Raw genomic sequence first — 144,179 nt, 5'->3', positions numbered from 1 at the left:
AGCTAATAGCCCCTGGCTGGATAGCGAGTGAGAACACCACACTGTAAGAGGAAGCCCAAAGTTTGGGTGGACAGCTAGCCTTTTCTGCCATAACCAGGAAGGGGCAAAGCACTCAAGTATTCTTTTTAAAAATGATCCCGGCCTGATCCTTAGTCATCCCTATTCAAATAAGATGTTTTCTGGGTCATTATTTGCTCTCAATGTGAATAGTTTATTCTCACCTTTTAAAAATATTACCTATGTCGCTAGTATTTATTGAGCCCTTACCATGCACCAGCCAGTGCTATAAATGCCCTATACATATTAAATTATTTAACCAGAATAAAACCTTTATGAGGTAGATACTCTTGTTATCCTTATTTTATTTTTTTAAGGTTTTATTTATTTATTTGACAGAGAGACAGCGAGAGAGGGAATGCAAGCAGGGGGAGAAGGAGAAACAGGCTTCCCACTGAGCAGGGAGCCCGATGCGGGGCTCGATCCCAGAAGCCTGGGATCATGACCTAAGCTCAAGGCAGACGCTTAACTACTGAGCCACCCAGGCGCCCCTATCCTTATTTTAAAATACAGGACCTGAGGGGCGCCTGGGCGGCTTAGTCCATTAAGCATTCAGCTCTTGATTTCGGCTCAGGTAATGATCTCAGGGTTGTGAGATCGAGCCCCACTTCGGTCTCCACACTCGGCACAGAGTCTGCTGGAGATTCTCTCTCTCCTTCTCCCTCTGCTCCTCCCCTCATTTATGCTCTAAATAAATAAAGAAATAAAATCTTCAAAAAATAAAATAAAATACAGGACCTGAGGCACAGAGAGATTATGTAAGTAAGCCAGGACACACAGCTACTGAATAGCATAGACAGGACTGGACCCACGGTCCCATAGAACCTGTATTCCTGACCACTACAGTGTACTACCTTCTGGGAAGCTGTGCTGTATTGACTAATCTGTGCTATATATGGTGAAGACAGTAGTTCAGCTGCTCCTAGTACTGGCTTAAACAATAGAGAAGGTTTAATTTCTCTTATTTTAAAAGTCTGAGCTGTTGGATGATCCAGGAGAAGCAGCCAGCTCTGCTCTACAATATTGTTTAGGGACCCGGACTCTTCCTTTTGCTCCACCTTCCCTGAAGGTGTATCCCTTGTGATCCAGCACATCCTGGTTCAAGACCAAAGGAAGTGGGAAAGAGGAAGAGAAAGGAAAGCAGCTTCCTTCTAAGGATATGATACACATAACACTTCCGTTCCTATAGTTCAGCCATAACTTATCATATTGTCACACATAGTTATAAGGGGAGCTGAGAATTTAGTGTCCAGCTAGGCAGTCATGAACACATTTGAAACTCAGGGGAGATTTGATTATTAGCAATCTCTGCCATGCATGGTCATCACGTAAAAATCCTATGCTTAATCATCAGACCATATGTAGTAACCAGGTACCAGAGATGGAGAGTTACTAAGAAGAATTTGTATTGAAAGTGACTTGGAGAAATTCTAGGTCATAGAGAATAAGGTGAAAAATAGTCTGTGGAAGTAGGTAGCACAGATTGGTGGTGGGATGAACCCTGATTTTGGATTCCAAAAGACTCAGGCTCTAATCTGCCTCTGCCATTTACTAGTCATTTTCCATCTTCACATCTAAACCATCAGCAAATCCTGTCCACTCTTCACTCAAACCACATCTGTAATTCAACCCCTCCTCACCACGTGTCCTCTGCTGCCACCCTGGTCCAAGTCATTGTCTTGCTCTGCCCAGATTATTGCAACAGCCTCCTAAGTGTTCTCCCGGCTTCTTCCTGGGCCTCCTTCAGTATTCCCCAGTAGCCAAAGTCATTCAAGCGTCAGCCCAAATGTCATATCCTCAGGGTGTCCTTTCATGACCACCCCATCTACATCAACCTCTTCATCCTGCCAGTATTCACTCTATCATATTTCTTTCCTAGCACCTCCTACTATCTGACACCTGTTTACTATTTATTTGCTTACTCATTTAATGGTTGTCTCCCTTCCGTGAGAATGTAAGCTCCGAGAGAGCAAGCACCTTACCAGTCTTATTTACTACTGTATCTCAGTGACTTGATACAGTGGCTGCTTTTTATTAGGTGTTAAATATTTCTTTTTTTTTTAAGATTTTATTTATTTATTCATTTATTTATTTATTTATTTATTTGACAGAGAGAGACACAGTGAGCGAGGAAGCACAAGCAGGGGGAGTGGGAGAGGGAGAAGCAGGCTTCCTGAGGGGCAGGGAGCCCGATGCGGGGCTGGATCCCAGGACCCTGGGATCATGACCTGAGCCGAAGGCAGACACTTAACTGAGCCACCCAGGTGCCCCAGGTGTTAAATATTTCTTAAATAAATGAATGTGCAAGGGGTGTCTGGCTGGCTTGGTCAGTGGAGCTTGTGACTCTTGATCTTGATCAAATCCCACATTGGGTGTAAATATTACTTAAAATAAATAAATAAGCTTGAAAAAAAATAAAATAAATGAAGGGGCAAGATAGTTTCATGAAGAAGTGTATCCATTAACGTAACAGTAACCACTGTAACAGATAAATCCCCAAATCCCAGTGGCTTGTAGAATAGAATTTTATTTATTATTTAAATGAAGTCCATTCAGGAGACCAAGCTATTTTTTTTTGTGGTTCTTTTCTCCTAGTGGGCTTTCATGTCCTCTGCATTCAGTCAGCAGAGGGAATAAAAGGATGGTGAATCACCAGTGAAAGTTTTTGTAGACTAGAAGTGACATATATTACCTCCTCTTGATTTATTTTGGCTGGCACTCATTCACATGGCTACTTCGTTCAAAATCTGTAAGTTTGAAGTCTGTTCCAAAATTTCTGATTTGAGGGGCAACTGGCTGGCTCAGTCAGTGAGCATGTAACTCTTGCTCTCTAGGTCATGAGTTCAAGTTCCATGTTGGGCATAAAGCTTACTTTAAAAAAATTTTTTTTAAATGTGAAGCTGTCATTGATTAAGGAATGAATCAAGTCGGTCACAGAAGCACTAAAATGTCTCCTCTTGTCCCGATGTTCCCGAAGATAGTAAAAAGGTCAAACGTGAAAACCTAAAGAAAAATTGTTTGTGTAAAATGCATTCATTTGTAACAGAATATCATAAATTTAAAGGAAAATAAAATTATAAAGTTAACTTTTGGTAAATACAGCAATTATAAGTGAAAACATTATATTTTTTTCCAATAAGCTATGGTCAGGATATTTTTCTTGGGTGTCCCTAGTGATGTCATATTGTCTTCCTCTTCTCTGTGACCTTCTATAGAACAATCTCTATAAAATCAGTTTCTCCATTTATAACACATGTCTTCCTCCTCGGGCAAACAGTATTATAATTTAAACTTAAATACTGCATCTACAAGATGATTTTTTGGGAAGAAACCAAATAATTAATCCCAGAAAACTAAGAACACCAGAAGAAGAGGGAAATGAAGCTCATGGGAGGGAAGGCAAGAGAACACAACTTTGATCTAATGAGTAGCACGGGAAATGGGACGGGAGGTAGGTGTGTGTGTAGCTTTGCATATCTGAGTTGGAGATGTGGTAGTGTTTAATCACTTCTAGACAAAGTCACGTATACCGTGTCAGGGCTCTTAGAGCAATCTGCACTGCCTTCTCATAACCTCTCTACACTGGATTACATCTGTCTGTTGCTCTCTGGCTTCTCCACTGGATCAAGCTCCTTGAGTGTAGGAACCTTGTCCTTCCTTCTTCAGATTCCCAGCTCTTCTGTGGTGCCTCTGCACAGTAAGGCCTCAATTAATGTTTGGATGAAATTCTATGATAAGACTGTTGAAACAATGTTGAGAGAGGAATGCTTCCCACATCCTCCTCCAGAATGCCAGTAGACAGATTTATATCCCCCAGGCAAGAGATTGGCGGCTATGTCTTTAAGAAACTGAATCACACAAGAGGGAAGGTCTATAGATTCTGACACTGGGGGTCCAAAATGGAAACATCGAATGGTCCTCCGAAAAAAACTACAGTGAACCAGCCCATGTCTCCAGAATTTGTTTGATTTTTTAGAACTGGAAACCCAGTATTGCCAGGTATTTGAAAAAATATGCCTCCTACATAGCAGATAAAGATCATAAACAATTTTTTAAAGACTAAGAATAAACAATAAAGAGAGGAAAATAAAAACTTAAACTTTAATTGATATCGTCAGAGAGATATGAAAAGATATTGCATACAAGAAACAAAGAGGATATTATTAAAAGGAAACGAGACAACAAAATAGAGTTCTTGACAATTGCAGATTAGATAGCAGACATAAAAAAATTCTGTGAAAACTTTGGCAGGTGAAATTGAGGAAATATCTAGAAAGAGGAACAAAAAAGAGGGAAAAAATGGAAAATAAGGGGAAGGGTTTTTTTTTTTTTTAGTCTATCCAGCATGCCCAATATCTGTCTAATCGGAAGGCCAGAAAAATAAAGATATAATTAAAAATAAGAAAGGGAGGAAATTTCAATAAAACCAAAGAAGAAAGGTAACTAGAATTGATGGAAATAATTGTCTAAATTGAAAGGGCAACTTATATGTGAGTGTCCAGATTGAAAGATTGCTACTAACAGTGAATAAGAAAATATTTACACCAAAGTGCATGATCATGAAATTGCAAACCACTAAGGACAGAGCTGATCCTGAACACTCATGGAGAGAAAAAAAACTTCACATTGAAAAGTTTGAGGAGAGGGCGCTTGGGTGGCTCAGATGGTTAAGCGTCTGCCTTCGGCTCAGGTCATGATCCCAGGGTCCTGGGATCGAGTCCCGCATCGGGCTCCCTGCTCAGCGGGGAGCCTGCTTCTCCCTCTGCTTCTCTCTCTCTCTGTCTCTCATGAATAAGTAAAATCTTGAAAAAAAAAAAAGTCAGAAAAGTTTGAGGAGATGGGGCGCCCAGGTGGCTCAATTGGTTAAGCATCCAACTCTTGGTTTTGGTTCAAGTCATGATCTCAGGGTCATGGGATTGAGCCGCACATTGGGCTCCGTGCTCAGTGCAGAGTCTGCTTGTCCCTCTCTCTCTGCTCCTCCTCATGCTCTCTCTCTCTCAAAAATAAATAAATAAATAAATAAATAAATAAATAAATAAATAAATCCTTTAAAAAAAGTTTGAGGAGATAATGGTATCACACTTCTCAACAGTAACATTAGGGAGCTAAAAGCCTAGGGAGTGAAGCCTACAAAATTCTGAGGAGATATAACTTTAAAACTTTAAAATTTTAAAGAGTTCTATAAGAAAATTATCAAGAAAATATAGGGTAGAGGGAGACATTCTCAGAGATGCAAGTTTGAAAATGTAAATGCAAGAATTGAAAGCTTGTCAACCTGCTATATGGCCTTTCTCAGGCAGTGACCAGAAGATATGCTTCATCAAAATGGCCAGATAGGGCGCCTGGGTGGCTCAGTTGGTTAAGCGACTGCCTTCGGCTCAGGTCATGATCCTGGAGTCCCGGGATCGAGTCCCACATCAGGCTCCCTGCTCGGCAGGGAGTCTGCTTCTCCCTCTGACCCTCCCCCCTCTCATGCTCTCTCTCTCATTCTCTCTCTCTCAAATAAATAAATAAAATCTTTAAAAAATAAAAAAAAATAAAAAAATAAAAAAATGACCAGATAAACTAAGATAATACCTATTGCAAGAATTAGAAGAAAACCAGGGAAATACAAGAGAGCTGAAGTTACAGCAAGCCTCCCGAATGACAAGTCCAGATCGGAGCAGGAGGCAGAGGATTTCCAGGAAGGCTACCTCCGTAATGTGCTGGAGCCAACTTGTATAGGCTCACAGGAATACACTGTGTGCTTCTCTTTGCAACCCTGCATTCAGTGACATCACGACTGGCAGCTTGAAATGGGTCATGTGTAAATCTGTATTTACACAATGGAAGGGGAAAAGCTAAACTTCAGAGTTCAGGTGCCCCAACCCCCCAAGGATAGCTAGTTGTTAATCATTTACCAGCCCACTCCTGAACTTAGTAGATTCGCTGTTAAGTTTGACTATGTGGAAATTTATAGTAAGAGGTATTTTACAAAGCTATTGGGAATGTGGGAAACTTTAGCCATAATTTCAAAACTAAACAAGTGGGGAAAAAATGAGGTAGTTTCTATCTCTAGGAAAAACAAAAGTACACAGTAAAAATACTATAATTATAACACATTATCTGGCTCAGCTATGAGCAAATTTTACATAATCATAGTAATGAAAACCCTGAATATGGATGTAATCAAAATTGGAGTATCATTATATTGGAGAGAAGAAAAGAGGGGAAAAGGTCTGTGAAAGGGAGCAAAAATCTTCACCTGTCATACTGGAACTGGAGGCAGGCATGAGAATGTCCCTTCTCAGATTTCTAACTGCAGGGAACAAACATATCAGTCCAATGGGCCCAGTTGCTGCACTTTGAAATCCATCACTACATTTATGTGGAATCCATACTTCTCATGGGCTGCTCCCAGTAGGGACTGAGAGAGAAAGGGATATTAAGGTAAACTGGTTTCTGGGAGATAGGGGATTTCTCCAAGGGGTGACTATGATTCGAGGAGTCCCCAAGGGCCTTGCTGACCTTCCTTTGAATTGCTCTGCGCTATAAAGTGATTATACCCAGACTTACTCCTTTCCCTCTCTCTGACTTAGTAAGACCCACAGAGCAGTCTGATAGCACTTCAGTTTTCCCTTGGTTCTCTCTCCATTTTTCCTTAGAGGCATTTCCCTAATAAATCCCCATTTTTGTGTCTGCCTCTTGGAGGGTCTGGACTAACACAGAAGTCAGTTAATAGTACCTAAATTAATCAAAATACGGCTGTATATACATTATTTTCCTAGAATATGCATATATATACACATATATTAAAAAAATCGAGTAGTGCTAAAGAGTTCTAAAAATATATGCCCCTTTATCATTTCTTTTAGCTATTTTTTTTTACATTTACATGCATATTTTTAAGTAAATTGTTTTTAAAATGACAGACCACTGCTGGAGACATTGCTTCCTTTAGATTATTGAGGGAAACCAAGATTTTATCTTGATTTTATAAGCTGTACTTCTAGGAGATGATCAGTCTATACAATGACTCCTTGCACTTTCGTTTGGGCATCAGTGGTTTCTGGCTGATTCATTAAACTCCTTGCAGACAGCTCCACCAAGAGGGAGCAAAATAATCAGCCATCGAAGGGCCTATGCTGAAATGAAAGCACTGTTTGCAATGTCCTTGGGTTGTTGTTTCTATGTTTAATATATGTGGAAGAATAATTTTTAGAGATGTCATTTTTTCCCTTCTATCCTCCCCAATTTGGGTAGGACACGTGCTTTGTATTACTTTGCCTTAGAATTTTTGCAAAGGCCATCAAAAGTGGTATAAATCCTCAAAAAGTTCACTAGAACTTTCAAATAAAATCCAGGAGAATAACTTTTCACACTTACAAAAAATGTCTTATATGCCACGACCGTTTATTAAAACATTATATTTTATTATCTAAAAACAATAATAGGAGCACCTGGGTAGCTCAGTCATTAAGCGTCTGCCTTCGGCTCAGGTCATGATCCCAGGGTCCTGGGATCGAGCCCCGCATCGGGCTCCCTGCTTCTCCCTCTCCCACTCCCCCTGCTTGTGTTCCCACTCTCGCTGTCTCTCTCTCTGTCAAATAAATAAATAAATAATCTTTAAAAAAAAAAAAGTAAAACCAATAATAACCCATTCACCATCTTCATGATCAAGATTATTTTCCCATGCTGTGCTCAAGTCTTTATAAAAAAAGTTACCTAACCCTAATCCTTTAAGGTTTTCACTGAAAATGTAGTGGGAAATTCTAGTTAAATTGATAGATTGAGATCTAAACTTATCGCATTCCTTTTCATAATTTCTCTAAAATAGCAATTAAGGAATCTTTAGAAAGTATAGAAGGACAGAATGTAAAAAAAAAAAAAAAAAGACTACAACAGGGGCACCTGGGTGGCTCAGTCATTAAGCGCCTGCCTTGGGCTCAGGTCACGATCCCAGTATCCTGGGATCCAGCCCTGCATCGGGCTCCCTCCTCCGCGGGAAGCCTGCTTCTCCCTCTCCCACTCCCCCTGCCTGTGTTCCCTCTCTTGCTGTCTCTCTCTGTCAAATAAATAAATAAAATCTTTAAAAAAAAAAAGACTACAACACAGAAGAGAATGTAGAAAGCAGATGGATGTGTGCTAAGTAATTTAGCAGAACAGAAAAAAGCTGAACCTAAACCCCAGAAACCAAAAAGAAACAAACTAATCTTTGCACATAACTTTTGAGTAAATTAAAGTAAAACAAGCAAAGAAGTGTGATATCCTCAAGTTTTAAGGTACTGTATAGGACATACGATATTCTTAGAACAAGAAAAATGCGCTATTTTATAAAAGGAACATTTTGAGGGGCGCCTGGGTGGCTCAGTAGGTTAAGCATCTGACTTCAGCTCAGGTTGTGATCTTGAGGTCCTAGGATCTAGCCCCAAGTCAGCTTTGGCGCTCAGCGGGGAGTCTACTTGTCCTTCCCCCTCTTCCTCTGCCCCTCCCCCGCTTGTGCTCTCTCTCTCTCTCTCTCTCTCTCTCTCTTTTTTCCTCTCTCTCAAATAAATGAATAAAATCTTTTTTTTTTAATTTATTTACGAGAGAGAGAGAGAAAGAGAGAGAGAGCATTCATGAGCAGAGGGGGAGGGAGAAACAGACTCCTCATGAAGTGTGAAGCCCCATGTGGGGCTCTATCCCAGGACCCCGAGATCATGACCGCAATAGAAGGCAGAGGCCCAACCAACTGAGTCACCCAGGCGCCCCTGAATAAAATCTTAAAAAAAAAAAAAAGGAACATTTTGAAAACAAAAGGGAAAATCTTGGAGTTTAAATATATTATGGACATTAGAAAGGCAAAAAAAGAAGGGGGGGCGCCTGGGTGACTCCTCCCTGCTCAGCGAGGAGCCTACTTCTCCCTCTCCTCCTACCACTCCCCCTGCTTCTGCTCTTGCTCACTCGCTTGCTCTCTATCTCAAATAAATAAATAAAATCTTAAAACACACACACACGCACACACAAGTTTTAGAAGGTAAAGCCAAGGAAATTTCACAGAAATTAAAACAAAGAGATTTAAAATAAAAAGAAAGATAAAAAAACAAGAGAACCAGAAGAGTTCTAGATAATAAAAGAAAGAGAGGGAGGAAATTAACAAAAAATTATTACCAAAAAATTCCCCTATTCATTTAGTCATGAATTTATTCGTTTCCTTTAATGAGTACCTACTATATTCCAGACCCTGTGCTAGATGATGAGAACTCAGCAGTCAACAGTAAAGCAGTAAAATTCCTGATCTCATGGAGCTCACTCAGAAATGAAAGTTACAACTCTTCAGATAGAGCCCACTGAATATCATAGGCAATAAATTAAAAAATATTGGCAGTAAAGCACATCAACATGAATTTTCAGAACACCAGGATGATGAAAATCTCCTAAAATCTTCCACAAAGACAAAAAAGTTTATATACAAAATCTTGTGAATAAAAAAATAGGCTTCTCAACATACACACAGGAACTAGGAGACAATGGAACAATGTCTTCATAATCCCAGAAGAAATTATTTTCTACTCAAAATTAAATTCCCAGCCAAATCAACATGAGGGTAGAATATAGTCATCTTCAAATGTTCCAAGTTTTCAAACTTTTATTTATCATGTAGCTTTTAGCTACTTAGAAGAGGTTCTCCACACAATGGAAAGTTAACTAAAAAAGATGTAGGATCTAGGGAATAGGGAATCCAACACAAGAAAGGCAAAGGAAGTTCCAGGATGATAGTTGTGCATCAGACCTAGAGAGCAACCAATCTCAACTGGCACAGAAGGCCACAGAGCTCCAGGGAGTAGCTGTTTGCAGGAGTGAGAGCAAGAGAATGGGGTTTCAGGGAGTAGATTACCTGATACATATGTATAACTTAAGAGGATATTTATCCTGCCATCAAGCATTATGAATGAATGAATAAAGGATGGGTGAATAAGAATACGCTAAAAACAAAAAAGGCAATTTTTTGGAGGTGTAAGATAACTAATTTGTTGAAAGTAATTAAGAATATGTAAAATAGGGGTGCCTGAGTTGCTTAGTTGGTTGTGTGTCTGACTCTTGATTTCATTTTTTTTTTTTTAAAGATTTTATTTATTTATTTGAGAGAGAGAGAATGAGAGAGAGCACATGAGAGGGGGGAGGGTCAGAGGGAGAAGCAGACTCCCTGCCGAGCAGGGAGCCCGATGCGGGACTCGATCCAGGGACTCCAGGATCATGACCTGAGCTGAAGGCAGTTGCTTAACCAACTGAGCCACCCAGGCACCCTGACTCTTGATTTCAGCTCAGGGTCATGAGATGGAGCCCCATGTTGGGCTCCGTTCTGAGCATGGAACCTGCTTGAGATTCTCTCTCTCTCTCTCTGTCTCTCTCTCTCTCCCACAGCCCCTCCCCTCCTTCATACACATGCTCTCACTCTCTCTCTCTCTAAAAAAATAAAAAAAGAATATGTAAAATTGGAGAAAAATAGTAGAGTGAACATGTTATTTATCAGGAAATAAACAACTGTCAGCCAGTTGAAATTAAGCAGACTGGTTTTTTTGCCCTTGTTTCCCTTGCCTCAGGGGACATGCCTAGAAAAATTTTGCTATGGCCAATGTCAGAGACATTACTGCCTGTGCTCTCTTCTAGGATTTTTATGGTTTCAGGTCTCACATTTAGGTCCTTAATCCATTTTGAGGTTTTTTTAAAGATTTTATTTATTTATTTATCAGAGACTGAGAGATAGAGAGAGAGAGCACAAGCAGGGAGGGCTGGAGAGGGAAAAGCTGGCTCCCCGCTGAGCAGGGAGCCCAACGCGGGTCTCGATCCCAGGACCCTGGGATCATGACCTGAGCCGAAGGCAGACGCTTAACCAACTGAGCCACCCAGGCGTCCCCATTTTGAGTTTATTTTTGTGTGTGGTGTAAGAAAGTGACCCAGTTTCATTCTTTTACCTGTAGCTGTCCAGTTTCCCAACACCATTTGTTGAAGGGACTGTCTTTTTTCCATTGCATATTCTTGCCTCTTCTGTACTGGGATGACATCAAAATGCACAGCATTTGCACAGCAAAGGAAATAATCAACAAAACTAAAAGACAACCTACTGAATGGAAGAAGATATTTGCAAATGACGTATCCAATGAAGGGTTAATATCCAATATAGAGGATGTTGGATATTAATATAGAGAACCTGTACAACTTGACACCAAAAAACCTAGATAATCCAATTAAAAATGGGCAGAAGACATGAACAGACATTTCTCCAAAGACATACGGATGGCCAACAGACACATGAAAAACTACTCAACATGGCTCATTATCAGGGAAATGTAAATCAACAATGAGATGTCACCTCATAGCTCTCAGAATGGCTAAAATAAAAAACACAAAAAACAACAAGTATTGGTGAGGATGTAAAGAAAAAGGACCCCTCATGCACTGTTGGTGGGAATGCAAACTGGTACAGCCACGTGGGAAACAGTATGGAGATTCCTCAAAAAATTAAAAATAGAGCTATCCTAAGATTCAGTAATCACTCTACTGGGAATTTACTCAAAAAATACAAAAACACTAATTCGAAAGGATCCATGCACCCCTATGTTTATTGTAGCCTTATTTACAATAGCCAAATTATGGAAGCAGCCCACGTGTCCCTCAATAGATGAATGGATAAAGAAGATGTGGTATATGTATACAATGGAATATTATTCAGCCAGAAAAAAAAGAATGAAATGTTGCCATTTGCAACGACGTGGGTGAAGCTAGAGAGTATAATGCTAAGTAAAATAAGTCAGTCAGAGAAAAACAACTATCATATGATCTCACTCATTTGTGGAATTTAAGAAACAACAAATGAACAAAGTGGGTGGGGGGAGAGACAAACCAAAAACAGACTCTTAACATAGAGAATAGTTACCTGAGGGGAGGTGGCGGGGATATGGGAGAAATAGATGAAAGGGATTAAGAGTACACTTATTAGGATGAGCACTGAGTAATGTGTAGAATTGTTGAATCACTATATTGCACACCTGAAACTAATATAACACTGTATGTTAACCATGCTGGAATTAAAAAACAAACAAAAGAAACAAAAAACAAAACCAAAAAATCCTCATAGATACACACAGACTAGTGGGGATGATTATGGTAGTGAGGGCAGGAGAGGAGGAGGACTTGGACTTTTTTTTTTTTTAGTTTTTATGCTAATTCCAACAGTTTACACATCTTGAGGTCAGTTTCTATTAATTCCTGTTTTTCTTGATTTTGTGTTCACTCTTTCCTGCTTCTTGGTATGCCTAGAAAAGTTTTAGTTTTGTGCAGAACATTGTGAATAATACATTGTTTAAAATTGTTTAAAAATAAGTAAATGTTTCTTCTGGTGAGAAGGATGATGGTGGGGATGAGTGTGGCAGAGGATACTGCTTTTCATTACAAGTCTTGTTAAAATCTGAATACATGTATTTCTCCAATAAAAATTTAAATTATAAAAATATAGTTAAAATTGATGCTACTTGAAGCAGTTGTCAAACAATGTATAATAAAATAGAAAAATGATTACTTGATAAATCTATTTTATTTCACAAATTTTTAAAAAGTGCTCTTTTTCTGGCTAGTTCAGGTACTCACTGAATTTGAAGAAAGAGCAAAGGAATAAGTCATCCGTGAAAATAAGTCCTGGTCCATTACCCTAGAACAAAGAGAAATCAGGTAACTACACCTATTGTGTGAGCATTTCATAATGTGCAAAATTGTTGAATCACTATATTGTGCTCCTGAACCTAATATAGCATTGTCTGTCAACTATAATTCAATAGTAAAAAAAATTTTATTGATTTTCACTTATTTATTTTTAAGTAGGCTCCATGTCCAACATGGAGCCCAATACAAGGCTTGAACTCACAACCCTATTATCAAGACCTGAGCTGAGATCAAGAACTGGACGCTTAATTCACTGAGCCACCCAGGTGCCCCAGTAGTAAAAAAAAAAAAAAAAAGAAAAAAAAATTTAAATCAGGAAAGGCCTAAAGCAATTTAGGCAGTGGGTCAACAATGGATCATTGAATAGGCAGAAGGTTCTGATCTGCCTTCTGCTCACCATCTCTCATTTTTCATGGAAGTCATGTTCGTAAGGGAACTCTGAGTCATTTTGCAGCAAGATTAGACTCATATTCTCCTTCCTTCCTAAAAGGGAAGTGGTAATAAATTCTCAGTGTCAGAAGATGTAAGAGGAAAAAATGTTAAATATTTGTAAAGTATTAAACACAGGGAATAAAACTGGAAAAGAGAGAGCACAAGTGCGCTAAAGAAAATTTTATAACTTGCAATTTTTGTTATTATATAAACCTTGGGCAAATGACTCTGAAGTCTCATCTGAGATGGATTTAATACTGATCTAGGAAAATAACTCTGTAAATTCCCCACACATTTAAAATAAAAGAAGTATTCTTTAAATTCTTTCATGTAAAGTTTAGCTAAATAAGTAAAACACAGAGGTTCTCCAAGAAAGAGAAATAATGGAATAAATAAAAGGACAAAAACTCCTATCTGCCCCTTGATGATTAATGATACAATAAAGATAAAAAAAATGCATTTCCCTATAATCCATTCTTGGTAATGTCCCATTAATAGTTTGTCCTCCCCTTCACCTACTAATATCATGCTTAATAATGTCTATCAAATGGACTGCAGACTGTCTTTACAGTACATAAGGGAAAACAGCAACGGTGATTAAAGTAGCCCTTCTCCTCCCTCCTTCCTTTTGTTCTTCCTCTTACTCTTCCTCCTTTTTTTCAAACAATCTGTTTAAATAAGGACAAATGGTGAGGGACAAGGGCATGGAGTATCTCAGCTTTGCTTTTCACAGCAATAAAGAGAAATTCGTTAATTACACTAGCAGAGGTTCTGCATCAAATTAGAGTCTTAAGGAAAGGACATGCAAACAGAAAGAATTACCAAATCAACAATATTTGGGTCAAAGGTGAAGTATTTCTCTGTCTATGGAGTCCGTAACAATTACTCCAGCTAGGGCTATTTGAAGCTATTTGGCAAAACCAACTAAAAAAAAATAGACTACAAAAGTAAAGATGAAATATTACTTCCTCCCAAAATATGGCACTAAGTAGTTCTGGCCTTAGCATGACCTTTCCAAATCTGTTTTTCTAGTGTACTGAAGCGGAAAAATCGAATTTACCAGAATTCCCTTCAGGGAGAGGGCAAGCCTTGTCGAAACTGTGTATGTTGGAAGACAAGCCTTGTCGAATCTGTGTATGTTGGAAGCTCAGAAATGGAGAGCGTCTGAATGTGGGTAAAATGTCCTATGTAGGACAAGGGGATGGATTGTGTGGTAGTTTCAGAAAAGGAAGAGCGAGAGACGGGGTAGACGGAGGATAACGAAAGCCCACGATGTGACATCTCTTGAAGACAACCACCACCATTCTTCATGCAGATCTACTGGAAAAAATCATGAAAGGCTTGAGGTGAGTGAGTAGAAAGTGGTGAAGGTACAGATTTCATCTCCAGGATCTCGTGGGGGCTGATTGGAGATACATCTGAAGGGAAGAGGAATGGTGAAAGCAGAGGAAAACATGAGGCATCAAGAGGACATCAGACCCTCACAGACCATGATATTAGGGTTTTGAACCAAGCTTAGCCAACTCTTTGAGAGGCCAGGTGCCCAAATGACATAGAGGTAACACGTTATTTGTCGACTGAGAAAAGAGGCAGAGCAGAAATAAAACAAAAGCATTTATTTGAGGGTCTCAGAGTTGCAATTCAGGGAGCACAGACATGGGTAGCAATCCAAATTGTGTGCCCCTAGAGAACAAAAAGCAGGGGTTTTAGGGGTGCCTGGGTGGCTCAGTTGTTAAGTGTCTGCCTTCGGCTCAGGTCATGCTCCCAGGGTCCTGGGATTGAGCCCTACGTCGGGCTCCCTGCTCCTCAGGAAGCCTGCTTCTCCCTCACCCACTCCCCCTGCTTGTGTTCACTCTCTGGCTGTGTCTCTCTGTCAAATAAATAAATAAAATCTTTAAAAAAAAAAAAAAGGCAAGGGTTTTAAAAGACAAAAGAGAATGCTTGTATGGGTTGTTTACAAGTAATTTTGATTGGTGTTGGCTGCAGAAAATGAACCTTGGCTGAATATAATTGGTTGCTAAGCTATCACTAAGCAAAGCAGCAAATCACAGGTGTTTGTGCAGAGTCTTTGAAATATTTGTAGCTTGGACCAGCTCAGAAGTTGATGGTTCCATCTGCTGAGGACATGCATAAGACCCACTTCTTTAATGGTCTCCTGGCTGCATGTTAAAACTCCTTGACATAAGTGACTCCATTTCATTTCACCTTTCACAGTTTTATTTTGTGCTTTTGCTTTTCAGCTTATCCAGGCTGCTTTGAACAAAGGTGAAAAACCCAGTTGGATCTCAGTTGGAATCATCATTTTAGAACCAGGTATGCCCCTCATAGTTAACTGCCAAACTGTGAGACTCCTGTTGCAGGAAGGGGGCATGACCTGTAAGAGGTTTTGGAATTCAACCTGTGTTGCAGGGAAATTAAGGAGACTGCTGAGGTAATGATTACAGACTGGGATAGGGGAGTGAGAGTTAAGGGAGGTACAGTTTAAGTGAGAATATTTCAGACAGAGGCCCAGCCATACCCAGTGCCATAATGAGCTTCCTGGAATGCAAAAGTCCAAGAAACTCTTGATGATCTAGGAGGTTGGGTTTGATATGCACCCCCCCCCCAAGCCCTTATCCTACTTTACCTACCTAAAAAGGATTTTCAAAAGACTGAATGGCTTCTATGGAGCTGGTGATCAGGCACATTTGGGGAACCCTGGTCTAGGCTCCAGTTACTGGAGACAATTTGGAAGAAAACGAGGATAGGACAGGAGGATTTGGAGTTCTAAGCAGAACATGCCTATTAATATAAAATGTGCAGGGTCCAGCACTGGGAATTGGCAGGGACTCAAAGGCATCAGCGCATTTATATTGGTGACAAAATGCTTGCCAGAGTTCAAGAGAAAATTGCTACAACTCGTATACCAATTTGGGGGCTATGCACAAATGGGAATTTGGAAAGGTCTCTACATATGTGTCCATATTCAAAGGACTTTTGCTGTGAGAGATGGCAGGGAACATAATTTGGAAAACAGGGCCAGTTGGAAGGCATTGCTCTAATAGCGATTTAAGCAAAAAATTATTGTAAAAAGTCAAGTTCCAAGGATCTCCTTCCCTACCCCACCCAGGGTGAATTAGTATACGACTTCAGATTTGGAAGCGATATAGAGGTGACTCAATCCCCCTTGTTCACCCTGATGCCTGATAGCTAATTACACATCCATGCATTATATCCTCTCTAACCAATAAACGGTGTTCGTATATACAAGTCATTCACCTACGAAACCCCACATCTTCCCAGATTTGATTCTTGGCTATCTCTACATATTCAGCAAACAGAATATGTCCTTACTTCCAGTCTCTCCTCTGGCACTCTGTCCTAGCACCAGGATATTGCTTCCTTTGTACAGCTCTCTGGCAGGAGCACAATTATTATCTTAGGTAAGGATTCCATACCCTTGTTCCTGGACCCAAGATATAAGGAGAGGGCATCCAGACGAAAATCAATCTTTATGGCCTTAGAGGCCGAAATAGCAACATTAAATAAACATAAGCAATATGCAAGTTTAACGTGTCTTTCTCCAAGGTTCCAACACCTGAAAAAAATAAAAATCCAAGGAATACACCTAAAACAAAAACGCAGGATACAAAATATTCTAGAATAGTCCCAACTTGTGCCTGGCAAGTGTATTACTTGAATCCCAGCCTCCCTAATTTTTTTCTGTCCTTGAAATAGTCTCAGGATCATTTCCAAAAAGTCCATGCTATGGCAGGCCAGATGGAAAAAAAAAAAGAAGAAGGAAGCTGCCTTCATAATGTAGATTACAAAATTGAATCAGCTGAAGAGCAGTGATCTGAAAATGTCCTAACTTGCCTGACAGTTTTATCATGTAAAGGAAGTGACTAGGGGAATTGCTACTCTGTGGCAAACAATGATCAACAGGGAGGAATTTGTTGTTGAAGTGGAAATGACAAGAATTTCTGGAGAAAGTTATATGTCACTCAGGATTGGAAATATAGAGCATGAAGAAGCAGGGACTCATGAAGTGCACAATTGCTATCTTCAAGTATTTGAAAAGCATCCATGTGGAAGAGAGACTCAGATTATTTTATTTATCCCTAAGAAGTAAAACTATGTCTGGGGCACCTGGGTGGCTCTGTCGGCTGAGTGCCCGACTCTTGGTTTCAGTTCAGGTCACGATCTCATGGGTCATGGGATCAAGCTCCAGGTCGGGCTCTGAGCTCAGGGGAAGTCCGCTTGAAGATTCTCTCCCTCTGCCCTCCCCTTGCACTCTCTCTCTCTCAAATAAATAAATAAATCTTAAAAAAAAAAAAAAAGAAGAAGAAGAAGTGGAACTAGGTCCAGTGAATAGAAACTACAGGGTAATAGATTTCAGTTATTACAAAGAAATAACTTTCAAATATACTCAGTGCTACTTAAAGATTTGATAACAATAACTACCAGAGCCACCTTTTTGGGGTTTTGTTTTGTTTTTAATCTCATATTACAGAAAAGTAGAGAAGACTATTATTAAAGGTGGGGAGTTCTCTGTTGCTAGGGGTGTCTCAGCCATGGCTGGAAAGCCCCTTGGTCAGAATTGGTCCTATAAGCACTGGGAAGAGTATCAGTTAGATATTGCTACAAAACAAACCACTCCAAAGTGTAATGGCTTAAAACAAAACTATTTAAATCTGGGGGTCAGCACTTTGAGGTAAGTTAGCTGGACAATTCTCCTGATCTTGGCTAAGTTCAGTCATATGTCTGCAGTCAACTGCTGGGTCAACTGGGAACTGGGACATTGTCTCCTGCGACATTGATCCTGAAGCTGGCTAGCTTCCCACGGCAGAAAGGAAGGTCCCAACAGAGTAAGAGGAAGTGTGCTAAGCCCTAGCATACCATCACTGCATCCTATTGGCCAAAGCAAGTCACAAGGTCAACCAAGATTCAAGAAGTGGGGAAAGAGACTTCACCTCTTCACAGGAGGAGATAAAAAGTCATATTGAAAATGGTTGAGGCACAGAGAGCAGTGAAGGATTGTAGTCATTTTCACTATCTTGTATAGAAAGTCACTCAAGGATGTTTAGCAGAGGAATAATGTAATCGAATAAGCATTCTAGAATGATCACCCTAACAGTATGTTGAGAGCCATTGCTTTAGCTTCCCTCAAATTATACTACAGAAAACACATGAGTTATATACAGTCCTCACTTTCCATGGTTCTGATATGCACAAAATTCAGTTACCATGGGTTTAAGTTAAATAGCATCATTCGCCAGCAACACGGTTCCAACCTCTGGTAGCAGGGTATAGTTACTGCATGATTATATAAGGTATCAACTCACTGCTTGTTCTTTAGTCACAAATCACTATGTCAATAACAGATGCCCGTCATGATCAGTGACCCATCACATCACAGAATTCAAAGACTATCAGTGATCGGTCACTGCACATCTGTAATTCAGTTCGCACTCAGCCAGGAAAGCATGTAGCTGTGGAGACTTCTTGTCTCCCGGTGATAAACCCATGTGACATTTTACAAAAACAGATCATTGAAAGAGGGAATTGGCCAAGAAAGATGAAAGTACAACCAAGGAACAAAAAGTGGTAACATTAGATGTCAAACTCAAATTGAGCATAAGTAGAGCCATAAAGACATAGCTGATCGCGGGACTGGCGACATTACATACGCAGCCAGAGGAACCGAGCGACAGCAGACCTGCGGCCGTAAGCGAAGAAAGCAGTTTTGACAAAAAGGATAAAGATGTCCCAGGGGAAATGACAACAGCAAAAAAAGTTTACATTAAGGCAGTTCTCAGAACTATTTTACAACACTGAAAGCACTAAGGATAAAATGTTGATCCAAACTTAGAAAGGAGTGTGAGATTAGCCACCGTAGAGAACAGATGCTCGTTCCACATCATAAATTATACGACGAGAAGGCAAGTGCTAGTCAAACTCCTTGTGATAAGTTTTTTACAAACATTTTAATTCTCAATCTAAGGTTTTAAATTACAGTGGACCAAATAGATATTAGTTTTACTATTTTTCTTCATTTCCTTATATATTTATGACCAACAGTAAAAAGTTCTTAATGTTTTGACAAAAGGTTACAGAACAATTGTAATTCTTCCCGTTGATTATTAAGATTGCTTGGCACAGTTTCGGTTTGCATAGTCATTTTTATGGTCCCACAGTAGTGTGCAAAGACAGGACTGCCTGTACAAGAAAGTTCCTTATAAGTCAATGAGATTGTTATTTATAGTTACCAAGTTTGGAATTGTTTTGGGTGTAGTAACTCTGTAATTAGTAAACAAAGAAAAAATTAGATGTTAGGAAAACAAATTGAGTTTTAGTAGTAAAAATATTTTTAATTAGAAGTAATGCCATGGGGGCACCTGGGTGGCTCGGTCCGTGAAGCATCCGACTCAGGTCATGATCTCGGGGTCATGAGATGGAGCCCTATAGCAGCCTCCATGCTCAGTGGGGCGTCTGCTTGAAGATTAGCTCCCTCTGCCCCTCCCCCTACTCGCACTCTCTCTCTCTAAAAATAAAATAAATATTAAAAAAAAAAAAACTAATCCTATGCCTTTAAAAAAAGATTAAAGTGCTTTAAGATCTAGTAAACTACTCCCAGAAGGAAAACTGAGGATATGCTTTTCCCTAAACATTACTTCAGAGACAGTGATAATGATGCATAATGAGCAACATGTAGATCTTTATCAAGGATAAAAGCTTTCTGCTTCAAAATAAAAATCTGTTACAGCCTCATCAAAATGATAGCTTCCAATTCTTTGGAAGCTGCCAGCGCTTTGGGGAATGGGGGCTCACTCCCAACCTTGGAACCAGCATACTCTCTTTGTATTGGTCCCTCTGATCATCTGAACTAGAGGAATAAATAAAAACACCTCCAAACCAACTCTCCCATTACTCTCCTATGCCCTTCTGGTCTGGTCCAGAAATGCCAGTTGTGAAAGCATGAAGGGTGAACAGCAAACTGTGTGCCCAACAAACCGAGCTCATGCACCCAAAAAAAGTTTTAAAAGTTAAATGGTTAAATCGTGGCTTTCCTCCCTCCACAATTAAATGGATAAAAATAAATATCCCTTTTGAGAAAAAGAAGAGGAAAAGAGGAGACAGCGAAAGGACAAACATGGGCCTTGTGTGTGTTACAGGTATTTCTTCTGAGAGTCTCTTCATACTAAATTACCCTAGCCAACTAAATATGGACTTGTTTCAAAGTAATAAGAAAACAGCCATATTTGTTTGTTAAACAAACAGCTACACAGTGCCAGACACTGTCCTGAGCCCTTTGTGAAAATTCACTCAGGGAATCATATCAACAACTCTTTCAGCTATTCTTATTTATCCCACTTAATAGATGTAGAAAGTGAGGACCAGCGAGGTTAAGTAACTTGCCTGATAGCACATACCGAGTAAGTAGCAAAGCTGGGCTTTGAACCTAGGCAGACTGGCCACAGCGTCTTGCTGGTTTTCACTGGACTATGACATGTCCACGCTTCCCACCCAGAAGTTTAGTTTGCTGTGTTTTTATTGTACCTTTCAGAGCCCTCCCACTGACTTCTGTTTGTTCTGCTGAAACTGGGAAAACATGATCCTCTTTGCCCATGTATAAGAACTTGTGTCTGATGCCTAATCTATGATTTTCATTCAGTTTAATGGCCCATGAACTTTCAGTGAGATCCCATTCTACATAGGGCAGATATGTGCCTTTGTTTCTTGAAGAAAAAGAGGCTTATTTTTATAAACTGACAGTCTTAGAAGAAATAGTTATCATTGGGGTGCCTGGGTGGTAGAGTCGTTGAACCCTGGACTCTTGGTTTCAGCTCAGGTCTGATGTCAGGGTCTTGGGGTTGACCCCCCCCATTGGACTCCATGTGGAGTCTGCTTGAGACTCTTTCTCCCTCTCGCTCTGCCCCTCCCTTCTGCTCTAAAATAAATAAAGAAAAGATTTTCTTTAGAGAGAGAGAGAAAGCACAAGTGGTGGTGGGGAGGAACAGAGGGAAAGGGACAAGCAGATTCCGTGCTGAGCACAGACCCTGACTCCGGCTAGATCCCACAACCCTGAGATCATGACCTGAGCTGAAACCAAGAGTCAGAGGATCAACCAACTGAGCCACCCAGGCACCCAATAAAGAAAATCTTAAAAAAAAAAAAAAAAGTTATATTCACTCGGCTCTGGTGTTAATATGTACCAGGCAATGTGCTAATAAGCACATTTATGTGCAGTTTCTCCTGAGCACCACACAACTCTAGGAGGTAAGTACCATTATAATGTCCATTTTATAGATTAGAAAACTAAGGTTAAAGAGGTTAAGTAAGGCTCTAGGGCAGCGGTGCTGGCTTGGTGGGGATGCCTGAGAGTCCCTGATTCCATCTCCCAGGAACTTGGGGAGCTGCGGCAGCGCTGCGCTGGGTAGTGAGAGGCAGGTCACGGGGCCCCCTGCCTCTCCCTGCGGTTCAGGCATGAGAAAGAACCTGGAGGGAGTTCAGGGACCTGGGTTCAAGTCCTGACTCTGCTTTGCTGTCGCTCGGCCTCAGCTTTCTAGTTTAGGAAATGGTCGCCATTTTCTGCGCCCTTCCTTCGACAGGCGGTGGTTATAAAGGCACAAAAGTTCTTCAGAAGTCGCAGTCTGCAGCCAGAGCCCCTGGCCTTCATTTTCACTCACAGGTGGCTGGGACCAGCAGAGGGGTCAGGGATCCCCCTGGGTTTGGAGCACAGCCCAGAAGGGCAGGTGTATAATCACTCTGGAGGTAAGGAGGGCCCTGCTCATCTACCTCCTGATGGGAATTTAGGACCCTCAGCCCTGAGTCCTAACTTTACCTAAGCTACATTTGGAAGTGAGGAGTCCTTGGACCTGAGGAGGCGAGAACCTGGGTCCCCAAACCCACTCACCTGGGCCGATCCCTTTCCTTCTTTGGATCCTGGTGTTTTTGAGCTGTAAGGTAAGAGTTTAGGGCTTGAACCCTAAGTCTGGTTCTCAGGATTCCTAAAGCCTCCACCATACATCTGAAAGGAGGAGCAACAAACTGACTTTCCGTTCCTTCACATATTTGCGGTTCTAAATTATGCAAATAACATTGTGAGCATTTGAATAGGGCCTCTTCCTAAGACTGAGGGCTGAGTGGGAAGGACCCATTTCCCACCCGACAGCCTCGTCTATTTCAGCCCAGCCTGGGAGAATCTTTCTGCTAAGGGACTGAGCAGAGCACCAGGTTGGAGGGTAGATGCTTTAGATCCGGCGGACGAACTATGGCCTACAGGCCAATTCTGGCCCACGTAAGTGGTTTTTACATTTTTTAATGATTGAGAAAAAACGAAAAGGATACTATTTTGTGACATGTGAAAATGATATGAAACTGAAATTTCAGTATCCATAAATGAAGTCTTTTGGGGAACACACACACACGAAGAGGTTAAGTAACTTGCTCAGTGTGGCACAGCCAGTGGTGTGGGGCCTGGACTTGAAGCCAAATTTCTCCCACTCTGAAGATCACTGTTTTGTCTACAACCCTATGTCATTCTGGGTCATTTTCCAAGATGGATTATTTGCTTACAAGAATATTCAAAGAAAGAGCTTGGGGAACAACAGAAGCCAGGTGCTGCTTTACAAATAAAATTCTTCCTCTGAAAAATGGTAAGCCACCCAGTGACTAACCTTTTATAATGCATAATTCATTGACAAATAAATACCAGAAAATAAAATTTAAATGGAAGTTTTAAAATCAAACTATAAGGAAGCATCCCTTCTAAGCCATAATTGTCACTATGATTTCTTACCTCCTCCAGAACATTTCTCAGAAAAAACATACACTTGACAAACCCCTGGCAAGAGTCTTCCTCAACACACTTAACAGTCCTGACTTTTCCCAAATAATTTTTCAGAACCTAGATGGTCTTCACAGTGTTCAATGGTCCCCGTGGGTGTTCAAAACCACACTGTTTTCGTTGTCTCTGTTTTTCCCTATTTTCCATTATCAGTGAATGAAGAGAACACTTCGAAAAATATGCCCTGTACCCTTTCAAGCATCATGTCCTTGAAAAAGAAATAAAAAGAGAAAGCAAAAGGAAACAGTGTACGTTAAATGGATTTTAGACACAATACCTGATGTTTTTTCAAGATGGATTAATTTATAATTTGGAGGCCATTCTATATGCTTATTTATAACTTGGCTATCTTATTGTAAATAATTTAAAAGACTCTCCATATTCATGTCTTTCTTTTTCTAAGTTATTTTACTTATTATTATTTTTCTCAGGATCCCAGTGTTCCTAAGCAATTACCTTGATCTCATTGTGGGGGTTGGGGGGGTGAGACAAGGGTTGCCATTTCATTTTATTCCCTCTTCAGTTACAAATGGACCCCATTCCCTCTACCCCCCCCCCCAAAAAAAGAGTAGTAACTTTTGAAAAGTAAAAGCTCCACTTGTTTTGGAAGAATTTGTTTGGTTATGATCTTTTTACACAAACTTTACCTGTTCCATTAGGAATTTATCAAAATACACTTAAGAAAATATTTAAAAAACCACCTTATTTAAAATGGGATGTGTTATTATATTTCAAATTAACCATAAGGCATCTATTTACTAATTCATCAATCCTTAATTCTCAAATTTTCCTCGGGAATAACTCCTTTGCGTTTCTCCCCTCCCCCACGATGGCCTCATTTAAAACAATTTTTTTTGAATATTCAACAAAATACATGTTTAAGTAGTAAAGAATTTGCTCCATTTTTAGGTGTTGGACATGTTACCCGAAACTGGATTCACCTTTTGTGGTGGAGCCAAAAGCCACAAGCAAGCTGAAGACTAGGAAAGGGAAGGCTATACTTGAAACAAGGAGAACACTGGGGATATTTCCCAAAAACAGTGTCTCCTTGAACAATACAACTAGGTAAGTGGTAAGCTAAGGGTGCATACATATTCATGAAGGGGCTTGAGCAAGGGGGGAATTCAGCATGGAACTGGGGCATCATCAACTCTCTGGCTCCAGTTCGTCCGGTATATGAGTGCCCAAAGGGCGTTCAGTCCTGCAAAGTTAACTCAAGAATGTGTGTCAGCTCAATTTTTACTTTTGAACCAGCCCTGAGAGTTTTACCATTGATTTATTGTCCCTGATATGATTAGGTTATCTCCCGGCCTGAGAGTGGCTGTTTGTTCTAACCTTCTTTTGTTCTTTTAAAATTATTGACTACTGAGGTCTATTCTTCTGCGATTTCAACATATCCCAGGAAGTTCTGCAAGAAATGGGCTTGGGGCAAAGAGTGCCAGTCAGGAATAGATCACAAGGTGGCCAAGGGCCTCAAATGACTTCTTTTATGTCAGAAAGCTGTGTGTCGTCTTTCTTTTTCTGGGGACCCCTGACTCTGCCCACAGACAGAGGGGTGTAAGTGCTAACCATGTAGTTTTCCCCTCAAAGCCATGGGTCAAGCCTGTACAGAGGGTAGAGAAAGAAATAAGATTCATATAGGATTTAAGAACGAAGCATTAAGCTGAATTGAACTGAGTATTATTAACCAAAATGGGTATGGAAGGGATTAGATGAGGTAAGGAAGCATCTTTTCCCTCAAAAGGTGGTGAGAAGACGAATAGTTCATTCAAGGGCAACAGGAAGATCTCCCTCAACATTCATTTACGCAAATCCACAAGCACGTCCCTTTCTGATGCATTTCCTCCAGTCTTCTCTTCACTGGCACAAGATGTCTAAATCAGGTGTTTTTACTTGCATGACCTAAAGCTCGAATGAAAGGCTGAAGAATTTTTCTACACATCCCTAAAAAGCACATACAATGTGGCATCATTTTTCTCAGCGCTCATTCCTCCGGTGAAACGCCTACATGCATAAAATGAAAGTAGCTGCCCCCTTTCAAACCAGTACCAAAGAAAAAGTGCACTTTGCCCCTCCTTCCTATGGCCACCATCCATCTTCATGCATCACTCCCTAAAGCTCTAGTATTACAGGGAGTTACAGCTAATGCTAGATTGAAATGTTTAATGGGTGGAAGAATTAAACGAAAACAAAAACAAAAGAGCCATCACAAACTGCAAATTAAGGGATCAGCAAAACCCCTGCTGGTTTAAAAATCCCATTGGACCTTGCCAATACACTAATTAATATAATAAAACACACAAAGATCTTGCTTAAAATTAAACGAGCAAGCTGCCCACGGCTTGCTGCCCACTCTCTGAGCAAGCATCTGCTTAGAATGTTACCAATTGTCTCCTCGGGAGGTTAAAGGAAGGGAGGGGAAAATGGCTTTGGCAGAGGCTAACAGTTAACTATGCCCCTTTTGAAAATAGAATTCTTACCCTGTTTTTAATGCCAAGCACATACAATGTCAAGTAAATTGGTCTCGATACAAAACATGACAGAACTGCAGCAAATGCATGAAAGCGCTACTATTCACGCTAACAAAAATAATAGAAAAAATATATATACAATGAATCTCAAATGTTCACCAGTATTTGAAAATTTTCTGCTTTCCAACTTTTAGTACTCTCTTGTGCTTAGAACAGAGCTTGGTACAGATAAATATGCGTTTAATAACTCTAGGAGAAAACCATTCACCTGTTGATGTTCCACAAACATTGTTCATGTTAGCGATTCAATATTAGTTCTTGATGTCCAAACCCAGAGGCCAAACATCTTGTTTTGCTTTGCTCAATCAAGAGTCATTTATTATGCCCATCACTGTTCTAGGCACAATAAAGAATTTTTTTTTTTTTTAATTAAAGCTTCCTTAGGCAGTTTGCATTCTGGTTTGCAAGAAACAATGCACAGGTAGGAAAAGTTAAATAACAGTACAGAGAAATAAGAACTGAGTGACTCATAACAGGAGTAAACTGCTGTATTTTTGTGTCTTATGCCGTATCTTCTGCGTGCTAGCCACTGTCGTAGGCCATAGACCTATGTGATTTCATTTAGTTCTCGCTGCTGTGCTTCAGGGAGGTTTTATAATCCCTAGTTTTATAGAAAAGAAAACAGGTACTCAGAGAGGTCACTCAAGGTGATGCTGATAATAAAACACAGAGTTTAGGATTCCAGATGTCTTACTTCAAAGATTATACTCTTCCCAAGATGTCATGCCATCTCCTGTTTGTCAAACTTATAAAGTATGTTTGTGCCCTTTCTCAGAGCTACAGAGATATTTAGGAATAGTATAATAAATTGCCAAGTACTCCTCATCCATCGTCAGTAATTATCTCCTTGTAGCCAATCTCATTTTATTTACACCTGCTCACTCCTTCCCCCACTCATTAGATTATTTTCAAGCAAACCCCATATACCATGTTATCTCACCTGGATTTTAGTATGTATCTCTAAAGACAGGGGCTGTTGTAAAAAAACAACAACAACACAGAAAAACAAAACAAAACCCCATAATCGCAATACCATTATGACATCTAAAAAATTAACAATAATTCTTAATCCAAATATCCAATCCATGTTCAAGTTACTCCTTTTGCCTCCTAATTTTTATATAGTTATGTTCAATTCAGAATCCAACCAGAATTCACACTTTGCATGTGGTTCCTAAGTCTCTTAAGTTTCTTGAAACTTGTAGTTCTCCCCTGAACACTTTCTTGGCAGTATGTTGTTGAAGAAACCAGAAGCAGGAGACAGGCTCAGATATAGGCCATGGAGAGAACTTCGGGTTTTAAGTGCAATGGAAGGCCATTAGGAAAGTAAAATGTGATCTCGATTTTATCTAGCGTCATTCTCCTTCTAGCTACCATGTGGACAATGGGTCATAGGGGGCAAGAGTGAAAACAGGCAGAGTCCTTGCCATCGCCAGCGTTTAGACACTTCCCTTAATCTTGTGTCCCTCAGCTATGACTTCACATGAAGATTCTCCTGTTTTCGAGATTATCAGTGACTACACTGGATGTGGACATTTCCTACCAAACCGCTCTCTTTGGGATAAGAGACAACTTTCTTTTCGGGATTCTTGATAATGAACGCGAGCGAACGCACAGCAGGTTAATCTTGGCATGGCCGAGAATCAGCCCTCACTCACTCTGAAGTGCTCCCCTCCGCGCAGAGACAGAGTGGACCTCGGCCAGACTCGCCAGCGTGAGCTGAACCCCACTGTTCACAGCGGCTTGTAGTGCAAGCCTCACTGAGTTGGCTTCGGTTGGCAACATTAAAAGAAACTCGGCCCTTGTTAATTATCAGGGCTAAAAGCCCCATCCTGTTTTCTCCAGCTTCCACTTCGAAATAAAGTCAATATTTCTAATTCTCAAAGATTTAATAAAACACACCTTTCAAAGAGAATTAATATGGAAGCTTTGGGGTTTGCATGCTGCCAATCACATCTGAAATGTAAGTGCCAGGAAGGGGCCTTTCCCATACCCAGATAATTAATAATAAATTGTTTTATTCTTCTCTTTAGAAAGATTAAATTTCCCAATATCCTTGGGAAATTTAATTTCCTAATTTTTGTGACCATGAATTATTTTTTATAAAGTTATTTCCTGTTTACCAGTTCCTTTGGAACTTTGTGGCATAATCACATTGACAAGCCGAATAAATGTACTGGCTGAAGGGACTTTCATGTCAAACTGCTTGGGTTTGAATCCCAGCTCTGTCTCTTTCTTAATTGTGTAACCTTAGGCAAGATGCTTAACCTCTCTGAGTTCAGGTTTTCTCCTTTAAAAACTGGAGATAGGAATAAAAATATGTCATAGGCTTGTAATGAGGACACAACTGAGTTAATCTCTCTAATGGATTTTGAACACTAACAGTAGTGCTATCAAGTATTAGGTATTGTTATTAGCTGCCTCCAAAGTTTTAAAATGCTTTTGAGGCTATAATTCTTTCTTTCTTTCCTTCTTTTTGAGTTTAATTTTTTAAGTACATAATTCAGTGGTTTTAGATATATTCACAAAGCCATACAACCATCACCACTATGTAATTCCAGAGCATTTTCATCACTGCACAGAGATTCCTACATGCTACTCCCCACCCTCAGGCGACCACTCATTTACCTTTGGTCTCTATATTTGCCTGTTTTGGACATTATATATAAATGGAATCATAGAATACATGGCCCTTTGTGTCTGATTTCTTTCACTTACCATAGTATTTTCAAGGTTCATCCCTGTTGTAGCATGTATCATCAGTACTTCATTTCTTTTTATGCCTAAATGATACTCCATTGTATGGACATACCACATTTTGTTTATCCATTCATCGGTTGATGGACATTTACATTGTTTCCACTTTGGGGCTATTATGAATAATGCTGTTATGGATAATCATATACAAATTTTTGTGTGGACATAAGTTTTCAATCCTCTTGGGTAAATACCTAGGAGTGGAATTGCTGTGTCATGTGATAAATATTATTATAAATGGAATTGTCTTCTTAATTTCATTTTCAGACTAATCATTGCTAGTGTATAGAAATAAAACTAATTTTTGTGTATTGATCTTGTACCCTGCAAACATAATGAACTCATTTATTAGCTCTAATAGTTTTTGCATGTGTATGTGGATTCCTTAAGATTTTCTATGTATAAAATTATGTTATAAATGAATAGAGTAACTTTTACTTCTTGCTTTCCAATATGAATGCATTTTATCTCTTTTTCTTGGTTAATTACCCTGGGTACACCTCTAGTACAATGTTGAATAGAAGTAGCAGGGGGGAGCATCCTTGTCTTGTTCTTAATCTTAAGGGAAAGCTGTTAGTCTTTCACTATTAAGTATGATATTAGGGAGTACCTGGGTGGCTCAGTTGGTTGAGCAGCTCACTATTGGTTTTGGTTCTGGTTGTGACCTTAGGGTTATGGGATCCAGCCCTATGTCAGTCTCCATGCTCAGCTAGGGGTCTGCTTGAGATTCTCTCCTTCTCCCTGTGCCCCTCCCCCACTCACTGTCTCTCTCAAATAAATAAATAAATCTTTTTTTAAAAAAAGCATAGTGTTAGCTGTGGGTTTTCCATAGATACCCTTTGTCAAGATGAGGAAGTTCTCCTCTATTTCCAGTTTGTCATGTATTTTTTTATTATAAAATGTTGTTAGGTTCTCTCAAGTGTCTTGTTCTGCATCTATTGACATGATCATGTGGTTTTTTTCCCTTTCACTCTTTAATATGATATATTAAATTGATTGGTTTTCATATGTTGAACTATACTCACATTCCTGAGATAAATCCCACTTAGTCATGGTGTACAATCTTTTTTAAAAAAAGGTTTTATTTATTTATCTTATTTTAGAGAGAGAAAGTGTGACATGGGGCTTGATCTCATGACCCTGAGATCATGACCTGAGTCAAAACCAAGAGTGGGATGCTTAACTAACTGAGCTGCCCAGGTACCCTGGTGTATGATCTTTTAAATATGATGGATTCAGTTCACCAGTATTTTGTTGAGGATTTTGTATCTGTATTCGTAAGGGATATTGATCTATAGTTTTCTTCTCTTGTGATGTCTTTGTTGGTACTGGAGTGACTAACCTCATAAAGTGAATTGGGAAATTGGGACCCCTATAGGAATCTGTTCATTCATGTAGGTTATCTAGACCTATACTTGACATTTAATTGTTTATAGTATTCCTTTGTAATCCTTTTTATTTCTTTAAGGTTGGTAGTAATTACCCTGCTTTTACTTGTGATTTTAGTAATTTTAGTCTTCCTTCTTTTTATCTTGGTCAGTCTTGCTAAATCTTTGTCATCCTGTTACTACTTTTCAAAAAACCTTTAGGTTTCTTTGATTTTCTCTTTTGTTTTTATATTCTCTAGTTCATATATTTCCACCCACTTATTATTTCTTTTCGTTTACTTACTTTCAGTTTAATTTTCTCTTTGTTTTCTAGTTCTTTAATGTATTCAGTTAGGTTACTGATTTAAGCTCTTTTTCTTTTTCCCATATAGGCAATTGGCAGCTATACTTTTTTTTTTTCCTGCCCTAAAAATACGCTTGTTGAGAAATCATTCAGGACTAAATGCATGGCATATAAGATGTAATGCTTAGCATCTGAGGAGCTAAAAATTATTATTAATAGGACACAGATTTGTGTTTCTGCAAGAGGAGCAAAAGCAGAACTCATTAACCGTATCAATGTTAAATTTGTTTTATTATCTTCAATATACCAACTAAAAGCTATCAAGCCTGACATTATTTTCAGAATTAGAATATAAATAATTGTCTATTAGTTTCACCCTATCAATCAGCCAACGTTTTCTTTATGTCAGTGCTGATAGATCTATCTCAGTCTAATGGTTTATTTAACCAATGGTTGCATCTCTGTGTTGTTTGTTAGGCCTGCCAATGAAAGAAACTAGAACTAAGCTAACTTTCAGTTCTCCTAATTATGTTTTAAAAAACAAACATTTTTTTGAAGAGAGTTTCTCCTGAGAACAGCTAAATAAACAACTTTAAGAAAGAAAAATGTACTGGCAAGTACCTCACCCCTCAAGTCCCAGTGCAAATACAACTTCTTTTTGAAGCCTTTTCTGATCTTCCAGAAAATTATGTGTTCCCATAATTTTCCAATTCTGCCTTATTTTATAGGATTTGCCATGTGTTAATGTTATTATGTGTGTTCCAGTGTCTTCCCCAGTAGACTGTAAGACTGTGAGTTCTGGGAGGTTGAGGAGAGTGCTTTATTCATCACCAGGGTCTGACGCAGTGCCTGGGACTCAGCACTGTATTCATCTGGAACATGGCTACCAGCCAGCACTGGGATTTCAGCCATGAGAATAGGTGGCACTTCGGAAGTTCGTTTAGCCTCTGTGGTCTTCTCATTTACTCTCCCATTATCAAAGTGGTTGGGATTGATATTATCATCCTCACTTTAAAATTAGGGAGGTATAGTACAGAGAATTTAAATGAATTCCCGAAAGTTACCCAAAAAAGTCTTAGCTTTCATTTAAATATTAAATTGCATTTACATTTATTTAGGATACATTTTCTGTCATCAGCCTGCTAAAATGATGCTATGCCCTTCTCTGAGGCTACACTCCCGTAAGGTATCTATTAACAAATCAAGTTCATGTTTTTTTCCTACTAGAAGGCAAATATTCCTAAAGTAGAAGGAAAAGTGGCGCATTTTACCAAAAACCCTAGAAGAGAGACTGCTGTTGTTTTAAGCTTTCCCTTGACCCTGGTATCAAAGTAACTCTGAGAGAGCCGTTTGTTTCCTTTTTGTTTGCATTCCCTTCACCTGGAAGGTGGAATGTTCCCTTGCGGCTGCTCCTTTACTAATATATTCCAGCAGAGGGAGCTCCAAGTGCTTTACAGCCGCAAACTATGGCGCCTCACTTCCTCCCACTCCACCTATCCCAAAGACAAATTTTGGCTTAATTCTGGTGCCAAGTCATTGAATGGGTCTCGGACTTTTCCCTAGGGGTACATTAGAAGCTGGTAGGGTGTGAACAACTCGAAGAGAGAGACTGTATTGCATCATACGTCTCCATATTCAATTAAGGTAATATTTAAATATTTATTATTGAAGTATAGAATATAATTTTTAATGCTTGATTTGCTATAGTTAGAGATCGTGATAGATGATGATTAAATGATAACAACCATGCTTTTCCCCCACCCCTTCCAAAGGTTCAGCTTGTCCAATTCATCTCAAAGGATGACACATATACAAACATTTTTTTTTTCCTGGCAAAACAGTACTTTTTAATGACAATATGCTCTGTGCTTCACAATCTCATCACTAGGGATAACCACTGTTCAGTGTGCCTTATAACCAGAATTCCTCTGCATAGACAAACATGTTTGTTTTTATAAGGTAGGGATTATACTCTATACTTTTGTATCTCCCTTTCTATTTAGTTATTTATTTTTATTTTTTTTAAATTCTAGTATAGACACACTGTTGTATTACTTTCAGGTGTACAATATAGTGATTCAACAATTCCATACATTACTCAGTGCTCATCACAATAAATGTATTCTTATTCCCCTTCACCTATTTCACCCATTCTCCGCCCCCTCCCACCTCTCCTCTGGTAACCATCACTTAGTTCTCTGTATTTAAGAGTCTGTTTTTTGGTTTGTCCTTTTTTTCTTTGTTTGTTTGTTTTGTTTCTTAAATTACACATATGAGTGAAATTACATGGTATTTGTCTTTCTTGTACTGATTTATTTCACTTAGCATTATACCCTCTAGATCCATGCAGGTTGTTGCAAATGACAAGATTTCATTCTTTTTTATGGCTGAGTAATATTCCTGTGTGTGTGTGTGTGTGTGTGTGTGTGTGTGTGTGTGTATAAAACATCTTCATTCATCTGTCGATGGACACTTGGGCTGCTTCCATAATTTGGCTATTGTAAATGGACAGGAAGAATATTTTTATATTTTCTTCATTTAGTAGGTCAAATCCTTAAAAATAGCTTTATAACTACAATATGGACCCAAAACTCACCCCAGTCTAAATGTAAACAGACTGATCCATCCAAGAGTTGAATGCTGATTGCAGCAAATTGTTGGCTAGCCTGTGTTTTTGGTAGTTTAAGCAATGTCTAAACAATGACAAAGAATGCATTGTGGAATGCTTCTAAAATATACATATAGTTTGAAATAAACATTTAAAAATATATTTATTTAAGATAATAAATCAGGAGCACCTGGGTGGCTCAGTTGGTTAGGCGTCTGACACTTGATCTTGGCTCAGATCTTGATCTCAGGGTCCTGAGTTTGAGCTCCACATTGGGCTCCACACTGGGTGTGGAGCCTACTTAAAAAAACAAATAAATAAGATAATAAATTAAACAATGAAAAAAGAGATGGAAAAACACTGAGTATCTTCTACAGGCTGGCTATGATGATAAAAAAATTTCATTTATAAAAAATCACTTCCAGGTGCCCCCGCATGGCTCAGTCGGTTAAGTGTCTGCCTTTGGCTCAGGTCATGATCTCAGGGTCCTGGGATCTAGCCCTGCATTGGGCTCTCTGCTCAGTGGGGAATCTGTTTCTCCCTCTCACTCTCCCTCTATGCTCTCTCTGTCAAATAAATAAAATCTTAAAAAAAATAAAATAAAATAAAAATCACTTCCAGGCAGACTAATGTAAACCTCAAAAGCTTTAGAAAAAGATATCTTTATGTTTCAGGACTAGGAAGGTGTTTCTTTCTTTCTTTTTTTTTTTGTCGTGGGTGACATTTTATATAAATATCCAGTATCAGAGCATTTGATATCACTGGGCTCACATTCTTTTTTTTTTTTTTTAATTAACATATAATGTATTATTTGTTTCAGGGGTACAGGTCTGTGATTCATCAGTCTTACACAATACACAGCGTTCACCATAGCACATACCCTCCCCAATGTCCATCACCCAACCACCCCATCCCTCCCACCCCCTCCACTCCAGCAACCCTCAGTTTGTTTCCTGAGATTAAGAGTCTCTTATGGTTTGCCTCCCTCTCTGGTTTCTTCTTGTTTCATTTTTTCCTCTCTTCCCCTATGATCCTCTGCCTTGTTTCTCAAATTACACATGTCAGTGAGATCATATGATAATTGTCTTTCTCTGATTGACTTATTTTATTTAGCATAATATCCTCTAGTTCCATCCACGTCATTGCAAATGGCAAGATTTCATTTTTTGATGGCTGCATAATATTCCATTGTATATATACCACATCTTCTTTATCCATTCATCTGTCGATGGACATCTGGGCTCTTTCCATAGTTTGGTTATTGTGGACATTGGTGTTATAAACATTGGGGTGCAGGTGCTCCTTCAGATCACTACATTTGTATCTTTGGGGTAAAGACCCAGTAGTGCAATTGCTGGGTCATAGGGTAGCTCTATTTTCAACTTTTTGAGGAACCTCCATACTGTTTTCCAGAGTGGCTGCACCAGCTTGCATTCCCACCAATAGTGTAGGAGGGTTCCCCCAGGAAAGTGTTTCTTAAAAAGTTATAAAAAGCTCAACCTGGGAATATTAAAAGTTCATTCTTCTTATTTTTTTAAAAGATTTATTTATTTATTTTTGTGAGAGAGAGAGAGCACGCGCGAGCGCGAATGAAAGCACAAGCCAGGGGGAGGGGCAGAGGGAGAGGCAGACTTCCCATTGAGCAGGAAGCCTGACCTGGGATTTGATCCCAGGGCCCTAGGATCATGACCTGAGCGGAAGGCTGACATTTAACCGACTGAGCGACCCAGGTGCCGGTTCATCCTTATTATTAATCAAGGAAATAAAATTAAATATTGGCAAGGACTATACAAAGAAAATAGAATTGATAGAGTTGTCAATTGATAGAGTTGTCTCTCAAATAAGTAAGTAGATCTTTAAAAAAATTTTTTAAAAAGGGATAATAATAGTAAATCCATATAGTGAAACAGTCTACAATAATTTTTCGATGTCGTTAAATATAAATACTTTTTTAAAAAGATTTATTTATTTGACAGAGAGAGAGTGCGAGCATAAGCAGGGGGAGGGGCAGGCAGAGGGAGAGGGAGAAGCAGGTTCCCTGCTGAGCAGGAGCCCGATGGGGGCTCAATCCCAGGACCCCGGGATCATGACCTGAGCCAAAGGTAGATGCTTAACTGACTGAGCCACCAGGCACCCCTATGAATACTTTTTGACAAGTTACTCAGTGTATATTATCAAGTGAGAAAAAAACAATTAAAAAATATTAATTCATATAAAGAAAATGGTTCAAAGGATACACAGCAAGACATTAACAGTTGCTATTTTAGAATAGTGATGTTATTTTTATTTTCAAATTTTCAGCAATAAGCATATGTTGCTTTTATAATAAGATAAAATAACACTAACATTTACTTTTTGTTTTAAAAAATGTGTTTGTAATTTTCCTCTGGTGGTTCAAAAATATGTTTAGATATCATGAAAGCAAAGGAAAAGGAAAATATCAGGGTAGAGAATTTATATCAAACAAAGCACATCCTTTGTATATTCCTGCCACGAGTAAGTTGACTATCATTGTTATATCTTATCATTCTACCCTAGAAGTGAACCTGAAGATCAGAATTTAAGTCAGAATTATTTCATTTGGGGGCGCCGGGGTGGCTCAGTTGGTTAAGCGACTGCCTTTGGCTCAGGTCATGATCCTGGAGTCCCGGGATCGAGTCCCGCATCGGGCTCCCTGCTCAGCAGGGAGTCTGCTTCTCCCTCTGACCCTCCCCCCTCTCATGTGCTCTCTCTCTCTCTCTCTCTCATTCTCTCTCTCAAATAAATAAAATCTTTAAAAAAAAAATTATTTCATTTGGGAGATAATTCCAAGTAGGATTAGCAGCAGAAAGATGGAATGAAAAAGAAAAGAGAAGGAAGCTATTAAAGGCGTGTTATCATGCAATTTACCCCTGTGGGCAACTGGGTTCAGTCCCCTGAGGAATTCTGGGAAACCCTGTAGAAGGTACCTCAGAGTTGCCCCTTATCACATAGGTGAGTTTGCTGTGATTTTTAGTCACCAACTCCCTCAGTTCACTGTTGGAGAGCTGCCTGTGAGAGGGAAGACAGCTAACTTCCCAGCACTTCTAGCCTCCCCTGCCTTTGGGTAATCAAGCAGACAAAAAACCCTTCAGGTGAAGAGTCACAGATGTCTACACGTAGAAGCCTAGGTTCCACCTGCAGGTTCACTGCCCAACTTGAGGAAACACCGCTACTGACACACTTGTGTAAAAATCCTAACATCTGGAGGTCTTGTGTTTTCCAATACTGACTGATTTTTCCACCATTGAATGTCCACATAATAATATGAAGGTATAATATGAAGGAGTAGGTAGGGTGTGATGATAAAAAGAGGGAGAGGATTAAGATTACAGTTTGTGTTAACTGCTCTATGTTGAACACTGTGTTCGATGCTGTGGAAATAGAAAAGAAGTATAATTCATAAATTTTGTTTCACAGAGCTTACAATAGAATGGAATATGTATATACATGTGAAACTTTATTTTTTTTTAAAGATTTTATTTATTTATTTGAGACAGAGAGAATGAGAGAGAGAGAGCACATGAGGGGGGGAGGGTCAGAGGGAGAAGCAGGCTCCCTGCCAAGCAGGGAGCCCGATGCGGGACTCGATCCAGGGACTCCAGGATCATGACCTGAGCCGAAGGCAGTCGCTTAACCAACTGAGCCACCCAGGCGCCCTACGTGTGAAACTTTAAAGTGATAATAAAGGATGTATATAGTTCAGTGTCCGTGCGAGTGATACAGATAAAATGCTGAGGAGAGAGGCATTTCCACATTTAAAAGTAGGTCATACACTGAATCATAGACCAGACCAGAGGATTATATTACGATTGAGAATGACAGCATTCTAGGTAGTAAGCCCAGCATGAACAAAAATGTAATAGCAGGTGTGCTGAGTATCTTCCAGTTGTCTCTATCCTGCTTTGTGCCAGAAAAGCTGACCTTTATGAACAAAATTAACAGACTTCCTTGTCCTCTGGCTTCCAGCAGCTGCCTTTGGCAGGGGCTGTCACTTGAGGTCAAAGAGAAGGAGAGAAAGTTTGGGGTATTTCTATCCCAACTTCCTTCTCTCAGGGTCACCTCAAGTTACCTGCTTTCCTTTAGGAAGTCTTTATTATAGTCAGGAGGCCTTCTCTCCTCTCCACCTTCTAGTAACTATTCTTTTACTAACTTAGGGATACTGCACTGTTCCTAGGAGCCTTTCCTAGAGCCTATCCATACCTTTATCAAATTCTCCTCAGATTGCTCCTCAAATGTCCCGCAAGTTTTCTGTCAGCTGCCTGATTGAAAGGATAGTAAGGGGCTCCATTGAGAAGAGTGAAATGTTTGACAGAGCTTGAGGAAGGAGTTCATGCTGTGAAGTAGAGGCAGGTAAGATGGACATTTTCCTTTTAATTTTTTTCCAAAGAAAAATGATACTACAGATCTGAGGACAATACTCTGAGTGAAGTGTAAACATTCTTGACTGATGTGTAAATGGCTGCTTGCCAATGAGCATGCATCACATGTTCTCTATTCTGAGCTCTCTTAGGCCTCATCTGTTTTCTGCTCAACAGTTGTGAGCATAAAGGAAGTCTTTTTGTGGGCACCTCCACCAGGTAGGCACATATCCAATTACCCTCTGGTCTTCTATGATCCAAGCTTCAGCTGATGGTAAAAGTAGCAACTGAAACCTTCCAAATAGGCTGAACAACAGGCTATTCTATTCTAGTAATCCAGTTTGCCTCTGAGGAAATTGGCTGAAAGTTGTACTTCTGATTCTGCTTCCTTAAAAAATAAATGAACTCATAACAATTTTTCTTGTTCAGTGTTGACTTATAAACTCCCAAAGAGAATCACTTTCAAAAAGGATCTGAAATTTGAGCTACTTTCTGGATCATGTGTGTCAGGATTATGGGTGCACAAGTTCTAGATGATGGCTACACGACAGCCAGTAACTACTTAGGGGAAAGAGTTACAGCTTCTGCAAAAGGTTGCAATGTGATAACCTCAAAGTGTGGTCTTAAAGTTTCTATGAAAAATGGTCAAGGCCTGGTGAAGTAAATTCACATATTCTGCCTGATTACTCAACCTTGATTTATCATTTTTTATCAGTGGTTTTCATCTGCTGATCTCTTCTTGGCTCCTGACCATTGTACCATCTTTCTCCGCTGGCCCAGTGAAAAAGCAGTCCTAAATTGCTAATTAATAAGGAAGGAAAGCCTGCAAGCCTGGGCAGGCCACTGTGCCAGCTCCAAAATTTGGAAGCAGCCACATTTTGTTTATCAGATAGAGACATTATAAAATCTTTTGGCAACTGGAAATTCTCACCCCTCAAGGCCTGTAGTGAGATTGTTTTGGTGGTTTGATGGTCAGCAGGGACTCAGGCTCCTTCTGTCCTTCTTTCATCATCCTATACATGACTCAAATAACCTCTTGGTCCAAGACAGCTGCTAAAACACAAGCTATTACTTCCAGGGTGAGGGAAGGATGAGAGGATCCTCCCAGCTGAATCAATTCCCTTTAAGCAGCCATCCCCAAAACTCCATGCAACACCTGTACTTGGATCTAATGAATAGAACTTACTTTGTCAGAGAGGCTGAAAGATAATTTGTTAGCTAGGTACATAGCCACCCCTCAAGAAACCTGGAGGTCTCTTATTCGCAAAGAAGGCAAGAAGATACTGTGTAAACACTTAACAGTATCTGCCATGCTGCATTTATTTTAATTTACATTAATATTTTAAAAAATAAACTTTTCAGAGATAGATTCCGTTACGACGCTGTGAAGATGTTATCAGAAGTCTAATGTAATATAGATCTAGATCTTTAATGAAACAAGTACTTTTCTTTTTTTTAATTTATATTTTTATTTATCTCTTTAGTAATCTCTATACCCAACATGGGGCTTGAACTCATGACCCCAAGATCAAGAGTTTCACACTCTTCTGACTGAGCCAGCCAGGCGCCCCAAAACAAGTGCTTTTCATATAGATCATACATTTGGAATGCATGTCAGAATTGAAACACGATTGCATTTGTTTCTCTGTGTCAGTTTTTACCACGTATATGGATACAGTTTTGCTCAGAAGTGTATTGCAAGTATTTCAAACCCAGATGTTGGAAAACAGAGTTTCTCTGAATATGTTTTTCTGGTGACTAAAGTGACAATACTTACAGAGTCGGGTAGGGATGGAGGCAAATTGCTCTCGTCCTGTCACTTCACGGATTGCTCTGGAGAGAATTCCACAGCTCCCCACATATGCAGCTGAAAGCTCCACTATGTGTAGGCAAGTTCACAGGAAATGGAAAGTGATTTGACCTGGGCAGGATGGAGTAACAAAAGTGAAATGTTAAATATGGGGGGAAACTCAGATTAAATTATAAATTGTAAAAACTCACAAACACAAGTAATTTTCAAAAAGAAAAACTTAGTGCACAAATTGAACGAGCAGTGGCCATACCAAGGATGCTTTCTGTTTTAGCTACATCCACTGACCCACCCCAAACTACCCAAAATACTTATCACTCTAAACAAGAACTATGGATCTACTGTATAAATATATTCTCAAGTAATGTTCTCTAGCCCAGAGCTGTACCCCACTCCTTCCACCCTTTTTTTTTTTTAACTCAAATTCTGTCTTTTAGAGATATTCTGAAGCCACCAGTGGGAATTAGCTATTGTCCTTTAGGAAGCAGAGTTGTATAGTTGTGACAGGGTCTTAGAGTCTGCAAGCCTTAAATATTTACTATTTGGCCCTTTACAGAAAATATTTGCTCAAACCTTCTTTATGACACTTAGTTGATATGCATTCATTTATTGCTAGAGTGTTTATTAAACAGCTACTATATATCAAGTACTATGCTCCTACTTTCTATTTAAGAGTCTTTCAGATAAATGAAAGAAGTAGATAACTAATTAAAATGCTCACTGGTAAGTGCTACCTTTGGGGCAAAAATAGGTTGTTGCAGTGTGAACATAACTGTAAGGAACTAACCCAGAATTGGGGAGAGGGCACCGTAACCAGGGAAGACTTCCTCATGAAAATAGTATCTAAGTTAATATTGGATGTTGAGTGGGAGTCAGGCAAAGAGGGAGAAGGCACAGCAATTACAAAGGCCCAGAAGGAAATTAGGGAAATGCAAGTATTTCAGAGACCACAATGGAAAAAGGTTAGCAAAGGTTTAGAGATAGCTATGTCAGATTATTGGCAAGGGTAATGGATATTCGAACAGTCATAAATTAACTAAAATAGCATAAGCTGGGCCGCTGGACGAAGGCCAGAAAATGTAGGCATCCGGTGTGTTGTGGGGCAGAAGGCAGGAAGTGGTAGTTGTTAAAGGGAAGCTGAAGCACTTCAGTAAAGTTTGGTCGTGCCAGAGGGTGATAAGATAAGGGTGGGGGAGGGGCAAGAAAGCGCAAGCCAGTGACTCTGACTTGGGCAGGGAGAGGTGGTCTTGCTAGTAGTGGTCAGGCTCTTCAAGGAAGTTCTATTCTGGCAGTCTCTCTGGCTGCAAATCTGTGCCTCCGCTGCAAATGAAGATAAAAATTGTCCTCTTCATTAATTTTCCTAAATCCCTCCGCAGGCCACATCTGAAATTCTTTTGGAGATTATAAAGCCTTTTATTTCAGGATTAGAGATAAAGATGCCTTCTATTTTAGCTTAAAATGCAAATGTCAATTAAGGTTAAAACACTGTGATTTATTCAGACCAAAGTACATCAGACAATGGGTCAACAGATATCAGACCTTTTCCAGTTTTAATTTATGGGGCTTTGTGAGATTTAGGGAAGGGAAGAAAGATCTTCACTTATTAAGGCCAGTGCTGTTTATTCGCAAATGGAGCTAGAGAGGAATCAGTAAATGCTAAGAATATAATCCTTGTCAGATTTAGGAAATATGTGTTCTTTTCTTTCAGTTGAGGTTAGGGAGGAAAAAGTTTTCCTTGACCCTTCCAGGATCCCTGGCTGGGTCTGAAGATGAAACTGATAAAAACAGATGAACAGGAGAAAAGTATACACATTTTATTGAACTTTTACACGTACATGGGCATTTTCCCAATGAAGACCTGAAGAAGTGACCAGAGTAGGAAGCTTTCATACCTTTTAGATAAAGAAGTAATAAATTTGTGACAAATTGACAAGACAAAGGGATTTGGGCTGGGGGTACTAAACAGTGAAGTAACTAGGAAGATAAGGGTAAGTTTAACAAGGTTTGTTTATATAGATTTCTTGGCCCTAAATTCCATTTCTGGTGATAAAAATGTCTTTCCTCTTGGTACATTTTTACATGGCAGGTTTTTTTTCTTTTTTTTTTAAGATTTTATTTATTTGTCAGAGAGAGAGAGAAAGCACAAGCAGGGGGGACGGCAGGCAGAGGGAGAAGCAGGCTCCCCGCTGAGCAAGGAGCACGATGCAGGACTCATCCCAGGACCCCGGGATCATGATCTGACCTGAAGGTAGATACTTAGCCAACTGATCCACCCAGGTGTCCCTACATGGCAGTTTTATTGACTGTTTCAGGTAAGAAGGGTGAGAGGGTGAGCTGCAGAGTGACCTTCCTCCTTCTGCCGTTTTTCTCAAATTCCTTCAGCTATATTCAATATGCCAACATGCTAACTGTGGGGGTAGAATGTCCTGAATCCCATCAAAGACGTATCTTGTTTTGTGAGATATATATTTTTTAAAATAATTGAGAGCATTTCTGTGGACATATTACATTTTATTTATTTTTTTAAAGATTTTATTTATTTATTTGAGAGAGAGTGAGAACTAGAGAGAGAGCCCACACACAGAGGGAGAAGGGGAGAGAGAAGCAGACTCCCTGCGGAGCAGGGAGCCCAATGTGGGGCTCGATCCCAGGACCCCGGGATCATGACCTGAGCCCCTCCCCCTGCTTGTGTTCCCTCTCTGTGTCTCTCTCTGTCAAATAAATAAATAAAATCTTTAAAAAAAAAAAAAGGCCACTCTGCTCTATAAGCATTTTTTTTTTTTAAAGATTTTATTTATTTGACAGAGAGAGACACAGCGAGAGGGGGAACACAAGCAGGGGGAGGGGAAGAGGGAGAAGCAGGCTTCCCGCCGAGCAGGGAGCCCGATGCGGGGCTCCATCCCAGGACCCTGGGATCATGACCTGAGCTGAAGGCAGATGCTTAAGGACTGAGCCACCCAGGCGCCCCTCTATAAGCATTTTTTATTTCATTTTAATTTTTTTTAAAAGTAAACTCTAGGCCCAACATGGGGCTTGAACTCATGACCCTGAGGTCAAGAATCACATGCTCTACCAACTGAGCCAGCCAGGCACCCCTATAGAGCATTTTTAGGAGACAGAGTACACCTGATTAAAAAGAAAAGTTCATATTACATAAAAAATTCTATTAGAACATGGTTTTATTAAATATATATTGTATTGCATCATGCTTCCAGACGAATTTTATAATTGTGTGTGTGTGTATACTTTAAAACTGGTCTTCTATTTTTCTAAGGGCATTGACATCAAATTTGCAAAATACAATGCTCTGAAGAGGAATATTCAAAATATTAAGGATTATTTCAATTTCTTTTATGTAAAAAAGGTGATGTTTTTTAGAAATGAAACTTCAAATTCAAGTAGTCATTTTGGGGTTTTTAGATAAGATGCTACTACTTTTTAAAAAGCTCTTTTTCGAGCAAAATCAGTACAAACCTATGCGTTAACATTCATAAATGTACCTAGGGTTGAATTTATTCTGACATAGATTCCTGGGGTTGTAAAACCTTGAGATTGTTCTAATAAAAGACACAGTGTTAGGAGAATATCCTTTTAAAAATTTTTCTTTGCTCTCTCTTAATCTCCCACCTCTACATTCCACTGACTTTATTGAAAAATTGGTTTATTTCAACATCATTTTTATTTGCAATGGTTTTTGCCAGTGTTTGGTTAGGTCAATTAACTGCTTCCTTAGGTTTATAAACTGTGGGTCTGTATTTATAAACACAAGCTGCTGTGTATATCCTCTGGGGAACATGTGGAGAAAGTGACATAGGAATAAAAGCGGAAGTCTTCCCCCCTCCCCCACCATTTTTAAAAAAGAGATAGAAACCCAAGGAACACTCAACGCGCGCGGGAGGGGAGTTGATGGATATAAAAAGAAACTAAATTCTGTACGGCCACCGAAGTGAAGAAACGAGTAACTTCAGAGATATTAATAACCTATCCAGAACTGTTTTGAGGACGTCCCCTAGGGCCTGGTCTACCTTCCCCCGGCAGCACAGCACCGCGCGTCCCCTGTACTCTCTCGCCGCCCCCGAGGACGTGGGGGGACGGGCACCCGGAGGAGGTAACCATAAACCACACCTCCCAGAGTGCAGTGCGCAGGCTCCGGCGCGCGCTCCGCTCGCAGCCCCAGAGGCCGCCGCTCTCGGGGCTGAGGCGAGAGGACGCCGGGCGCCGGCCGGGGCTCTGCGGGGCCGCGCAGGAGGGCGCGCGTCCGTCGGGTGCTCACGCGGGGCTAGTGCGGCGCGGCTGGGTGCTGCGGGAGAACGCTGGGTTGCGGGAGCCTGGCAGGGCAGCTGCAGCCTTGGCGAGGCCGGCAGGAACCGAGCGGAGAGACGAGCCGAGGACCGAGGTAACTGCGTTCATTCCCCCCTCACTCCTCTCTTCCCTTTGTGCAGTGCTGTGGGTTCACGCCGAGCCTCCCTTTACCCCAACCCGAAATCGTAACGCCGCCCGGGCTTGCGCCTCCGGCTCGAGGACACTCCAGCCTTACAAGCAGTAACTAAAACTCCGCAGCTGAGAGGGTTTGGGGCCCATTAAGCCGCTGCACGTTTTCTGTCGCTCCCGTTGGCGGGAGGAACAGGGTCGCATTTCCCGGAGGAGGTCCCCAGCCTCTGGCTCTGTCAGCCGCGTCGGTGGCCCCCTTGGCTCTCTCCTCTCGGTCGGTCTTTCCGGGAAGAGAGGGACAGGCAGGTGTTTGGTGGGGTGCAAGGAATGAGCAGGAGCCGTGCGGCCGGCCGGTTCGGGGGCCCGGGGAGGGCGGCCGGCCCGTGGGCGCGCGCGGCAGGTGGGCTGTCTCCCGGCCCTGCGGCATGGGGACTCGCAGCCCGCCCGGGACTGGCGTGCCCCGGGGGCTTGTCTCCGGCCCGGGACTGACCCGCCGGAGGGGCTCGCTGCCTGTCGGGACTTGCCTCTCCGCGGAGCTCGCCGCTAGTCGGAATTTGCTGGTACTGGGGGTTTGCGGCTCGCGCGGTGGTGGAGACGCTGTGGAAGAGTGCCTCCTGGTGTGACACCAGCAACTGCAGCCCCTTTCGGAAGGCGCAGCCCCTCCGCCGAGTTCGTTTTATTGCCCCAGAGCCAGCTGTTTCTTCTTTCCACTCAGTTCTGGGCTTAGTTAACTTGGTGGCTTCTTCAGGCTGGGCGATTTGTCTACAGAGTTGGGAGTTTTCTAGCCCGGGGCTTGTCCTTTACTGGATTTGCACAGTCGTGGCGTTTGCGCGCCTGGGTGTGAAAAGCGTTCTACGTATATTCCCACTGGGCAGTGTTCTACTTTCGTAGAAAATTGAACCTTTCTCAGTATTCCTTTTAATCTGTTTTAATAACATAACTATTTTTGGCCCTTTATGCTAATGTTATTCCTGTGGGTGGTTACCACATTTGGACGATACTTTGGGGAAAGCTTTTGAAGAACCTGGGTTGACACAAGTATTTTATCTATTAGTTGCACTTTTTCTTTTCGCATTGTTTTTCTTTTATATAAGTCAATAATTGTTTGACTCTTGCTGTTCTTCATTCTCACTCTATGAGGAAACCCTTTCTCCATCTCTCTTGAATCCTGACCCTAGCAGAGGGTCGACTTGGGAGAACAGAGGACTTCTGCTTGGCGGTGGCATTTTTCATTGGTTGCTGCTTTTCCTCCTCCCACTGGCACCCCCTTTAGTTTGTCAGTCAACTGGTGACCCACTTCAGACTTTTAGTCCCCTAAAATACCAAATAGTATGAACATAAATATAAAAAGGAATCTTAAGATAACTATACTCACACGTGCACTTAGCTTCATATTAACATTTAAAACTAATTCTTTTAGCATTTAATAAGATTACTGTTAATGGTTTTTTAAATGATAATATATGCTGTAATAATTGCATGTTCTGTATTCTGGCAGGAAGCTTAATTCACAGGGTAATTTTTAGAAGACAATTATTTCCTCATTTGTTAAGAAAATGAGGTAAATTTTGACACATCCGCCCCAGCCCTTTTGCAAAATAGAGTTTATATTTATGGCAGTTTTAGGTTCATAGCAGAATTGAGTGAAAGATACAGATTTCCAGGGTACCCTCTGCCTCCATATGCCCCCTGCCTGGCTCCACAGAGGCACAGCCTCCCCCACCCTCAAAATTCCCACATGGAAATGGTACATTTGTTACAATCGATGAATCTACATTGACAGATCATCATCACCTAAAGTTTATAGTTTACAGTAGGGTGTTGTATATCCTATGGGTTTAGACAAATGACACTTAAAAAAAAATCAAGAAATTTTGATTTGTAGAGAATGGAAGTATTGTTATTTAAAAAAAGACTACAAGGAATATTTTGAACATCCTAAAAATTAATTTCAAATAGTTTTTGTGTTTTAAAAGGAATTGGATGTTTAAACTTTCAGTTTCTTATATTTACATTTACATTTCTTAACATTGCATATTAAGAATTAAAGAGATGAATGAGAAGGAATGCTTCATAGAATAACAAAATATCCTTATTTTTCAGTCCTAAAACTCATTAGCTTGACCATTTATTTTTCTGAAAACCATGTTTTATGCTAACCAATGAAGCAAGAGGAAATCAAACATTTTAAATACACTAATTTTTCTTTACTGATGTCAAGATGTATCTACAATAGAATGTGACCCATTAAGCTTTCTTTTTTTTTTAAATCTGTTTTCTCTGAGGGGTTTTTGTGGCAGCATCAGGATATAATAATGTACTAAGTAAGCTCAGTTCTGGAACTAGAGAACTTAATTAGAATCCCAGCTCTCCATTTGTTGGCTGTGTGACCAGGGCAAGTTATTTTCTGAACCTCCATTTTGTTAGCTATAAAAGGGAGATAAGAGTATTGTTATTATGATGTAAAATCATTTTATAAATTAATACACTATAATGTTTATTGATATCACTTAGTTACATGCTGTATTTTGAAAATGCTGTCAATTGGGGCGCCTGGGTGGCTCAGTCGGTTAAGCATCTGCCTTTGGCTCAGGTCATGATCCCAGGGTCCTGGGATTGGTCCCCGTGTCGGGCTCCCTGCTCAGCAGGGAGCCTGCCTCTCCCTTTCCCTTTGCCTGCCGCTCTGCCTGCTTATGCTCTCTCTCTCTGTCAAATAAATAAATAAAATCTTTAAAAAAAATAAAATAAAATGCTGTCAGTGTATTTTCAGGTGAATACTGGTTAAGTAAATAGTATCAAACTTTTTTTTTTTTAAGGGCTGGCTTTACATGAGAGTTCATTGTCTGGTTATGAATGATTTAGTTGGGTCTTGTGAGTCAGAGGTAGAATTATGAAAGAGAGTCAAAGGTGCCTTGGGAAAATTTCTACTTCATCTTTCTGGTTCTTAACCTAGATCTATGGGCGTGTCCATAGTCTTACAAGAGTCTGAACTCTGTATGTATATCTGTACTTTGTGGGGAAAAGACCTGTAACTTTCAACAGCTGTTCAAAGGGGGTTCATGGACAACCCCTGGCAAAGGTTCTAAGAACTGTTAGCATCAGTTATCTAGGCAGTCTTCTTTACTAAACGTTTTGCAGATTATTATTATCTTTAAAGTAAGTTCCACGCCCATCGTGGAGTCCAACTTAAAAAAACTCAAACTCACAATCAAGACCTGAGCTGAGATCAAGAGTTGGACATTTAGCTGATTGAGCCATCCAGGCAGCCCTTGCAGATTATTTTTAATATTAGTTTTTTTTTTTTTTTGAAAGGTAATTTTTGAACCACCACGAGTGCCTGTTTTTCTTCTAGAACTAGAGGTTGATATTTATGATATACTGTGCTCATATGAATAATAGTGCTGCTTCTTATATGTGGAGATGACACTACTGATGGATCCATTATTGTTAGGCAGATACTGTCCATTCCTCCCCTCCCCTCCCGTCTTGATGGGCAATAGAATACTTGGCAAGGAATGATACCCTAATACAATCCAGCATGTTAGAATATTATTTTGAAATGCTAAAACATGATTTGGTTTCCTTAACTTAAAATTTGAACATTTTTTCTTTTCTCAACAGAACACCAAATGCTGAAGAAAATTATTTTGTCTTCCAAACTAGATAATGACATTTACATAGTGTATTTGTTGTTATAGTTCTTCCTGTATAGCACAGAGTGTAATGTTTTATTAATTCTTAATTAATGGTTATTTTGACTTTCAGAATTTCTGGTTTGGAAAAAAAATTGACAATCTGCTTAAGTAGATTAGATTATAATTTGTAATTTTACAACATTGAAGATTAATCTTATTTGCATTTGGGGAATTTTAGAGTTAGGTTAGAGTTCTAAGTTTGGGTTCATTCTTGTAATAGAGTTTGGAAATAAGCTACATCAAACTGCCGTATGTTTCTTGTTAGTATTAGGTTGCTGAGCTCTGAGGCTTTACAGTGTGAAGCCAACTTCTCTTCTGGATCAGTTTACCAGGCCAGGCACTCACAAGGCCTGAAGAGTATGGGGTGAATGAAGTAATGCAGCAAACTTAAGAATAAACCTATGCAGTGGAGTAATGTCTTTTGGTCTTTTTCCTTGAGGTGTCTTTTACTCTTCCCCTTTAATATTGGTCAGTGTTTTCATTTGAACGGGAAAGCTTTTCAAAGCTCAAGTTCTAAATCAATACTTGGGAATTTATGGAATAAAGTAAGCAGAAGTGTGTTTGGCTCTCTAGGTTTGCTTCTTATAAAATTAGTCTGAGAGTCTTATATAAATCTCAGAGATCAAGTAGAGGTGAATGCCAGCATTTGCATAGTACTTTCTGTGTACAAGATAAGTCACTATGCTGCATCTTTAGTTATTTTAGTGCCGGGGATTGCTTATTACTTTAATAATGAACGTTTGAGTTAAATTAATTGGACATAAGTTGAAAAGAGGAATCATTTCAGGAAAAATTTTACTTATGGGAAGACTATCATTTTAAGAAGATGCGTGATTTTATGTGTATTCTCTTACCCTTGAACTTTAAAAAATTCAAAAACGTTTCCTGCCTGGGGAGATTATTATTAATACCCCTATGTGAGTCCTTAAAATTCCTTTGTATATACCAAACAGAGATATAGTTGATGTCATCTTTAGCCTTGTGGTGAGAGTTTTGGCTTTGTAGTCAGGCAAGTCTATGTTGAGTCCTGGGCATTGCCACTTAATCAGTGGTGACCTTGGGTAGGTTTCTTAGCTTCTCTGAACCTTATTATCTACAGCTGTAAATATAGGAATAATACCTCTTCAGGTTGTCTGAGGACTGAAATGAACAAATGTTAAATATCTAACTCAAATAATAACAGTTACTATATAGTTTATGTGCCAGACGATTTATTAACTCAGTTAATTCTAATAACAATCCTATAAAGTTGGTACTGTTATTTTCACATTTTTACAGGTGAAGAAATGGAGGCTAATAAAAAGTTATATAACTTTACCAAGGTCATACAGCTAGTAAGTAGATAGTGCTAACTATCTTCTCTCTCCCTCTTCCTCTGCCCCTCCTATCTGCTATCTACAAAGCTGACTGTTGTCATTTAAAAAAAAAAAAAATCAAAACAATAGGAAGACTTAGGGTAATATAGCCAGTCCTCATCTTTTGCTTTAGTGAAAAATACATCTGAATGTAGATCATTATAAAGCATATTTTATTTGTTTGCTGGAAAAAAATGGAGTATTGTGTTCCTGACAAAGGACTCAGGATCACATAATTTAAAAAAGTAAATTTATGAGGCGTGTGGGTGGCTCAGTCGTTAAGTGTCTGCCTTCGGCTCATGTCATGATCTCCACGTCCTGGGATGGAGCCCTGCGGCTCCCTGCTCAAAGGGGAACCTGCTTCTCTATCTCCTGCTCCCCCCGCTTGTGTTTCCTCTCTCGCTGTCTCTCTCTGTCAAATACATCTTTAAAAAAAAATAAATTTATAATAATGTAATATTAAGTAATATATGTAATGTTATATTAGTAATGTAAAATTATTACAAAAGTAATAATGTTCATTTATTGAATGCTTATTGTATACTAGATATAGCATTAAATATTTCATATATTATTACTTCATTTAAACTTTTTTAAAAAAAAGTTTTATTTAAGTGCTCTCTACACCCGACATGGGGCTCCAACTCACAACCCCAAAATCAAGAGTTGCATGCTCTTCTGACAGAGCTAGCCAGGCACCCCTATTATTAGTTCATTTAAACTTCACAAGAACCTTACAAGAAAGCTGAGGCTCAGAGTGATTTTAAGTGACTTGTCCAAGGCTAACAGCTAATAGAGAATCCCAAAGCTGTCTGATCCTAAAGTCTGCTATTAATCACTAGTTTATGTGCCCTGGGTTACATATGGCTAACAGATTTCTCTAAAAATCAAGGCAACCAGGGCACCTGGCTTAGTTAGTTAAGCATTGGACTCTTGATTTAGCCTCAGGTCATGATCTGAGGATTGTGGGATGGAGCCCTGCTTGGGGCACTGTGCTCCGCAGGGAGTCTGCTTGAGATTCCCTCCCCCTCCCCTTCTGCCCCTCCTCACTGCATGCACGGGTGCTCTCTCTTTGTCTCTCTCTCTGTCTCTCTCTCTCTCTGCCTCAAATAAATAAATCTTTAGGGGCACCTGGGTGGCTCAGTTGGTTAAGCTTCTGTCTTTGGCTCAGGTCATGATCTCAGAGTCCTGGGATCAAGCTCCAGGTCAGGCCCCCTGCTCATCGGGGACCCTGCTTTTCCCTCTCCCTCTGCCTCTCTCCCCCCTCATTATTTCTCTCTCACTCAAATAAATAAATAAAATCTTTAAAAAAATAAATCTTTTAAAATATATAATTTATATTTTAAAAAATATAAAAGGTAACAGCTTAGGGAATTTTAAATAGAAAAAAAAATACTCTCACATTTTAGAAGTAAACAGTGATTACCTAAAACTAGGGTCTTACAGGCTAAACTCAGCTTGCTCTCACTTTTTTTTTTAAGATTTTTTTTTAAAGATTTTATTTATTTATTAGAGCACAAGCAGGGGGAGAAGAAGGCAGAGGGAGAGGGAGAAGCAGACTCCCCACAGAGAAGGGAGCCTGATGCAGGGCTCGATCCCAGGACCCTGGGATCATGATCCCAGGACCCTGGGATCATGACCTGAGCCGAAGGCAGGCGCTTAACCGACTGAGCCACCCAGGCACCCCTTGCTCTCATTTTTTTTTTTTTTTTTTTTAAGATTTTATTTATTTGACACAGAGAGACATAGCGAGAGACGGAACACAAGCCAGGGGAGTGGGAGAGGGAGAAGCAGGCTTCCCGCTGAGCAGGGAGCCCAATGCGGGGCTCGATCCCAAGATGCTGGGATCATGACCTGGGCCGAAGGCAGATGCTTAATGACTGAGCCACCCAGGCACCCCTCTGACTTTTGTAAATAAATTTTTATTGGAGTACAGTCACACTCATTTCTTTATGTATTGTCTCTGGCTGCTTTCATACTACTATGGCATAGTTGAGTGGTCATGAAAGAGACTGTATGGCCCACAAAGCCTAAAATGTTTACTCTTTGGCCCTTCACAGAAAGATTACTGATCCATGACCTATCCAGTCCTGTTCTTTTATAAATGAAGAAACTGAGACTTGGAGAGATTAGGTAACTTCCCAAAAATGTAACTAGTTAAAATCCAATTATCCTGATACCTAAGTCACTCTTACTCCTGCTATACCATGCCACCTCTTTTTATTTATTTTCATTTTTAAATTTTATTTATTTTTTTAAGATTTTATTCATTTGAGACACAGAGATACAGAAAGAGAGGGAGCATGAGCAGGGGGAGGGGCAGAGGGAGAGGGAGAAGCAGACTCCCCGTTGAGCCAGGAGCCCGATGTGGGGCTCGATCCCAGCACCCTGGGATCATGACCTGAGCTGAAGGCAGACGCTCAACCACCTGAGCCACCCAGGCACCCCTAAATTTTATTTTTAAGATTTATTTATTCTAGAGAGAGAGCAAGAGCGCACAAATGGGAGGGGCAGAGGAAGAGGGAGAGAATCTCAAGCAGACGGTGTGTGTGCTGAGCACGGAGCCTGTCGCAGAGCTCATTCTCACAACCCTGAGATTACGACCTGAGCCGAAACCAAGAGTTGGACACTTAGCTGACTGTGCCACCCAGGCACACCCCTATTTTTATTTTTTAAAGTTTTAATTTATTCATTTAAGTACTCTCTACACTGAACATGGGGCTCGAACTCACAACCTCAAGATCAAGAGTCACATGCTCTTCCAACTGAGCCAGTCAGGTGCCCCATGCTGCCTCTCTTTAAGTTCTATAAAATCAGCAGCTGTACCTTATGGTCATTATATAAGGGACTTTAAAGCATTATAAAATGTTTATGACCTATAAGAATATTTAACCTAGTTAAAACAGGCACGCTTGCTGTAATAACAGTAAATACTTAGTCATTTCCCTTTTGTTCATAGAATTTGATGAACTTTTGGGAATATACTTTGCCCCATTCTGTAAATTTCTGTGACCCACTTTAAACTTATGTTTCCTTATTTTCCTCCACAGATTTCTCTATAATAAATAGAGACTTGGAATCATTTTGTTAATTGATTCCAAAACAGCAATTGCAGTTGGAACCATCTTGTGGTTGGAAACCTATCACATATACATCTTCTTTTCTTTTTTTAAAGATTTTATTTATTTATTTGAGAGAGAGAGAATGGAAGAGAGAGAGCACGAGAGGGGGGAGGGTCAGAGGGAGAAGCAGACTCCCTGCTAAGCAAGGAGCTTGATGTGGGACTCGATCCTGGGACTCCAGGATCATGACCTGAGCCGAAGGCAGTTGCTTAACCAACTGAGCCACCGAGGCGCCCTCACATGTACATATTTACAAAATAGAGATCATACATCTTGTATCCAGTTTTCTTTCTCCTTACTTTTGCATTATTCATGGAATTTTTTAAGCATTGAGGTGATATGATCTGATTTGAATTTGGGAATGATAACTGGCAGCCGTAGGAAGGATGCACTGGTGAGAGAAGAGGCTGTTGGGAAGCTGTCATTATAGCTGTGAGATGATGGGGCCTGGGACTAAAGTGGAATCGCTGGAGAAGCAGGGCCAACAATATAAGAGGAACTGAGGAAGTAGAATGTATGGAATTTGGTTATAGTTTGGTAGAGTGGATTGGGAATTTTGAGTACATGGGAGCTTTCATGTTCAGTGGGGAGCCTTGATCATCCAGACTAGTTTGGGTTCTCCCATAATATCCAGTATATCTCTTTACTGTTGCCTTTACGACATTATTATTATCATCTGTTTTTGTCCCATCTGGATAATTCAGGCTCATTAATGGTAGGAATTATGTCATGTCTTAATCATCTTTTTTAAGGGGAGACTTATCTTAGATAATCTTTTTAAAGATTAGATTACTTTTGTGCATACTTTTTTTTTTTTTAAGGAAAATAAAAGAGATAGATGGTTAAGGTGTTCCTAAATTTCTTCACATTTAGAGTCTGATTCTTTTGAAGCAGTTTTTATCTCAGAGTCATTTGTTTTTTCATACAGCATAATCTCCTACTGCATCCAGGGGATAGATGATGCAGCCTTTAAATGTGCTTTGTCATCATTCTTCCAATTTTGTCACCGTTCTTCCAATTTTTTTTTTTTTTTAAGATTTTATTTATTTTGAGGGGCACCTGGGTGGCTCAGTCGTTAAGCATCTGCCTTCGGCTCAGGTCATGGTCCCAGCGTCCTGGGATCCAGCCCCACATTGGGCTCCCTGCTTGGCAGGAAGCCTGCTTCTCCCTCTCCCACTCCCCCTGCTTGTGTTCCCTCTCTCGCTGTGTCTCTCTCTGTCAAATAAATAAATAAAATATTTTTTAAAAAAAGTTTTTATTTTGAGAGAGAGAGAGCATGAGCAGAGGGGAGGAACAGGTAGAGGGAGAAGCAGACTCCCTGCTGAGCAGGGAGCCCAACGTGGGACTCGATCCCGGGACCCTGGGACCACGACCCAAGCCAAAGGCAGCCACCTAACCAACTGAGCCATCCAGGCACCCCACCATTCTTCCAATTTTGATGTAGGTGTCTACTTGCTTGGTATGTGATACACGTTCTTTTTGCCTGTATCCTCATAGCAAAACGTAACACCCTCATCTATTGTGGATATTAACTTTCCGAGTCTTATGAAGTAGTGCTTCTCTTTGTGGTGAAAGACCAGTTTGTGAACTGATATTTTTATAAAAGACAAAAAACCTAATTACTAGAAAAATTAAAAAAAAAATGGATGTACAAAATATAAACTTCAATTTTTCATTAGATTCAAAGGGCATAGAATTACTCTGTCAAATATAAATTTCCTGTAAGGGTTTCTGAACACTCCATTTTTGTACTTACCTCATTGCAGACCTGTAAGAAAAAACATTGTGGACCAGACTCACTTTGAATAGCACTGCTATAAAGCACTTGTTTCGGGGTGCCTGGGTGGCTCAGTCGTTAAGCGTCTGCTTTCGGCCCAGGTCATGATCCCAGGGTCCTGGGATCGAGCCCCTCATTGGGCTCCCTGCTCAGCGGGAAGCCTGCTTCTCCCCCTCTCCCACTCCCCCTGCGTGTGTTCCCTCTCTCGCTGTGTCTCTGTCAAATAAATAAAATCTTAAAAAAAAAAAAAACATTTGTTTGTTGCTTTTCATATTTGTCTTTGAATTAACATAACCTGCAGTATACCATGTGATGACTGACTGGTTAAATGAATATATTGTAAGACAAGTGGTATTTCCCCGTAACACTGACAGTATTTCTATTTTTTATTGCAATTTCTTGAAATGTGATTATAAAACCGTATGATTTACATATACAGTATGTATATGTATGCGTATGTTGGTTTATGTGCTTACCTTGTGAAAATGAAAGGAAGTTTCCAAACTCCTAGAAGGAGACTGATTCTTGTATAGCCATGGTAACAGTCACTCAGACCAGTTTTAAACCTGCTTACTGAGTAATTGACAGTTCTTTAGAATTGTTTTTAAGTCAGTGTGATCAATCAACAACAACCTGCCTTAGTGAACAGGATTTTGCAAGCCAGCCAGTCAATGGTAGCCCTTCTAGTAACCACGCTTCAAAGCCTCTGAAAATCCACCAATCCCTGGACTCCACATTTCCTCCTAAACCCTATATAAGATTAGCAATCTGCTATACTCAGAAGGACGGTGCCTGAAGCATAGCTTTCTCTAAGTAAGTAATTATTATCTAGCTTTGTGTGTTTTGTTTCATTTCAGATATTGAATGGGAAATACCTTTTCACACTTAGAAACAAATTATTGGTAAATTTATTTTTTGGTAGACTTTATATTTTTATTCAAATAATTATCATTTGTTATCTTTAAGTACAACCCTGTGACTTCTATGACATTCTTAAACAAAACTAATAAGTAATAGAGTCCCTACCTAAGAGACAGTTCATACATGTTGTTCACATACTTAGGTAAAATTCAAGTCTTTTTAAAAACTGTTTATTTTTTAGGGGTGCCTGGGTGGTGCAATTGGTTATGTGTCTAACTCCTGGTTTTCGCTTAGGTTGTGATCTAAGGGTCGTGGGATCAAGCCCTGCATGGGGCTGCATGCTTAGCTTGGAGTCTGCTTAAGATTCTTTCTTCCTCTGCCCCTCCACTCCTCTAAAAATAAATAAATAAATCTTGAAAAATAAAATAAAAATTTTTTTTACTACTTTATACTAGACTTCCCAACTATAATGACTATAAATTATGTGGTCCAGTTCAAACGAATGATTATAGTAGTGAAATATTAATAGATGGCCTTCTTAATAAAGCAGACCCCCAAATAGAAACATCTTACAAAGTATTCAGTGCCGTGAAAATGTTGTTTATAGACTCTGGAAATGACACTAGTATTTAACAAGCAGATTTTTTAAAAAATTTTTTATTGTTATGTTAATCACCATACATTACATTAACAAGCAGATTTTGATAAGAATTGAATCTTATACATGGTAATGCTAAGAAAAACGTGTTTTGAATCACAGCAGTAAATTGTTTGAAGTCATGTATACCTTGACTAAGTAGGAACTACTGTAACTGTAATCCAGTTCGTCAAAGCAGCAGCTTCTCCTTTAATTATTGGCACAATGTATTTTCTTTTGGACTGCTTGATTCAAAATTTAAAATCTCTATTATTTGCTTTTGTAAATAAAAATGAAATAATGAGTATAGCCTATCAGATACTGTATTAAATGTAATATTTTGTATCATTTTAAAATCTTCACCTAACTGAATCATAAAGAGTACAAACTACAGTTATTTTATTTATTTATTTATTTTTTATATTATTTTTTAAAATTATTATGTTAATCACCATACATTACATCATTAGTTTTTGATGTAGTGTTCCATGATTCATTGTTTGCGTAGAACACCCAGTGTTGCATTCAGTACTGCCCTCTTTAATACCCATCACCAGGCCAACCCATCCCCCTGCCCTAGAACCCTCAGTTTGTTTCTCAGAGTCCGTAGTCTCTCGTGGTTCTTATCCCCCTCTGATTCCCCCCCTTCATTCTTCCCTTCCTGCTATCTTCTTCTTTTTTTTTTTTTTTTTTAACATGTAATGTATTATTTGTTTCAGAGATACAGGTCTGTGATTCAACAGTCTTACACAATTCACAGCGCTCACCATAGCACATACCCTCCCAGTGTCTATCACTCAGCCACCCCATCCCTCCCACCACTCCAGCAACCCTCAGTTTGTTTCCTGAGATTAAGAATTCCTCATATCAGTGAGGTCATATGATACATGTCTTTCTCTGATTGACTTATTTTGCTCAGCATAATACCCTCCAGTTATTTTAAAGAAGAATAAATCTAGACTTTCTGGAACAGGAGCTTGGGAAGATGATGGAATAGGAGGATTCTGAGCACTCCTCTCATGGACACATCAGGGTGCAGCTACATAAAGTGCAACTCACTTTGAAAATGACATAAAGGACTAACAGAACAGCTGTTCCACAGCTTAAGACATAAAGAAAAGGTCACATTGAGAAGGGTAGGAAGGGCAGAGATGTGGCTGGGAACCAAAACTCTGCACAGTGGGAGGGATATCACAAGCCTGGAGGTCTTCCTTGAGGAGTGAAGGGATCAAGCCCCACATTGGGTACCCCACACTGGAGAGATCTGTACTGAGAAAATGAGCCTCCATAACATCTGGCTTTGAAAATCAGCAAGGCTTAAGAAGAGCTGGAGGGCTAAAGGAAACTGAATCTCTGCTTTTAAAGGGCCAGCACCCTATATTACTCTCAGCGCAGAGGCAGCAGTTTAAAAAATGCCTAGCTTATATATGAAGGAGATTTACTAACTAATTTTAGAGAATGTGCTGGAGAGGCTGAGATCTGTAGGAACTTTCTCTGGGAATGGAAGTGCTGGCAGGCATCATTTTTCTTACCCTCCTTCAGCCTAACCGGCCCAGAGCTGGTGGGACTCAGTTCTGATACTCTCCTTCTACCCTGCTGGTATTGCTCCTCTGCCCAGCATTCTCTTGTGGATCTACCCCACCCAATCTGCAGGTGTACCTCCAAAGTAGCTTCCATCCTGTCATACCCAGCGGGCAGCCTTGGTGTCTCCCTCCCCGCCAAAGCAACTGCTGCGTACCAAGACTGCATACCAACAACTGCATACCAAGCAGGCAGCTCTTCCCAAGTAATTCCTGCCCCAGGTTGGGGAAACCCTGCCCACCAGCACTCCCACAACAGTTGCAGCTAGGCCTCTCAGTCAGCTGTACCAGGGGCTAACCCCACCCTCCAGCATGCCCATAGTAGCTGCAGCCAGGCCATTTAGCCAGCTGTGTTAGGGACCAGCTCTGCTCATCAGTGTGTCCATGGTAGTTGAGGCTGGTCAATGTAGTCATCCTGGGTGGGGGCCAACCCCACCCACCAATGTACTTGCAGTGGTCATGGCCCAGTTACAATAGGAGGCACATGCAGCCACACAGGTGATACCCCTGGAGCACCTGGTTCTGGTGACCAGGGGTGGGATTGTGCTCCTGGGCTGCATAGGAGGCCCTTCACACAAGGCCACTACTTTCAAGACAAGGAGATATATCTGGCCCACTTGACATAGAAACAGAATCAGACAACATGAGGGGAGAGAGGAATATGTTCCAAATAAAAGAAGATAAACCTCAGAAAAAGAACTAAATGAAACAGATAAGCAATATACCTGATACAGAGTTCAAAATAATGGTCATGAACATGCTTGCCAGATTTGAGAGAAGAGTGGATGAACTGAGTGAGGATTTCAACAAAGAGAAAATATAAGAAAGAACCAATCAGAGCTGAATGATATAATAACTCAAAGAATACACTAGAGGGAATCAACAGTGGATTAAAAGATACAGAAGAATGGATCTTGATCTGGAAGGTGTGGGGAGTAGAAATCATCCAAGTTGAACAGCAAAAAAGAAGAAAAACCGTTTAAAAAAATGAGAATAGGGTAAGGGACCTCTGGGACAATATCATGCATACTGGCATTTACATTATAGGGGGTTCAGAAAGCAAAGAGTGAGAGAAAGTGGCAGAGAACTTATCTGTAGAAATGATTGCTGAAGGGGTACCTGGGTGGCTCAGTTGGTTGAGCATCTGCCTTCGGCTCGGGCTCAGGTTATGATCTCAGGGTCCTGGGATTGAGCCCCACATCAGGCTCCCTGCTCAGCGGGGAGCATGCTTCTCCCTCTCCCTCTGCCCGCCGCTCCACCTGCTTGTGTTCTCTCTCTCTCTGTCAAATAAATAATAATAATAAATAATAAATAAATCTAAAAAAAAAAAGAAAAAAAATGATTGCTGAAAACTTCCCTAGCCTGAGGAAGGAAACAGGCACTTCCAGGTCCAGGAAGTACAGAGAGCCCTAAACTAGATGAACCCAGAGGTCCACACCAAGACATACTAATTAAAATATAAAAAATTAAAAACAGAGTCTTAAAAGCAAGAAAAAAGCAACTAGTTACATACAGGGGAAACCAAAGGCCATCGTTGATTTTTCATTAGAAACTATGCAGGCCATAAGGGAGTGGCCTGATATATTCACAGTGCTAAAGGAAAAAACCTATAACCAAGAATACTCTACCCAGCAAGATCATTCAGAATTGAAAGAGAGTTAAAGAGTTTCCCAGACAAACAAAAGTTGGAATTCATTACCACTAAATCGACCTTACAGGAAATTTTAAAGAGACTTCTTTAAGTGGAAAAGAATGGCCAAAACTAGAAGAAAATCATGAAAGGAAAAAGTTCCACTGGTAAAGGCAAACATAATACTAAAGGTAGTAGATCAGTCACTTATAATGCTAGTTTGAAGGTTATAAGACAAAAGTATTATAACTAGTTATATCTACAGTAATTGGTTAAAAGATACACAAATTTAAGAGATGTAAAATATGACATAAGCATGGAAGGGCAGAATAAAAATGTAGTGCTTTTAGAATGGGTTCAAACTTAAGTGACTATCAACTTAAAATAGACTGCACAGGATGTTAAATATGAACTTCATTGTAACCACAAATCAAAATCCTGTAATGGATACACTAAAGATAAAGGAATCCAGTCATACAACTAAAGAATGTCATCAAATCACAAGGGAAGAGTGTAAGAGAAGAATGGAACAGTGAAGAATTATAAAAAAACCCAGAAAACAACAAAACGGCAATAAGTACATATCTGTCAGTAGTTACTTATTTTTTTTAAAGATTTTATTTATTTATTAGAGCACACACATGCAAGTTGGGGGAGAGGCAGAGAGGCAGAGAGGAAGGGAGAGGGACAAGCAGACTCCATGCTGAGCACAGAGCCTAACATGGGGCTTGATCTCATGACCCCAAGATCATGACCTGAACTGAAACCAAGAGTTCGCTGCTCACCTTACTGAGCCACCCAGGCACCCCTATCAGTAGTTACTTTAAATGTGAATGAACTGAATGCTCCATAAAAAGACAGGGTGGACGCCTGGGTGGTTCAGTCATTAAGCATCTGCCTTCAGCTCAGGTCATGATCCCAGGGTCCTGGGATCGAGTCCCATGTCTGGCTCCCTGCTCCACAGGTAGTTTGTTTCTCCCTCTGCCCCCTCCCCCCACTCATTTTCTCAATCTCTCACTCACTTGCTCTCTCAAATAAATAAAATCTTAAAAGAAAAAAAGACATTGGGTGACTGAATAATGAATCAGGACCGATCTATATGCTATAAGAGACTCACTTCAGACCTAAAGATACATACAGACTGAAAGTGAAGGGATGCAGAAAGATACTCCATGTTGGGGTGCCTCTCTCTCTCAAATCTTTTTTTTTTTTTTAAGATTTATTTATTTTAGAGAGTGCATAAGCAGGGGGAGGGGGAAGGGGAGAAGGAGAGAAGTAGACTCCCCCCTCCGAGTGCGGAGCCTGATGTGGGGCTCAATCTCACGACCCTGAGATCATGATTTGAGCTGAAACCAGGAGTCGAATGCCTAGCTGGCTGAGCCACCCAGGTACCCCTCAAATAAATAAATCGTAAAAAAAAAAGATATTACATGTAAATGGAAGTGAAAGAAAAGCTGGAGTAGCAATTCTTATATCAGACAAAATAGACTTTAAAACAAAGACTGTAACAAGAGCCAGAGAAGGGCATCACATAATGATAAAGAGATCAATCCAACAAGAAGATATAACAGTTATGAATATCTATGCACCTAACATAGGAGCACCTAAATATATAAAGCTAATATTAACATACATAAAGGGAGAAGTTGACAGTATACAATGATAGTAGGGAATTTTAAAACCCCACTCATACCAGGGGATGGATCATCCAGATGAGGAAACAGTGGGCTTGAACAACACATTAGACCAGATGGGCTTAACATATAAATACACAACATTCCATCCAAAAAGGGCAGAGTGCACATTCTTTCAGGGTGCACATGGAGCATTTTCCAGGATTATCTTAGGCTACAAAACAAGTCTCAATACATTTAAGAAGGTTGAAATCATATCAAGCATCTTTTCTCACCATAACGATTTTTTACAAGAAAAAAAAACTTGAAAAACATAAACATGGAAGCTGAACAACATGCTACTAAACAACTAGTGGGTCAATGAAGAAATCAAAGAGGGAATTAAAAAAATACGTGGAGACAAATGGAAATGGAAACAATGCAAATTCTCTGGTATGTGGCAAAGGCCTACCTCAAGAAACAAGAAAATTCTCACACAATCTAACCTTATACCTAAAGGAACTAGAAAAAGAATAAAGCCCCAAATTAATAGAAGGAAAAAAATAACAAAGATCAGAACAGAAATAAATGAAATGGAGACTTTAAAAAATGGTAGATGATCAGTGAAACTAAAAACTGGTTCTTTGAAAACATAAAATTGACAAATCTTTAGCTAGACTCATAAAGAAGAAAAAAGGACTCAGGTGTATAAAATCAGAAATAAGTTACAACCAACACCACAGAAATACAAAGGATTATAATAGACTACTATGAAAACAAGTTGGACAACTTAGAAGAAATGGATAAATTTCTAGAAATACATCTAAGACTGAATTAGGAAGAAATAGAAATCTGAACAGACTGGTTACTAGTAACACAATTGAATTGGTTATCAAACTCCCAACAAACACAAGTCCAGGACCAGGTGGTTTCCCAAACACCTGAATTCTACCAAACATTTGAAGAAGAATTAGTACCTATTCTTATCAAATTATTCCAAAAAATAGAAGAGGAAGGAGTACTTCCAAATTTATTTTACCAAGCCAGCATTACTCTGATACCAAAACCAGACACACCACAAAAAAAAATTATAGGCTAGTATCTCTGATGAACATAGATGCAAAAGTCCTCTACAAAATGTTAGCAAACCAAATTCAACAATACATTAAAGGGATCATTCACCACAATTAAGTGGGATTTTTTCCAGGGATACAAGAATGGTTCAATATTCACAACTCAATCAATGTGATATATTAACAAGAGGAAAGAAAAATCGTGTGATCATATCAATAGATGCAGAAAAAGCATTTAACAAAATTCAATATTCATTCATGATAAAAACTCAACAGGGTGGGTTTAGAGGGAACATACCTCAACATAATAAAGGCCATATATGAAAAACAAGCAGAGGGCCTGGATAGACATTTTCCCAAAGAAGACAGATGGCCAAAGGACACATAAAAAGATGCTCAATATTACTAGCCATCAGAGAAATGCAAATTAAAACCACAATGCAATATCACCTCATACCTGTCAGAATGGCAGTTATCAAAAAGACAATAAGGGGCTCTTGGGTGGTGCAGTTGGTTAAGCGTCCAACTCTTAGTTTCGGCTCAGGTCGTGATCTCAGGGTTGTGAGATTGAGCCCCACATCGGGTTCCACACTGAGCACAGAGTCTGTTTGGGTCTCTCTCTGCTCTTTCCCTCCCCCCATGTACACACGTGTGTTCTATCTCTAAAATAAATAAATCGTTAAAAAAAAGACAGGAAATAACAAGTCTTGGCAAGGATATGAAGAAAAGAGAAGTCTTATGCACTGTTGGTAATATAAATTGGTGTAGCCACTATGGAAAACAGTATGGCGGTTCCTCAAAAAATTAAAAATGGAAATACCTATGTACCACTATGTTTATTGCAGCATTATTTACAATAGCCAAGATATGGAAGCAGCCCTAGTATCCATCAATAGTGAGTGGATAAAGATGTTATAACTACAGTGGAATATTACTCAGCCATAAAAAAGAACAAAATTTTGCCATTTGTGACAGCATGGATGGAGCTAGAGGATATTATGGTAAGTAAAATCAATCAGACAGAAAAAGACAAATACCGTATGATTTCATTTATATTTGGAATCTAAAAAACAAATGAACAAACTAAAAACTAAAGAGACTCTTAAATACAGAGAACAAGACAGTGGTTGCCAGTGGTGAGGTTGGGGGGGATTGGTGAAATAGGTGAAGTGAATCAAGAGGTACAAATTTCCAGTTATAAAGTAAATCACAGGAATGAAAAATACAGCATAGGGAATATAAATAATATTGTAATAACTTTGTATGGTGACATATGGTAACTATACTCACCGTGGTGAGCATTGCATAATGTGTAGAACTGTTGAATCACTATGTTGTACACATGAAACTAATCAGTTATGTCAACTATACTTCAATTAAAAAAAAGGAAGAATGAGTCTAAGAGTACTATTGCTGCCGGTAGTAGGTACTACGGCAGTGCCATTTGAAGTTCCTCTTTCTACTTAGTACTGTTCTGATTAATGTGTAGTATAAAAGTCACTCTGCCTACAAAGATTTTAGCTATGAGAACAATACAGTATGAGTTAATACAATGTTCTACATAATGGTATTATATATATTGATAGTACATGCTAATATGTGATACAGATTATAACTACAAAGAAATTAGAAAAAGAATAGAGTGACTTAACATAATATCCTTATGCTTTTGCTGTAAGTTTTGTTTTCTGAAATTCATTGTAAGTTGTGTTTAAATGTAAAAACACATTAGTTCTATTATATATTCTCTGCACTGGACCAGTAAAACCTATCTGCTTCTGTTTGAAATACTTTTTTCTTCAGAACTTATTTTTGTTGATTAAGAATGACTTTACTAGCACTTAGAGGAACCAAAAAAATGGTCTCACTTCTTGTCTCCTTCAGTGTCATAACACACTATGGTGTGATAGAAACAGACTTCGATGGATCATCTCTTTTTTTCTTTTTTTTAATCTCTTAATATATTGGGGAAGGGGGAGTATCTTATTTTTTTCTCCCTAAGGGTTAGAATCTTAGATACAGTTTTTTAACATTTTGGGTTAGAGTTTACTTTCACTTAATACAGTCTTTATGAGTCCCAAAATCTGTGAAGTTCCTCAGAGGAGTGAAATGTCAGGGTAAATATTCTTTTCCTGATCTTGTCTTCCTATTTTATTTATATATGATAGATTTTTTAAAAAGTTGAGGACAGTGCATTTTTTTGAATAGACCATTTTAAGGGAATTTGGTATAGAAAGTTTTTGAGCTGTTGTGTCTTGCCCAAATCTGCTATCAATGTAAAAATAATTTTATAAAAATGAATCGTAATGCCCTTTTCATAGAACAGTCCTCTGACAAAGGAAAGAGTTTTGTGACAATAATAATAAATTAAACCTTTCACTAAACAGAAGCTAGAGTGGTTTGATACAAGGGACAATGTGTATGGTAGTTTTGAATTGTAGGTAAGTAAACCTAGTGAAATTTAGAAGTAACATATTAGTAATGCTTGCCATCCTAATACTCAGACTCTTAGGGCACAAAATATGGTATGATGAAAGTTCTGGATGAAAGAAGACTCAAGGGCGCCTGGGTGGCTCAGTCGTTAAGCGTCTGCCTTCGGCTCAGGTCATGATCCCAGGGTCCTGGGATCGAGTCCCACATCGGGCTTCCTGCTCAGCGGGAAGCCTGCTTCTCCCTCTCCCACTCCCCCTGCTTGTGTTCCCTCTCTCGCTGTCTCTTTCTCTCTCTGTTGAAAAATAAATAAGATCTTTAAAAAAAAAAAAAAAGAAAGAAGACTCAATAGCCTAACCAGTAAAGAAGAGTTGACTAACATATAGCCCACAAAAATCATTTTGACTCAATCACTTATGACCCAGGCTTATGTGGGCAAGATACATAGATATTACTAAGATACTTTCCTCTAAGAGTTAACACTGTGTTAAGTAGACAGATCTAGGGGCGCCTGGGTGGCTCAGTCGTTAAGCGTCTGCCTTCGGCTCAGGTCATGATCCCGGGGTCCTGGGATCGAGTCCCACATCGGGCTCCCTGCTCGGCGGGAAGCCTGCTTCTCCCTCTCCCACTCCCCCTGCTTGCATTCCCTCTCTCACTGTGTCTCTCTCTGTCAAATAAATAAATAAAATCTTTAAAAAAAAAAAAAAAAAAGTAGACAGATCTAAAATACAAAAGGAATAAAGTCAGTCAGAGAAGTACATTGTACCATATGGGTTCACAGAAGGGTGATCATACCCCATTGGGAGAATTTAGAGAAGGCTTCATGCAATTCAGAAACATTATTTAAGTTGGGCCTATAGATCATTCCCTCACAAGAAATAGCTTGAGTACTTGCACATATATTTGAGAAAAATGGAATAGTGAAGTCTGATTTAATAGAAAAAGAATGGGCTTAGTCAGAGCCGAATTGAAATCCTAGCTCCCCGGGTGCCTGGATGGTTTAGTGGGTTAAATCAGACTTCAGCTCGGGTCATGATCTCAGGGTCCTGGGATTGAGTCCCGCATGGAGCCTGCTTCTCCCTCTCCCTCTGCCCCTCCCCCCACTGGTGTGCGCATGCTCTCTAAAATAAATAAATAAACTCTTTAAAAAAAAAAAAAAATCCTAAGTTCCCAGGTTCTATCTGTGTCACTTTGGGCAAATCAGGGATGTTTAGGCCATCCATAATGTATTCATGATGTTTACATGGGAAAGTTTATGTAAGATTTCTGGCAAAATATGTGACACATAGTGGCTTAGTAAGTAGCCTTTCCCCCTCCTCTCCCCTACTTTATGTCAAAAATTAATGGAGGAAAAGACTAGAAGGTAAGTTGGAATCAGAGCAATGAATGCCAGGATAAGCAGTTTGAACTACATACATCAAACAGTTTGGAATTGACACTGAGAACTAGATAAGTCTGGCAGCATTGCCTGTAATAGATGTTTAGGGATGATAGGGCCATGGTGATTGGTTAATGGGGGCTGTTATAATCCAGGCAAGATTGGTACATTTCACAGTACGGTGGTCCCCCCACCCCTCCTTTATCCATGGCTTCATTTTCTGCAGGTTCAGTTTTGTGAGGTCAGCTGCTGTTGAGAAGCAGATGGAGGATCATCCTCCTGATGATCATCAGAAGGTCAGTTGTAGCCTAACAGTACATCGTAATGCCTGTGTCATTCATCTCACTTCATCTTATCATGTAGGCGTTTTGTCATCTCACATCACAGGAAGTGTGGGTGTAATACAGTAAGATATTTTGAGAGAGAGAGCACATTCACATAACTTTTACTATCATATATTGGTTATAATTGTTTTATATTAATAGTTAATCTCTTACTGTGTCTAATTTATATATTAAACTTTATCATAGGTGTGTATGTATGATCATCAGAGATATTGTCCTGTAGTTTTCTTTTTCTTGTAGTGTCTATCTTTTTTTGTATCAGGGCAATGCTGGCCTTTTAGAATAAATTTGAAAGCTTTCCTTTCTCTTCTATTTTTTGGAATAGTTTGAGAAAGATAGGTGGTATTCTTTAAATGTGTGGTAGAAACGTCTCTGAAACCATCTGGTCCTGGACTTTTGTTTTTGAGAAACTTTTTGGTTATTGATTTAATTTCATTGCCAGTAGTCAGTCTTCTCAAATTTTCTATTACTTCCTGATTCAGTTTTGCAAGGTTATGTTTCTAGGAATTTATCCATTTCTTATAGGTTGTTTCTTATAGGTTGTTCTTATTTGTTGGCGTATAATTTTTCCTAATATTCTCTTATAACCCTTTGAATTTCTGGGGTGTCAGTTATTTCTCCTTCATTTCTGATTTTACTTGATTCCTCTCTTTTTTTTTTCTGATAAGTCTGGCTAAAGGTTTATAAATTTTATTGATCTTTTCAAAGAACCAACTGCTGGTTTTATTGATTTTTTGGGGGGGGTCTATTTCATTTCTGCTCTAATCATTATTATTTCCTTCCTTCTGGTTTTGGGCTTTTTCTAGTTCCTTTAGGTGTAAGGTTAGGTTTTTTATTTGTGATTTTTCTTGCTTCTTGAGGTAAGCCTGTACTGCTTAATCTTCCTTAGAACAGTTTTTATTGCGTCCCAAAGATTTTGGACCATTGTGTTTTCATTTTCATTTGCCTTTGTTTTGTTTTGCTAATTTAATAACCAATAACAAAATTGTACAGAGAATGCCCATAGAGGTTCAGAGATCAGGGTGTTCTCTCATGCAAGGCTTAAGATTTCAGTCTCTGGTATTTGGAATTTAGGCTGTAGTCCTTGTTTTTGAGTGGACCACTGGGTATGTGACACCCAGTACATGCTTTTAACCAAGTATGAACAGAAGAATGGCCACTTGGCCCAGGTAGTAGTAGATGAAGTGTTGGTTTCATGTGTCACGTAACTACTGAAGTTTCTCCCCACGATGCAGTGCAAGGTGGGGTTGTACTTCTTGTTAAACTCCTTAATATGGGCTAAAGTGTCCTTCCCTATATTCAGTGTCTGAGTAGCACACTCCACTGAGTCCTGTTGCGTCTCCTCTGACATACTGGCATTTGATTACAGACTTTCAGTAAGCACATGGTTACAGAGGAGCAGGGGGTGGCGGACTGCAATGGCCTCCTGGGGGAGAGGCTGGTGATGCTCACACCTGGTGGGAGCTACCGTGCTATTGAAGCCATGGCATCTAAGGAGCTGTATGCCAGCTGCTGCCGTCTAGTCTGTCTCTGTGTATTTTGTGATTTCCAGGTTAGCCCATTCATTGTTCCACTGTTTGGGGATGGAATGTTCTGAATACATCTATCTGATCCAATGTGTCATTCAAAGCCATTGTTGCCTTGTTGATTTTCTGTCTGGATGATCTATCCATTAATGTAAGTGAGGGTGTTAAAGTCCCCTACTGTTATTGTATTACTGAAATTCTTTTCTTTACGTCTGTTAATGGTTTATGTATTTAGGTGCTTTTATGTTGTGTGCATAAATATTTAGAATTGTTATATCCTCTTGTTGGATTGTGCTGTTTATCATTATGTAGTTTCCTTTGTCTCTTGTCACAGTCTCTGTTTTAAAATTTATTTTGTTCAGTATAAATATTGCTACCCCAGCTTTATTTTCATTTAAAAAATTTTTAAATTTAAATTCAATTTAATTAACATATAGTGTATTATTAGTTTCAGAAGTAGAATTTAGAGAATCATCAGTTGCATATAACAAACACCCATTGCTCATTCCATCAAGTGCCCTCCTTAATGCCCATCACCCATTATCCCATCCCCCCACTTACCTCCCCTCCAACCACCCTCAGTTTGTTTCCTAAGATTGAGAATTTCTTATGGTTTGTCTCCCTCTCTGGTTTTGTCTTGCTTAATTTTTGCTCTCTCCCCCTATGATCCTCTGCCTTGTTTCTTAAATTCCACATATCAATAAGATCACATGATAATTGTCTTTCTCTGATTAACTTATTTCGCTTAGCATAATATCCTCTAGTTCCAGCCACATCATTGCAAATGGTAAGATTTCATTCTTTTTTTTTTTTTTTTTTTTTAAAGATTTTATTTATTTATTTCACAGAGAGAGACATAGTGAGAGCAGGAACACAAGCAGGGGGAGTGGGAGAGGGAGAAGCAGGCTTCCTGCGGAGCAGGGAGCCCGATGTGGGACTCGATCCCAGGACCCTGGGATCATGACCTGAGCCAAAGGCAGACGCTTAACGACTGAGCCACCCAGGCGCCCGAGATTTCATTCTTTTTGATAGCTGTGTAATATTCCAGTGTGTGTGTGTGTGTGTGTGTGTGTGTGTGTGTGTGTGTGTCTGCACACCGCATCTTTATCCGTTCATCTGCTCTTTCCATATTTTGGCTATTGTGGACATTCACAGCTCTGTTTTCACTTCTATTTGTATGATAAATTAATCCCTTCACTTTCAGTCTGCATGTGTCTTTAGATCTGAGGTGAGTGTTTTGTAGGCAGTGTATCAATGGATCTTGCTTTTATATCCATTCAGTCACCCTATGTCTTTTGATTATAGCATTTAGTTAATTTATATTCAAAGTAATTATTGATAGGTATGTACTTATTGCCATTTTGTTACTTTATATGGTTGTTTTTGTGTTCTTCTCTGTTCCTTCCCTTGCTTTCTTTCCTTGTGGTTTGATGGCTTTCTTTAGTGATATGCTTGGGGATTCCTTTTTATTTTTTGCATATCAATTACAGATTTTTGATTTGTGGTTACCATTAAGTTCACATGTAATATTTTATGCATATACCAGTCTATATTAAGCTGATGGTTGCTTACTTTGAACCCATTCTAAAAGCACTAAATCTTTAATCCCCACATTTTATGTATATGATATAATACTTCATATCCTTTTGTGAATCCCTTGGCTGACTTTTTAGAAATAATTGATTTTTACTACTTTTGTGCTTTAACCTCTGTACTGGTTTTATAACTGATTGATCTAGTACTTTTATTATATTTGTATTTACCTGTGAAATTTGTTCCTTCCCTAATTTTCTTACTCTTGATTATGGTTGTTCCTTTCCACTCAAAGAAGTCCCTTTAACTTTTGTTGGTGTGGGAAACTCTTTATCTCTCCTTTTCTGAATGATAGCCTTGCTGGGTAGAGTATTCTTGGTTGCAGGTTTTTTCTTTTCAGCACTTTGACTCTATCATGCCACTCCCTTCTGGCCTGCAATGTTCTGCCTAAAATTCAGCTGATAGCCCTACAGGGTTTCCCTTGTATACAAGTAACTATTTTCTTTTCTCTTGCTGTTTTTATTTTATTTTATTTTATTTTTTTAAAGATTTTATTTATTTATTTGACAGAGAGACACAGCGAGAGAGGGAACACAAGCAGGGGGAGTGGAAGAGGGAGAAGCAGGTTTCCCGCTGAGCAGGGAGCCTGATGGGGGGCTCAATCCCATGACTCTGGGACCATGACCTGAGCCGAAGGCAGACGCTTAATGACTGAGCCACCCAGGTGCCCCCTTTCTTGCTGTTTTTAAAATTCTCTCTTTTTCACTACTTTTTGCCACTTTGTTATGTATCATGGCGTAGACCTCATTGGGGGTTATTTTCTTCGGCGTTCTCTGTGCCTTCTAGTTGTGGATATCTCTTTCCCCAGATTTGGGAAGTTTTCAGCTATTCTTTCTTCAAATAAGTTTTCTCTCCCCTTTTCTCCTGTTCTCTTTCTGGGATCACTATAATGCAAGTATTATTACACTTGATGATGTCAGTCAATTCCCATAACCTATTCTAATTTTTCTTATTCTCTTTTTTTTGTTCATCTTGGTTGCTTTCCATTACTCTGTCTTCTAATTTGCTTATCCATTCTTCTGCCTTTTCTAATCTGGTATTGATTCCCTCTAGTGTATACAATTTTAATTTCAGATACTGAGTTCTTCATCTCTTTTCTTTTGGCTCTTTTTATCTGATTGCAGGCCTGCAATCAGACCAGATGCCTGCCCTCAGTAAGTCTTCTGAGGCTGCAGTTGCACTGGTGTGTGTGGTTATCTTCCCCTCTTCCCAGCGCAGGAGTCACTTTGAAGTGGTGCTCTTCCCCAATTGGGCTGCTTTGGAGGGATGCTTGCCAAGTGGGACAGGGTTGGATGGGGCAGATCTGCAGGAGAATGTAGGGTCAGGGTGTGTGGTGTTAGCAAGCTAGATGGAGTGTGTTCCCAGAAGTGTCCAGCTCTCTTTGCTTGGGGGTGGAAAGAGAAATGACACCCGCCGGCTCTTTTGTCCTTGAAGAAGTCTTCTTAAGATTCCTGCCTCAGGCGCCTGGGTGGCTCAGTCGTTAAGCGTCTGCCTTCGGCTCAGGTGATGATCCCAGAGTCCTGGGATCGAGTCCCACATCGGGCTCCCTGCTTGGCAGGAAGCCTGCTTCTCCCTCTCCCACTCCCCCTGCTTGTGTTCCTGCTCTCGCTGTCTCTCTCTGTCAAATAAATAAATAAAATCTTTAAAAAAAAAAAAAAAAAGATCCCTGCCTCTCCAGCATATGTTCTGAGATTAAGTAACTCTTCTTCCTGCATACCCCAGGCGCTTTTCAAATTGTTGCTTTTATGCTGGGTCTTTCAGGGCAAGGACTCAGTTTCCTATCACCTTCTGGCTCTGCCAGAGCCAGGCCTTGCTGATTTTAAGCCCTACTGATTGTAAAAACTCATGAAGTTATTTAATCCTTACTGGTTTTCAAAGCCAAATGTGGGGATTGTTTTTCCAGTGCAAGTCTCATGTGGGGTCTTCTTCTCCCTTCTCTGCTTGTGGTAACCCTCCCATTTGTGGTTAGTCTTGCCAGGAGTTAGTTTGCTGATTATGTCTCTGACCCTCTTACCCTTTTTTAATGTGACCTCTTCCCCATGATTAACTTTGGAAAGTTTGTTCTGCCAGTCTTTGGGTCATTTTCTAAGTTAGTTCCTCTTGTTTTTTTTAAGATTTTATTTATTTGTCAGAGAGAGAGAGAGTGAGCATGCACAAGCAGGGGGAACAGCAGGCAGAGGGAAAAGCAGGCTCCCTGCTGAGCAAGGACTTGATCCCAGGACCTCGGGATCATGACCTGAGCCGAAGGCAGACGCTTAACCGACTGAGCCACCCAGGCATCCCATTAGTTCCTCTGATGAGGCTTTCTAGGTGTGTTTGTGGGACGAGGTGAGCTCAGAATCCTCCCAATCTGCTATTTTCCTCCTGCACCTTACATCTGCACCATTTTAACATTCCTAGCAACAGTGCGTAAGGCCACATCCTGGCCAATACTTGTTATTTTCTGGGGGAAAAAAAATTTTTTTTTCAAAGATTTTATTTATTTATTTGACAGAGGGAGACACAACAAGAGACGGAACACAAGCAGGGGGAGTGGGAGAGGGAGAAGTAGGCTTCCCACCAAGCAGGGAGCCTGATGTGGGGCTTGATCCCAGGACCCTGGGACCATTACCTGAGCCGAAGGCAGACAGACGCTTAACGACTGAGCCATCCAGCACCCTGTTATTTTCTGAATTTTTGATTGTGGCCATCCTAATGGTTTGGGGTCTTGATTTGCATACTCCTGATAGTGATGTTGAACATCTTGTGTTTATTGGTCATTTCTTTTTTTTTTTTTTTTGGAGAAATGTCTATTCAGGTCCTTTGCCCATTTTTAAATTGGACTGTTTGAGGGTTTTTGTTGTTACTGTTGATTTGAAGGACTTTTTGCTTGCAAATATTTTCTTCCTTTCTGTGGGTTTCCTTTTCACTGTGTTGTTTCCTGTGCTGCACAGACGTTTTAAAGTTTGATGTAGTCCCATTTGTCTTTTTTCTTGTTGTCTGTGCTTTTGGTGTTAAATCCAAGCAATCATGCCACATCCAGTGTCATGAAGTTTTTCCTCTGTGTTTTCCTCTAGGAGTTTTATGATTTCAGGCATCAGTGTTCCTAAGATTTATAGGTTTGTAGTTTTCTCATAGTCTTTGTTTAACTTTGATATCGGGGTAATGCTGGCCTCATTGAATGAGTTAGGATGTTTTCTGTCCTCTTCAATTTTTTGGGAAAAGTTTGGAAGGAATAGTATTAGTTCTTCGTTAAATGTTTGGTAGAATTCACTAGTGAAGCCCTTAGGTCTAAGTCTTTAATTTGTTGGGAGATTTTTGATTATTGATTCAATCTTCTTAATAGTTATGTCTATTCAGATTTTCTATTTCTTTGTGATTTAGATTTTGTTTCCTAGAAACTTGTCAATTTCATACTCAATTTGTTGTACAATTGTTCATAGTATTCTCTTATAATTCTTTTTATTTTTGTAGAGTCAGAAGTAATGTTCCCACTTTCATTTCTGATTTTATTAATTTGAACCTTCTATCTTTTTGTCTTACTTGATTCAGCTGAAGTTTTGTCAATTGTGTTGATCTCTTCAAAGAACCAACTTTTGGTTTGTTTTCCTCTATTGTGTGTCTGTTTTCTTTTTCATTTATCTCTCTTCTAATCTTAATTTCATTTCTGCTAGCTTTGGGTTTAGTTTGTTTTCCTTTTCTAGTTTTTTTTTTTTTTTTAAGATTTTATATATTTATTTGACAGAGAGAGAGCACAGATAGGCAGAATGGCAGGTAGAGGGAGAAGCAGGCTCTCCGCTGAGCAGAGAGCCCGATGCGGGGCTCGATCCCAGGGCCCTGGGATCATGACCTAAGCCGAAGGCAGACGCTTAACCGACTGAGCCACTCAGGCGCCCCCCCCCTTTCTAGTTTAAGTTGTAAAGCTAGATTTGAGATTTTTGATTTGAGATTTTATTTGAGATTTTTAAAAATATGTTTATAGCGTAAGTTTCCTCCTTAGCACTGCTTTCACTGTGGCTACTATCAGTTTTGGTATGTTGTGTTTTTGTTTTCATTTGCTAAGTATTTTCTGTTTTCCCTTGTGATTTCCTCTTTGATCCATTGGTTGTTTAAAAGTGTATTATTTTTCCCAGTCCTGCCAATTTTCCATTTTTCTTTTGTCATTGATGTCTAAATTCATCCTTTTGTAGTTAGAAGATACTTGGTATGCTGTTTATCTTTTTAAATCTTTGAGACTTAATTTGTGGCCTAACAATGGTCTATTCTGGAAAATGTCCCATGTGCACTTGAGAAGGATGTGTATTGTGTTGTTGGGTAGAGTGTTCTTTTTATGTCTTAGATCTAGTGGGTTTATTGTGTGTGTTGTTCTCTATTTCTTCTGTCTGGTTGTTCTATGCATTATTATGAATGGAGTATTGGAGTCTCCAGTTATTATTCTGGAACTATTTATTTGTCACTTCATTTCTTTTAGTTTTTGCTTCATGTATTTTCATGATTTGTCATTACAGGCTTAAATCTTTGTTATATCTTCTTGCTGTGTTGATCCTTTGTTAATATATAGTATCTTTCTTTGTTTCTTGTAACCTTTTTTGACTTAAATTTATTTTATCTGGTACTAGTATAGCTGTATTTGCTCTCTTTTGGTTACTATTTGCGTGGAATATTTTTTCCATCCTTTTCATTTTAACTTGTTTGTGTCTTTGGACACAATTAGTAATTATTAAATTTTGATCTAAAATTTTTCATTTTTAATTTTCTATTTTAAATTAGTCCCCCTTAGGTTGTATAGGAAATAAGATTTGGTGTTACAAATGAAAGTTACAGTAATATCAGCTTTTACCTTAATAATTGCTTTTTCTTCTTTAGATGTATTAGTCTCTTAAATCTGTAGAAAACAAAATGTGGTTACAAACCATTGCTACAGTAATACCAGCTTTTGTAATTACCCATGTATTTACTTTTACTGAACTCTTTATTTTTCCATATGGCTTTGAGTTACTATTTAGCATTCTTTCATTTAACCTTGTAGGTCTCTCTTGAATATTTCTTGCAGGCCGGGTCTAATGGTCACAAACTGTCCCAGCTTTAGTTTATCTGGGAATGTCTTAATTCTTCCCTCGCTTTTGAAGGATATTATTGCCAGATACAATATTTTTGATTGACAGTTTTTGTCTCTTAGTACCTTGAACATATCTGCCCACCCTTTCTGGCTTCTGAAGTTTCTTATAAAAAAATCTGATACTCTTATTGAGGAATCCTGTATCTGATGATTCACTTTTCTCTTGTTGTGTTATAGATTCTCTTTTTATCTTTGTCTTTTGGAAACTTGATTATAATGTCTTGGTGTGGTTTTCTTTGAGTTCTCTTTTGTAGAACTTCTTGAATGTTTATATTCATCAAATTTAGGGAGTTTTTAGTCATTATTTCTTTAAATAGTCTCTCTTCCCCTTTATCTCTCTCTTACTCTTCGAGGATTCCTACAATGTGTATATTGGTCTGTGTGATGTTCCACAAGTCTTTTAGGTTCTGCTCATGTTTCTTCAATTTTTTCCTGAGAGTCAATAATTTCCATTGTCTTGCTTCAGGGTTGATAATTCTTCTGCCTGTTCAAATCTGTCCTGAGTCCCTCTAGTGAATTTTTTATTTCAGTTATTGCACTTTTCAGTTCCAGAAACTCTTTTTGGTATCTATTTAGTTTTTCTGTTTGATGGTATTGATTGTTTTCCTGACTCCACATCTTCCTTTAGTTCTTTGAGCATCTTTATTTTATTTTTTTTATTATGTTCAGTTAGCCCCTGAAGCATCTTTAAAAGAGTTGTTTTAAAGTCTTCATTTAGTATAAATCTCGTTAGTTCCTTTTTTTTAAGGACAGTTTGTTGTTTGTCCACCTGCCCCCCCCCCAAATGTGTTCCATCGTATGCCTTGTGATTCTTTTGTTGAACACTGGGCATTTGAATCTAATAATGTAGTAATTCTGGAAATCAGTGTCCAGATTTAATCCAGTTCTTCTTTAAGGTCTGCTATTTTTTGTTACTTTCCCCCCCCCCCTCTTTTTGATTATTGTAGGCCATCTCTATGCTGAAGATCAACCTGAGGTATAATTTAAGGTCGTCTTAGGTCTTTTCTGAGCATTTCCTTTGGCATGCATTGTCACTTTCTAATTTTCCTTGTATATACTCTTATTTTATATTGTCTTGCTTCTGAAAAGGGAAAAAAAAACAAATGAGTGGGAAGGAAGGACACAAGCCTTTTAAATCCTCTGGAAGTCACTTCAGCCAAGAGGGAGGGACTTGCAACAATAGGTGGAGGTGTATTAACATGGCTATCCACCTCTTTATCTACACCTCTGTGATCAGAAGCTGTAGTCAGCAATCAGCAGAGATCCCTGATATTTGGAGGACTGGGTCCTTTTTGTCCACCCTGACTCCTGAAAACTGTGCAAGCTCTCAGGAATGTGCACACAGCTGCTTACTTGCCACTTGACTGAGGATGTGGGAATGGGCTGCTGCTACTGCTGAAATTGACCAAAACTAAACATCTCAAGTCTTTCCCTGGAAATTGCAAGCCTTCACCAGACTCCACAGAATTCCAAAATAGTTATATTAGGCAGATTCTGCCAGTGCAATTGTTGCCTAGGTGGGGAAGACAGGTTCCTGATGCTTCTATTCCACCATCTTCCCAGAATTTTCAAATTAGATTTTAAAGGCATTCCTTTACTGAAATAATTAGCTGAGGTAACTTCTATGACATATATCATAAAGCTACAAAGTTACTTTTTCTTTTTTAAGTAATAATTTATGTGGTCATTTTACATATGTAGCTTTGGTAAACTAATTACCAATGATTTTTTTCTTTTGGTGAATTTTTATGTGTTTTATTTGTTTTTTAATCTCAGGAAACTGGACAATGACAATTTGAGTGGATTTCGAAAAATGTCTGAAGGTTAGCGGGCAGCATCTACCTTCTGCCTTTCCCCACTCTTTACAAAAGAATAAATGGGATGTTTGAGAAGAGAGCTATATTAAAAGAAGAGTGTTACAAATGGCTTCAGAATCTGTGAATGCAAAGCAAGCTAGGAATCACTGCACAAAGGGGAAAAGGCAGCAGCACCAGCAAATAAAGAATAGGTCTTCAATTAGTGATGGTGATGGAGAAGACTCCTTTATCTTTGAAGCAAATGAAGCTTGGAAAGATTTTCATGGTTCCCTTCTTCGGTTTTATGAAAATGGAGAACTCTGTGATGTCACACTAAAGGTGAGACTCTCTTTTTTTCTTTTTCAACCTCTTTATTGCATTAAGAAAAATGAAGGTTTCTAGAACCACACAAGGCAGATTTTTGGTGCCATACTTACTTGTTATAGTCAAGATAGTTTTAGTCTTCATCCTTTTTTATTGAAGGTGAAAGGACATAAGGGAAGGTATATAAAGGGAGGTTAGCATAAGATAAAATTATTGTACTAATTAAATGTTAATATTCATTATTTCTTAGTTTAACTTCTGAGAGTTCTGGAACTTTAAAACATTAAATAGTTATTATTAATGAAATTAATAAAGTGCTGTTGACCAGTAAGCTCTTAACTCATGAATTTAGAAATTACTTAGAAAGTTAGGAAGTCTTGGTTGTTTATTCAGCTGCACTAGTATTTTAGTATATGTTCCTATCTGGTAATTTAACCGCTACTTTAAAACAGTTGTCTCTTGAGTGAGATTATCTATACCTGATAGTGAAGTAGAATCTATTTAGACTTGGATGAAAAAGTGTAGTAAATTTTAAGTCTGTGGTCTATAGAATCATGTTATTCTGAAAAAGACAGTTTTAGTAAAATTGGAAGAGTGATAAAGCAGTGTGGAAGAATCCATGTTCTAATTGTTCGTCATTACTTGTTTAAGGTACTTTTTTTTACTATTCTTCTGTGTCAGTGTAATATGAAAATTTTTTTCGGTGATTCATATGCATTCATGGAGCATTTTCCACATTTGATTTGCCACTTTGGAATCTCTTAGATTTTGCTTTCTGCTCTTGATCAGGCAAGTTTTTAGAGCTGAGTCATAGGGATTGAAGACCCACCTGAAGAATCAGATCAGAGGACACTCAACAAAAGTCTGTAAACTGAAAGCATAAGCTTTGAGTTTCAGGTCCAGAATGTCTGGGACTATAGTATTATGTTGCGAATAAACTGTTACTGTTCCCTATGTATTTCCGGGTCCTAAGAGATTGAGAAGAAAACCATTATATAATTCTAGCTCTGTGTGAAATTTAGCCATGTATATATTTTAATGTAGGATCACAAGTTTTTTTGTTCTGTATGGTATGTTTAATTTTATGCCATTATTCTAATTTTCACCCTTGCTGTGAAATTCAGTGACCCACACTGGCTTTGGCAAAAACAAAAACTGTAAAATAGATTATTTGAATTCAGTCAGTTATCATTCAGCATATCAATGTATGAATGGAAAATTATTGATTTTATAAATTTTATAATTGAATTTTAGAATGATTTTTACAACATAGTACATACAAAGTTTCTTAAGTAAAAAATAGGGATATAGCCATTTTAGGGCAAGTGAGAACTAAACTCATAACTTTATTGTGTAACTTAGGCAATAGATTGAAATAAAAACTCCCACAGAATCAGTGGTTGAAAACTAAAATACTGTGTTTTAAACAGTGACAGAGATCTTTGGGGAATAAGAAACACTTCATTAGGGCGCCTGGGTGGCTCAGTTGGTTAGGCGACTGCCTTTGGCTCAGGTCATGATCCTGGAGTCCCGGGGTCGAGTCCCACATCGGGCTCCCTGCTCAGCAGGGAGTCCGCTTCTCCCTCTGACCCTCCCCCCTCTCATGTGCTCTCTCTCATTCTCTCTCAAATAAATAAATAAAATCTTTAAAAAAAAAAAAAAAAGAAACACTTCATTAATTTAAAGGGACTATCATTTTTACTTTTTCAACTATAAAATTGGAGTCATGATTAGGTTTTTGTGAGGAATAAGTGAATTGATACAAGTTAAGTCCTTATGGCAGGCTTGGTATAGAATAGATCACAAATATCCTCTATTTGGATCATTATGTGTACTATTATTGTTGTTCCAAGGGTATCAGATAATTCTGCTATGGTGTATTTTGTTCCTATTGATTAAAGTATTACAACTTGGGATGCCTGGGTGGCTCAGTCAGTTAAGAGTCTGCCTTTGGCTTAGGTCATGATCCCAGGGTCCTGGGATTGAGTCCCGCATCGGGCTCCCTGCTCAGTGGGGAGTCTGCTTCTTCCTCTGCCCACCGCTCCCCCTGCTTGTGCTCTCTTTCTCTCTGACAAATAAATAAATAAAATCTTTAAAAACTATTACAACTTAATCTTTTAACAGGTCTAATATTGGATTGTTTCTTAACTCTAATTCAACATTTCTTCAGCTGTCAGAATTTAACTGTCGTAGAACAACTAAGTCAAATGGGGTTATGGATAATTTATAATGCTCTGTTCAACATAAACTTCACTTTTTATATTCATATAACTTTTAGGATTATTCTTTAATATAAAATCATCTACGTTCTTTTATTAGTATGTTTCCTTTGACCATTATTGCTTTTAGGACACACATTTTATTTTATTTTTTTAAAATATTTTATTTATTTGACAGAGACACAGAGAGGGAACACAAGCAGGGGGAGTGGGAGAGGGAGAAGCAGGCCTCTCGCAGAGCAGGGAGCCCGATGCGGGGTTCAGTCCCAGGACCCTGGGATCATGAATTGAGCTGAAGGCAGACACTTAACGACTGAGCCACCCAGGCGCCCCAAGACACACATTTTAGAAAGATCATTGAGCTGGCTCAGACAGTGGAGTGTGTGACCCTTGATCTCGGGGTTGTAAATTTGAGCCCTACGTTGGGTATAGAGATTACTTAAAAATAAAATCTTTAGGGGCACCTGGGTGACTCCATCAGTTCAGCATCTGCCTTTGGCTCAGGACATGATCCTGGAGTGCAGGGATCCAGCCCTGCATTGGGCTCCCTGCTCAGCGGGGAGTCTGCTTCTCCCTCTGCCCTTATCCCCACTTGTGCTCTCTCTCTCTCTCTCAAATAAATAAAATCTTTAAAAAAATAAAATCTTTTTTTAAAAAAAATGCAGTTATCCAGATTTTATTATTTGTATATAAGGTCATTAGCTGATTTTTAAATTCCAAAATGAACACCTATATAACAAGTTTATTTAGCATATATTTACTAAGGTCTTACTCTAGTACGTGGAGAGTATAAATAAACTTGAAATTTGAACAATAATCTTTTCTTGCCTTGAAGGCATTTGAAATTTAGCCAGAGATAGGCACAAACACAGCTAATGATAGTACAATTTAGTGATTATCATTTTTGTGTTATTTTTATGGTAGCATAGGAGAGGATTTATGAATTATGCCTGAGAGGTGATTGGAAAGGCTTCACATAAGAGATTATTATCTTGAGGTCATTCCAGGGAGAGGTAAAACTTGTTTATATGTTATTTTGTTTATTAATGAAAACATTTTAAACAGTATATCCAGTAGCAGGTCTAAAATTATGTATGGGGCAAGCTTCTTAAGGGCAACAATTTGGTTGGATAAAGGATGGGGAAATTTGTCTTGCAGAGGTATTGCATGGCACTCATAATGCTTAAATTATATGTTATAGATCAACAGGAGTAACATTTACAAAGATGCTTATACTCATGCTTTATGTAGTTTGAGGAAATGTAATTCTTATTAAAGATTGTAGTTAATTTTACTTAAAGAGGTTAACAGATTATTAGAGGAAGGAAATCCCCTACATCACCTGTTGATGCTGCCACTGAATATGTTTTATTCATATCATTTGGCTTCTTTTTCTTTAAAGTACATGTTTCTGTAATTTTTTTAAACAAATGTTTATAGAATTCTAATAAATACTTTCAAGACTAAGTGTCATAATTTTTTGGTGTCAAACTTCTAAATGACCAGATATGAATAAGTCCTCCAAAAGGTTTCAGGGAAGCAAAATATATGAACTACATTTTACCAGCATACTTCCAAGAGGTAGAAATGATAAAATTATTAGCCTTATAAATGTAACAGATAACTCCTGACTGGAAGGCAGACATAATCTAATAAAAGAAAAATGATAAAGGAGGAGGTGATTTTATATTTAACACTTAAGCATTCTGTGTTAAACAGTATAATAAATGATCACTTTTACTTTCTGACGTTCAAGTAATAAATTGATATTTTGATTTTTTTCATGTTCAGAAAAGCTATTTAAATATTTATATTTGTCAATCCTTGTTTATTCGATCTCTAAAATGTTATCCATTGTTTCCATTATGCAGGTTTTTAAAAAGACTTTATTTGTCAGAGAGAGAGAGAGTGCAAGCATGCCCAAGCAGGGGAGGTGGCAGGCCAAGGGAGAAGCAGGCTCCCCACTGAGCAAGAAGCCTGATGCGGGACTCAGTTCCAGGACCCTGGGATCATGACCTGAGCCAAAGGCTTAACTGACTGAGCCACCCAGGTGTCCCTCATTTCTAAATTTCTTTTTTTTTTTTTAAAGATTTTATTTATTTATTTGAGAGAGCAAGAGAGAGAGAGAGGGAAAGAGCACAAGCAGGGGGAGAAGCAGGCAGAGGGAGAAGCAGACTCCCCGCTGAATAGGGAGCCTGATGCGGGGCTCGATCCCAGCACCCTGTGATCATGACCTGGGCCGAAGGCAGACGCTTAACCGACTAAGCCACCCAGGCATCCCTCATTTCTAAATTTCTGATGAAATGTTCTTTCATTCCTAAATTTCTGATGAAATGTTCTTTCATTCCTAAATTTCTGATGAAATGTTTTTGGTAATTGATAATTATTTTTATGTACCAGAGCAGAAGAATATAGAAATAAACTTTCAGTAATATAATGAGACTATATAATGTCAAAGGAGAATCAGTGCATAAAAAGCCAAATATTTTGATGTTGCTATTTCATACACATGGCTCAAAGACCTTTTTAAAATTAAGATGGGTATTTATTCTAAAAGGGCACATAGGGGGTGTGATTGTGTGTGTGTGTATTAAATATTCAAATTTTAGTTTATTTGAATCAAATTAAAAGAGTTATTGCAAGACAAATCCTCATGAACAATATGAAAATAATTTGTGGTCCATCGATTTATGCAGCTTGGATAAGAAAGCAGTGTTAAAATAATGTTTAACTGGAAATTGTAGAATTCTATTTTATGTAATGGCAAGTTGTTGAAGCAGATTTATGTCGTGAGATTTACAGCTATTTACATAGAAACTAAATCTCAATGATGGCATATGCAGATATTCTTTTTTTTTTTTTTTAAAGATTTTGTTTATTTATTTGACAGAGAGAGACACAGCGAGAGAGAACACAAGCAGGGGGAGTGGGAGAGGGAGAAGCAGGCTTCCCGCGGAGCAGGGAGCCCGATGTGGGACTCGATCCCAGGTCCCTGGGATCATGACTTGAGCCGAGCAGATGCTTAACGACTGAGCCACCCAGGCGCCACCAGCATATGCAGATATTCTTAAAAAAAGGATATTTTTAGCCTGTTTTTAAAATGTTTAATATCAGGTTTCACATCCCATTTTAGGACTGAAGTGAATTTGAAAACATGCCAAGCTTTCTGCTTTAGTCTAGGTTACACCTTGAATCTCAATAGAATCTAAATCCTGCCTTGTGAATTCTTTTAGAAAATTAAATATAGTATAACTAACAGAAATGATTATCTTGTATTTGTTGAAGGCATATTCATTTTTCTTCCACGTTAGTGAAAAAAGGTCAGGGAGGAACATTTATAAACAAAAGCCTTTATACATTGTAATACTCCTCAGGCCTTTTTCTTTAGAAGTTCTCATTTTAAAATTCATTCCCAAATAATGAGACACAACTATAAGTGTATTATACAGTCAAAATGCTACAGGCAAACAGGAAAATTTATAAAACACTATCCTATTACTTGCACTTAATGATTATTTAACATAAAGTGCTTGGAAAACTGGATACTCAGTACCAAAAACTTCCAGATGGAAATAAAGATGTAAGTGTAAAACAGTAAAGCCATAAAAATACTGGAATACCTGAAGTTAACATTTATGGACTATTAGAATGATTCCAATTTTAAGCATAACATCTAAGGCAGAAATAATAAAGACAAAGATCGATTTGATTGTGTAAAAGTCTATAGGGGGTGAATAAAAAAAAGTACATCATAAAAGAGAAAAGCTTGAAATAAATATGACAAACGACTCACACTCTAAATGTATGAGGAGTTCTTACAAATACATACGAAAAAAGTCACATAGGAAAAAGTTCATAGAAGAGATACAAATAGCCCAAAATTAATGAATGATTTCAATGGTATTAGTAAAACATAAACTAAAACAGTGGGATAATATTTTCATTCATCAAATTGACATATTTTTTAATAAGCAGTCAAAATATGGCACAAATATTGTTGGTAGATCAGAAATAGACAATTTAGCAGTGTACATCCAAACTGCACCTATACTTTGAAATACCATTTCTACTTTTAGGAATTTATCTGTAGGAAATAATGGAGTGTGAACAGATTTAGTGACAGCAAAGTTTACTGTGTCAATAACAGCAAACTATTGACAGTAGTGTAATTTTTCAACAAATAAGGTGGTAAGATTTCAGTGTTTTTATTATATTATTTTAAAATAATTTAAGAAATGAAAAAACTTCAGTTAAGCTCATAGTAAATACTACTAAGTAGTGGTTTATTTATTCTGTGCTTCAATGTTCTCACTGTTAAATAGTGGATCATAATAGTACCTACTTATAGGGGCATTGGGACAATTAAGTGAGTTAATATGTGAAAAGCACTTAGAATAGTGCTTGACATGGTGACTAGTTAATAATACTGTTGTATATTTAGACGTTGGCTAAGGGAAGAGATCTTTTTTTTTTTTAAAGATTTTATTTATTTGACAGAGAGAGACACAGTGAGAGAGGGAACACAAGCAGGGAGAGTGGGAGGGGGAGAAGCAGGCTTCCTGCAGAGCAGGGAGCCCGATGTGGGGCTCGATCCCAGGACCCTGGGATCATGACCCGAGCTGAAGGCAGAAGCTTAACGACTGAGCCACCCAGGCGCCCAAGAAGAGATCTTTTTTTAAAAAAAGATTTATTTATTTGAGAGAGCGTGCGTGCCTCAGCACGGGTTGGGGAGAGGGGCAGAGGGAGAGAATCCCAAGCAGACTCCTCACTGAGTGTGGAGCCCAACGCGGGGCTCGCTCTCATGACCCATTAGAGATTATGACTTGAGCGGAAACCAAGAGACGGATGCCCAACCGACTGAGCCACCCAGGTGCCCCTAAGAGAGGAGATCTTAAAAAGCTCTTATCACAGGGAAAGAAAAAATTGTAATTATGTGAGGTGTTAGTTAATTAACATTGTGGTAATCATTTCTTTTTTTTTTTTAAAGATTTTATTTATTTATTCATGAGAGACAGAGAGAGAGGCAGAGGGAGAAGCAGGCTCCCAAGGAGCAGGGAGCCCGATGTGGGACTCGATCCCAGGACTCTGGGATCATGACCTGAGCCGAAGGCAGACGCTTAACCATCTGAGCCACCAAGGCGCCCATCATTTCATTATATATACATATATGAAATCACTATGTTGTATAACTTAAACTTACAAAATGTCATATGTCAATTATATCAATAAGACTGGAAAAAAAAATTTTTTTTTAGAAAGGGACTCAGACCTAAAACAAAAATAGTGCCCAACTAGTGCTAGATGATGTGTGTTGCTCTTCTCATTTATTCACAGAATGCTCCTGAAATTTGAGATAATATAGAAAATCATAGTTTATGATTTTAGTATATATACATTATAGACAATATATAGATGATAAGTGGCTTATTTGGCAGAAGAAAATTGCAACTGGCCTAGATTAAAATAAGTGACCAAAGAATTGCATTGTTAAAACAAATACACTAAATCTGCGTGGGTTTTTGTCCTTGCTACCCATATGCTCAATGCTGATCTAAAACTGATTTTTATGTGAAACTGAGTCTTCTTTTGTTTCTTTGCTTTGAACAGGTTGGCTCAAAGCTAATCTCTTGTCACAAACTAGTATTGGCTTGTGTTATCCCCTACTTCAGAGCCATGTTTCTCTCTGAAATGGCTGAAGCCAAGCAAACACTGATTGAGATCAGAGATTTTGATGGTGATGCAATAGAAGACTTGGTAAAATTTGTCTATTCTTCACGGCTCACTTTGACTGTTGACAATGTCCAACCTCTCTTATATGCAGCCTGTATTCTACAGGTTGAACTGGTGGCTAGAGCTTGTTGTGAATACATGAAGTTACATTTTCATCCCTCCAACTGCCTGGCAGTGAGAGCCTTTGCTGAAAGTCACAACCGAATAGACTTAATGGACATGGCGGATCAGTATGCCTGTGAGCATTTTACTGAAGTAGTGGAGTGTGAAGACTTTGTAAGTGTGTCACCCCAACATCTCCATAAGCTTTTGTCCTCCAGTGATTTAAATATTGAGAATGAAAAGCAGGTCTATAGTGCAGCCATCAAGTGGCTTCTTGCCAATCCTCAGCATCATTCCAAATGGTTGGATGAAACACTTGCACAGGTAGGGGGCTGAAATAAGATTGTGTATAGAAATGAAGTGATATGGAAGCAAATTAGATTGTTTCATTGATCGTGAAACGTGTAGATTATCCAAAGGAATATAGAAATCTTTGTGTAATACAATGTGAAAATGGCTTTCTCTTTACTTTCCTATTTATTCACTATGCTATTTAAGGATAAGTCTGAATTTGTTACATTTAATTAGAAATATAATTCTTTGCTTTTTAACCTGAATGTTGAAAATAGCCCTTTGAAATTGTAGTAATAAATATTTTTTTAAGCTGATAGAAACTGGTTCTGAGGAAACAGCTATAAGTATTGTTTTATAATGAAGTTTCTAAATTGTAGTGGATTACTTTCCTATCTGGAAAGAACCACAAAACGTAACTTTCCATTTTCTTTCCTCACCAGTTTCACTTCTGTAACCTCAGAAACATGGCTTTTTTCTTACTTACTTATTTACTTATTTACTTACTGTCAACAGGGTATCTTAGTAGGGAGATAATAAATAGGCCTTAGAATTACTTTGAAAACAAGTTTGTCAACAGAAACAAAAAGTTTCATTATCTTGCAGCTATCTTATTTGTGTGTATGCATATGTACTTTTAACTCAAAATCATATTACCTGGTTTGATCATCCCCTTAATCCACTAGAAAATCAATGCATCTTTAAGGGAAGAAAGGTGAGTGTCTCTACTTGAAGTGGGAATGCATCCCTGATTTAATATATAACCTTCCAAGGTGATTGATTTGGAGAAAATAACACTGATTTAATATTATGAATGTTTCTGTGTTCAAGTAATGAAGAAATCCCATTTCCATTTGTTCAGTCTTAGCTTTAAAAGGCAAAAGAACAAAACATGGCAATTTTGTTTTGATTGTGCCTTTTCTCTAGCAGCAGTGGGGCCTTGTGATTATGACACTACCATTTTTGGAAGTAAGAAACTTGAATGAGTACAATTGAATTATTTTATCCAGTCTACTTAAATCTGTATTTAAAGGGGGGGAGGGTGCATTTAACATATAATCTGATTTCATTAGTGCAGACCATACTAGAAATCACTTTAGAACTTGGCTCATTGAACTTCCTTCACATGTTAGAAAGGCTTTGTGTAGTAAATGAGTTTTAAAAAGACAACATAAAATACTACAAAGTAGAGCATAAACTGATTACAACTTAAATTTTACAACTGCAACTATTCATGATCTTAGGTTCGTTTGCCGCTGTTGCCAGTTGATTTTCTTATGGGTGTTGTGGCAAAAGAACAGATTGTCAAGCAAAATCTAAAATGTAGAGATTTATTGGATGAAGCAAGAAATTACCATCTTCACTTGAGTAGCAGAGCAGTACCTGACTTTGAATACTCCATTCGGACTACCCCAAGGAAGCAAACTGCTGGTAATTAAATTACTCATTTTATCATCTCTACTGGAAGGAGTGTATTACCAAACTTAATTGTAAGATGATTAGTATCTGATTGTCTTAAAGTAGTAATTGGCAAGTATGGTTATATAATGTGAATTCTTACTGGACATGATTTAGGTAGTTTTGCCAATAAGCCAATTTTTTTTTTTAAGATTTTATTTATTTATTTGACAGAGAGAGAGAGCACAGTAGGCAGAGAGGCAGGCAGAGGGGGAGGGAGAAGCAGGCTCTCCGCTGAGCAGGGAGCCCGATGTGGGGCTCGATCCCAGGACCCTGGGATCATGACCTGAGCCGAAGGCAGACGCTTAACGACTGAGCCACCCAGGCGCTGTAATAAGCCAATTTTTTGAAAAGCCATAAGTCCTATGTACTTTGAAGAGCCTGCTGAAATATCTTTTTTTTTTTTTAAGTTTTCTTGATGCTTCTAGCAGAGTTCATTCCTCTGTCATTTGTACTTTTAGAATACTTTGTTTGCACTTGTTTTATTTTACTGTGTTGCATTGAAATTTATTTATTTGACATGTTTTGAGCTCTTCAAAGACAGGTAAATATCTTATTCAGGTTTATATCTCTACTGTCAAGGATGGAACTTGACACATATTTTGTGTTTAAATATTACTAGTTTTTGTGTTTTATCAAAAGAAAGGCACTAAATGGGGCCCCTAGCTGACTCAGTTGGAAGAGCAATGTCACTCTTGATCTTGAGGTCATGAGCTTAGCCCCACGTTGGGTGTACAGATTACAAAAAAAAAAACAAACAAACTTGAAAGTCACTAAATACATTTAAAATTTGTATAATAGATTGTTAGACTCTTAGAATCTAAAGGTCTAATATTTAAGGAGGCATGCAGTTTTACCTTTATTTGCCACAATTTTCAGACTATATTTTCCTAATTAGTTCATGTTCACTTATGGGTGACAAGTATAAAAAATATATTTGAGGGATGATGGAAGATAAATGAAAGTCCAGGAATTCAGGAAGTGGTACTCTGAACAGAGTTTATCTGCATTTGTTGCTACCCAGTATAGTTATCAAATAAAGAGATCTGTGGAACAGCCTAAAAATAACAACAAAGGGCCGTACTTGATTATGAATAGTGGGATTTTATCTAGGTAAAGAAAATGTGAATGTCATATATGTACCTATGAAGAAGTCGTTCTTCTAAATACAGTTGACCCTGGAACAACATGGGTTTGAACTACATGCATGGGTCCACTTACATGTACATTTTTTTACAGCACTATAAATGTCTTTTCTCTTTCTTCTTCTTTTTTTAATTTTAAGCAGGCTCCACACCCAGCATGGAGCCTAGTGAGGGGCTTGAACTCACAACCCTAAGATCAAGACCTGAGCTGAGGTCAAGGGTCAGATGTTTAACTGAGGCAACCAGGTGCCCCTCTTATGATTTTTTTTAAATAACATTTTCTTTTGTCTAGCTTACTCTATTGTAAGAATATGGTATATAATACATACACAAAATAATGTGTTAACCGACTGTTCATGTTACCAGTAAGACTTCCAGTCAGCAGTAGACTATAGGAGTTAGGTTTTGGGGGAGTCAAAAGTTATATGCAGATTTTCAACTACACAGGAAGTTGGCATCCATAAGTCCTGGGTTGTTCAAGTGTCAACTGTAGTTTAACATGGAAAGGACTGCTTATTCTCCTCTTTTTATAGATTGATGTCAAGAATTAAATTTTTTGAAGTGTAGGGCTTTTTTAAGTTGTGAATCCTGTTTCAGGAAGTCAAGGTATTTAATTAAATTCCTCTTTAAGTTTTAAATTTAAACAACACCTTGGTAGCCTGAGTTATATGCATATAGTAGGCATATAGTAGACCCTTGTATACATGATCTCTTACATGATTGCAGGGAACTTAATGAGTAGGTTTTAGTGTAGGATTCAATACTTACTGTGAGATAGATGGTGTTATTCCATTTTATGGATGAAGAGACTAAGACTCAGGGTAAAAATATGCCCAAGGCCACACAGAGAAATAGCATAGAAAGGATGTATATCCTGATCTTTTTGTTTCATTTTTAGCTTTTCCCCCCCCTTCATTCCACGTTCCTAGGTGAACTGTATAACTGAAATACTAGTTTCTACTGAAAATCTATTCAATCATTGAGATTACATTCTGGGATTATAATTCCAGCTGTGCCATTAAATATAATTTGGGGCAGATTTTGTAATCTCTGAAGGCCTGTTTATTTATAAATGATTTTGATTTACATGATCTTTAAAGCCTCTTCCAACTTTAAATTTCTTTGACTTAAAGTATTGATTTGGAAAATCAAGGACTGAGTTGGAAAAGATGACACAAGCAATTCTGTACATTTTTTAATACAGTCATTCAGCCAATATTTATTTAGTACCTACCACATGCCAGGTTCTGGGGTAGGCATTAGAAATGCAGATACACCTAGAATATAGCCAGTCCTATTTTGAGAGAACTTGCAGTCCAATATAGGGAGATAGACATGTGAATAAATAAATGCAATGAAGTGGTAAAGGGAAGTTGATATAAGTATAGTGGGGAACACAAAAGAGTGGTTATTTTTACCTTGGAAGGGTCAGAAAATGTTTTATAGAGAAAGTAAACCTCAGTCTTAGTTTTGAATAATAAACAGATGTTTTTCTAGGTGCCAGTTAAGGAAAGGGGTATTCAGTTCATTTTTCATCTGTTGAATGCCTAGTACATGCCAGGCACTGTGCTAGCCCTGATTAGTACAAAATGCTTAATACAGTCCTAACCTATCTTAGACTCTGGAGACAGATATCAGCATAATGGATCATTTCTGTACTGTGTTAAGTGAATGATAGTTACCAAAAATTGGCATTGGAACATCGAGGATGAGCCCTGTATGCATGTTGCGGGAACATGAAGTTTAAGAGAAAGGAAGGGAGAAGATTAGATGGACAGTGCAAGGCCTTTATGCTGTGCTGGGTTTTATCCTGTAGGGCAGTGGTTCTCAAAGTATAAAAGAAGTGGTGGCCCCTGGCCCAGAAGCGTAAGCATTCACTTGGGAACTTGTTAGAAATATAAATTCTTGGATCTACCCCACGCCTATTGATTCAGAAACTCTGGAGGTCAGGACCGTCAGTCTGTGGTTTATGCCTTCCAGGTGATTGTTGAACCACACTGGAGTTTTTTTGGTTTTTTTAGATTGCAGTGAAATATGTATAATCTAAAAATTGTCATTTTAACCATTTTTAACTCTACAATTTAGTGGCATTGGCTAAAGTTTTTAAAAACTACTGATTTAGGTAATAGAAAGCTGTTGAGAGAGCCTTTTAATTAGTTTACTCTGTTGAAGGTCTGAAAGCAAAAAGACTACTAAGTGATAAGAAAGGACAAGATTTTGCAGTAGTTGGGTAATAGCAGATGAGGGCCTGAATTGTGAGGGAGAGGAAGCAGTGGAATTGTGAGGGAGAGGAAGGGCAGGGCCCCTGGGGAAGGAAGAGGTTTCAGGTAGGCGAGGAAGGGTGATCCTTTTGAATAAGTTGGATTTGAGGTGCCTGTGGGACATCAAGTGGAAATGTGGCTTAGATACGTAGCTTGGAAGGCATTATGATACAGATGGAATTTAAAATCAAGGAATGCGGGGTGCCTGGGTGGCTCAGTTGGTTAAGCGACTGCCTTCGGCTCAGGTCATAATCCTGGAGTCCCTGGATCGAGTCCCGCATCGGGCTCCCTGCTCGGCGAGGAGCCTGCTTCTCCCTCTAACCCTCCCCCCTCTCATATACTCTCTCTCTCTCTCTCATTCTTAAAAAAAAAAAAAAAAAAATCAAGGAATGTACTTTTTCTGTGTGAACATAGGAAATATGTGAGAAGTATGCAAAGGATGAAACATGGGAAACATAGGAAAGAGAAATTATTGGAGACAAAAGACTTCAGTATTACGGAAATCAAGAGAGTTAAGGAGTTTCCCAAAAAGCAGGGTGATCAACATATTGAGTGTTGCATTTGTATTCAATAAGAAATTAACTTAAGGGGCACCTGGGTGGCTCAGTCCATTAAGCATCTGCCTTTGGCTCAGGTCATGATCCTGGGGTCCTGGGATCGAGGCCGCATCACGTTCCCTGCTCAGCGGGGAGCCTACCTCTCCCTTTCCATCTCCCTCTCCCCCAGCTCATGCTCTCGTGCTCTCACGCTCTCTGTCTCAAATATAAATAAATAAAATCTTAAAAAAAAAAAAAAAAATTAAGAGTTTATTGGTTGTAGTTATGACCTTAGCAAGAGCAATTTTACAGAGTGGGTGAAAATCTAAACCATAGTATAATGGGATGTTAGCAAACAGAGATAGCTGATGTATCCTATTCTTTGAGGAATTCAAATAAGGGGAAAAATTAGATTTTTAGTAACATAATGACATTGAAGTTATCCAAATAACTCATTTTTTTAGCAGTTCATCAAAATTTTGACTTTCTAAGTATTTTTTTCCACACTAATTAAAAAAAATTAGGGAGCTATAATTTTGATCTGTATTTTCTGGCTTTACCTTTAGGTGTGCTGTTTTGTGTAGGTGGTAGAGGTGGATCTGGTGACCCCTTTCGCAGTATTGAATGCTATTCTATAAACAAAAACAGTTGGTTTTTTGGGCCAGAAATGAATAGTCGAAGGCGGCACGTGGGTGTAATCTCTGTGGAAGGTGGGTCCATTATTGTCTTAAGTCATAGCACATGATGATAACATTCTTTTAAAATATTTAAACGTTGAGAATTTCTTTCTGTAAGAAAATTGCTAAATTCTAAAATGTTTCACTATATCAATAAAATATTTGTGTGGTGATTTTTTATTTACTTGCCTTATGCCCATAGGTGCTCAATGAATAATCTCTTGCATGTAGGTGCTTGTTGGGAGAGGAGTATTAGGGGATAGGGAGTTAAAATAAAGAGTTAAACTCTTCTGAGTTATATTTGTAAAATAATCAAACTACAAAAAGTGTTTATTGAACTTAATAAATATATATCAGCTTTTTTCTATACCTAATTATTGAAATGAGAGTTTTTTTTACTGGTTACTGAAAATGAAATAATTACAGAACCATGGGTAAATTGTTAGGGGACTTTAAAAAAATAACTTTTTTTTTCTGATTATAGAAGTGTAAATTCTTTTTGGGAAAATAAAACATTCTAATAAAAATAGTCACAGTTGACATTCTTGTATGTAACCTTTAAAATTATTTATTGTATGTGTATTTTTAATAACTTCATTTAGAAAGTTTGATCATACTGTATTGAATTTTATATTTTCTTCATATAACATTAAGCATTTTTTAATTTTATTAAACATTCTTTGAAAGCATTATTAGTGATTTCATCTACTTAGTAATAAAAAGTTGGGAAACCAAAGTAGGGATAGTGTTTGAGCATTTAAATAACTTCATATCTAACAGCATGTTCCTGGCATTTTATTAAGTAGAAGCTTATGATTATTTTCATTTGACTATTTAAGTGACATTATTCATGATGTTGAACAGAAGAATATTTGTTGAAAATTATCAAGCTATTCTAATTATATTTTGATCTTATGTATATATTATACACATAAATAACTATCAATTTACTTAAGTTGGAATCATGAAAATGCTTCTCTGTTTGACAGGTAAAGTGTACGCAGTAGGTGGACATGATGGAAATGAACATTTAGGTAGCATGGAGATGTTTGATCCTCTCACTAATAAATGGATGATGAAGGCATCAATGAACACAAAGAGGTGAATCAGCATGGAAATTTTTTTGATTTGTTGATGGAAAATAACGCTTCCAATAATTGAAGGGGCCAATTTTCTACTTTTTACGTTTTTAGAAACTTTAAATACTGTCTTAAACACATTTTGTTAAATTTAGCATCCAATGTGATGCTTTGTTATAACTTTTTATATTTTCTTTCTTGAGAATATATTTTATATTTTTTTATGTTTTAGAATATGGTAACGATTAACATAGTTTCCACCTAAACCTGAGCATTGATTTTTTTTTTTTAACTCTGAAATAATTTTATATTTAAGGAAAGTTGCAAAAATAGTAGAGTTCCTGTTTACCAGTGATTCTTAGCAAAAGATGATTTTACTTCCTCTGTGGAATACTTGGCAATATCTGGAGACATTTTTGGTTGTCACAGTTTGGGGGTGGGGATGTTGGGGGAGGGCTGCTGGCACCTAGTTGGGAGAGGCCATGGATGCTGCTGTAAACACTATAATGCACAAGAAAGCCCCCCACAGCAAAGAATTTTCCCCACCCCAAATGTCAGTAGTGCTGAGAGAGAAATCCTGCTGTATACTCTTTACCCAGCTCCCATAATGTTGACATCTTACACCATCATAGTACAATTATTGAAACCAGGAAACTAACATTAATACAATGATATTAATTAATATAGATCTTATTCATCTTTTGCCAGTTTTTCCACATATTCCTATGCTTTGAATTTTTTTTTTTGTCTATTTATATTGCCTATTAATCTAATACAGTGTGAATAGTAGAGATGGTAGTTGTTTTTGTCTTATTTCTGATCTTAGTGGAAATGTCTCTAATGTTTCCCTATTAAATGAGATACTGGCTTTAGGACTAAGGCATAGGTATTTTAACATATTAAAAAAATATCCCTCAGGGCGCCTGGGTGGCTCAGTCGGTTAAGCATCTGCCTTCAGCTGAGGTCATGATAAGCTGTGCTCATCACAAGTGTCCTCCTTAATAGCCATCACCCAAGATAAGTGTACTCTTAATCCCCTTCATCTGTTTCACCCATTCCCCACCCATCTCCCCTGTTTGTTCTCTATATTTAAGAGTCTGTTTTTTTGGTTTGTCTCTTCTTCTTTCCCCTTTGTTTTATTTCTTAAATTCCACATATGAGTGAAATCATATGGTATTTGTCTTTATCTGACTGACTTATTTCGCTTATCATTATACTCTGTAGCTCCATCCATGTTGTTGCAAATGGCAAGATTTCATTCTTTTTTGTGGCTGAGTAATATTCCATTGTGTGTGTGCATGTGTGTATACACACATATATATATATACACCACGTTTTCTTTATCCATTTTTCTGTCAGTGGATACTTGGGATGCTTCCATAGTTTGGCTATTGTAAATAATGCTGCAGTGAACATAGGGGTGCCTATATCCCTTTGAATTAGTGTTTTCATATTCTTTGGGTAAATACCCAGTAGTGGATCTTAGGGTAGTTCTATTTTTTTTTTTTTTTTTAAAGATTTTATTTATTTATTTGACAGAGAGAGATAGCGAGAGAGGGAACACAAGCAGAGGGAGTGGGAGAGGGAGAAGCAAGCTTCCTGCGGAGCAGGGAGCCCGATGCGGGGCTCGATCCCAGGACCCTGGGACCATAACCTGAGCCGAAGGCAGGCGCTTAACGACTGAGCCACCCAGGTGCCCCAGGGTAGTTCTATTTTTAATTTTTTGAGGAACTTCCATGCTGTGTTCCACAGTGGCTACACGAGTTTGCATTCCCACCAACAATGCACAAGGGTTCCTTTTTCTCCACATCCTTGCCCACAGTGTTGTTTCCTGTGTTTTTGATTTTAGCCATTCTGAGAAGTGTCAGGTAATATCTCATTGTGGTTTTGATTTGTATTTTGATTTCCCTAATGATAAGTGATGTTGAGCATCTTTTCATTTGTTTGTTAGCCATCTGGATGTCTTCTTTGGGAAAATGTCTATTCATGTCTTGCTCCCATTTCTTAACTGGATTATTTGGGTTTTGGGTGTTGAGTTTGATAAGTTCTTTATAGACTTTGGATACCAACCCTTTTTTGGGTAAGTCATTTGCAAACACCTTCTCCCATTCATTAGGTTGCCTTTTAGTTTTGTTTGTTTCCTTTGCTGTGCTGAAGCTTTTTATTTTGATGTTGTCCCAATAGTTTATTTTTGCTTTTGTTTCCCTTGCCTTAAGAGACGTATCTAGAAAGATGTTGCTATAATCAGTGTCAGGAAATACTGCCTTTGCTCTCTTCTAGGATTTTTATGGTTTCTGGTCTCACATATAGGTCCTTAATCCACTTTGAGTGTGTTTTTGTGTATGGTGAAAGAAAGTGGTCTAGTTTCATTTTGCATGTTGCTGTCCAGTTTTCCCAACACCATTTGTTGAGGAGACTCTTTTTTCCATTGCATATTCTTTCCTCTTTTTATGAAGATTAATTGACCATATAATTGTGGGTTTATTTCTGGGCTTTCTATTCTGTTCCATTGACCTATATTTCTCTTTTTGTGCCAGTACCATACTGTTTTGATTACTACATCTTTGTAATATAACTTGCAGTCTGGAACTATGACACCTCCAATTTTCTTTTTCTTTTTCAAGATTGCTTTGGCTATTCAGGGTCTTTTGTGGTTCCATACAAATTTTAGGGTTGTTTGTTCTAATTCTGTGAAAAATGCTGTTGATATTTTGATAGGGATTACATTAAATCTGTAGATTGCTTTGAGTAGGATAGACATTTTAACAATTTGTTCTTATCCATGAGCATGGAATATCTTTCCATTTGTGTTGTCTTGAATTTCTTTCATCATTGTTTTATAGTTTTCAGAGTATAGGTTTTTCACCTCTGGTTAGGTTTATTCCTAGGTATTTTATTCTTTTTTGTGCAGTTGTAAACAAGATTGTTTTCTTAATTTTTTTTTCTGCTGCTTCATTATTAGTGTATAGACCTGCAACAGGGGCTCCTGGGTGGCTCAGTCAGTTAAGTGTCTGACTCTTGATTTCGGCTCAGATTATGATCTCATGGATCTACTTCTGTAGATCTTACATTCTGTAAGGAAAGATACAAATAAAGACATAATTACAAGGGCAATAATTCTTTTTTTAAAAAAAGATTTTATTTGAGAGAGTGAACAAGCATGAGTAGGGGGAGGGGCAGAGGGAGAGGGAGGGGCAGAGGGAGAGGGAGAAGCAGACTCCCTGCTGAGCAGGGAGCATGATATGGGGCTCTGTCCTAGGGCCCTGAGATCATAACCTGAGCTGAAGGCAGATGCTTACCCGACTGAGCCACCCAGGTGCCCCAAGGGCAATAATTCTAAGCAAAGGGTGCTTGAGAATGGAAAAAATCTTAAGTTCCATTTAAATTAAGATCTGAAAGAATAGAAGAATTTATTCTGGTTAAGTGTTGGTGGATAGAAGGGTGATGGGTGGAAAGAAATGAAATCTGAAAATCTGGAAGTCAACAAGAGCAGAGAGCATTAAGGAAGTCCAGTATGGCTGAAAGATCAAGATGAATGGTGTGAAAAAATAAGGCTGAAAGAATAGGAAAGGATGAGGGCCTTTCAGGTTTGCCAAGAGTTTTTTTTATTTTATCTGGTGAGCTTTCTCTCTCTCTCTCTCTCACACACACACACACACACACACACACATGTATATGTTTTTAATAGCAGGGGAATGAAATGGGGAAAGGATTTGAGGAGGACCAGAGTTAAAACAGTTTGGGAGACCAACAGGGTTACTGTAATATTTTAGTCAAGAAATAATGGTGGCTTGGACTAAAGTGGAAAAAGTTGGGAGAGAGAGGACATATTTGAGATATAATTCAGAAGTATACAATCAACAAGATTTTATGATAATCAGATGTGTAAGGTGGAAAGAACAAGAAGCAAGGATGATCCTTCAGTTTTTGGCTTAAGCAGTTGGGTGTGGATAGTGGTATAATTTTCTGCATTAGGGAAAAAAAAGACAACAGGATAAAATTTTTGTTTCCCTTGTGATGGGTGTATTTGTTTTCTATTGCTGTGAAACCATTTACCACACACCTAGCAGCTTAAAACAGTATCTGTTTATTAAAGCTCACAGTTCCATAGATCAGAAGTCTAGCAGGTTTGACTGGGTTTTCCACTTAGGGTCTTACAAGGCCAAAATAAAGGTGTAGGCTGGGCTAAGCTCTTATCTGGAGGCTCTGGGAAACAATCTACTTCCAAGGTCATTTAGGTTATTGATAGAACTCCGTTCCTTGAGACTGTAGGACTGAGTTTCTCAATTTTACTGGCTATTGCCAGGTGTCACTCTCAATTCCTAGAAGCCACTCCCAGGTCCTTCCCAGGTGCTCCTGTCTGTCTTCAAACAAGCAGTGGCATGCAGAATCCATCTCATTCTTTGAGTTTTTGAGTTGTCTTCTGCTACCAGCTGGAGAAACCTCTCTAATAGGGCTTGTGTGATTAGATTGGGACCATTCAAGTAATCTCCTTTATGCCATATAATGTAGTATAAGCATGGGAATAAAACTAGAGGATGAATATACTGGGGGTGTGTGGGGGGTACATCTTAAAATTTGCCTATCACAGGGAAGTAAGCAGTGAGTTCCATCTCAGATTAAAGTTAAGGTTGAAGAGGGGTGCCTGGGTGGCTCAGTTGGTTAAGCGTCTGACTCTTGATTTCAGCTCAGGTCATGATCTCAGGGTCATGAGATTGAGCCCTGTGTCGGGGAGCCTGCTGAAGATTCTCCCTCTCCCTCTTCCTCTACCCTCCTCCCTCCTCACTCACTTGCAAAAAAATTAAGGTAGAAGTTGGATATATGTCTGGAAATATACATTTGAGTTATCATAAATCCATGGAAAGAATGAGGTTGCCTTGGGAGAGAGTGTTTAAGTGATAATAGGCCTTTAGGGAACTTGATAATTTAATGATGGGGTAGAGAGGAAGGCACGGATAAAGGAAACAGAATAGCATCAGCCAGAGATTTAGGAGGGAATTCAAATGTGTGATTTCATGAAAATCAAGGGAGTTTTGAGAAGTAGGAAATAACATTATTAGTTATTTTGGTTTGGGATGGTGAGGGGGTGGGATATTTACTAGGTACACATCTGTCATTATTATAATACCTGTATGTTCTAGAGTGCACACACGTTTACACACCTGCAAATTTTTATAGCCACAGTGTTTTGTAAATCACTGCTCTGTTCTCAAGAGAAAAGAGATTAAGGGGATTGAAAATGAGTAACAATGTTACCCTTAAGAATCCCTTTTAGGATTCTCTTTGGTAAACTTAGGATCTCGGTTGACCAGCTGCACTCTCCAGTAATATAGCTAATAACATAGCACTAACAATGGGCCAGTCACTTTTAAGTGCTTTACCTGTATTATCTCTGTATCTCCTGTGTCTGCTCCTTTCTCAAATGGGTTACAGATGAAGAAGCAAGGTAGAGGTTTATCAAATACACTGTCCAAAGTACATACCAAGTCAGTGGTAGTTTATAGTTTTAGAATAGTTCAATTTTTTATTGCTGCAGTATTTTTTAAGAAATTGGTGTTTTTTTCTGATCATTACAGTGAATTAGCTTTTAACAAGGGCTAAGTCTCCCTCTTTCGAAGAAGAGAAATAAATGCCCTTCAGAAGTTAAGCAATGTGATATAAAGCTTGTAATATAAAAATTGATGTTCTTTTGTGTAGTACCATGAAACCCTGCATCAAAACACGTGCTCTGGGGCGCCTGGGTGGCTCAGTCGTTAAGCATCTGCCTTTGGCTCAGGTCATGATCCCGGGGTCCTGGGATCGAGCCCCGCATCGGGCTCCCTCCTCTGCGGGAAGCCTGCTTCTCCCTCTCCCACTCCCCCTGCTTGTGTTCCCTCTCTCGCTGTGTCTCTCTCTGTCAAATAAATAAATAAAATCTTTAAAAAAAAAACAAAAACAAACACGTGCTCTGCAATGACTTGAATTTAGAAATGAGATTGACTTCTGACCTCCACAGCAAAACATTTCTGTCAGTTCATTGATCTCTCATTATGCAGTGTTTTACTGTTGAATGTTTTGGATTCCATTTATATTATTTTGTTGGGTTTCACTTTATTTCTTTTGAGTTTAAGGTAACCTGTGTAGGCTGTGCATTATAAAACTCCAGAGGGCACTGTTCACATATAGTCACACAATTTGGCAACCTTGTAGCCATCTATTCAAAAGCCTTGATAAATCTAAAAATAATGGGGGAAAAAACCTCATTGAGGTTTAACAAAGTAAATGACTTTCTTTAGCATATTTTTACTACCTTTTTTCTGGAAACAAAACCGGATGCTAAAGTATGTTTTATTGTCTTTGCAGGCGAGGAATTGCCTTGGCCTCCTTGGGAGGTCCAATTTATGCAATTGGAGGGTTAGATGACAACACTTGCTTCAATGATGTGGAAAGATATGACATAGAATCTGATCAGTGGAGTACAGTGGCACCAATGAATAGTCCCCGTGGAGGAGTGGGCTCTGTGGCTCTTGTAGTAAGTTATGTGGCAGTTGGCTCATGGATTGCATTGTATCATAGCCCTGATACCCTGATAAGTAAAGAAAGGTCTGCTCTATTTGTACCTCCAGGATGCAGATAATGATTGTATACCGTATTGTATACCAGAAACACTGCTTTCTTACACATTCTGGTCTACCGATAGGACCACATATAAATCACTTAAAAGTCTAATGTCATGTGTTTTTATTCTTTGTTTATTTAGAATCATGTTTATGCAGTAGGTGGCAATGATGGAGTAGCTTCTTTATCTAGTGTGGAGAGGTATGATCCACATCTGGACAAGTGGATAGAAGTTAAAGAAATGGGTCAACGAAGAGCAGGCAATGGGGTCAGTGAGCTCCATGGTTGCTTATACGTTGTTGGTGAGTGGATGGTATTTCTCTAATTTATTGCAGGATGTACAGTGGTAGTGTCATAAGACAATACAATAACACAAATTATATTGCATTTAGGCTCAAATGGAAGAGTCCTAAGATTTGCTTTCAAATTACTAAGGTTCACATTCATGCTTCTTTGCTTATGCCTTCATGTTTCATGTTTTAGGAGTAGCAAATGCATCTAAGGTAGAGGATTATATTTAAATAAGATATATATTTTTTAATGTAAGAACACAAATGTGCTTTGCTAAAATCTTTAAAGATTTAAGAAATTTTTTTCTCATCTTCATTTCAAGGGCATTATGTTGACTCCTTTAAGCAAAGCAATGGCTATTTCATATGCATAATGGCTGTTGGTATCCCTATCTTGCTTTTTACTTACTGAATTGCAGAATTGGAAGGAACCATAGGGCATTGCTTTCTCAAACTTTAATATGCGTATGAATATTCTGAAGATACTGTTAAGCTGCAGGGGTGGAGCCCAGATTCTGTATTTCTTTTTTTTTTTTTTTAAGACTTTATTTATTTATTTGACAGAGAGAGACACAGCGAGAGAGGGAACACAAGCAGGGGGAGTGGGAGAGGGAGAAGCAGGCTTCTCGCTAAGCAGGGAGCCCGATGCGGGGCTCGATCCCAGGACCCTGGGATCATGACCTGAGCCGAAGGCAGACGCTTAACGACTGAACCACCCAGGCACCCCTAGATTCTGTATTTCTAACAGCTCCCAAATGATAATAAATGCTGCTTCTGGTCCATTCGGCACACTTCCAGTAGCAAGGTTTTAAAGAACTATGAGATGGGAATAATGATGAAAATTATTAATGAGAACTAATAATGAGAATTATCTTTGAGAATTATTCTAAGAATTAGAGATAGTATATGTGAAGCATCTCAAACTGCATCTGTTACCCAGTAAATGGATGGCAGTATTGTGGTTAGTAATTCCCTCCTTTACAGAGAAAGAAATTGTTCAGAGAGGTTGTAACTAGCATATGTCGCACTTATGTTGATGTAAACTCTACAGTTCTTGATAAGAGAGTGTGGGATATTATTAGCATTGAAATATCTGCAAGTAATAGAAGTAATGCTGAATATTCCAGTGCTTGGAAATATAGGTAACATAATTTACTTTAGATCTTGTCTGATCCTCACAGCTCTGTGAGGTAGCAAAGACTCAGAGAGCGTGAATAATTTATCTCATAGTCACACGCCTTCTAAACTAGTGACAAAGCTGGAATTTGAACTTGGGTCTATGAGAAACCAGAGTTCTTGCAGTACACAGTTGCTACCTCTCACAGCTCCCTACTTAGGAGAGCTAAACCCTTTATTGTCATGAAAATATGTTTTGTATCATGGTTGCAGTGGTGAGGATACTGCTGTACACATTTGTCAATATTTATCAGGTTACACAAAATTGGTGAATTTTATTTCAATTAAATTGATTTAATTAAACTCATTAGAGAAGTTAACTGTTGTAGGTTTTTTTTTTTTTTAAACTGACCTTGTTTCTGCATAGACTGATCATAATAGCAACACTTCCTGTCCTCAGGAAAATAGGCTTAGTTGCTGAAGAGAGTTATTACTCATGTAGACTGAGATGGAGTCTAAAAAGAGGCACATTTATTTTTAAGGGAAAGAACACTGTCAAAATAACAGTCTCTATATTTAACCCTCAGGAATATAATAAGTAGCATTGTTAGAATGATGTATAGAGAGAACTGTCATCATCTAGAATATGTAGCATGAAGATGTAGTTTTGGCAAAAATTGGTGAGATCATTCATAGCCGTCTCTGTAATTATGATGACAATTACAGTATTAGGGGAAACAGTTGGAAAACTTTTGAGTCAAATGATTCAGTGGTAGTTTATTCTCTTCTCAGGCACTCTTACTGTTTAAAAATATAATAAATAACATACAGAGAAGGAATCTCAATACTATCTTACTTACCTCTAGGAGGTGAAGGACAAATTATGAATGTCGTGGGGTTTTTTTTTCTCCTAAATTATCTGCTTAGATACAGGGACTTCAGTTTTTCTATTTTAAGATTTTTAATCTTAGTATTGAGGTAAAATACTAAATTATTTCAAATTATAGAAAAATGTCTAATAGGAGTTGGTAGTGATGATAGGTAATGGGGTGAATTTTTTCCCAGTTTTCTCTATTTTCTAAAATGTTTTTAAAAGATTGGGTTGTAGAAGCTATTGGATTGAGATTTAATAGTTAATTTCTACGAAATGTAGTACTATTTTTAAAATCTTTTTTTTTTTTTTTTTATATATATATAGGTGGTTTTGATGATAATTCTCCTCTGAGTTCAGTTGAGCGGTATGATCCTCGAAACAACAAATGGGATTATGTAGCAGCACTTACCACTCCCAGGGGTGGAGTGGGGATTGCAACAGTGATGGGCAAAATCTTTGCAGTTGGTGGGCATAATGGCAATGCATACTTAAATACAGTGGAAGCATTTGATCCAGTGTTGAATAGGTAATTTTCATTTTTTCTGTATGCTTTAATGGGATCTTCCAGTAATTGCTTATTCCAGAGTGCTAAAATACTACTAGACGTACCTATTAAGATAAAACATTAGGGATATCTTATGTCCCTGAGGAACCTTGCTGTCTTTCAGAACCAGTCCCAGTAATAGGGAGTTTTTGTCTATAGTTGGTATTTTGAGCAAAGTAAATCATGCTTTGTTTTAAGATAACGTACTTTCTCCTCTGTCTCTTCAGGTGGGAGCTGGTTGGATCTGTCTCTCACTGCAGAGCTGGAGCGGGCGTAGCTGTGTGTGCCTGTTTAACCAGCCAAATTCGAGATGTAGGCCATGGATCCAATAATGTGGTTGATTGTATGTGATTTGAGCTCCAGCCACCAACAATTTGGTCATATTTGATAGGCAAGAAGGACAACCAGGATCTTGTATGACCACCTCTGAATAGTTTTCACTACTGCTAGAGTCTTATTTTAAATGGAAACTGTTGTATTGTGACTAAGTGCAACATTTAGAACGGTAGCTGAACATCTGTTGTAATAAAAGTAAATTTGATACTTCCCGCTTTAGCAAGTAATGGGATAGGGAAGAAAAACAATCTAACCTGAAACCATGCCTCCTCTGAAAAATATTTAAAGTAGTACCAAAACCTTGAAATCCCTCTTTAAAGACATTTTGGATAAATCAAAATGTAAAATGGAATCATTCCTATTTTATCTGAGTTTTACCTTCTCTTTTGCCTAAAAGTGTTAACTGTAGGCAGTGGACTTTTCCTAGAGGGGAGATTAGAACCTATTCATCAACACAAGTATATCAGGACACATAAAAGACCTGCTCCTTTTGAAGATCATTTCTACTTGGTGCTGATGAATTTATGCCTTGCTTTTTTCTAGATGTCGATTTTTCAATTTCTTGGATATTTACAGAAGTAGAAAAAATGTTTACTCTTTCTCAGTGCCACTTGGCTGGATTTTCAGAAGCTTTATGGGAGTGCTGTAAGAAGCTCTTAATTTCAGTTTGACTTGTTTAGGGCACCAAACATCTATTTGAACTAATCCCATCTGAATAAATCTACACTTTTATTTTTTCATCTCATGCAAAAAGGATTTGTTTTATATTAGCAAAAATTGAACCAGAAGAAATATTAGAGGAGAAGGCTTTAGAGTTGATATTACTCTTTTGTCCAGTTGAGAGACCCTGAGAAGAAATGGTGCCGATTACATGACTCCCTGAGAGGAATCTGAAAATATTTCTCTCTTTGATTTAATCATTTGGTTTTGAGCCCAGGATTATTACCTTTCCATTTTGCTCTTTTCCACAATCCTGGTTTTTAAAAAAAACTGGAATTTGGATGTATTTATTATCAGAAAATGAATGCATTTTTACCAAAATTCTTTATAGATTATGGTTTACTGATTAGTTCAAGTCCATTATTACCAATAAAAGATATTGTTAAAAACAGAGCAAAATTGAAATTTCCTGTTTTTTCTGTTTAATCACCTTCAGTATATTTATTGAACTTCAACTGAAAATATTTCTATGCATTAATTTGAACCCAGGATATTGATAAACCTGCTGACTTAATAGCTCTTCCATGGTTTTAGCCAGTATTATAAAATGGCTTATTCATTATATGTAAATATTTGTATAAATATTTATGATGAATATTAAAATATTCTGTTTTGTATTTGCAATGCACTTTGGTACCTCTCTTTCAGGCCTCCCTGAACTTTCCTGTCATCATGCCTCATAATTTAGTGTAGTTCATTGCTGGTTCACAAGGAAGCTGGGGCACTGAGGAACACTACCCCCATCCACCCAGCTCTGAAGTTCATTGCCTACTAACTCTGATGGTCCTCATTAAAATGTAGCCTGGGCTTTTCAGTAAAGTAGGGTAGAAAGCCACATTACAAAAGCCAGTGTCTATTGAGTATTTTAGACCAAAAAAAGAAAAAAAAAATTGTAAGAGGATCTCAGGCTAGCAGAAGAAGGTCTTTCATGAGGCAGATTTAAAAATTCCCAAATTATGCCACTTTTTGCTGTCAGCCTGCAGGCAAGTTTATAAGTCTTTGCTGGATCTGAATCGATGTTCTCTTGTATAACTATAACCATATTTCAGTCATTCCTCAAAACATTTAACTCTCTAACACTCACTGGACTGGTTATAACTAGCTGGATATGGAGCATAAATCTCAACACCTGGCTTCAACTGTCTGGAATTCTTGTATTATAATGCTTGTCTGGCTATGGTTACGTGTGTTATATTTATTTTGTGGGAGGGAGGATCATGGTCTTATTGTTCCTAAGATTATTTAAAATGGTTTTTTTCTTTAATGTATTTCTGCCTTTGTCACGTGTGTAGAGTTTAGGAACATAAAGGTGTTAAATTTTTTTTTTTTTTTAAGGTGTTAAATGTCTATTTCTGGTTTTTACTATACCGTAGTCATCTAACATACTAACATACCCTAGCTACGCATAAAATAGGAACTACTCATAAGGGAAGTAAAGCGAAGTGAAGAAAACATGTGGCTGTCTGCTATATTATGTGTAGATCGTTAGAAGCATAGTTTTGAAGGACCTGAAAATGGTTATAAAAGATAAATAGGGAACCAGTACTCACAGTTTATTAAAAACATTCTTTGAGATATAAAATGAGAATCAGGCTGAAGGAATCATGCAATTAAAAGATGATTAAATTCATAGGAATAAAGAGATGACATTATTAAAAGAATATGGCTACTTAATTGTGAGGCCTTTCATTTTAACCTCAGATGTTAATAAGAAAACCAAAAAGTGATATAGAGATAAAATTTTGAAATGGTGAAAATTTGCATATTATTATTTCTTCAAGAAGTATTGTAGGTGCTTTTGTGTGATTGTCCCATAAAGTTATTAAAGCCACCGTTTTCCTATATTGTATTGCCACTTTAAAAACAAATTACTTGGTATTGGTTTTGGTTAATTTCATTGTACTCTGTGTAACTGATTATTTTAAATTATTTTAAATGTTTAAATAAACTTTGTACTCCCTCTAAGGAATATTATTTTTTCTCTTAATTCCCACACACATTTTGAATTTATAATGCTGTTAAATGCCTAGATAAGAGATTGTTGAAATTATATCAACTCCTATTGCCAAGGGTAAACTTAAGAATTTTCTTTCTTTTTTCTCTCCATGTCTTACATGATAGAGAATGCATTTAGAATCTAATTCATATCTTATCAGTTAAGAATGTTTTCTGGTTTTTTTTACATCAGATTTTTTTTTTTTTTTAAAGATTTATTTCTTTCTTTGACAGAGACACAGCGAGAGAGGGAACACAAGCAGGGGGAGTGGGAGAGGGAGAAGCAGGCTTCCCGCTGAGTAGGGAGCCCGATGCGGGACTCGATCCCAGGACCTTGGGATCATGACCTGAGCCGAAGGCAGACGCTTAACGACTGAGCCACCTAGGTGCCCCCAAGCATCTGACTCTTGATCTCAGCTCAAGTCTTGATCCTCAGGGTTGTGAGTTCAAGGCCTGCATTGGGCTCCATGCTGGGCATGGAGCCTACTTAAAATAATAATTTAAAAATAAAGGATGTAGGCAACTAATGTAAGTAGTTTCACTAATCTTAGTAACTGATTAAAGCAATGGTCTCTTCAGCAACTGCAGACTTGTATAGAAATGAGATTTTTTATGCATTAGGATGAATGTTGTCCTTCCAGGTTTGTTTTTTTTTTTCCAATTATGTTGCCAATGCTAAATATTTTTCTGAAAATGGCCAGAAGAATCCATTTGTAAGACATCCAAGAGAATTAGTCTTGTCACTCATTTTAGTCATATGCTATTTTTAATTAAAAAAATTTTTAAGGGGTGCCTTAGCCAGGTGCCCAGTCATGTTAATTTTGACCAAAATCTTGATTACAGCCATGTGTACTTTATTCATCAAGCTTGATTAAAAATATCTTACAGTTACAACAGGGGACATCTACCCTCAAAAAATTAAGATTTTCCTTTCCTGGAAAAATTTTTTCACAAATAGACCGTTCCAATGGAAGATTTCTAAAATCACCCTGAGCGATAGTAACTTTTTTTTTTTTTAAGATTTTATTTATTAGAAAGAGAGCAAGTGCATGTGAGAGAGAGCACAAGCAGGGGGAGCGGGAGAGGGAGAAGCAGACTCCCTGCTGAGTAGGGAGCATGATGCGGGGCTCCATCCCAGGACCCTGGGATCATGACCTGAACGGAAAGCAGATGCTTAACCAACTGAGCCACCCAGGCGCCCCTGAGCAATAGTAACTTTAGTGAAAGAAGTATATAGCTTCTTTGAGGGGAAACATTATTTGATGCAAAAATTCTGGGGGTTTTTGTTGTTTCAAACAGTTACTCTTCCATTATATTAATGGTTGAAGCTAAGTTCAGCCTACCTGAACAAACTCTTTAGAATATAAGGGGCTTCTTTTTCTTTTTTTAAAAGATTGATTTAGGGCGCCTGGGTGGCTCAGCGGTTAAGCGACTGCCTTCGGCTCAGGTCATGATCCCAGGGTCCTGGGATCGAGCCCCGCATCAGGCTCCCTGCTCAGCGGGAAGCCTGCTTCTCCCTCTCCCACTCCCCCTGCTTGTGTTCCCTCTCTTGCCGTCTCTCTCTCTGTCAATTAAATAAATGAATAAAATCTTTAAAAAAAAAAAGATTGATTGATTTTAGAGAGCACATGTGGGGAGGGGGGTAGAGGGAAAGGGAGAAAAATCCTTGAGCAGGCTCCCTGCTGAGCAGGAAGCCTGACGCAGAGCTTGATCCCAGGACCCTGAGATCATGACCTGAACTGAAATCAAGAGTTGGACACTTAACTGACTGAGCCACCCAGGTGCCCTATAAGGGGGTTTCTTAAATTGGGGTAATAGTCAAGGGGAGAATATAATTTTTAAAAAATGTAGTTTGTACCACTTTATAGCATTTTAATCTTTATAATAATTCTGTATTTTACAGTTAAAAAATAGATTCAAAGACATTGACTTGTCCAAGATCCATAACTAATGAGTGGTTACGACCAGTATTGTGACCAAAAAACCCCGCTGTTCCACCTAACCAGCTATACTATGCATCTGCTTTTACAAGGTACTGTACATACATTTAAGGGAAGATGATTTCCTTTTTCATAGTGTCTTAGCAATATAAAAGTGTTTCTGGTCACTATTTTTTAGCTGAGATATAATTGACATGTAACAGTTTTAGGTGTACACCATAATGATTCAATATATGTATATTTTGTGAAACAAGTCAAGATTCATCACAACACAGTTACAATTTTTTCTTCTGGTGAGAACTTTTAAGATCTCTCTTATTGGCAACTTTCAAATATACAACACAGCATTATTAACTACAGTCACCATGCTGTAATTGTATCTCCAGGACTTACTTTATAACTGGAAGTTTGTGTCTTTTGACCACCTTCCCCCACTTTGTCCACCCCCCACACCCAACCTCTGGCAACCACTGGTCACTATATTTCTTTATGTAATGTTTGATTCATATATAAAAATATATGCATATGGAGGTAATGAATAATAAATGCCTATGTACACACTAATTAAGAACTAGAACATTTCTGATAGTATTGACTGTACTTTCATGTTCTTCCCAATTCCAGTACCCAGCTTACCCTCTTCCCCAGAGGTAACTATTGTCCTGAATCAATCACTTTTTTGTTTTTTGCTTTATATATATATCTATATATCCCACATAATGTTTACTTTTTTTGGTGAACTTTATGCAAAATAGTATTGTACTTAATATGTAGTCTTACGTTACTTGATTTTTCCATTCAACAGGCTCATTTTTATAATTTAATTGGGTATAGTTTTCCTTATTTTTGTTTTTGGCTTTTACAGACAATTCTAAAATGAACATTCATTAATTTCTTGGTACAGATGTACAAGAATTTCTTTAGAGTGTATCCCTAGAAGCAGAGTTGGTTGTAAGGTATGTGCCTGATTAGCTTTTTAACAGTTTTATAAGAAATAATATAGTTATTTTCCAGAATGGTTGTGCTAGTTTACAATATGGTTTATCATTTGCTTACTACTAGAAGATCTGATTCTTGCCAATCTGGTAGGTGAAAAATGACATTTTATTGTGGCTTTAATTTGCATTTTCCTAGTGAGTTGAACATGTTTTCACTATTCTTGTTTCTTCTGTGAAGTACTTCCTGGTGTCTTTTGTCATTTTTTTCTTAGAAGAGTTCTTCATAATAGGATACTAATATTTCTACTTTTAATTTTAACACATTCAAATGTAGTTATTTTTATGTCTTAAGATTTTTTTTTTTTTTTTAAGGGACGCCTGGGTGGCTCAGGTCATGACCTCATGGTTGTGAGATCACCTCCACACATCTGTCAGGCTCTGTGGTCAGCGCAGAGTCTGCTTGAAATGCTCTCTGTCCCTCTCCTTCTGCTTCTCCTCCTGCTTGTGTGCGTGCATGCATGCTCTCAAATCTAAAAAAAAATTTTTTTTAAATCCTTAAAAAAAAAAACATGTTTTAAGATTCTTAAGTAATCTCTACACCCAACATGGGGCTGGAATACAACCCTGAGATCAAGAGTCGTATGCTCCACCAACTGAGCCAGCCAGGCATCCTATGTCTTAAGATATTTCTTATAGTCTCCTCTAGCAGTCACAGTCTCACATTTGCCTTTAGTCCCCTTGGAATTGATTTATGTATCTGTGAGAAGCAATTTAATTTTTTACTATGTGGATAACTGGTTTTCTTTCTACTGTTTATTGACTAATCCATCCTTTCCTTGGGGACTTTATCTACATGGCGAATTTCCATGTAAATGTCTATTTTGGGACTTTCTTTGCCATTCTGTTGGTTAATTTGTCTAACCAAGAGCTAAGGTGGCACATTATTTTAATTGCTGTAACTTGATTGCAAGTCTTGATAGCTTATAGAGCAAGTCTCCCTTCACTTTAAGGAGTGTTCTTGGCCTTTTGCTCTTTCATTAAATATTAGAATCAGTTGTCAAATTCTTTGGGAAGAAAAACAACAGGAGATTCTTTTTTTAAAAGATTTTATTTATTTATTTGACAGAGAGAGAGAGGCAGTGAGAGAGGGAACACAAGCAGGGGGAGTGGGAGAAGCAGGCTTCCCGCCGACTCCGGGATCACGACCTTAGCCGAAGGCAGACGCTTAACCGACTGAGCCACCCAGGCGCCCCTTTTTTCTTTAACTAGAATCATATTTAATCTGTAGTTATTTAGGGAGTACTAACAGCCCTACAATATTGAATTTTACTAAGTTTTGCTACTCTTTATCAGGGCAAGGAAGTTTCCTTCTATTAAGCTTTTATTATAGGGGTAGAAATTTATGAAACACTTTCTTTTCCTCTTGAAGTAAATGTGTTTATTCTACTTTAATCTGGTAATGTGGTGAAGTACACATTTAAAAATGTTTAAATGTTAGCCATTCTTGGGCTAAAGCAACTTGCTCATTAAGGAACGATCATTTTTTAAAAATACACTTCTGAACTTTAATTGCTGATATTTTGTTTAGGACTTTTACATCTGTGCTCAGGAATGAAATTAATCTGTTACTTTGTTTTCATAGTTTTTAGCCTCATAGAATGAGTTATGGAATATTCTTTTCTCTGAATTCCTTAACATTGAAATAATCCACTTTTTGAACATCTGATAGAAACTAATTGTAAAACCACGGGGGCCTACAGTTTTCTTTTGTGGAAAAATTACCAGTTCATTATTTTATTGATAATAGGATATTTTAGAATTTTTAAGTCAGTTTTGGCAAGTTTTATTTTTTAAAATACCATCATTTTCTGGATCCCACAAGTTTTATTTTCATTATTTCATTTCATTTTCACTTCTAAACATTTTTAAAATGTTTATTACAAGTTTTCCTTTGAGCCATGAGTTTAGAAGTATATTTTTAAATTACTATTTTTCATTTCATCAGTGATCATGATCTGTTTGACTCCACTTCATGGAAATGTATTGAACTTGTTTCATGGCCAATTATGGAGTTAAATTTTATTTATGTATTCTTAAAAAGACTGTTTTGGTGCAGTTTCTGTATTTGTGCATCATATCAAACTAGCAGTTCATGCTGCTGAATCTTCTATACATTGCCATTTTTTTCTTTGGCTAATCTCTTCCTCAAGAGAGGAAGTGTATTGACATTCTACTTTATGATTAGTTGTATGTGTTGAGGTTTTAGGTGTATGCTGATTTTAAAAAGAGTTGAGCATTTTAAGTTGTGTGTTCAGATGTGTATTTGATTGTTTCTAGGGACTTTATCCTGGAAGGGAGCTTTCACTGGTTAGTTTTGAGAGTTCATGGGCCCAAAAATACTTCAGCCTTTTCAGACCGGTCTCAAACCCTTTGCTCTCTCAATATTTGAGAAGGCAAAACCCCATCCAGTTTCAGTACTGTTCTGGAGCTAGTCCTCTGAATTTTCCAATTAGTATGTTACCCTCTTTTGTGGTTCACATTCCTGGTTGCTTTCCCCCTGCTCAGTTGCTAATTTCTCACAGGTCTTATACCTGCCCAAATTTTGGGGTTCCTGAAACACCTAGTTTAATTAGGATGTTGTACATAGGTTAATTTTGTTATCTTACTTGTCCTGTTTTTTGGGGGTTGGGCAGGTTAAGTAGTCAGAAATTTTACCAGAACTTCCATTTCTGTCCAAGACCTTTGCCTTTGTTTTAATGTTTTTGTGTGTTTTCCCTCCACCCCTTCCTGTTCTTTTAGTAGTTAACCTTACATGTGCATTGAAATCTTCAACAATCTAAAGTTACTTAGTACATTAAATGCCTTCCTGAACACTGAGGGCCTTAGAACACTAAAATTCATCACCTCATCCAACCTTTGTTATTCAGTATTTTAGTTGTTTCCAATCCACATGTAAACAATACTTATTTGGGTTCACTTTGATCATTTTTCTTTTGTGATCTCAGAGGTTCCTTCTGAGGTAATTTATTTTCTAAAGGATGTATTTCTATAAGTTACTTTAAGGAAGTTCGAGTTAATCGCTCAGTTTCTATTCATCTGCAAATGTCATTTTACTGCCATTTTATATCTAAAAAAATTTTTTTAGCTTTGTTGTAGTTGACAAAATTGTATATTTAAAGTATAGAACATAGGGGTACTTGGCTGCCTCAGTCAGAGCATGCAATTCTTGGTCTCAGGGCTGAGTTTGAGGTCCATATTGGGTGTAGAGATTATATTAAAATATATATATATGTGTGTATATATATATAGAGAGAGAACATGATTTAACACATATACATCCATCGCCTCATAGTTACTTTTATGTGTGCATCTGGTGAGAACACTTAAGGTCTACTCTCAGCAGATTTCAAGTATACAACACTTACTCTTCATAGTTTTATTGGGTACAGTACTAGTTAATACTTTTCTTTCAACAGTTTGAAGTTATTCCACTATTACCTGGTTTCCTTTGTAGTTTAAGTGAACTGCTATCCTTTCCTTCCTATGGGATCTCCTTTTACTTTCTGCTATTAAAATCTTTTCATCTGTTCTGATCTGTAGTTTCACTAAAATGCATCTAGATGTGTGTGTCTGTATTCGTCATGTATCTTTCTGCTCAGAAAATTTCAACCATGGACTCTTTGAGTATCACTTCTTTTTCTGGGACTTTACACAGAGCTGAAATGAGAAGTAATAAAACAGTTTAATCTGCTGTTACACTGCTGAATCTCTAATTTCAACTGCTGTTTTTCATTCCCAAAAGTACTATTTCATTCTCTTTTAGATAGGCTTGGCCTAAAGCTTTTTCATTCTTTTTGTTTGAGCATTTCATACATAGTTAATTTTATATCAACTATGGCTGGTAATCCTAGTATCTGAAGTTTTTTTTTGGGGGGGGTCCTAAATCTGTTTATTGTCGCTTAATTTTTCTTTATGGTGCCGTTCTACCACCGTATGTGGTGATTTTATTTTGTGAATGCTTTCTTGGTTGAACTTGTGGGAATCCAGAGGTTCTAAATTGGGCATGTTCTCTCAGAGAGGTTTTGCATTTGCTTCTCTAGGCCAGGAACTGCCCCTGGGACACTTTAGCCCTCTCCTTGGTTCCTGGCCTAATTTGGGGTATCAGGCTCAGCTCCTCCCCTTACTGTTCATCCAAGGCTTAGTCTCAATCCCAGTGCTGGTAAGGGCATTTGTCCTCAGGACAACCATGGCTTTTCTGTTTACTTACCATTCCTGCTTATATATTGTCCTTGGAGGTTTCCCTGCTTTCCTGAAAATCTAGTAAGCATTTTTAAATGTTATTTTATCCAGGAACTAATAGTAATGGGAGAGCCCTTCAGAGGGTGCCTGGCTGGCTCAGTAAGTGCAGCATGGGACTCTTGATTTCAAGGTCATGAGATCAATCCCCACGTTGGGCCTAGCACTTACTTAAAAAATAAAAGTGTATTTTATTTAAAAAAAAAATTAGTCTTTAGTAACTCCAAGTAGAGTGTTGCCACTGCCACTCTAGAGCCAAAAAAAGGGGCATAGTTTTGTCTTGATATTCACTTACCTTTCTCTTATTACAGCTAGACCCCTTTGTAAAATTTAGTTATCTTAGTAGACCTTAACAGAGTTTTTAGTCCCAGATACTTGTCATACCTGAAGTTTTTTTTTTTCCTTAAGATTTTGAGAAAGAGTGAGTGAGCAAGCAGCGGCAGAGGGAGAAGCAGACTCCCCACTGAGCAGGGAGCCCGATGCGGGGCTCCATCCCAGGACCCTGGGATCATGACCTGAGCGGGAGGCAGATGCTTAACCGACTGAGCCACCCAGGGCGCCCCCTGAAGTTTCTTGAATAAATTTAAAAATCAGGAATTTATAAAGGATAATTCAGGATATGTAACATTACTTTGGCATAGATGTGTCTATCACTTCTTGTCTCAAGTATCAGTTTTATACACGAGATTAACTTGATATTATAAATCCTTTCATAAATGTGACTCCACAGTATTGGTTTTCATTCAGAAAATAACTGCGTTCTGCCTGAAGCTTTGCAACTTTTTTTTTTTTAATGTTTCCGTTTTGGCCTCAGGCCAAGAGTAATGAAATTTTTACGTGACCATAAATTCCCTGATTCCCCTCCCAAACCCCATTCATCTGCAAACAATGTTCTTTTTTCCTATCTGGAAACCAGAGCCCAGGACTGAAATGATACAGGGCTATTTGTATTATATTCTAACAGTGCTCTAATTTTCCTTCTACTTGTCTCATTTCTCAATACCTATTCTAATGCAATACTAAATCAATGTGCTTTTTTTGGATCCAGCTTTATTGAGAGATAATTTATATAAAATTCATTCACCGTGTTTACAATCCATCATTTACTAAGTTTAGAGTTGTGCCAACATTATCATAATCCAGATTTAAACATTTTCATCAATCCTCGCCCCCAAATTTTTATGACCCTTCTTGCAGTCCATCTCCACTTCTCCCCAAGCAACCATGATATGGTTTCTGTCTATAAATTTGCCTTTCCTGGGTATAAGTAAAATCGTATTCTAGATAGTTTTGCATCTGGCTTCTTAGTATAAATTTTTTGAGGTTCACCTCAATCTATACTATAGCACTTTTATTGCTGAATAGTATGTCATCTTATGTATGTATCACACATGTTGTTTATCCATTCACCAGTTGGTTACCAAATTTTGGCTATTTCTGAACTTTAACAGCAGCATTATATATAACAGAAGTAACACCAATCACCAAAGTAGTGATTGTTTATTGTGCATATCCTGGGAGCATTCACACCACGGAATGAGGCTCAAGGGTATATTATCAAACAGCTTATATAGTGGGAAAGCAGTAACTGTTTATTCTTCCCAGTGATTAATAGGGAATTGGTCAGTGGTCCCCTCATATCAACCTTGGGAAACATTTCAAGTTTTGCATAAGCAAGAATGACCCAGGTCAAGTTAATCTTGCAAAATAAACTAAGTTTATTGTGTATGACTAAACTGGTTTTGTCGGCCCAAGGAATTTTTAAGGCTGGTCTCCATTGGTTTTTTTTTTTTTTTTTTTTTTATATTTTATTTATTTGACAGAGAGAGACACAGTGAGAGAGGGAACACAAGCAAGGGGAGTGGGAGAGGGAGAAGCAGGCCTCCCGCCGAGCAGGGAGCCCGATGTGGGGCTCGATCCCAGGACCCTGAGATCATGACCTGAGCCGAAGGCAGACGCCCAACGACTGAGCCACCCAGGCGCCCCTCTCCATTTGTTTTTTTTTTTTTTAAAGATTTTATTTATTTGACAGAGACAGCGAGAGAGGGAACACAAGCAGGGGGAGTGGGAGAGGGAGAAGCAGGCTTCCCGCGGAGAAGGGAGCCCGATGCGGGGCTCGATCCCAGGATCCCGGGATCATGACCTGAACTGAAGGCAGACGCTTAACGACTGAGCCACCCAGGCGCCCCTCTCCATTTGTTTTTAATAATTACCCCCTTTTGGTCATTTCCTTAGCAGGCTGAGAATACTGTTAACCAGTATAGTGTTATTCTCAGTTACCACCATTAATTTAGTCACGCCAAAGAATCACATGTTCAGGGTTTTCATCCAGTTGAGTTGTCAGACTGGAGGGCCGTGTAGTCACCGTCTTCATCATATCTGTGGTTACTGTTGAGTTCATCCAGTTGTCTGATAATTGGTATGTCTGGCTGCTGACAGGCATTAAAAACCCTAAGAGTATACAATGCACTGGAGAGGTGAATATGATGACTGTAAGGAAAACACCACAAAGGACTGAAAAATTCCCGAGTGGAGATAACCACTTGGGAAAAAAAAAAAAAAAGAAACCCATTTATATACATAGGCACATGATGTATTAGCATTCACATCCTTGTGATTACTTAAAACATCCTTATATTCGTCCTGTCCTGTTTCAGTTGAGCTTTCACCTAAATTAGGTCTCTATATAATGTGAACAGATAATTTAACCACACACATTTCAGTGGAAACAAGAGAAAGATTAATAGCAAATTGGAGAACTGTCAGTTGAGAAAATTTCTAGTGTTGGGTTCAGATGGAGTGGGGGCAAGCAGTGAGTCTGACAGATTTTCCTGGTTTGCAATGTGAATGAGACATACGAGCTGTTGTGAGGATTTCTCTGAAGTTTATATCAGGTTGCGCAGCTTTAAGCTTGCATGGCTCTGGGAAAAGGGCAGTTTTAGTTTCATACTGATTCTAAGTCAAAACTGGACATGTTAGTTTGGAGAGTTCTAGCCAAATACTGGAGCAAACTAGAAGAATTCAGGAACTAGTCTAGTTTACAGGTAGAAAACAAACCTCAAAGACAACAGCACTAGAATCCAGTATCCACAAAGGTATATTATTGAAAGGTAATTGTAAGATTTTATGTTTTTTAAAGATTTTATTTATTTATATATTTGTCAGGGAGAGAGAGCACACAAGCAGAGGGAGCAGCAGGCTCCCCGCTGAGCAAGGAGCCTGACTCGGGACTTGATCCCAGGACCCTGGGATCATGACCTGAGCCGAAGGCAGATGCTTAACCGACTGAGCCACCCAGCTATCCTGAAAGGTAATTTTTCTCATTACTCCCCATTATGATCAGAGATAATGACAGGAGACTAATTTGTTTACAAATTAAATCTAGTTTCAATAAAGTTGGCCTAATTAGTTACACAAGTGCAGCAAGAACAGGGATTGACTGCTTTGCTGGGACTTTTCGTAAGGAATCTCAGATTGGACTTTCAAAAGCTTGAGGCTAGGAAGCCAAGCCTAGGACTTACCCAACTGTGTCCTGTTACAAAGAGAACAGATTCTTACTGAACTTTTTTTTTTTTTAAAGATTTTATTTATTTGACAGAGATCGTGAAAGCAGGAACACAAGCTTGGGGAGTGGGAGAAGGAGAAGCAGGCCTCCCGCTGAGCAAGGAGCCCGATGTGGGGCTCGATCCCAGGACCCTGGGATCATGACCTGAGCCGAAGGCAGACGCTTAACGACTGAGCCACCCAGGCACCCCCGAACTAACATTTTTTTTTTTGAGGGGGAGGGACAGTGTGTGTGCATGCATGCAAGTGCGAGCGGGGGTGGGGGGCAGGGGGAGAGAGAGAATCTTAGGTAGCCTCTATGCCCAGTGTGGAGCCCTACACGGGGCTCAGCCTCACAACCCTGAGATCATGACCTGAACCAAAATCAAGAGTCAGACACTCAACTGACAGCCACCCAGGCGATCCTGAACTAATTAAATGGTTTTCAAAATCTGGAGAGATCCCGTAGAGAGAGAGCGATAAATGCTTCAGCCTTTGTTGCAAACATACACTTTACTAAATTGCTGTAAGTTATAGATAGCTTAAGAGAGGAGAAAAAGGGGTCCTCTAAATCTAAAAAACATTTAAAGAATCAGCTGTGTTTTAAATGAAATAAAAATTCTAGTCATCTTCATAAGTTCATTTAGTTGTATGTAATTCTTGTTTTGTTTCATCTTGGGTTAGCAGCTTTATGAATCAGTTTTCCATTAGAGCTTTAGAAATTCTTACCCAGTTCAGTGTTATGAAAGTTGCCAGAAGCCTGCATCTTAAAATAATTGTCAAGATCTTTCCCATGAATTTCTTTCAAAATGAAGCATTTCTGCAGGAACACTTCTGCAAAACCATCAGAGTTAAACAACTACTGTCTGTAAATGGCAAAAGACTTAAAAAATAGCCACTTATAAATCTGGCAAGAATTCTTATATATACACCCCCAAGATGATGCAACTGGCAAGTAAATTTGGTTATTTTTTATGATCTACAATATTTTAAGATCATACTTGAAACTATGACTGATAACACTATACTAACATATGAAATTCTTAAAAATTTTATAATTTCTGAATTATTTTAATGACCTACATATCCCAGAAATAGGATCTAAGAAGGTTAAGCAATTTGATGTTTCCCATGCAATTTAATGTATCAAATAAGCCTAAATAAATTAATACTTCTCTTTTTCATTCAGAATTTGATTTGGGGAAGTTTGTCAAAAAATGTCAAAAGATTTAAAACATTTGATCCAATATGATCATTGGTCACTGTGAAACAATACTTAGTTATCCATTCAACCAAAGTGACAGAAGATTTCAAAGGCAAATACATAAAAGTTTCATAGTTGTAAAAAACCTTAGCTTTTTTAATAGAGAAGATTCAAGGGCTTGAAGCACAGGAAATATTTTCGTAAGATACAGATCTTTGTTTCCTAGGCAAATTACATTAAAGTTAAAAAAACCACTTTGTTTACAATTTCTTATTAAAAGCAGACCAATAATCTAAGAAAAAAACTTGGCTCTTTTAACAGAGAGGAAACCAAATTTTAATGTGCATCAGTATACTTTTGATATTAAAAGTCTTTTTAAAACTTAAATCCATTCTAATCTTGGCTTGATCACACATAAGATTCCTTTCTTCTTCTGGAACAATCATTTTACTTTAGGACAAAATTATTTTTTTCCCTAAAAAACAAGGTAAAAACTCACAAAGTCCTTCATACCTTTCCTTAGCCAAAAAATACATTGTTTTCCTTACCTACTTTTTTTTTTTTTTTAAAGTAGGCTCCACGCCCAGCATGGAACCCAACATGGGGGCTTGAACTCACGACCCTGAGATCAAGACCTGAGCTGAGATCAGGAGTTGGACACTTAACTGACTGAGCTACCCAGGTGCCCCTCCTTACCTACTTTTCATCTACAGTTCGTTTTTTTATCCCTATTATTTCTAGTAATTTTAATTACATATATTAGAATTCTTAACTGTTTTCACTAGGAATTAAAGATCCTAAGAAAAAAGCAATTGTGGGTTGACAAATTTATAAATATATCTCATAGTTTCTAGAAGTATATTCTTCCTCATAGATTTTTTGGTGTGGCACCAACCATGTTTATTAATGGACCCAAGTATCTTTTATCTCCCTGTAGAAAATTAAAAAGCCAAAAGTAGGTAAACATTAAATGCTAAATATAAGTTTAGAAATGACTTAGATATCCAATGAATATCCACCATTCAGTTAAAATTAGTATAAACTTCAAGTTATTGCTTTAAACACTCATGTTTGGAGTAGGCATCAAGCAAATAACCATCTTCTTTTTCTTTTTGGCAAATTTTGAAGACCTACCTGCTTTTATTAAACCAGCAAACTTAAATTTTTTTTTTTTTTTTTTAAAGATTTTATTTATTTATTTGACAGAGAGAGACACAGCGACAGAGGGAACACAAGCAGGGGGAGTGGGGGAGGGAGAAGCAGGCTTCCCGCGGAGCAGGGAGCCCGATGCGGGGCTTGATCCCAGGACCCTGGGATCATGACCTGAGCTGAAGGCAGACGCTTAACGACTGAGCCACCCAGGCGCCCCCAAACTTAAATTTTTTATCTAAGATTATCTCAGATCATATGACCTTGAAAAACATCTGGGTTAGTTCCTATACTTCTGAGAGTATACTTGATAAAACACTTAATTTTCTTTAAGTGAATTAAATAGAACTCTTTGCAATTTAATTTTGGTAATACCATCTGGAAAAAGAAAAATATCACACCTGTAATATACATAGGTGTACATAAACATACAGACATCCACAGAGATCTTAAAGCTTTTGTTGTGAAAATTTTACCCACGTCTCAGGTACAAAAGTCAAAAGAATTGTTGGATCCAAGCTGTTTTTATTTTTTTGAGAGCGCGTGCATGCCTGCAAGAGTGGAGGGAGAGAATCTTAAGCAGGCTCCAAGCCCAGCACAGAGCCCGATGAGGGGCTTAATCTCATGACCCCAAGATCATGCCCTGAGTAGAAATCAAAAGTGGGACACCCAACCAACTGGAGCCACCCAGGTGCCTCCCAAACTGTGTTTCTGACAGATGGACTAAAGTTAAGGTTACATGCTCAGATGGCCAAAGATTTTTTATTTGCATGTTCTAGGGATGCTTTCAGAGCTCTTTTTGGAGTTATTTTTGTCTTTAATTTCTGCATATCAGTGAAAGGATGCATTCCATGGTCTCTAAGAGGTTTGGAATCTTCTAAGGGTGCTTCTTAAGGTGGACCTATCTACATTAAAGGTTCCCCAAAGTGGCCACCACAATTTCAAAAGTTCACTCATTTTCCAAAAAGGCACAAGAGCCTCATCCATAAACCAGGTGGAAACTATCTTTGCCTTTAGATGTCTAAACTGAGAGAGGCCCTGTTTTCTAACGGTTTCAAAACACAGGGAAATCACATTCCAGCCCCCCCAATTCACTGAATAGAATGACTTACCAAGAAGCTCCAACAAGCAAAATGCAGGTGTGCTCTATAAAGTTAGAGAGCTCAAAACAAAGAGCAGAGCTCAGATCCCAGAGACCTACCCTCAAGTTCCATGATTAGTGAGAAAGCAGTGAGTTCTGTGGGCTTCATGGACACCAGCACCTGTTTGTTCACTGGCCTTGGAGACATTCGGGGTCTTCTTTGGATCCCATTTCTGTTGCCAGGACATGGCAGAAGTTCAGAAACAGCAGAAGTAAAACCAACCCATCACCAAAGTAGTAATTAGTAAAAGTGTCTCGTACACACACCGGGAGCACTCAAACCAAAACATGGAATGAGGCTCAGAGGAATGTTTGTTATCAAGTGGCTTATATAGTGAGAAAACAGCAGCTGTTTATTCTTCACAGTCTTTGGTTATATTAGAATTTTCTTAAATGGTAGGGAATTGGTCAGTGTGTTACCTCCTACCAACTTTGGGAACTGTTCAAGTTTTGCTCATGATTTTCACAGACATAAGCAAGAAATGACCCAGGTCAAGTTAGTCTTGCAAAATAAGCTAAATTAAGTTTTGTTCGTGTGACTAAATTGATTTTGTCTGTTCAGAGAATTTTCAAGGCTGGTCTCTGTTTTTTTAACACTGCCATGAATGTTCATGAGCATGTCTCAACATAAACATGTTTTCATTTATCTTCATAGGTTCATGCAACTGGAATTGTTGGGTTGTAGGGTAACGATTTTTAAGAAACTACTAAACTTATCCACAGGGGCTGTACTATAGAATATTCCCATCTGCACAGTATGAGGTTTCTGGTTTCTCTTCATCCTTTCCAACACTGTATGTCTTTTTCTTTGCTTATAGCCATTCTACTGGGTGTGAAGTGGTACCTTCTTGTGGTTAAATCCGTGTAGTTTTTCCTAAGGGAAATGATTGCTCTCTAGTGGTGCATTCTGCGCATTACAATCGGAATAAGGGCACTAATGAGAAGCCTAAAGCTAAAACTTGTTAAAATTTACATTCATTTCATGTTGTTCCTGTATTGCTTAGCACACTGAGTGCAATTTGAGGCCCAGGTTCAAAATGTTTTCCTCATTACCACTAAGAATAATCCTCAGGAGCTGGCTGTTGGCTGTGGTTTTTACTTAATCCCCAGAGATATGGTATAGTCAGAACTCTACGCTTCTGTGTTTCAGATCTCCTCCACTTTATGACGCAGATCTTTTGGTGTATGGGTTTACACCTGTGAGTGGCTAATGCCTATGAATAAGGGAGGAAGAGGACAGAGACAGTTTTGTTGACTCACACCTACCATATCCTTTCAAGCCAGAGCCAGAGAAGTAAATAATTCTTACTAGTAGAATGAATGTAAATTCTTTTTAATGAATTGCACACAAATGGAATGTCTAGTGGCTCCTTGGTATTTTCAGGTAACACTTTGTAAATACGCCTGTAGAGAGTTGTAAAGTTTTAGGAGAATGGGTCTCGGCTGACCCCAGGCTCCTGGGCTCTGCTGAAAAGAGAGAGCACTATGCACATTAAAAATAGCAAAGAAATTGAGCCAAAGAAGGAACCTGGCCAGGGATTTACTTACTTACAGGAATGTATATTTGGTAAGTAATGAAAGATGTGGCTTCAGGAAATTAGGGAAGCAGAACCAAACATTTAATGGTTTAATGTAAGAACCTACAACTTTTGCTTTAATACAACAGGATATTGCACCTTTTTTTTTTTTTAATGAAATGTCCATATGTGAAATTTCCCTAACTTCCTGTGTTTTAGGTAAATGCATTGTGCTAACAATGCACTTAACTATCCTTATATGTCCATTAAATAATCAATCATGGATATTCATTTGTGTGTATATATACAAATGCACATACATACATACGTATACGCAAATGCCTGAACACAGAATAGTAGAGAATATAATGGATGGGCCTCCCCGTGGTTGATTTCCTGTTCCAGTCAAATGGAGGCAAGAGGAAGTAAAGAGGCCAAGCCATCCGTGTGTGACATTTTTGTACACAGTAATTCTACTCCATAGTTAAAATATAGTTGAATTCGTTTATGTTCCCAATCGAGGTGGATACAGGGTATAAGGTTTAGGATAGGAGAAAGTCTATTCAACTTCAGGTTAAGCACTGGAGAGAAGGAAAAATTAAAATACTCTGGAATTAAAATAATTTTTATTATTGTATTAGAACTTTAAAAATGTTGCTATAATGAATATTGCTATATATAAAGAATATGTAGAAATTTTGATTAATCCAGTGATGCTGCCATCATGACCAAAAGAAACATAAGGAGATACTGGAATTATTTAATAGGGACATTTTTTTTCCTCTGCCTTTTGAAAATTGGTGTTTTAGAGCCAAGTCTGGTGGACAGTATTGTTTAATTCTTCCCAGAAAAACGACCATAAAATAAGGTGTATGCTTGCCCATCTAGTCCTGCAAACAACTTTAAAGTGTTCTACATCTGTTTGGAACAATGCTCATACATGTGTACAACCACCCCCCACCCCAAGATGATGATTTTGAAGGACTTTTAGTAAGTCTTTAGTAACACTTTTTTTTAGTAAGTCTTTTTAGTAAGTTCTGTGTCACAATCTCTAAATTTTAACCCATCACATTTAACAAATACATTACTAACATTTTTCACTTCATAGACTTTAGGATAGCCTTTCTTTTTTGTTACAGGTGAGGAAATAGTACCAGACATTCAGGTGACTTGCACAAGGTAGAGGATGATTACTGTTTTTGGCTTCTGGTTGTTTTTCCTAGACACTGCATTACGAAGGTGAAAAGCGTCCTGCTGGGCCAAGGCATTCAGCCTTCAAAGTCATCAGTTTCTGAGCTCAAGTTTTATTTGGTCCTACTATTCTCCAACTTGGAGGGCCCTGGGTGGGGGGTGGGGGGATTCATGCTGTTGCCTGTTTCAGTTATTTCATATTTGCTGGGGTTTTAACCTTTAAAGCTTACTTTGCATTGTTCATGACTTTAGAACTTTTGTTTTATGCTAGTTTCTTTAGAGGTTTATCACTAAATTTTGTTTTATTGTACTTTATTAAATAATACATGTACTCATAAAAAGAAAAAAAACTAATTTCTGCAAGCACTAGAGGTATACTTGTGTTATTACTCTAGTAAGTGGAGAAAAGCTACAAGTCATATGTAAAGCAACCTCAGACTTGGAAAACCCCCACTGGGCTAGTCATGTCTAATGACTGCAGATTCTCAGGACTTCCTTCTCAAGTTCTATTTTATAGAACGTCTAATTCCTACGCACAATCCAATTTTACGAATTGTCTCTAATACAATCCAAAAGTGGTTAAATGTTAAAACAGAGTTAGGATACTGGTTGTAGATGACATTAAAACAGCCTATTTAAAAAAAAAACAAAACAGCTTATATTGGGGTGCCTGGGTGGCTTAGCTGGTTAAGCGTCTGACTCTTGGTTTCGGCTCAAGATCTCGGGGTCCTAAGATCAAGCCCTGCACCAGGCTCTGCACTCAGTGCTGAGTCTGCTTTTCCCTCTCCCTCCCACCTTCACGTGTGTGTGTGTGTGCTCGCTCTCTCTCAAATAAATAAAATCTTAAAAACAAAAAACAACAAAAAAAAGCTTATATAAGCCACATTTCCTCCAGTTCATTCTCATAAGCAAAATCCTTCATCATGAAAGACAAATCTGTATCATAATTTGGGTCTCACCTTTTACTAGCTGCTTGACCGTAACTTACTTATCTTTAAGTTTTATCATCTGTAAAGCATGATATAGTGACTAATTTGAAAGGTAGTTTTAAAATTAGAGACTATGGAAACTATACAGCACACACAGTTTAACCCACATTCCTTTTCCCTTCCCCATGTTTCCATTTTCTATGTCTATTGTGCCGTAGGGATGGGGATGTATCATGGATGTAGTAAATGAAAGGAAAAAAGGCTGAGTAGCTCCATTTTGTTCTGGGGAATTTAGGACAAATACACAGGGCACAAGAGGAGTGCTGTCCTCTGCCTAATAGATAAACTGGCTTATGCCACGCTGTCAAGCTTGAAATAACTCAGTCTGAACAGTGTAGCCACAGGGTGTTAGTTTTACAAAAGCATCTATATTAAGACTGGCTGGAGGCAAGGACAACGGCAATCTGGATGGGAAAGTACCAAATCTGAAGTTACCTGTCACCTGGATGGAAATGAGACACGCCGTCCGGAAGCTGGGCACCCTGCCCTATGCTCTGTGTTAACACATTCTGAAGCACATCATTGACACAAAGCAATCACTCAGACTATTGAATGGACAGAAGTAAACTTCATAGGGATAAGAAATCAGTCTTCCCTTGTTCTTTCATTTAAAATAAGCAAATATCAGGTTAATAGGACTGTAGTCAAATGAGGCTCGGGACTGACCTGTGACTAATTTGATCAGAGATTTGATCTCTGTAGGCCACAAAGAAACCTATGGTGAAGTTCATTCTGTACAAACAGTGGGCTTCAAAACTGCCAATATTTCACAGCTTTCAATTTATCCAGGATGAATATTATTTGCTTGGACAAGTAGTATGTTTTAAAGATTAATGGACCTTCAAATTCTATGTCAGTGTTGTGCATGCAGTTTCACTTACATAGGGATCGATCATTGCCTCCTAAAGGGTTGGAAAAAGAGAAATGGGAATTGTAAGCAGCTCGTGGATGTTTTCTGAGGTGCAAGCTATGGAGCAAACTTGGGAAGGGTCATGCAATGGGTTAGAGGCAATCAACAACCTAGTCCAGGTTTCTTAATTTCCAAATTAGAAGAAAAAAGATAACCTCATAGAAAATGAGCTAAGCACAGGAATAGGCAATTCCACAGAACCAGAAACAAATGGCCAATAAATCTGTGACAAAATGGTCAATTTCAGTTGTTAGAGAAGTGCGAATTGTATAAGGTTTTTCATACTGTATCCAAAGCTGGCAAGGATGTATGCCCAACCTGATAAAGGCCTTATATAAAAAAACCCACAGCCAACATCATACTCAATGGTGAAAAACTGAGAGCCTTCCCCCTAAGGTCAGAGCAAGACAAGGATGTCCACTCTCACCACTTTTATTCAGCATAGTACTGAATGTCCTAGCCACAGCAGTTGATAACAAAAAAGAAATAAAAGGCATCCACACTGGTAAGGAAGAAGTAAAACTCACTACTCACTATATGCAGATGACAGAATACTAAATATAGAAAACCCTGAAGACTCCACCAGGAAACTACTAGAACTAATAAATGAATTCAGTAAAGTCGCAGGATACAAAATCTATGTACAATGCAATCTGTTGCATTCTTATGCACTAATAATGAAGCAGCAGAAAGAGAAATTAAGAAAACAATGTCATTTATAATTGCACCAAAAAGAATAAAATACCTATTTAACTAGGAAGGTGAAAGACCTAGCTATACTCTGAAAACTGATAAAAAAAAAAACCCCTCTAAAACACTGATGAAAGAAACTGAAGATGACACAAAGAAATGGAAAGACATTCCATGCTCATAGGTTGGAAGAAAAAATGCTGTTAAAATGTCTGTACTACTCAAAGCAATCTACAGATTTAATGTAATCCCTATCAAAACACCAGCAGCATTTTTCACAGAACTAGAACAAACAATCCTAAAATTTGTATGGAACCACGAAAGGCCCCGGACAGCCAAAGCAATCTGGAAAAAGAGAAAGAAAACTGGAGGTATCACAATTCTAGATTTCAAATTATATGACAAAGTGGTGGTAATTAAAACAGTATGGTACTAGCATAAAAATAGACCCATAGATCAATGGAATAGAAAATCCAAAAATGAACCCACAATTATATGGTCAATTAATAAAGGAGGAATGAATATACAATGGAAAAAAGATGGTCTCTTCAACAAATGGTGTTGGGAAAACTGGACAGCCACATGCAAAAGAATGAAACTAGACCACTTTCTTTCACCATACATACAAACTCAAAATGGATGAAAGACCTAAATGTGAGACCTGAAATCATAAAAATCCTTGAAGAGAGCATAGATAGTCATTTCTCTGACATTGGCCATAGCAACATTTTTCTAGCTATGTCTCCTGAGGCAAGGTAAATAAAAAATAAACTGTTGAGATTACATCAAAATAAAAAGGTTCTGCACAGTAAAGGAAACAATCAACAAAAAAAAGCAACCTACTGAATGGGAAAAGATATTTGCAAATGACTTATCCGATAAAGGGTTAGTATCCAAAATATATAAAAAACTTACACAATTCAACATCTAAAAAAACAAATAATCTGATTAAAAAATGGGCAGCTGACATGAACAGACATTTCTCCAAAGAAGACAGACACATGAAAAGGTGCTCAACACCACTCATCATCAGTGAAATGCAAATCAAAACCACCATAAGGGGGACGCCTAGGTGGCTCAGTCGGTTAAGCGGCTGCCTTCAGCTCAGGTCATGGTCTCAGGGTCCTGGGATCGAGTCCCGAGTCGGACTCCTTGCTCAGCAGGGAGCCTGCTTCTCCCTCTGCCTGCCACTCCCCCTGCTTGTGCACTCACGCGCTCTCTGGCAGATAAATAAAATCTTTAAAGAAAAAAAAAAAGCCAAAACAAAAACAAAAAAATAAAAAAACCCCACCATGAGGTATTACCATATACCTCTCAGACTGGCTAAAATAAACACAAGAAATTAACAAGTGTTGGTAAGGATGTAGAGAGAAAGGAATCCTCTTGCACTGTTGAAAGAAATGCAAACTAGTACAGCCACTGAGGAAAACAGTATGGAGGTTTCTCAAAAAATTAAAAATAGAACTATCCGATGATCCAGCAATCACACCACTGGGTATTTACCCCCAAAATACAAAAACACTAATTCAAAGGGATACATGCACTCCTATGTTTATAGCAGCATTATTTACCATAGCCAAACTATGGAAACAGCCCAAGTGTCCACTGATAGATGAATGGATAAAGAAGATGTGTTATATACAACATGAGAATATTATTCAGCCATAGAAAAGAATGAAATCTTGCTATCTGCAACATAGATAGAGCTAGACAGTATAATGCTAAACGAAATGTCAGTGAGAGAAAGACAAATGCCATATGATCTTACTCATTATGTGGAATTTAAGAAACAAAACAAATGAAAAAAAAAAAAAAAAAAAGAGACAAACCAAGAAACAGACTCTTAACGATAGAGAACAAGCTAATGGTTAACCAGAGGGAAGGTTGGGGGGGTGGGGTAGAGGATTAAAGAGTACGCTTATCATGATGAAAAATAAATAAGCAGAAAAAAAAAAAAGAATACACGCCCATCCGCAGTTGGTATGAAAGCTTTTTGGGAGAAGTGGTTTGGTTAACATAAAAAATCTTAAATTTGATTTATCTTTTGTTCCAGACATCCCCCTTATTAAAAGACTTAAAATGATGTGTATATCAAGATTCCTCAAAAAAAAAAAAAAAAAATCATCAGTACAGCACTGTAACAGAATAATGGGGGGAGTGCCCAGGAGAGGCACATATGCATAATGCGAGAATGTTTACATAAAGGGTGATATATCCTTACTGCACAATACTGTGTAGCCAAAATAGGATTACCATAAAAAGACTGAATAAAGTGAAAGAATCAGAATATGGTATATTCCACATTTATGTTTAAAAACAAGGTATAAGGGCGCCTGGGTGGCTCAGTCGTTGGGCGTCTGCCTTCGGCTCGGGTCATGGTCCCAGGGTCCTGGGATCGAGCCCCGCATTGGGCTCCCTGCTCAGCGGGAAGCCTGCTTCTCCCTCTCCCACTCCCCCTACTTGTGTTCCCTCTCTGGCTGTGTCTTTATCTGTCAAAAATAAAATCTTTAAAAGAAAAAAAAAACAAGGTATAAGTGCACAATAAAAGTTCTGGAATGAGATGCACCAAACTTTATGGCTGTTAGCTCTGGAGGGAAAGGGATGGAGTATGTCTGCCCTTGCAAGTTTTTGCTTTGTATGCTTTTATGTCATTTTTTTTTTTTTTAATTAGCCTATTTGCAATTCAGTTGAAAACAAGATTAAAAAAAAAAAATCCAAAATGATTTACATGTATATGTCGGCTTGGGAAGCTCTGCAAAGCCAGTCTAGTGTATCACTCACTCCCTCCTTAAGATGCTTGGCAAATCCTCAGTTGCAGTGCTGGGTGCTGAGTCCTCCCTGCAGGAAGAGTTTCTTTAAAGACTGCAAGACAAAGATGGAAAAGCAGGGAGTAGAAGAGTTAAACTGAAGACATACTTCTAAAGCCCATGCAGTTGAGTACAATTCATTTTGCACATCCAAGAGTGTATACACCTGTAGAAAAATGTGTGCATGTGCCTGTTTGTGTGTGTACTGTTGCTTAGATGATAAGTTATAGGAATATTTAGCAGTAGAGAGCTACAAACCCGTAATTGTTTCTGCCGCCTACCCATCAAGTAAGGTAAATGAGAAGTTAGGACTGGGCCCCAGTAGTAGAAAAGGGTGATTTACAGCACTTATCCAGGGCAGGCACATGGTCTTTTGAAGCTAAAATAGAATTATCTGTTTAGAAAGTATTCCGGGTCCACCCTCCAGTCTGTTGGAAGGGCACAGGTCTTTATTATCTGAGCCTTGATGTCTCACTACAGTCTTGCTCTCAGCGGAGTGTGATCTATGGGGAAACCACAAACACTGACCGAGTCCTGTTCTAAGACAAAACAGACGAGACGGGTACATTTATTTAAGCACAGCCAAAGGAACAGCAGATAAACCTCTGCTTATATTAAGGTAAAGACCCGTTGGGCTTCAAAGTTGTTTAGAACGGATTGGGAGATTCTCAACACCTAGATGTCCTAAGTAAAAGAAGCCTGGGTTGTGACAATTCACATTTCCAACAACCCTGGCACAGAGTGAACAAGTATCTCTTTAAATAACTCAGGCTCCAAAAGTGCCAAAATGGTTGCTAATGCAAAGACTGCATAGGACACAAAGGCCAAGGCGTGCTTACCTCCGAGTTGCCCGGTGCTCAACGACAGTAACACGGCTTCATGGCGCCTGGGGCGCAGCCCATACGTGCCTCAAGACACCCAAAGCAGAAATAGCAAAAAGACATTGGTAGGAGTTGGCCTACTTAAAACAAAACAAACTTTATTTAAAAGTGCCATAATAAAAGCTGAAATGCAGAAGATAATTTAGAGAGAAACCTTTCTAACACAATATGAGGTTAATATCCTGAATACAGAAATCAAAAAGGAAAAAGATCAGTAGCCTCAAGGGAATCATCTATTCATTTTTGCTGCTCAGCCTCCTCTCTCTCCATTAAGAGAACCCTTTCCTAATGGTGAACTCATTACATGATTTAGGTGAAAACCTTCCCCACATCTACTGAGTTGGGCACTTGAACTGGGTCTTAGGGTACTGGCCACAGAACCCACGCTCTGCGAATGGCAACTTGGCATGTGATGGGAAAAAACAGTACCGCAGGGATAAAATGTAAATGAAAACATCAGAAGACACTGTTTCCCACCTAAAGAATTAGGTGGGGTTTCCCCCCCACTTGCATTCTCCAAACATGATACCCAGGATTCGTAAAGGAATGGATTATCAATGCATGCTAAAATCACTAAGTGTCAGAAGTTGTTGGACCAGGGAAAAGCCCATATTCACAACAGCGTTTCGATGGTCGTACCTTAACCAAACAAAGTTAGCATCACTAACAATTTTAGGTGCCTCCTGATAGGACACAATGTGAAGTATACCACATCCCCTGTGGGGTCCTGCCAAATATAATCCAGCCTCTAAGACCTAACCCAGTTTGCGGGAAATACAGGAGTTGGAGGAATGAATTAAAGGACACTTTGGGAAACACACAAATCCAAGATGTAGGACATCACATTTTTAAAAATATTTTTTTATATAATGACTAAATGTTATGCATGAAACTTGACTGAATCCTGGTTTGAAAAATAAGCTCTAAGACCTTTCAGGGACAACTACAGAAATCTTAACATGAACTGAGTATTAGATGTTTGTTGAAAATTTTTCTTAGATAACAGATATTGCTGTTGGAAAAGGTCCTGGGAAATGCAAGAACTTTTTAGGGCTGAAACCTACTTCAGCAGAAATATATATATGCACACATTTACTTAAGGACAATATGGTAAAATATTAATTGCTGAATCTGTCCAAATAGTTTGATTCAGGGATGGTTGTGGAAGCATTCTTTATCATAGCCCCTAATTAGAAATAATCTCAATGTCTAACAAGGAGGTTGGTTAAATAAACTGGTACACCCATACAAAGGACAACTACTACTGAAAATTTGTAACAGACAAGCTAGGACATGGGACATTTTTTGTGAAAAAGATGAAAACCAGAGATTTTATGGCCCATCTTTCAAGGCCTAGTTCAAATGAGATGTCTGCCCTATAGCTTCTCTTAATGGGGACTAAAAACACTCCCTTTCTCCACACGTGCTTGCCATTGCGTGCTTACCGGTTCTTGCTGCTTGTCGACTCTGCCACAAGCTTGCTGAGTGAGGGTGAGGGTCTGTTCAGTAGGATCAATGTAAGTAGAGGTCAACCTAACCTATGGAACAAAAGATGGAAAAGGAAGAGGAGGGTAGTGAGGTCTTTATCAGTGTTCGGTCAGAGGCTGGAGGGTAGCTGTGGGGATATTGTGGTGCAGTAAGGGGAAGGAGTAAATTAAAGGAGCCACCAGTTTGTGAGTGTTCATGCCAGGTACTATGCTAAGCGCTCTCTAAAACCATCTAGCCCAATCCTCACCATCTTACTACTAGGTAGATACCAAATCAAGAAAGTTTATAAAAATGAGAAGACCCCAGAGAGGTTAAGTAACTTGCCCAAGGCCACATAGCAAACTCAAGAGCCAGGATTCAAATTCAGCAAGTCAGATTTCAGCACCTAGGTTTTTCCTGATTTACTAAAAGCACTGAGGTAGAACATGAGTTCTTTCAGAGTAGCAAAGGGAGGAGAGACCAGATGGCCTTTCAAAACCTTTCAACACCAACATTCTACAGATCTGTCCACTCAACAAACATTGAAAACAGGCAAATTAAGGTCACCGTTGCCCCTGGCCCTTAATGTCAGAGAAGATGCCACACTGGTGAAGGGTAATTCGTGTGACTGAAGTTCTTAAAAATAAACCAAAGAAAGAGAAGGATGAGCTTCCCTCTGCCCACACTTCTTTTCCCATTTCAACAATAAATACATATTGTGAACAAGGGCATGTCATTCCACCGTGTCAGACTCTTCTTGGCTAAGTGGTAATTATATATAGCAATTTTAGGAATTACTTTATTCAGGCAAAATGAAAGCATGGATTCAGCCCCAATGATTTCTCTAAATTTTTATTTTTTTTTTTTTTACAGCTCGATCCTCTTGTGAAAAGGAAAGAATTTGAAGATTAACAAGTCAATTACATGTCTTTTTAAACAGCAATTAATCCTCATTACAGAGAACAACAAACAAAAGATCTGTGGCACGTTATCTTTGGAAAGATCTTTTGCAAATTTTTCTTCTAAAAAAAGAAAACTATAATTCTCACAGATCACATATGTCTCTTTCAAAGGACTATACAAGGCAGCTAAATTTTATTCACAAAAGCCCCAAGTTGCAGTTCCATTGCTGAAGTAGATACAATACATGGCGTCCCCCTTACTTGTGTTGCACATCTTCCCGCTGAGAGCATCCCTGCTTCCCTAGCCTACGTACAAACTCACTGTGTGGACTAGACAGCTGGCACATTATTCCACAAGAACTAGAGACAAATTCGTATTTTAGATAGACCAGTGATCATTTATCAACTGGGCAATTTATTCCTTTTTTAAACAATTTTAATACCAAGATTTGACTTCCTCTAAAGTTATAAGAAAGCAACAAATATATAATATAATATAATATATAATGGTAATAAATAAAAAAAGGCAACCCTGCTCAGGTATCATCCAAAACATGATCACATTCAGAAAAAGACAAAAAAGATTTGGGACACATACCTATAAACACACACACACACACACACACCAACATGAACAGTGTATACTTGATATCTGAGGGGGAACGTGCAGTAATTTTAACAATACATGTTGATGGCCTGAACAAAAGGCGAAGTTAATACTGCCTGTGTTAAGCATCACTTAAACATCTACTTTTATAAGCAAAGCACGTTATCTTCCTTAGGTCGGCCACCGCCTGGTCTCACCAGTGCAGCTTGGCCAGCCTTGCTGCCAGTGGTCTTATTCCCTTGTCCTTGCAGGCCGAGAGAGTATTATCTAGGCTCACAGGGAGCTGTAGGTTTCCTTCCTGCCCTTGTGGGTAGAGAAATACAGGCACTTTTCTACCCATCACAGTACCTGTTGAGATCTGTTGCACAGTGGAACATTGTGTGACTTCCCTAGGACAACAGGAAGTCCACAGCCCCCTTAAGTAGATAGGTGGTGCTTGCCAGCTCATCGTAAGAACTAAAGAACATGGCCAGTGGTCATCATTCTTAGTCACCGAGAAACCAACACGACTGGATTGCATATTGGAGGTTTATATGGTACAAATACCCCTTGCAATGTTTGAAGGAAGATCCCCAACACCATGTAATTCTGCCACTCAACCTCCAGCAAACAAAAGGACAAAAGATGAAAAGGCACAGGAAAAACCTTATATTCATCAATTCTCAATAGGACCAAAAACAATCAGAAGAGACAACCCGCTACAGAAAGGGAACAAAGAAGTACCGCCATAATCCTGACTCGCCTCCGTAGCCCCATACACAACTCACTTTCCAGTGAGCAAATCTCTGCATTTGTGTTTCTAAAAGAAGCCCAAATATCCCCGCAAAACTGAAATACTGGTAATTGATGGTAAAGACTGTAGTAGAAGAAGTGGCAACGTTTTTCAAAAATTTGTGTAGTGTCTGGGAAAATAAATCCTTAAGAAAAAAGTAGAATCTGTGGTGGGAGGTACGGAATCAAGCCTTATTTGATTCATTTACCTGAAGATGAATAAATATGCCTCAAACTTCATGAAGCAGAAGAACAAAAGGTACAAGACCCACATTAACATGTCTTAAAGCCGTATCAAAATAAATACAGCATTATCCCAAATTAGTATTATTTCAAAATTAGGTTTGGTCAACAAAGGCACAATGAATACATCTAATTCAACCAGCCTCATAGGCTGTGTGTGTGTGAATGCGTATGTATGCGTACAACACACGCACATCTCCTTTCTATATCAGATAAAAAGCTGTTCATTTTGAAGGACATAATGGTTCATCTTTTTGCTTCTAAAAATTATTGGACAGGAATCCTAACAAAATAGTAAGCTCCTGGTTCTACTGACATGAATATTTAAGGTACCAATTAAGGCAAGTTTTCAGCCAGAAAGGGGTCAACTCTTAGCTTCTCAAAAGCCTGGGATCTGGAATCAAAGGATATAAATGTGTTCTAATTTGTCTAGGGGAAAAAGCTAAATATCTTGGTCAAAACAGATCTATAAAATAAAGATCCTTTTATTTAAAAAAAGAAAAATTCTGATTCATTCAGTATCATTCAGCACTGAGTATATCCTAGAAGTCATGCTATTGCAGCTCTCGTCCTGATAATACACCCCCTGGACCCTCGCTTCTTCACCGCAGCTCACATGTGGTGAATGTTTTCACATTCTTAACCCAGTGTCATTAGGTAAATTTCAGTGAAGTGTTTTTCATCCTTTAGCAGGGCCCCTAGTCTGGCTAAAATCTCAAGTTCAGTGATTCACATTTTAATTATCTCCAGAAATGACAGAAACATTCAACATTTTAAAAAGTAAAACAGTGTTCTTCCATTTCCTAGTAAAGACACACACACACACACACACACACACAAAACTGTAGTGCCAAAGGCAAGATTTTACACTCAATTTTCACTCCTTAAGATGCTTTGTTATTTGTCTCATTTTATAATCTAGTCCTTTCAATGATCTACCTCAGTACAAATTCTGCCTTTGGGAATTTAAGCATGCAGTGAAAAAGTGCAGTGATTTTTAAAATTCTTTAGATTTCTATATACAACTGTAACAGGAAAAAAGACCTTATGAACATTAAGGATTCATCAGCCACTATTTTTCACATACTCTATTTAAAAAGTAGCCACTGGGAATCCTCTTTTAGGTACAAGGCAGTAAGAATCGGAAATATCCCATGTTCAAAATACTACAAATTGATCTCTGCAAATTGATTAGTTTTTCAAGGGACAAATAAATTCTTAATATAAAGGTCAGGGGAGAAAAACACTACACACGAAGAATAAGGCCACTGAAAAAGCAATCAGTTTTTTTTTTTTTCAGAAGTGGCTGAGCAATCGACGCCGAGATGTCTTCAGTCACAGGAGCAGTGTCGCTCACTGACAGAACACACACACACACACACACACTCCAACACATCTGCATAGATCAGAACCTGTCCGAAAAAGACAGCCTCCCAAACTGACAGGTGACTTGTACTGGGGAATGGTGGGGCAAAGGGGCAGAGAAGGCCAAGTGAATAAGCGGGAAAAGGACATTAAATAATCACAGAAACCTGAATCTGGTGTCTTGTTTCACACATACAAGAGATGGGCACGATGCCACAACCCAACAGACAATTACTGCTCATTTAACAAAAGGTTTTGTTAAATGGCCTTGCTTTAGAACATCAGCGAATGAAATCGGTCCATCAAGACCACACATGCAGTCCTCATGCTCAGATATTAGTACTGCTGTAACTCTCTGGCTTTCACCTAAACATGAGGTAACAAACCTCTGAACTAGCTACTGATAACAAAGAACAGGCTGGCTAAGACACTGAAGGAACAGCTTCACACGAACAATTCATACGTGAGAAATCATCATCACTCCCATCCTCTACACATCCCTTTATGTATTGACCAAATCACCGAGTTCTTACATTCCTTGTATGGACCTTCGACCTCTTCCTTATAAAGATGGCACTCCCTTCTTCACTAATAATATGAAAATGACAAATGTTCTGGGTAGGAAACAAAATGTAGAGGGGCAGAATGGGATAAAGGGAGAGAAAAAAATGAACCAATGGTAGCGATAACACTCACTCCTCAATTTTAATACATGTGCAAATTCTACTTCTAAAAGGGATATCAAGAATTGGCTTTTAAAAACACTGCACTCAAAATAATGCTTCCAATAGCCTTCAAAGTTTCAATAAGAAAAAAATCTGTGCTTATGGTTATGTGGGAATTTTAACTGTGTTCTTTCATTTTAGGTCATTCCCTATGAACTTGATTTAACGTCTAGAATATGGCAATAACAACATATGGGAAGGCCACGGTTCTTCAATCCAATCAAATCTAGTTGACTGAGAACACTTTGGAGTGAAGGCATGTGGTGACTTTTTTTTTTTTTTTTTTTTTTTTAAGTCTAATTAACCACCCAAATCTCCACATCCTCTTAGGGAGCTGACTTACCCTAGACAATCAAGGGCTCAGAAAGTCTACTTTTGCTATAAATATAAAATAATCTGTAGCAGAAAAATATAGCCTCTCTAAGAAGTAGATTTCATTTTTCTTTGTTTGCTGACAAAATTCTGAGTTGGTTAGACAACATGAGTTACCACATAACTGTAGACCACAGATCAGCACCTCAAATTCCAGCTCTACTTAAACAAAAATTAAAAAGCACTTTAGCCATCTGGTCGGGTATAAATGTTGGTTCCCTTCTTCCCCAATGTAGAAAATTCAGAATATAGTCAATGGTGACTGCCTTTCGCTGAAGCAGGGGGTGGGGATGACACCGCCACGTCCTCCATCGTGCATGCGATCTCAAGATGGCGTCCCCGTGGGCAGCAGCTCCTCCCTCCACTGCTCGGACTTAGGCTGACTCCCAGCAGTGACGGAGAAACCAGAAGTGGGGTGAACGCGCGGTACTCCAGGCAACAGGGGCGTGGGGGGTGTGGGGGAGTTGCCTTCAATTTTATAAATTGTGACAATACTTGGTATTATCAAAGCCACTGTTCACGGGCAGAAAGTGGGGTACAGTGGAGTCCTTCACAACTTACGCTTTATAGATGACCGTTAGAAGTTACTAAACAAATATTTCCCCCAAAACTTAAAAGAAAAAAAAAATCATCCACAAAACCCTACACCAAAATTCATTGTTTAAAAAATTTCCTTCTGGGAATAGACTAGGGTGGCTACTGAAATGACATGAACTTGCTCTCAGAGCTGAAACTGCTTCTCCTCATTTCATCTGCCATTTGCATCCTGCTGGTTAAAAAAAGTACGGAAATGTTTCTAGACCACTCATACGCCCACGTAGTCTACATTGCACTTCTGTCCTTCAGTTAGGAAAGGCAAGATCATCTCTGAGGCCAGCCTCCTCCTCTCCGCTTCTGTATAACCACCATGTCCCACCAACGATCACATAAGTTCTTGGAAGTTTAAGCGGACAAATGTCCTGGCCATCTCATGGTGCTTCTCTTCTCGAGTTTGGTGTCTTGATGAGACAAACGTCTGAACTGTTTTTGAGGCTTTCAATGTGCAAAAAAGTTCCCAAGCCATCAAATCAACTTGGGCCTCCGTTAAGGTGTTTTGGTTGCTTGTTTTAGCCGCTGAAAACCCTGTCTTGTATAGTGCACCAGATCCATCAAACTGCTGTTGAGGGCCAAGGCACACACACTTGTGCTGAGCTGAGCAAAAAACTCTGCAAACAAAGCAAAACCAAAACCAAGTGAACACATTTGCACACACAAAAATAAAAACGGAAACATAAAAAGTCAAAGTTCCAGCAACTGTATCCCCACAATGTTCTGTGCTTCGTCACAGCCAAAAACCGCCATCTAGTCCCGTTAATGGCTCGCTAGTTCTGCACACCCCTCCGCTGGGCGCCAGGCTGGGCCCTGAGCCGGTTCCCGAGCTGACTCCATCACGCCTGGCACAGGGCACGTGCTGGAAGATACCCAACCTGTACTACCGGGCCAGTGGGGGGCTGAATCAAAACAAAACAAAACAAAAAACCCCCAACAGGTGAAAAGCATCATTAGTTTGCTAAGAAAGAAAGTAAAATTCTAAGAGGCTATGAGAAAAGTAAGTGGCTACAGCTAGCTGGCCACTGCCGTCCCTAGAGCCAGGAAAGAATCCGGAGCGGCATCCGGGGGCAGGGGCAGGGCCGCTTTTACTCAGCGCTCGCTGGGCGCCCACGGGCAGTCCCTCTGACGGCCCGCGCTCCACCACCGCCTAGGCCTCGGCTCTCTCCCGGGTGTCTTCCTCTCAAAGCCGCCTCAGGACTGTCTGCTATGCCACGCTTCTTAGACTGCTGCTGACCGTCTTTCTCAACAGATACTGAAAACAAGCGTGCGACTCGCTACTTAGGTCACACTACCTCTCGTACACAGGGGTTGTGCGCAGACAGCCGGTCCCCTCCCGTCTTCACGAGCCTTGCCCTCTCGCCGGCACTTCAGCTCGGGCTGAAACGATGATGCCGGAACGTCTGGAGGGCAAGGCGCCGCAACCACTTCTACTTTAATTTTGCGGAGATCCGGTCACGGAAGCCTGGTTCCGTGCCACAGGGCTCAAGCAAGAACTGCGGCTGGGTCGGGAGGCGGAGGGAGGACAGCAAATAGCTCCACACTCCCTTGTCTTCAGAACACTGAACATAAAATACAAACCAACAATGGCACTCCCTCCAGATCCCCACGCCCCGGGAATTACCACCACAGAGCCTTTTACCTTTATTCTTCCTCGTCAGGACCTCAGCCTGCTCCCAAAGATCGAAGGCGGTAAGGACATGGGATGTAATGGTGACATAAGACGACGTCATGTTTTGGATGGTGACAGGCATGCCGCTGCTCCCTCCGCTGCTAGCACTTGACTGGGAGCCAACGGAGCTGGCAGGAGAAGGCATTGGAGAGAGAGGGGACGGTGTGCCTGTGCTTCTGGGAGGCGGGACAAAGAAGAGAACCAGTTCATCACCTTAACCCCGCAGATTACGGACTTCTTGTCTCTGGGACTGCAGTCCAAGTTACAAAGATCGGGGTGCACTAGCCAAGATGAAAATCACTTCTACAAGATCAGAGACACCCTTCACCTTCAGGATTTGGGGAATTTACTTAATGGCACACAACAAAATGGGGCCACCAAACAGAGAAAGTAAGTAGCTGGACGGACGCAAGGCGTCCTTCGCTGGACCCAGAATCAGGTGGGCACATCTATATTCCGAACGTGCTTGCTCCATTTACACAGTCTACTCGCTCGGCCTGAAATCCCTTCCTCCCCCACCCTCAGTTCTAACTTCCACCAAAACAGTGTTTCCCTGGGAAGACAGTTCTAATCTCCTATATATTCACTCTCTCAACCAGTCAAACATTGACCGAGCACCCACTCCACACTTGGCCCTCTTCTGGACGCCAGGGAGACAGCATGGCCTCCCTTTGGCCACCACCTGAACTGGTCTCTTTGCATTTACCTATGAATTTATCCATTGCATTTCTCACATCCCATTATACCCTTCTGTCTATTCCTTTTCCTTCCTTGAAGGCTGGGACCATTTCTTATGAATCTTTGCATTTCTAGCACTTAACACAGAGAGTAGGCTCTTCCCAAGTATCTACTGAATCAATGACTAGATGAATACAGGACAGCCTCCAAGGAGACTGGGAAAGAGGTACTGCGCATCAGGGGATGCAGTCTTCTCTCTACTCTCCTTCTGGCTATACACCTGCACATGCAAGTTAACAAGGGCCTTGATGGGCCTCAAGTGAGAAACACGAGGAAAACACTTAGATATAAAAAGTAATGGAAAGATGGGTCAAACAGCAGGAGCCTCATGATTGGGTCCATCTGCCCTCGGGGGGCTGCAGGGACCCCAAGTGTCCCCCGCAGAATGTACACTGTGAAGGACTAGAGTGGCAGCTCCATGAGGGCAGAAATTCTTGTCTGCTTCGTATACTGCTTTATCCCCTGTACCTAAAAACAAGGTTTGGTACAAAGAAGGTGCTTGCTGTAGAGTGGCTGGACAAATGGTGAAGGAGTTATTTAAAATAATGTGACTGACAATTTACTAACTTAGAATTAACATCTGAGGTGAGAGTCATGAAAATTTTCAGAGGTAAAAAGTTACTTCTCAATCAGGACTTTTTTTTTTTTTTAAGAGAGGCCATATGGGACTCTTTTCTCTTGAATGTGCTAGAAATGGGGCAATCTTCTAGGTGATATTCTTAAAATAGCAAAACTTATCAGAACGGGGAACTTTTCAAGGAGTATAACCAAATTAAAAAAAAAAAAATGCTAGGTAAGTACTACAGGGAAGAAAATTCTAACTTCACCTTAACAACACCTGCACAAAAATTCTGTTTTTCAACACCTTATGGCACAGATGAACACCTTCAGTTCACAAAGGAGGCAGGAGTCAGCTAGAGATAGTTTTCATTCTTAATATTACTGTCATGGATCCTAGATAAGGGCATTCGGTTCTGGAAAGTTCTTGTTTACTGAAATGCCAAGACAACAGGTCACGTAGATGGAGAAAAGACTTCGGCTCTGATTGGCTCTGCCTTTGTTTTGTGTTGTTAGGCGTATCTGAAGATCCTCAAAGCTCTAAAATTTTGACCCTATATTCTTTGTAATTATCTTTTTATGTTACTTACTCAGCAAACACCTTGACTTATACCTATTCCTCAAAAAGGTAGAAATATGCTAATAATTTAAGGAGCAAATCAGCCCACAGATGTACACAATTTTTGGAAAGCCAAAGTCATACAAATGGTTGCAAAAGCAAGAGCTAAATAAAGAGATAACTTGATCTTAAGAATTATTTAAATCAGACTTTTCATTACCTTGCAATGCATGGAGAAGGTGCCTGGGCAACTTTGAAAAAACTGCTGAAGTGTTCGTTAAGAGCACGAGAATACTTTATTGCTGTATCTTTTTTACAACGAAACATCGCCATGTTCAAAATGGACTGGCAACGCATGCTATGAACATAAACAGAAGTTAAAGTGAAGAATTACTTCGTAGACACGAGTATCACTACTACACAAAGCCATCTAATTAACCTTTCATAGTCTAAGGAACACGCTGGGTTTTCCTCATCTACATGAGGAGAACATCTTAAGAATCTTACTGTACTGTTCACATTATCATCAAAAGTAGATAAGGCATAAAGGGGCTCCTGGGTGGCTCAGTCGGTTGAGCATCCCACTCTTGATTTCGGCTCAGGTCATGACGTCAGGGTCCTGAGATCAAGCTGACACTGAGCGTGGAGCCTGCTTAAGGTTCTCTCTCTCCCTCTCCCTCTGTCCCTCCCCCCAAAGTAAATATTGGTGGAAAAACACAAATACACAAGAATATCATTTAAGTCATGAGACCAAAGCATCTACTGAGTCAACAGTAAAATGGCAGTAGATGTCTTTCATAAAAAATAACTATCAGCGGGATTAACCTCTTGACCACGCATCCTACTTTCTGTTATTGTTCTGCCTTTCATTATTAATTCCCATGTTAAGAAAACAAATTTCAAAATCTTTTTTATAACAGCAAAAGATGCAAAAGCAAATACTATTTAGACAAGGACAAAAAAAGTACACACCATAAAACAGCAAATATTTTCTCTTGTGGAGTTGAGGCGTCTGAAAAGGATTTTAACGACATTATAAATCTATAGGAAAATATAAAAATACATCAGGTTAACCAAAGGCAGTTAGAAAATCCCAGGCACAAAGATATCTTATTAGGTTTGTCTTGGTTTTATGTTGATTTTCCTGAAGATGTGAAGACATGAAAACCACGCAGAAGAAAACCCCAGGCTTTAGAGCAGTAATACAGGCCATTCAGCAAAGCAGACAAGGACATGTCTCTTCTCTGGCCTGTTACCTGCTGGAAACCACGTAGACGCGTGTCCTCCCGGCGTCCCCTGCCCAAACACAGACAAAGGGAGCGGACACGGAGCTACCAGTGCATCTGACAAGACAGCCAAACTGGAAAAACCAGGCTCTCCCTGAACGGTCTGGCATTTCACGGTGCACTTGGCAGAAGGATGGAGCTGGACCCGGTCCCTCCGTTTTATCACATCATCTAGAATACAATTTTCGTTTCGGGCCCAAGAAACGGTCCTGGATCAGTAACTTTTTTTTTAAGGCTCCCCTTTATTAAGTTGTCTTCCTACTAAATTCGAGTGGATTCAAACAACAAAAGGTGAGGAAGGAGAAGCACGTAGCAAGATGGCAAAATGACGTGGCACTTACTTAATGAGGTCCGCGCTTTCCGAGTACACCGAGTAAGCCGACTTGGATGCCGAGCTTTCCGACTCCGTGGCAATCCCACACTCAATAAGGGACAAGGCGGCCTCCAAGTACTTAAAAGCCTTCCCAACCTTGTCTGTCTGTAGAAGAGCATGGTCAATGTTAGGCCTCAGACAGACTTAACTGTTTAGTTTCTCAACCATATTCTCTACCTCAACTTTCCTCCACTGTCTTAATTATGGCTAGGGAAAAGCGTGAGAACTAAGGAGCTCAAAATGATAACCAAAGCCTGTTGGCTCTGACCTACTGCAAAATTTCTTTTAGCAAAAATTTAGTAGGAAAAAGAAAACAATCTTATTAAGACTACTCTCTCAAAGTCTTAAACTACACATTCAAACCAAGGCAGTAAGCACATCGTCCCCTTGTTATGGGTGTACAATTATGTGATTTTCATGAGAAGGAGATTTTCCTACACACCTAGAATGATGCAGACACAAATTTCTTTGCGTGTGTGGAAGTTTATCTTATAAGCAATAGGAAACATGGTTTAAGGGGCATCTTAGAACTTATGTCTAACAATAATCGTCTTACGTATTTTAGAGCCAAACAGATTATCCAATCTCATTTGGAAGTCAGGGTTAAGTGTACAAGGCTATCCCTGGGCCAGGGAGGATAAAATTTCAGAGTCCCTTAAAGGGCAAGTAGAAACATGAATGAGCTCAAATACTGGTGGTCACCTAAACCTGAAGGCACGCGGTGTCACGGAATGCTCTCCTCCCTGGAACACAGCCAGCTCCTCAGAGACTGTGATGAGCACCCCCACCTTTTCTCTACACTTGCCATATGGACCATGTGTTATAAGAGCAACCAATTAACACATATCCAAGTTTGTAGTTTCTGCTAATGCCTTCAACTTGATATGTTCAAAAAGAAAAACAGCAAAGATGCAAGAGGAGTATAAGGAGATGGTAACATATCAGCAAAGAAAGATGGCGTGGGGCTGCTAACTTTTTAAAAATAACTTTGTTCTAAACTATTTTTTCCAGAGAAAGCCAGGCTCAGAAAATCAGTGACAGTAGGGAGGTTCCTCAAAAAGTTAAAAATAGAACTAACTACCCTATGATCCAACATATACACTACTAGATATTTACCCAAAGGATTAAAAAATACTGATTCAAAGGGGCACACGTACCCTATTTATAGCAGTGTTATCTACAATAAGCCAAATTATGGAGAGAGCCCAGATGTCCAATGACTGATGAATGGATAAAGATGTGGTGTGTGTGTGTACACACACACACACACAAATGTATATATAAAATGGAGTCTTACTCAGCCATCAAAAAGAATGAAATCTTGCCATTTGCAACAACGTGGATGGAACTAGAGGATATTATGCCAAGTGAAATAAGTCTGTCAGAGAAAGACAAATACCATATGATTTCACTCTTGTGGAATTTAAGAAACCAAACAGATGAACATAGGGGAAGGGAAAGAAAAATAAAATAAGATAAAAACAGAGAGGGAGGCAAACCATAAAACACTCTTGACTGTAGAGAACAAACTGAAGGTTGCTGGTGGGGAGGTGGGTGAGGGGTGGCTAGATGGGGGATGGGTATTAAGGAGGGCACTTGTTGTGATCAACACTGTTATATGTAAGTGATGAATCACTAAATTCTACTCCTGAAACTAGTATTACACTATATGCTAACTAACTTGAATTAAGAAATAAGGAAAAATTAAGAAAAACTTGAAACATTAAGTATTGTATTTATTAAGTGCTGTCAACTTCCTGCACTTGAAAAATGTTTTCTATGTTTAATAAAAAGTCTGTTTTACATTTCAAAAAAAACAAAAAAACAAAAACTGAAAATTAGTGACAGAAAGAATAAAGATCAAATTGGCACGCCCCCACTAAACCAGCAGTACAGGGCTTTACTGGTTTGCTTCACTGGTGAGAATTTAACTCCTCAATTTGTTTATTTAATGCCATTTCTTTCATGGAAATTCCAAGATTTATACTGGCCTTAGTGTATAAACAAAAGGAACTATAGTAAAAAAAAAAAAAAAAAAAAAATTGCCAATATCCGCTTCTTTGAGGGAAGTATTCTGTAAGGCTAAGAACGAAAACATTCCTGTGACAGCCCCCTGGGTAGCTCCGGAGACAGGGTTTAAGAGTAGCGGCCTCACTTCCCTTCTCAACAGTGAGTAGGACACAGAGAAAAAAAGACACTCCTCTATGTTCAGTGGTGCACTTAACGATTTGGAACACAAAATGGACCGATTTGAGACCTTGTGCAAATAAAGGAGAATTAAAGAAGAATAAAGAGGCTGCCCATTCGGGCTTTTGTCCAAACCAGCATATTTTCAGAGTGAAATGAGCTATTATTAGCTATTAAAATGAGATGCAACAAGGTATAAACCAGGACTGAACTGGGCACACTGAGATATGTGGGCAGCTTAGGCAGGGAGGAAGAAGAGGTGCATCTATACAAATTAATAAAAAAAAAAACAAAGTCCCCTGGACTACTGTTTGAATAATGAAGGAATCTGGGGTGCCTGGGTGGCTCAGTCGTTAAGCATCTGCCTTCAGCTCAGGTCATGATCCCAGGGTCCTGGGATCGAGCCCCGCATCAGGCTCCCTGCTCTGCGGGAAGCCTGCTTCTCCCTCTCCCACTCCCCCTGCTTGTGTTCCCTCTCTTGCTGTCTCTCTCTCTGTCAAATAAATAAATAAAATACTAAAAAAAAAAATAATGAAGGAATCTAGTGGCTGAAAGCGTCCAATGTCAGGGCAAGTTTTAGACAACTGGCTGACAAAGTACTGAATATTTACTCTTTTGTAGAACTCAAAAGGTTCTTACAGTTCTGGCACCAGCTCTGGGGAGCTGGAAGGGAGAGACAGGAAAAACACTGTTACATTTAGTGCAGATGTAGCCGTCCTAGGAACGGGGCCGCTCCGGAGACAGGTCTAGAGGCAGAGGCTGATCTTTGAACCCCTCACAGCATTCCCGCATAGTAAGGATTTGATAAGCATCTTGCCCTGATGAACAGAGGCTGATAACAGGGTCTCGGTCCAGCCCTCCCTAGCCGGTCTGAGGATCTGAGGAGAGATGCCTGCCTGCAGACTGGGGCAGAGAGTGCAGGCCCAGGTCTCAGGGGCCACCATGCTCTTCTCATGTGTACAAGGTTCAATATATGGTATTTGCAGGGGTTGGGGCTTAGAGCACACATGAAATAAATAAAAGGCCCCGAGCCTCAGATGTTTGAACACGACAAAGGGCAGGCATGATGTAATCACACTGCAGCAGGGATGAACAGCACATTCAATCACGGATGCAATTAACAACAAAGCATCGCTTCCCAGAACGTCCCAGCAGCCACTGGGGGAAGAGAGATCATTTTGTAAAAGCACATTTACCCACACTGCAATCATTATTACCTTCATGTTCAAATTTTACCGAACAGCACTCGTTCTACTCTTTCCTCGGGCCATTATCTCAAGGGCGTTAAGACAATTTGGGAGCAAAGACTACCTCAGTTTCTGAAATGTTTCAGGCCGAACACAAACTGATCGACTTTCAATAGCAGAACTCATCTCCCACAGCCAAAGAACTGACTCAGTGGCACGAGGAAGCCCTCATGTATTAAAACAAACACCACCAGGTAGATTTAACTTCCATTCATTTAGATATAAAACTTGTCACTAGGTACCCTGTCTATTCATTCACTCATGTTCAGACTGAGTCAAAGTGAATAATTTCACTAAGAATCTCTTACCCCTCGCTCCTTAAGACCCGCTGATCCTGCTTTACTTTGTGGCCCATGTCGCGTCGCGCCGCCCCCCCCCCCACCCCCGCCCCGTTCAGTGATAGGGAATTCAATGAGACCACAGAGATCTTATCAGAAAACATTCTACCAAAGGGATGAAAGAGCCAAACTGACCATTAACTCTGCTTTTTGCTTCAACTTTTTGGCCTCCTTCATGTGAAAATCTGCTTGTTGTCTGAAAGAAAAGCAAATATCAGCAGTGGGTCAGAGGAACCTGGAATTACTAGACCGGGACAAGATGAGTGAAGACGAAGGGGGTGAAAAAGGCTGGGAGCAGACAGGGGGCGGAGGAGGGAGGAAGCAGAGAAGGGGCAGAGGAAACAGGAGGAAAACAGAAGCAGGAGGACCCAGGGTCTTACCTGTCAGGCTTCACTGGAGGCTTCCCTGGTTTCGAGTTACCATTTGGCAAAGAAGGCACTAGAAAAGGATATGCAGTATCTCCAGAAGATCCCTTTAAAAAAATCATCGTACAGGTCACACTCCAACAGTTAAAACCATTGACCTAAAGGTACCACACCCCTCTAAATTAGCCCAAAATAGTAGTTCAAAAAAAGAGGAAATCAAGTACTGTACAATGTAGCTTAGCTAAGCATTCTCCCAGCTAGATTCATCTGAGACTGTAGGCACTGATTGTTCTGAGGACCAGAAAGGTGTAAGACGAGAATGTCCAAGAGCACAGGTACTCAACAAAGCTAAACGTAACATTTTCTTGTGGTCAACACACACCCACAGACACACACACACCCACCCCCACCCCCCACCCCCCCACCCCGGTTAGCAGGAAGAAAGGACCTTATATTTGACTATTATTTGAGAAAGCGGCTATTTTTTTTCCATTACAACCAAAAACCAAAGTATCTGATACCAAACATGTGAACCAAGAACTAAGCTAGGTAACATTTTTTACTGCAAAGCACCGGATAGAAAATTAACACAAAAATCTATTCCGACTTTTCACCTCTGAACCACTTTGTTAAGGAAGAATAAACTGACATCTAAACTTACATGGAATATTAACCATCTTTTTTACTCTCCCTCTAAAACGTGGTAGAACCTTAAACACAAATAACTCATTATTGCCCTATTAGCAGTGACGAAGAGTTCTGAAATACCATCCTTAGGAACTTCTCTTATCTGGGAATTTAAAGTAAAGATGTACTGATGGATTCCACTCCGTAAGTTCCAGCCCCCCCACTTACTTTGTGCTCTGTACTGCTTCCAGGTCCCTTCCCCTCGACTTTTCTGTGCTTGGGAGCGGAAGAGTCTTTGTGGTTGCCCTTGCTACTACTGGCACTTTGGGGAGGGTCCTGGCTGCAGGGGTCGGCTTCCCGCCTTGGCCTCTTTTGTGCAGGCTTGGCTGGCTTCTGGGAGGAGGAGGACGAGGACAATGATGAAGACGCAGGTGGGTGGGGAAGCGCTTCCTTCTTTGAGGGCTCAGAGGAGGGCCTGGATGTTCTGGAAGGAAACATCATGCAAAATTTTAAGTTAAGACAGAACCCGAACCACATAACTTTAGTAGTTTAGTTGTAAGAAAAAATGGCTGACGACACCAAAAATTAAGAAATCACAGAACATGAAATCCATTCTTGTAGAAAGGCCCAATTTCAGGGACTTTGAAAGATCTAGTCCGATCTATGAATAATGGATTAAGTTGTGTGGTTTGTCACTAAGCTCCCAGAGTCTGCCACAGATCCCAACTCCCCCAACCAAGTTAGTCTTGTTAGCTGCTCCCTAACCTGTACCCTTCTCTGACAAGCGGCCAAGCCAGCTGCTACCTTCTCTCGCCCTCCTCCCCGCTCCCTCCCTCCCAAATCTCTGTTGGCTCCCACCCAGTGACACTATACACTTTCTTTTGCCAAGTCATCGTATGAAGCGATTTCTTGAATAAACCAGAGAGTGAATAATAGTTATTGTTTATAGTCACACCTTCCTGGAAACCCCCGCCGCCACCTCTCTCCAAAGCAAGAGACTTAGTGAAT

General features: G+C 38.9%; 2 protein-coding genes, 1 long non-coding RNA gene and 1 pseudogene across 29 annotated transcripts in view; 2 read left to right on the top strand and 2 right to left on the bottom strand.

The window, feature by feature from the left end:
* Positions 1–42,888: 42,888 nt before the first annotated feature.
* On the top strand, positions 42,889–102,955 carry KLHL8 (kelch like family member 8). 10 transcript variants are annotated; one of them, XM_078068931.1, is made up of 13 exons: positions 42,890–43,148; positions 61,372–61,527; positions 64,561–64,630; positions 66,969–66,991; positions 74,672–75,030; positions 82,842–83,390; positions 84,602–84,788; positions 89,324–89,467; positions 90,424–90,535; positions 96,856–97,024; positions 97,253–97,412; positions 99,715–99,916; positions 100,162–102,955. In XM_078068931.1, exons 5-13 carry the CDS (start codon positions 74,818–74,820, stop codon positions 100,283–100,285), a joined length of 1,860 nt encoding a protein of 619 aa, XP_077925057.1. In that variant the 5' UTR covers positions 42,890–43,148; positions 61,372–61,527; positions 64,561–64,630; positions 66,969–66,991; positions 74,672–74,817; the 3' UTR covers positions 100,286–102,955. The 10 variants fall into 10 exon arrangements, with proteins under 10 accessions (XP_077925060.1, XP_077925057.1, XP_077925053.1 ...); XM_078068927.1 differs by having other exon boundaries at positions 66,954–66,991; XM_078068929.1 differs by lacking the exon at positions 61,372–61,527.
* Positions 65,253–67,787, bottom strand: LOC118538643 (dynein light chain 1, cytoplasmic pseudogene; annotated as a pseudogene).
* A 1,659-nt stretch (positions 102,956–104,614) lies between the features above and the next one.
* Positions 104,615–120,055, top strand: LOC144381359 (uncharacterized). The gene is made up of 6 exons (XR_013446406.1): positions 104,615–105,017; positions 105,791–105,881; positions 113,325–113,469; positions 115,478–115,588; positions 118,347–118,490; positions 119,853–120,055. It is a non-coding gene; the product is annotated as an uncharacterized LOC144381359 (long non-coding RNA).
* Positions 120,056–128,484: 8,429 nt separating this feature from the next.
* The window catches only part of AFF1 (ALF transcription elongation factor 1), a 238,085-nt gene continuing 222,390 nt past the window's right edge, over positions 128,485–144,179 (bottom strand). For 15 of the 18 annotated variants that reach the window (XM_078068916.1, XM_078068915.1, XM_078068917.1 and 12 more), the window contains 8 exons: positions 143,400–143,655; positions 142,560–142,651; positions 142,315–142,375; positions 138,376–138,512; positions 137,721–137,789; positions 136,969–137,106; positions 134,864–135,069; positions 128,485–133,838 (listed from right to left, as the gene is read on the bottom strand). In XM_078068916.1, coding sequence (XP_077925042.1) covers positions 133,717–133,838; positions 134,864–135,069; positions 136,969–137,106; positions 137,721–137,789; positions 138,376–138,512; positions 142,315–142,375; positions 142,560–142,651; positions 143,400–143,655 — 1,081 coding nt within the window. In that variant the 3' untranslated portion in view covers positions 128,485–133,716. Of the gene's footprint in view, positions 133,839–134,863; positions 135,070–136,968; positions 137,107–137,720; positions 137,790–138,375; positions 138,513–142,314; positions 142,376–142,559; positions 142,652–143,399; positions 143,656–144,179 lie in introns of those variants that run through there. The other 3 variants (XM_078068922.1, XR_013446404.1, XR_013446405.1) reach the window with 3 other exon arrangements.

This window comes from Halichoerus grypus, chromosome 3 (assembly GCF_964656455.1).
Source record: "Halichoerus grypus chromosome 3, mHalGry1.hap1.1, whole genome shotgun sequence".
Taxonomy (NCBI): Eukaryota; Metazoa; Chordata; class Mammalia; order Carnivora; family Phocidae; genus Halichoerus; species Halichoerus grypus.
This window is presented reverse-complemented; position numbering and strand designations above follow the sequence as displayed.

Bases quoted from the DNA above. Each gene is read 5' to 3' on its own strand.
- KLHL8 (XM_036096745.2), top strand. From the start codon at position 74,818: ATGGCTTCAGAATCTGTGAATGCAAAGCAAGCTAGGAATCACTGCACA. The intron at 83,391-84,601 runs GTAGGGGGCTGA...TCATGATCTTAG, and splicing joins TGGATGAAACACTTGCACAG to GTTCGTTTGCCGCTGTTGCC. The intron at 97,025-97,252 runs GTAAGTTATGTG...TTGTTTATTTAG, and splicing joins TGGGCTCTGTGGCTCTTGTA to AATCATGTTTATGCAGTAGG.